General features: G+C 42.3%; 4 protein-coding genes, 3 long non-coding RNA genes and 2 pseudogenes across 11 annotated transcripts; 5 read left to right on the forward strand and 4 right to left on the reverse strand.

Moving 5' to 3' along the window:
- Positions 1-7109: 7109 nt before the first annotated feature.
- On the reverse strand, positions 7110-18039 carry LOC146673864 (uncharacterized). Of its 2 annotated transcripts, none has more exons than XR_014908920.1 (5): positions 17092-18039; positions 12566-12701; positions 7960-8861; positions 7509-7590; positions 7110-7248 (listed from the first exon to the last, which is right to left on the reverse strand). It is a non-coding gene; the product is annotated as an uncharacterized LOC146673864 (long non-coding RNA). The 2 variants fall into 2 exon arrangements; XR_014908919.1 differs by lacking the exon at positions 7110-7248 and adding an exon at positions 12794-12902 and having other exon boundaries at positions 7450-7590.
- On the forward strand, positions 8856-12694 carry LOC146673865 (uncharacterized; annotated as a pseudogene).
- Positions 18040-30677: 12638 nt separating the features above from the next.
- On the forward strand, positions 30678-35754 carry LOC146673866 (uncharacterized; annotated as a pseudogene).
- Positions 35755-38712: 2958 nt separating this feature from the next.
- LOC146673867 (uncharacterized) lies at positions 38713-44499 on the forward strand. Of its 2 annotated transcripts, XM_085392401.1 has the most exons (4): positions 38713-38789; positions 40543-43088; positions 43438-43555; positions 43650-44499. In XM_085392401.1, exons 2-4 carry the CDS (start codon positions 40619-40621, stop codon positions 43894-43896), a joined length of 2835 nt encoding a protein of 944 aa, XP_085248527.1. In that variant the 5' UTR covers positions 38713-38789; positions 40543-40618; the 3' UTR covers positions 43897-44499. The 2 variants fall into 2 exon arrangements, with proteins under 2 accessions (XP_085248527.1, XP_085248531.1); XM_085392405.1 differs by lacking the exon at positions 38713-38789 and having other exon boundaries at positions 39694-43088.
- A 5412-nt stretch (positions 44500-49911) lies between these two features.
- LOC146673868 (RING finger protein 150-like) lies at positions 49912-74447 on the reverse strand. The gene is made up of 6 exons (XM_085393325.1): positions 73991-74447; positions 59385-59635; positions 58934-59088; positions 56718-56814; positions 54470-54725; positions 49912-53532 (listed from the first exon to the last, which is right to left on the reverse strand). The coding sequence occupies exons 1-6, from the start codon at positions 74445-74447 to the stop codon at positions 53414-53416; spliced, it is 1335 nt and encodes a 444-aa protein (XP_085249451.1). The 3' UTR covers positions 49912-53413.
- A 312-nt stretch (positions 74448-74759) lies between these two features.
- Positions 74760-80920, reverse strand: LOC146673869 (tripartite motif-containing protein 16-like). Of its 2 annotated transcripts, XM_085393232.1 has the most exons (2): positions 79362-80919; positions 74760-74817 (listed from the first exon to the last, which is right to left on the reverse strand). In XM_085393232.1, the coding sequence occupies exons 1-2, from the start codon at positions 80828-80830 to the stop codon at positions 74760-74762; spliced, it is 1527 nt and encodes a 508-aa protein (XP_085249358.1). In that variant the 5' UTR covers positions 80831-80919. The 2 variants fall into 2 exon arrangements, with proteins under 2 accessions (XP_085249358.1, XP_085249349.1); XM_085393223.1 differs by lacking the exon at positions 74760-74817 and having other exon boundaries at positions 78252-80920.
- An 11363-nt stretch (positions 80921-92283) lies between these two features.
- Positions 92284-98223, forward strand: LOC146673870 (E3 ubiquitin/ISG15 ligase TRIM25-like). 2 transcript variants are annotated; one of them, XM_085393171.1, is made up of 2 exons: positions 92284-94083; positions 94437-94656. In XM_085393171.1, exons 1-2 carry the CDS (start codon positions 93528-93530, stop codon positions 94523-94525), a joined length of 645 nt encoding a protein of 214 aa, XP_085249297.1. In that variant the 5' UTR covers positions 92284-93527; the 3' UTR covers positions 94526-94656. The 2 variants fall into 2 exon arrangements, with proteins under 2 accessions (XP_085249297.1, XP_085249289.1); XM_085393163.1 differs by having other exon boundaries at positions 92284-98223.
- A 1845-nt stretch (positions 98224-100068) lies between these two features.
- On the forward strand, positions 100069-101848 carry LOC146673871 (uncharacterized). The gene is made up of 3 exons (XR_014909060.1): positions 100069-100214; positions 100902-100990; positions 101187-101848. It is a non-coding gene; the product is annotated as an uncharacterized LOC146673871 (long non-coding RNA).
- A 192-nt stretch (positions 101849-102040) lies between these two features.
- On the reverse strand, positions 102041-103832 carry LOC146673872 (uncharacterized). Its single transcript, XR_014909056.1, has 3 exons — positions 103772-103832; positions 102504-102598; positions 102041-102384 (listed from the first exon to the last, which is right to left on the reverse strand). It is a non-coding gene; the product is annotated as an uncharacterized LOC146673872 (long non-coding RNA).
- Between the last annotated feature and the right edge of the window lie 5941 nt (positions 103833-109773).

The raw sequence follows: 109773 nt of genomic DNA on the forward strand, positions 1-109773 counted from the left end.
AGTTTAGTGATGGGGACTTTTAATGAAAATTGTTTGGTTTATGGTTTTGGTTCTGTATATTAAAGTGAAACTAACTTGGGTATGTCCATCATTATTTAAGACTATGCCATCACATATGGATATCCATAAATGTAAATCTAACCCTATGCAATGACATGTACATATACTATAATGTAGCATTTATTAATTCAATTCAATTCAATTCAATTCAATTTTATTTATATAGCACCAAATCACAATAGTCGCCTCAAGGTGCTTTATATTGTACACTAGATCAGCGGTCCCCAACCCCTGGGCCTCGGACCGGTACCGGTCCGTGAGTCGTTTGGTACCAGGCCGCGAGAGTTGAGGCTCAGGTGTGAAATGTATGGTTTTCAGCGTTATTTTCTTATCGTTTTTATCGTTAACTCGGTTTTCCTGGGTCTTTTCACGTGTGTTATGAATAAATCTTTTTTTTCGGTACCGGTACTAGTTTTATTTTGTTGTATTTATCCGCGACACCTTAAAGGCCGGTCCATGAAAATATTGTCGGGCATAAACCGGTCCGTGGCGCAAAAAAGGCTGGAGACCGCTGCACTAGATCATACAATAATACAGGGGTAGGCAACCTTTCTGATGAGGAGTGCCATTTAAAATTTCCTCAGAAGTCAGTGTGCCATATGATTGCATTAGCAATAAATTTAATAACGCTCTATATTAATGGTTACACACTATATAGAACAACTTTATAGAATTATATTTGTTCGCAGATGTTGGCAGCTATCAGCGAATAGTTATCAGCTATGTTGAAACAAAAAAAGACACTTTTTATCCATAACAAGAACTCCATAACAGCAATTGAACTGTACAACAGAAAATGCAAATGCTATTTATGGTCTCCTCACAACAATGATAAGAAAAATAAACTGGGCCAATATGGCATGTTTGTTAATACACTCTGATCTCTGGTCTCCCACTCAGAGACACAAGTGTCCAGCATTCAGACGGCTACCTGAGGACACTCATGTGAGAGAAAACCTGCTCACACAGATATGTAGAGCCAAATACTGTCAATAAGGCCTCTGCAATGTTCTGAAGACAGTTAAACTTGTCAGGTAATGATGTCCAGCAGGTGAAAATGCAGCTCCATGAACACACACAGCTGTGGATTCCAGCTGCTTCTTTGTTATATGTATGATTTCTATACATTTTACGTCAGATAAAAACTTTGGTTGTAAGCTTCAGATAATTATTTAATAAAAGCGAGACATTTTAATAGAGAATAAGAAAGTATTTCTTTGTGCCCCCCTTTCCCTGTTAATGCCCTACCTGGCCCCCTGGCAAAACTTTGCTAGACCCTCCCCTGCACAGTTACCAGCTGTCAGCTACCTAAAAAAGGATCCTGGTGTTATTTGTCTCTCAGAAACAGTTCATAACTTCCCTTCAACTCATTCATGTCACCTAAAAGGTAAACCTGTCTCTCCATCACCTGTTCAGCTCTGATGATTCAGTAAGGACATCTCCTGGTTTCATCTTCATGTTTCCCTCTCACCAGATAACCAAACCGATATCATGACCAGTAGCTTTTACAGCTGTGGCTCCAGCAAACATCAGCTGAGAAATTAATATTAAATACATTCTAACAACAGCTGATCAAGCTTAAACGTGCTGCTGTTGTCTAGCGTGACATCCGCCGGTTTCCTCTTTCTGGCGCAAAGTGGGCGATAAACAAACAAGAGAGAAAAGCCGATCAGCTGATCATTGATCAGTTTCATGATTGAAGAAGAAACAGGAGAGGGGGGAGAATGAGAGAAGAAGAGGCAGCTGTGCAGCTTAAAGACAGAATAACTCCATCTTTGTGTCTTTTTCCATTCTAGCTGAAGTACGGGACAAACTTTCCCTTTTCACCTCAATGCGAAACGCGTAATATTTTCTCTCAATGCGGGGCAATTCCGTTGGCAACTCTACTTATGAATAGGGCTGCACGATTAATCATTAGAAAATCGCGATCTCGATTCATACTTATGTTCGATCTCATTTCCAAATGACAACGATTTAAAAAAGAAAGAAAAAAAAAGACGACGACGATTGTACCGCATTTTGATCCGGGACGTACTCTGCATGAAAACAAGCGCTCACTCTTCCTGCTCAACAAATGACAAGGGCGGAGCCTTATAAAATTAGCAGGGAAAAAACAACGGCGAGCACATCAGGGATGACGAGAAAGTGACAGGAGAAAATCCGTCCCGGTCAACCACCCAAACATCAATAACGGGAACCTCATACTGCGCTTCCCTATACCCGTCGAACTCCCGCAGGCACAAAGAAATTACGGAGGCTATTACTTATCACCTGACCAAAGATATGGCTCCCATCAACACTGTGCAAAACGAGGGATTTAGGAAAATGATCAACACCCTAGACAAACACTACACAGTGCCGTCCTGCAACTATTTTTCTATTGTTGCACTACCTGCTCTATACACGCAGTGTCGAGCAACGGTGGAGACGGAATCACAAGCAGTACAACATTTTGCGGCAACAACAAAACGTGAGACATTTGTTTTTTTATGTTTGTTTATTGTTTTTATGTTCAGTCTCAACTGTTACGAAGTTGATGTGCAGTTAATAAGTGCAATAAATATTTATACTGGAAAAGAAAATCGTGAGAGAATCGTGATCTCAATTCTAAGCCAAAAAATCGTGATTCTCATTTTATGCAAAATCGTGCAGCCCTACTACAAGGTCATTAAGATAAGATGGGGCCTGATTATGACCTTTACTGTGAGGAGCAGGATTTTGAATTCCATTCTGGATTTAACAGGAAGCCAGTGAAGGGAAGCCAATACAGGAGAAATCTGCTCTCTCTTTCTAGTCCCTGTCAGTATTCTTGCTGCAGCATTTTGGATTAACTGGAGGCTTTTCAGGCTTTTTAGGACATCCTGATAATAATGAATTACACTAGTCCAGCCTGGAAGTAATAAATGCATGAACTAGTTTTTCAGCATCACAGGACAGGATTTTTCAAATTTTAGAGATGTTGTGCAAATGGAAGAACGCAGTCTTACATATTTGTTTAATATGTGCATTGAAGGACATGTCTTGGTCAAAAATGACTCCATGGTTCCTCACAGCGTTACTGGAGGCCAAGGTAATGCCATCCAGAGTAAGAATCTGTTTAGATACCATATTTCTAAGATTTTCAGGGCCGAGTTGAATAACCAAATAGAATAACCTTAAGAAGCAGAAAGTTAGAGGCCATCCAGGTCTTTATGTCTTCAAGACATTCCTGCAGTTTAAATAATTGGTGTGTGTTATCTGGCTTCATGGAAAGATAGAGTTGGGTGTCATCTGCATAGCAGTGAAAATGTATACGATGTCTTCTAATGATACTGCCTAAGGGAAGCATGTATAATGTAGACAGAATTGGTCCTAGCACTGAACCCAGTGGAACTCCATAATTAACATCAGTGTGTGAAGAGGACTCTCCATTTAAATGCACAAATTGGAGTCTATTAGATACAGTGGGGCAAAAAATTATTTAGTCAGCCACCGATTGTGCAAGTTCCCCCACCTAAAATGATGACAGAGGTCAGTAATTTGCACCAGAGGTACACTTCAACTGTGAGAGACAGAATGTGAAAAAAAAAAATCCATGAATCCACATGGTAGGATTTGTAAAGAATTTATTCGTAAATCAGGGTGGAAAATAAGTATTTGGTCAATAACAAAAATACAGCTCAATACTTTGTAACATAACCTTTGTTGGCAATAACAGAGGTCAAACGTTTACTATAGGTCTTTACCAGGTTTGCACACACAGTAGCTGGTATTTTGGCCCATTCCTCCATGCAGATCTTCTCGAGAGCAGTGATGTTTTGGGGCTGTCGCCGAGCAACACGGACTTTCAACTCCCGCCACAGATTTTCTATGGGGTTGAGGTCTGGAGACTGGCTAGGCCACTCCAGGACTTTCAAATGCTTCTTACGGAGCCACTCCTTTGTTGCCCGGGCGGTGTGTTTTGGATCATTGTCATGTTGGAAGACCCAGCCTCGTTTCATCTTCAAAGTTCTCACTGATGGAAGGAGGTTTTGGCTCAAAATCTCACGATACATGGCCCCATTCATTCTGTCCTTAACACGGATCAGTCGTCCTGTCCCCTTGGCAGAAAAACAGCCCCATAGCATGATGTTTCCACCCCCATGCTTCACAGTAGGTATGGTGTTCTTGGGATGCAACTCAGTATTCGTCTTCCTCCAAACACGACGAGTTGAGTTTATACCAAAAAGTTCTACTTTGGTTTCATCTGACCACATGACATTCTCCCAATCCTCTGCTGTATCATCCATGTGCTCTCTGGCAAACTTCAGACGGGCCTGGACATGCACTGGCTTCAGCAGCGGAACACGTCTGGCACTGTGGGATTTGATTCCCTGCCGTTGTAGTGTGTTACTGATGGTGACCTTTGTTACTTTGGTCCCAGCTCTCTGCAGGTCATTCACCAGGTCCCCCCGTGTGGTTCTGGGATCTTTGCTCACCGTTCTCATGATCATTTTGACCCCACGGGATGACATCTTGCGTGGAGCTCCAGATCGAGGGAGATTATCAGTGGTCTTGTATGTCTTCCATTTTCTGATGATTGCTCCCACAGTTGATTTTTTCACACCAAGCTGCTTGCCTATTGTAGGTTCACTCTTCCCAGTCTGGTGCAGGTCTACAATACTTTTCCTGGTGTCCTCCGAAAGCTCTTTGGTCTTGGCCATGGCGGAGTTTGGAGTCTGACTGTTTGAGGCTGTGGACAGGTGTCTTTTATACAGATGATGAGTTCAAACAGGTGCCATTCATACAGGTAACGAGTGGGGGACAGAAAAGCTTCTTAAAGAAGACGTTACAGGTCTGTGAGAGCCAGAGATTTTCCTTGTTTGAGGTGACCAAATACTTATTTTCCACCCTGATTTACAAATAAATTCTTTACAAATCCTACCATGTGAATTCATGGATTTTTTTTCACATTCTGTCTCTCACAGTTGAAGTGTACCTCTGGTGCAAATTACTGACCTCTGTCATCATTTTAAGTGGGGGAACTTGCACAATCGGTGGCTGACTAAATACTTTTTTGCCCCACTGTAGATATGATGCAAACTACTGCAGTGCAGTACCTATAATAACTACGCTGCACGGTCTAGCAGGACAAGCACAGAGATGAGTCCACTGTCAGAGGCCATAAGAAGATCATTTGTAACCTTCACTAAAGCTGTTTCTGTGCTGTGATGAGCTCTGAAACCTGCCTGAAACTCTTCAAATAAGCCATTCCTCTGCAGATGATCTGTTAGCTGTTTGACAACTACTCTTTCAAGGATTTTTGATATGAAAGGAAGGTTGGAGATTGGCCTATAATTAGCTAAGACTGCTGGGTCTAGAGATGGCTTTTTAAGTAAAGCTTTAACTACTGCCAGTGTTACCGGCACCAGACCTAGGGGAATCTGGACCGGCAGCAAGCGGCACACAGGTTAGAGAGCACTGCGTAGCCAAATATGAGCAAACTGTGGATTAATAGAGAGGACACCAAAGTTACCGTCTTGCTCAGGCCGGAGCTCATTTATTTCTGCATATACACAATACAAATCACACTAGACCATGCATTCTTCCCATAAAATAACAGAGTTCATAAACATAAATAAAGTTACAAAAAGCATTCTCTCAAAAGCAAAATAAATACAAACTAATTCAAAATGACTTTACATACTCACAACTTAAACAAAACACTCGCTATTACTTTTGAACATGGCGTCCCCTGAACGCAACACAACATGGCGGCAGACGACTGCAAACGTTGTTTCACTAACAAAAAGCTTTCCCCTTAATAAATGTACTCAGTACTGCTTGGCTAACACAAAAACAAACACTACAACACATTTTCGGAAGTCGCAGGTTGCCACTGTCATAGCATATACTTATAGTGCTACGTAGCATTATAGCATTATGCCGATGATACACTAATACTCATTACAACAAAATACCACAAAACAACATCATCACTATCATCTCAAAATATAGCCGAACAGTTGTTACTCAACTTACATGACATTTAGAACCAGTTCGGTAACATAAAAGTTTGTTTGTCAGTACCTGTGGATTAATAGAGAGGACACCGAAGTTAGCGTCTTGCTCAGGCTGGAGCTCATTTATTTCTGAGCTGCGCATGTGTAGAGCCTATAGCTAGAGTCTCATTGGCTACCTGTTCATTGCCTGAGACACATGAAACACATTATGAATACGTATATTTCGAGGGAGGGTCAAATGCACAGTCACAGGATTGAGGACCTCTTGCACAGGAAAAGGACCGATGAATCTAGGAGCCAGCTTCTTAGACTCCGTCCTCAGTGGTATATGTTTAGAGGAGAGCCATACCTGTTGGCCAACTTGGTAAACAGGAGTCAGAACACGATGATGGCCCGGCAGTCTCTTGTTCTACTCTGCTGTCCTAAACAATGTTGTCCTAGTAGCCCGCCATGCTTGCCGGCAATGACGCGTGTGATGTTGCACTGATGGGACTGCAAACTCACCCTCTGTGATGGAAAGGAGTGGGGCTTGTTATCCCATCGATGCCTCAAAGGGAGACTCCCCTGTGGCCGTCGAGGTGCTAGCGTTGTGGGCATACTCCACCCAGGCCAAATGCTCACTCTAGGAGAACTGGTTGGAAGAGGCAACGCACCGCAACATGGCTTCCAGCTACTGGTTAGCCCTTTCAGGTTGGCCGTTAGACTGTGGGTGAAAACCACTATGATGGTGAGTATGGTGGTATTACCTGCTGACGGCGGCAGTCCAGTGACAATATCCACGGCAATGTGCAACCATGAGCCATGGGAGTGGTCGCAGGTGGCCCAACAGCTGGGAGCTTGGTGCCTTGTTTTGAGCACAAATTGGCCAAGGCCGTTGCATATTCCCGGACGTCCTTTGCAAGGGAAGGCCACCAAAATAGACGTTGGAGGAATCTAAGTGTGAGATTCCGATCCAGATGGCAGGAGAACTTTGCCGTATGTGCCTAGTGGATCACCTTGCCCCGAACAACCACAGGGACGTACTGCCTGCCCTGACCCAGGGTCTGGATCCTGCTGCAGGGCATTTATGACCAGCCTCTCGATCTCCCAGGTGACTGTCCCGATGATACAGGAAGCAGGAAGAATGGGTTTGTCCTTTTCCTCTGCATCCTCCACCAGTGAGAATTGACGTGAGAGGACGTCGGGTTCAGTGTTGCGTGAGCCTGGCCTGTAAGTAATCACAAGGCTGAAACAGGTAAAAAATAAGGCCCACCTGACTTGTCTGGCATTGAGGCGTTTAGCCGCTTGAAGATAGGCAAGGTTCTTGTAATCCATCCAAACAAGAACTGGGTGCTCGCTCCCCTCCAACCAGTGATGCCAGTCCTCTAAAATTAAGTTTGATGGCAAGCAGCTCTCGATCCCCCACATCACAGTTCCACTCGGCCTGAGACAGACAACGTGAGAAGAAGGCACGGGGATGCAATTTACCTTCAAATCGCTGCGAGAGGACCGCCCCCACACCAGAGTCCGAGGCATCCACCTCCACTGTGAATGCTTGATTAAGGTCTGCCTGAAATAGAACAGGTGCAGAGGAAAACAGGCGTTTCAGAAGGTCAAAGGCCTGCTGCACTGCTGATGACCACAGGAACTGCTGTTTGGGAGAGGTGAAATGAAGTCCTGAAGGACTTAATCCTCATGGCAGGATTCTTCTCAACAAAGAAGAATCCTGTCCTGAGGGGTGACGTGGACAGCCGAATAATGCTCGATGCAAGGGAATCTGTGATGTAACGCTCTATGGCCTTGCGCTCAGGCTTAGAAACACTGTACAAACGGCTGGTGGGCAGAGATGCGCCAGGGAGTAGATCAATACCGCAGTCATGGGACAGTGGGGTGGGAGTGACTGTGCTCTTACTAAACACTAATCCAATTGCCAACTCACGTGTTATCCTTTCATTGATGCCGTTCAGGAAAGCTCCTCTAAGCACCTTCTCTTTCCAGCCCGTCTCCTCTACCAGGGTCCAGAACTCCATGGAGAAATCAGCCATACTCCTTCTGCCCATCGTATGTTCTCTCTGAGAACATACGATGGGCAGCCATCTCCGGGCTGGAGCACTTGTCAAAAACACACCTAAACTTATAATCTGGGTAGGAAACATTAGGATTGGTGCTTAAAACAGCTTGAGCCCACTTCAAAGCCCTACCCGTCAATAACTGAACAATGAGAGCGATCTTGGCACAGTCGGTAGCTATTATTATTCAGCTGTTATTATAAATAATAGGGAAACAACTACCTATTGTGGCTAGATGTGGGTGAACTGTGGGACTTTGTGGGCAGGACAAACCTATACTTATCCCACTTGGGGGTGTCCACAAGTGCTCAACACCAAGTTTGACCTTTGGGGTTCCTATATGGGTTTTTCATAGAAAACAGTGATTTGCTGGGACAAGACAACTCAGTTGCCCATCTGTAGTTCAGCTGCCTGCCTTTCCTTTAAACTTCATTCTGTGTTATCTATCTTGTTAACCACAAGTAAGACTGTGCAGGACAAAATATATGGAGAATCTTAAGTGATATGCATGTCTCTTTGAAATATGTAAAGAGTGGGCTCTGGCCTGCAGGTCCCAATTTTGATATACATGCTGGATTGAGCCACTGACCCATGGATAGGTAGATAAACTCTCAGACTATCAACAGTTTTCACCACTGACTGCACCAGATGTCACATTATTTCATGCCAAGTTGTGGACACTGTGATGTGATCAAAACCTACCTTATATTTTCTTTCTTCTCTGGTCTGCTTCAGGTGTATTGATCAACAGTATGCTCCCACCTCCATCTCCCTAAAGAAAGTGAAAACCACCACTGAGATCAACATGCTAGCTACAGAAAGAGTCCTTCTGCTGCTTATCTCACTTCTGTCTTTTTTGTTTCATTGTGAACATTCACTTGCTTTTTCTCTAAAAGACTGCACAATCCTGTATTCTGAAAATTCAAAGAATGTATCAGTTACATGTGCAAAGCGTCACCTCACTGCTATTCCAGATGACATTCCTGGTAATGCAGTATCGCTCAATCTCAGCTCAAATGACATTTCAAATATTTCCAGGATGTATTTAAGAGGTTTATCTAAGCTTGAAGCTCTATATGTTAAAAATAATTGGATTTTACAAATTGATGATGGAACTTTTGCAGACGTGGTAGAGTTAAAAGTTCTCGACTTGGGTGAAAATTTACTCACAGCACTGACAAAAAACATGTTTCAGGGCCTTTCCAAATTAGAGACACTGTCTCTGGACAACAACATTATCTCATTTATTTCCCCTGTGGTCTTTCAGCCCCTGGTCATCTTACGTTTAGTAAATTTGAGCAATAATTACCTGCATCAAATTTCAGATATTGATTATATTGTTAAACTTCCAACTTTACAACATTTGATTATTACTCACAACAACTTTACTTCATTTCAGTCCGATGACCTCCATGTAAATACTTCAAACCTACTCACCCTAAGTTTGGATTCAGTGAAAAAGTTCAGCATTACAAGAGACATTTTTCCTCATCTGCAGTCTCTGGACTTGCGAGGCTGGTCCAAGGACATCGAGTGGGAAGTGTCAAACAAGACCTTTTTGAGGAGCCTAACGAGACTGCACATGAGTGAAACTTCTCTTAGCTTTGATGTGTACAGAGTGATTCTGCAGACTGCTTACTCTCTTCAAGAGTTTCAGATGGATAACATACAAAAGTGGATAGATGATGGTCTCATTGATGTTGCCTGCCAAATTCCTTCTCTAAGAACAGTTGATGTGAGAAATAGTGAAATTCACACCATAAAAGAGCACATGCTGCAGTCTTGCTCTAACCTTATTGAGCTCAACTTATCATTTAACAATATAAAAAGCATGGCTGATAATGCACTCCCGTCAATGACACAGCTCAGAAGCCTGATATTACAAAATAATGAACTGTCCGAACTGCCAGTGGCCGTCCAAGGACTCACCACATTGGAAGTCTATGACCTTAGTGACAATGTCATCAGTGAACTTTACTGTCCTTACTTCTGGAATTTAACAAGCCTAACAATACTCGATCTGAGCCACAATCAAATATCCTATATCTTTGACTGTGTTTTTCAAAATTTAAACAATTTGAAAATCTTAAATCTTGAAAACAACCAGATTGTGTCATTTATAGATACATTCAAAGATAAATTACAGACATTGGAGTTTTTAAATTTGAGAAATATTGATATCATGAATTTCATTCATGGAGATTTTCATAGTCTGTCTTCCCTTCAATACTTGTGTATAGACTTAGACAAGTGTGACAGTGTTGATGAAGGAGGGTTCGAAGGACTTGATAACCTCCAGATTCTTTATTTGTTAGGTGATAATTATTTTTACGACCATTTCAGTGGACTGTCAAACTTAAGCACTCTGATCTTAAATGTTGTTCAAAGCCAGTCACATAACAGCTCTGAACAAAGGGATAGGCCTTTCTCAAATTTACAAAGATTGAAGAAGCTTCATATCAAGGTTCATAGAGGATATTACGATATTTCAAAAGATGTTCTCAGTGGTTTGACTTCTTTAGAGTACTTAATAACAGAGGCATATTTCATGGGATCTTTGTACCCAGACACATTTAAATACACACCGCAACTGAAACATCTGAGGATATCTTACAGCGAGCTTTCAGTTTTAACATCTGACGTGTTCTTGCCAATTCCAAACCTGATAATACTCGACCTCTCCAACAATAAACTCAGGTCTTTGGATTTTCTAGCAGAGGCCAAACTGTCGGCACTCAGGTGGCTAAACGTCAGTGACAATGAATTGTTTGTAATCAGTGAAACAGTTATCCAATCCCTTCCAGGCTTGACATATCTGGATCTATCTGCTAACCTTTTAACATGTGAATGTTCTAATTACGGTCTTATCCAGTGGATTCAAGGCAGCAAACAGACACAGGTTGTTAATGCACATCAGTACACTTGTGCGTTTCCTGTCAGCCAACGGGGAAAAAAATTCCTTGACTTTGGTTTTGACTCCTGTCGGATAGATGCTGCATTGCTCTGCTTCCTCTTTAGCTCTAGTCTAGTTATGCTTACTCTCCTTGCATCCTTCATCTATCACTTCCTGAGGTCACACCTCACCTATGCCTATTACCTCTTCCTGGCCTTTCTCTATGATAATAAGAGGAGGAAGAAAGGTATTCCTCACAGCTACGATGCCTTTGTCTCCTACAATGTTCATGATGAAGCTTGGGTCTGTGGAGAGTTGCTTCCAGAGCTGGAGGGTCAACAGGGCTGGAAACTCTGTCTGCACCACAGAGACTTTGAACCAGGTATATATGATTATCATTAGCCTCTTTTTTTTTTTCTATTTTTCTATTTTTAGATCTATATTTAATGAAGCTACCACACAAACTGCCTCAGCTTTCCTTAAACTTGTACTGACAAAGATCGGGGTTTACACGACTGTTTTTTGTTTTGTTTTGTTCAAAATTTTAATACAATATCTTTACACAAATATAAATGGCTGATATGAAGTCAAACAAGAATACCAATCCCACGTGACCCACAAAACGAAGTTTGAGTGCTAGATCTAGATATTTTAAGACTGATTATCTGGACAAGAGCTACAAATTGATCTTTAAACCTCTAAAAGTAGACTTTAGATGTGCTGCTCAACTTTCAAAGCATCCTACATGTAGGAAAATGAAAGATTTACTCTGGAAAATATACAGTTAAGATTGGTCCAGTTTTTTCCTGAAATCATGAAATTGGGTTTCACATAAAAGAATATAGACGTACAAAAACATCTGAATTCCAGAAAATATTGAATTACAGAAAATATTAAAATTAAAGTCTGAGTCAGCACCAGTTATTACCCCAGAAGCTTATTGAATTGTGCTTTGCTTGTCCATTACACAAAAAGTCCCACCAAAGGCTGTGACTGAAATTTAGACACTACTGTAGATCCTGCTCTTCTCAAAAGTGAGAATACCTTTGAAATGTTTCAACTCATAGAAAAGGCTACATTTTATGTTGTCTAAGGAGCTTGGAAACAATAGACTACAATGACCTGGATGACTGAGAACCTTCACAGACATACATTTTATGTTATTCACCAGTGCTGTTTTAAGTAGTAAATGTTAAAACTAGAAAAATGCTGACATGTTTGATGTGTGAGATTTTTGTTTAACGTCTCAGATTTCTGTTTTTACAGGTAAGCCCATTGTAGAAAACATTACAGATGCCATCTATAGGAGCAGAAAGACTATCTGTGTGATCAGCCCAAATTACCTGCAGAGTGAGTGGTGCTCCAAAGAAATCCAGATGGCCAGGTATGGTTACCAACTCTTTGTCCTTACATGTAATGACATCGCCAGCTTCTACACTGATTAATCTGCGTGTGATCTCTTTAGCTACCGTCTGTTCGATGAGCACAAGGATGTGCTGATCATGGTGTTTCTGGAGGACATACCAGCCAACCAGCTGTCTCCGTACTACCAAATAAGGAGTCTGGTGAAGAGGAGCTCTTACTTGAGCTGGCCACAGGCTGGTCAACACACTGGAATCTTCTGGCAGAAAATACGACAAGCTCTCGAGAGAGAAGAAAACCCCGTTGAGCACACGTGACTCCGCACTGGACAGCCCATAGTCATCCAGTGAAGTTTACCTGAGGTGGAAAAATCATTGTTTGTTTGTATAAAGCAGATATAATTATTGCAAATGAGAATAAATCAGGGTATGCTTTACAGTGAGACTGACAAGTTGCTCTTCTTATCCTTTTGTATTCGAAGGAGCTTGGGAAAGAAAGCGTCTGGACTTCAAGTTGCTTGAAGATGTTTCACCTCTCATCTGAGAAGCTTCTTAAGTTCTAGGGTCAAATGGTGGAGAGTCACAGATTTAAGCCCTGTGGGAGTGTCCCTCCGAGAGGGACAATGGACCCTCTAATGATCCTCTACCTAATCACACAAGCCAAGGTGTGAAAATGGGTGTAGGTCACAATCAGCCAAGGTTTTGGGTGAGCTCATTGTGAAACCTAGCCCCACCCTATCATGTGATTTCCTGAGGTCAGATGGCCCAGGATATCCTTTGGTATCCATGTCAGATTCACCCCCTTACATTCAAAATACCAAAATGAAGATTGCAGACATGCTCAACTTGAGGCTGTGGTGGCTCCATCCATCTTTCATATACAGTTTATGTAAAGAACAAGCATAGTTGTGTTTAGAGGTGCAAATATAAATATAAAAATGTGGTTAGGGTTGTACATATTTTTTATATTGTTATATTTAACTACTAATCAATAAGTCCTAATAATGGAACATATCAATCGACTGTCATTTTTAAACCATACATGGAATATTATGGCCTTTGTGACAGTTGGAGTTTAAACCACCCTGATGATCAAGAATTCACTTACTTTTCCAAGTCCATCATTCATCATCGAGAATATATTTATTCCCCCAGCTAGTAATTCCCGTCATCCAAATACATCAGAAACACAATTCCACTCAAGGGCACTAAGCGATCATAAACCTGTCTCTTTGAAACTCAATAAAAAATGGCAACAAAAATCGACCACCTGATGGTGCTTGAACACATCTTTGCTAAAAAAGTAGGACTTAAATAATATTTTAAAGAGAATGGACATCCTTTTTGGATATAAATGATTCTCCCAACATTTATTAACTTTATTATAGGAAACTGGCATAGCTGTTTTAAGGGGCAGGATTATCTCATACTCATCCTATAAAAAGGAAAAAGACACAATTTGGAAGAAAAAATTAAAATGTTGAAAAGAAATTGCACAGCAACACTTTTGAAAAGCTAGTGTGTGATTTAAGAAAACACAGACTTGATTTAAATGTGTTGTTAAACACAAAATCACAGTTTCTTATACAGCGGTTGACACATGAGAAATCTGAATACAATAATAAATAAATCAGATAAATATCTAGTAAAGCTATTTAGTCAAAATAAAGACAAAAAACATGTAGTTATCAAAGACTCAGCAGGGAAACCTTTTCATTATCTTCCAGATATAAATAATGTTGTTAGGACGTTTTACATGCATCTATACACTTCTGACCATGACCCAAATATGGAAGACATTCACAAATTTCTGAGTGCTATAGATCTGTCTATTTTAACACAAGATCAAGGTACGATGTTGGATAAACTATAGCTCTAGAAGAACTATTCTTAATCAAATACTCTGTAACAAGGCATCTAGCCCAGATGGCGTCCCTGCTGAGTTCTACGAACATTTCTGGCCAACCCTGTCCTCGCTATTCATAAGAATGGTTGAAGAATTTATGATTATGTCTAGAAGTCCTCCAACCATGAATACTGCAATAATTAACCTTTTGTTAAAACCAGAGAAAAATCCCAATCAGCCAAATTAGGCCACTTTCTCTGGTAAATACAGACATTAAAATTATAAGCCATGTTCTTGCATCCCATTTAGAAAAAGTAATTCCAGCCCTTATCCATCCTTACCTGACAGGTTTTATTAAAGGCAGACATCCCACTATAAATATTTGTAAACTATTCAACTCCATGCAGCTTTCAGAGTATCAGAAAACTATAATCTTATCAGTCGATGCAGAAAAAGCATTTGACAAAGTCTGCTGGAAATTTCTGTTTGAGTGACTATGAGTTATAGTTATTTCCCATATTCTTGTTATAATTGTGTTATTGCTATCATTGTCATTATTATGATTACTGGTGATGAGTATTATTCTGATTATTGTAATAATTCTTTCCTCAATTGCATTAATCCTGGACTGAATAGAAATTAATGTACTCATACTCGTATTTTTCTGTAAGTTCCCTAATCTGTTCTCCTCTACTCTGTATGTTGTATATTTCGTGATAATAAGAAAATAGGGAAAAAAGAAACGTTTAAAATTTTAATTGTTAGGAATTAAAATTATACTTCTATTTCAAATGCTAAATGTATTGTTCTTTTTTCTCAGTTTACATTGTTTGTATTTACACGTATGATTTATTTAAGAAGTGTTAGAAAATAATAACTAGTATGTTTTCCTGTTACTAACATTCATACTAACAACTGTGACACAAATATGTCTTTGGTGTCCTAATGCTTACAGGACTCAGTGTCCTTAATTACATTTAATCTTTGGTTTAATCTTCACAACAGCCCACAGCAAGTTTCCCTAGTGCTTTACCTGCCTGTCACCACTAACTGAGGGCTTGAGTGAGAGACAGTACTTTCATCTTAGACACATCAGTCATTTCAATTCATTTGGTTCTTATTTTTCAAAACAGCAAAAGAATAGGAGTAACTAACAGTTTTATATGGTTGTTAATCTTAAATGGCACACTATAAGTGTTTGTACTATATAATTTTACTGTAAAAACTGTGTGAGAGTGGTCTATTGCTCAGTGAAAATGGCTTTTTTTTTTGCAGTTTCACAGTTTTGAAAAAGGTTCAAGTTGCTGTCATTTGCATGTTTCCTCCTGAAAACAAAACTCAATTCTAGAGAGAGAGATAGCGTGATAAGAGATAACTCTTTATTGTCATTGCACAGTCTTACCTAGTACAATAGTACGACAAAAGTGGAAACTGTCCCCAGGTCCGCACCAGAGATGGGCAGTAACGCGTAATCTGATTACTTTTTTCAGGTAACGAGTAAAGTAAGGAATTACTATTGCAAAAACGGTAATTAGATTACCGTTACTTCCTACGTTCCTACGGGAAAGTACCGTTACGTTACTTTCCCGTAGGAACGCTGCGTTACTGCGTTACTAAAACCGTGATTTTTTGCGAGAATGTCTCATGACAGTGACGTAAGTGCGACGTTCGTGACAACAGCTGTGTGCAGATCAACAATGGATCATATATCGAGTGCAGGAGAGAGTATGAGCGTGCAGCGTTTAAAGCGTGGAAGTACTGACCTTACTTTGAGTTTGATTCCATACAAAGTGACAAAAACATTAGCATCCGTTGTGCGTGGGAAGAAAACTTCTTTTTACAGCGAAAAAAATCCCGCTAAACTTCCAAGCAAGCACCAGGAGTGCGCTACCACGTAATGGGAAACTCACAGAGAAACTCGCAGAAAAAAATATATTTTATGTGCTGGAATGTGCAGAAAATAGGTTTAAATGTTAAACAAATTTCTTCCAGTCAGAGAATGTTGCATATAATTAAATTTTTGCTTGATGCATAAAGTCTGTGAAGGTTCTCTTCTTAAAGAAGTCCAGATGCTTTTCTTTGCAAGCTCCTTTGACCTTGATGCATAAAGTTAAAAGGTTAAAACTACTAAAACAAGTTAAAAAAAAAAAAAGAGACTTTTCCATTTGATTACATTTTGTATGATGGATTATGTAGAAAAAGTAGAATTGTCACAAACTGAAAGCAGGGACTCAAGCGCAGAGCAGGTTGATGTCTCAGAACACGATTTATTTACACACCAGTGCAATAATATATACAGTTACGGGGAAATTCAGGGTTCCAGGGGATTAGGGGAAGGCTCTCTCTCTCTCACGCTCGCTCACGTCCTCACATCCGACTCACACACGTTCGTACCGCGGGGAGGTCACAGGTCCGGGAAGATAAACTGGAACAGGAAAGGGAGAAATCACTCACAAATCACGAAGGTAGGGCGTAAAGGTATAAGACCACGGGACCTGGAAAGAAAGACTAACGTCAGTAGCGCAATCATCCAGCGATGAGAGGATCTGTGACCCAGCCTCAAATAGTAGATGGGTAATCAGCTGATCGCCAACAGCTGTGTGAGCCAAGGGCGGGAGCCAGCTGTGAGCTCCGCCCAGGCAGAGAGGTAGGGGAGAGAGAGAGAAAGCAAAAACACAAGTGTAGCCTTGTGAGGCCGGCTGGGCAGGCACGGGGACCATGACAAGAATTGGGCTGAAAGATCTATCGCTTTATCACCTTTTCAGGTTGTAAATCGTGTTTTTTAAAAAGTAACTAAGTAACTAAGTAATTAATTACTTTTGAAAATAAGTAATTTTGGGGGAAGTAATTGGTAATTAGTTACTGATTACTTTTTTCAAGTAACTTGACCAAAAATACTTACCAATGAGTTGATGTCTTTCTGTCCAACAGCAGGAGTGCTGGTCCCGAGCCTCAAAGACAGAAAGAAGCAAGGGAGAAAAAACAGAACATTTTTAGAAGCTGATTTGATCCTTAATGGCTGTGCAATCATAATAACTTACAACACAGAGGGTCAATGTAGACCCCATACAACCGAATTAGACTAACACATATAGTATTAAAAACACCATCTACTACTGTGTCTGAATGTGTAGTATTGGCACATTTTAGGCCTAAAGAGATATGTTTTGAAAAAAAGACCACCTAATTTAAATATAATCATTGCATGCTTGTTAAAAGTTAACTTATGACAGGGTTTATATGTAACATGTTTCTTATGATTCAACTGTGTAATTTAACTTAATTCTTTAGAAGGACGAGCTATATTACTTTATTCTCAGTTATAAAGCCAACCTAGATGTTAAGCATTTAACGGGCCATGTATCTGGATTATAGCTTTCACAACAAAACTTGTTTTTAATCACATGTTTTAACAAAACAAATACTATTGTTAATGTTATTATTTAAAATGTAATTCAACAGAAAAGTCGGTTAAATATAAAAGCAGTTTGCTTATGTTGTTAAATAAAGGCTAGATTTGACATTAGATATAGATGCCACAGATGTTCAAAAGCTGCCACAAAGCATTAAAAAAAATAGACGTCTCCGAAAACGTCGGAGCATTTTTGCAAATATGCAATGTCTTGATAAATCGAGCTTGAACTGATACTTGAACTTTACACAGCTACATTCTCGCCTGAAAATATCTTAAAAGTTTATTTCGTGACAAAGAAAATGTAATATTTAAAGGTTTTTTAGCCGTGCTCCTCCGCCATTGCCGCGCTTACAAGTACGCATAGGCTCCGACAACCGCAGCCAACAAATGCGATCCTCCTTTTCTCCAGATTACCCTTTCTGGGTCACCAAATAAACTTTTAAGATATTTTCAGGCGAGAATGTCGCTGTAAAATGCTCAAATATCTACTTAATTGAACCTTGCTTCGACATTTTCGGAGAGCTCTGTTATCCACCAGCGCGATAGCTGACCAGGAGGACAAGGCTCAATAGAGCGGGCGAGCACAGCTAACTCCTGGCATGTCGTTTTCAACCCCCCTGCAGTCTTTTGCTACTCAGGTTAAACATGATATATATAGTTAGTTAGTTAGTTAGTTAGTTAGTTAGTTATGGCTATGGATTGAAAATACCCCCCATACCCCACCCCTAACGGTTGCACCTCCTGAAAACTTTTGTCTGGGCTCTTATCTCACTTTTTTATTTCAAACACTCAACAGAAAATTTCACAGACATATTTTTATAAGGTTTTTAAGGCTGTGGTGTTAATTTTTAAGTAACATAAGCCCAGCCAGCACACTCAAAAAAGCGAAACTTGGTGGTTATTGCATTTACAAGACTCTAACATGTAATTTGAACACAATGAATTTATGTTTCTAAGGTGAACGTAATAAAATCATATAAGATCTATATGAAATTTACCAACTTAGCACCTCTTAAATTTATTCTTGTTGATATGACATGATAAAATCTAACAAATGTGGTTAGCTGCCTTAAAGACTCGCGATATCACAAGATCACGTGAGATTCTAAACAACAAGAGGCAGGAAAGCACATGGTTTGCTTCGAGGTCATCTTGGAAAGGTAAGAGTGAATCTATCTTCATCCATCTTGATGAAAATACTTTTTGCACAAAGGTATCATTAGTTTGTCGATTCTTTTCAGTTCTATTTATTCACATTTGTTTTTGTTTTTAAATATCTGTTTGTTTATGCCATTCTATCTAGCTAACACGTTAGTGCAAGAATATAGCACAATGTCATGCTAGCATGATAGCCTAATATGAAAGACTTAGCTACTCCAAATATAGATATTGTTTATAACTTAACCTCTGCACATAAGCTAGTTTGGCTCTACCGCAAAGACTGTTGTGATAAATTTACATTTTACGTGTGGGTTGTTGAAATTTGTAAGTTTGTAAGTTGCAACTGATGGACAGTGGTTTATTTAACAATTTATGTGTTTTTAGTACACTGAGGAGGAAAGACAAAACATGAACAGATGTGTTTTCCTGTTTTTTAATGTTTTTGAAATTAAATATTTCTCTACTTAATAAACTTGGAGACTTGCAGTTCCCTCCTGTAAAGATAATAAATGTTTAATCTTATCAGGTGGTGAAAGGTCTGGAGAGCTGGCAGGCCAGTTCATCAAATTCAAGGTGAGCTAATATTTTTCTTAAAAGTTATCACATTCCCATGTTAAAAATGTAATATATTCATTTGTAAGTGACATATAGTTTTGAGACCAAGAAAACATTGCATTCTGATTTTATGTACACATCATCTAAACTTTCTTGAATTGGGGGTATGGCGTTGAGATGGATTTCCGTATATATTTGTTTTTTTCCCTCTCTGTGTATAAAGACTGATGCTGTTGAAATCAGAAGAGAATACATCGCCAAAGGTCTTTGCTTGTACCTGAATGAAGATCCTGAGAAGCTGGTAAAGGATTATCTGGTATGTTAACTTGCCTGTATCCTTAACTAAGGAGATGATCAAAGATAAGCTTGAACTACATACAAAAAGTTTCAGGGGATGGGGTTTTCCTGTAAATTACCGGTGGCTGTAAAAAATACCTTTTAAAATAGGAAAAGTAAGAGCTTTATGTTTCTCACTGGATTCTACACGCACCATTCTTGAGTGTTTTATACTAACCTTATTATAATTAGAGATGGACCGATCCGATATTACGTATCGGTATCGGTCCGATACTGACCTAAATTACTGGATCGGATATCGGAGAAAAATAAAAAATGTAATCCGATCCATTAAATATCACGAAAGCACCTCACAAAACTTGCAACACGCCGTAACTCACCTCAGAACGTTAGCACGTCGGAGCAGTAGGCATCACGTGATAGAGCGGCTGTGGCATGCGGGACCTGTCGGTGGTCTGGATAGCATGTGGAGCTTCGCTAGCAACCCGGCATTTCATCTCCGACAAAGTTATCCCCGAGAGAAGTAAAGCAAGTGTGTAAGTCCATCTCTGAATGTTTGTAAAGCATTCCTGCGTTAAGCTTAACAAGCGATATATGGAGCGACTGCCTCTTCTTGCTGCTACTTCAATCGTGAAACTGCTTAACGATCAGCTGATCGGCTTTTCTGTCGCGAGTCCGTGTCTCTAGTTTGCTTTTGGCCCACTTTGCACCAGAAAGAGGAAACCAGCGGCTGAACAACAGCAGCACGTTTAAGCTTGATAAGCTGTTGTTAGAATGTATTTAATATTACTTTCTACTCCAGGATCTTTTTCTACGTAGCTGACGGCTGGTAACTGTGCAGGGGCGGATCTAGCAAAGTTTAGCCAGGGGGGCCGATAGGGCATTAACAGGGAAAAGGGGGCACAAAGACATACTTTTCTTTCTTATTCTCATTTAAAATGTCGAGCTTTTAATAAATAATTATCTGACACCCAAAGTTTTAATTTGATGTAAAAGGAATAGAAGTCAATTACTGTATATAGTGACTATTAAGTCTAATATATATACCCTAGTAAGCTATAGTACTTTTTCCTTTGGGAAGGTACCATCTGTGCAGTCTGCAATTTTGTTGAAGAAAGATGTTGAATCTATTTAATATTTCTTGAAAAATAATTGATTTCTGTGCATTTTTTTTCACACTGCATCAAATTAAGGTTGATTACGTCGATTAAGCATCATGAGGTGGAGCGTGAGGGGTGGTTCCCTATTTTTTATTTATTTATTTTTGTTGTTGCTGGGAGTTGGAACCCTATTAGTTAGGTTGCTTAATATTTATGCTAAGTACTCTTTAAAATACCAGAATAGGGAGGATGGTGTAGGTTTAAGTTTATTAGATTGATCAGTATTGCTGAACTATGAAATATTTTTTTTTGCATACAGGTATAACAGAATAGCTTTAGTGTAGTTGTTGTTTTAAACTTGAGTATGAACTTGCAGACTTGCAAAATGCAGCAAGATATTTTAAAAAACACTTTTGTTGATTAAAAAAACACTATCGGATTCATATCGGTATCGGCAGATATCCAAATTTATGATATCGGTATCGGTATCGGACATAAAAAAGTGGTATCGTGCCATCTCTAATTATAATATCATTATAATAACCTTATTCATACAAGATTTTTATGTAACATTTACACTTCAATGGATGTATCAGGAGCAACTTGGGGTTCAGTATGTTACCCATTGATAGTTTTAGTATCAGATTAGAGAAGCCAGGGATTAAACCAGTAGACAACTTGCTCTACCTCCTGTGCCACAGTCACCCCTATCACAACTCAAGATTTTGAAAGACAGGACATTGTTGAGGTATTGAATGAACTTCTCTTGAGTCAGGAAAAATATCGGGCAGTCATTTTTGATTAGATTTACATTATTATAAGGCTTGAATGAATAAAGCTTTTAGGTATTTTACATTAATGTAAAACAGATATATACTTTTAAAACTGTTTGCAATGGACATTAGTGAGAAATCATTATCTTTTTTTTTTTTGTGTTTGTTTTATTGTTACAGGAAGTTGATAAAAGCATCGCCACTGCATAGCAGAGACAGTCTTTGGAATCTGTGTCTTTCGATCAGAGGGTGCGGAGCCTGGCGATGACCCTCAGGATATTATGATTGTTCTAGAGGGGGTGGAAGTGATGGGTGAGTTGGGCAATGTAGTTTTTGCAGTGACAATGTTGCTTGGTCTGGTCTATTCACTGAACCTGAGCTACCCTCTGGAACTCAGGTACACCTTTGAGGTCCTGCAGAATATTCCTATAGAATTAGATGCGCACGAACAATTCAACAGCACACAAAGTACAGGTTCTCAAAACACTATTTTCTCGTTGAGAAATGTTCCCATTACAACAGCTACACCAAGTATCTGGACCATGAACCTAAAATAATTGCAGATAGATGATACCATGCATTTTTTATTGATTTTGAATAAACACAAAATTGGTGCTCTTTCTTTTTTGAAAGTGCATCTGTTGACCTTCAAAGTAGTTGTATTGGTCATCAGAAAATCACCTGATTCAGCCATTCATTGTTGTTAAAAGATTGTTTTAACAGGTTAACTTTCCACTTTGTCCACTACTTTTTTTCTGTTATGTAACTTGCACTTGCATTTCATGTATTCTTTATACGTTATGTGAAATTTGCTATAAATTCAATAAATTGGAGAAAACAAAAAGATGTGTATGACAAATTTTTATTTACCTTTTAGATGTAGTGAAATGTATGTTAATCAGACTCTAGACTTTGTTAAATGCTCCAAAAAATTACTCTTTAAATTAACTTAAAATAATCATGGAAAGAATTTCCACGTGATTAAATTGCTTTCTATTAACATTAAAGACTTGCGTTGGAATAACTTAATTTGTATGAGTTGGTTCAACTCAATTAACTTAAGCTGGGACCAAATGTAGTAAATTAGTTGGAGAAAACCTACTGAATTGAGTTGGAACAAAACTCTTTAAGTTGGATCAACACTATTAAAATATATTGGATCAAAATGCAGTAAATATGTTGATTCATCAATCTTTAATTAAGTTGGTCCAACTTGAGTGCATTAAGTTGGAGTAACAGAATTGCATAGTGCTAAAATAAAGCAATTTAATCACGTGGAAATTCTTTCCATGATTTTTTTAGAGTTATTTTTTTGAGTGCAGCAGCAACTCTAGGCTAACACTAACTAGCTAGCAAGATTATAAACCTGGTGCTAAACTAAGAGAAGCCACAAAATCAGTTTGAATAAGAGTAAACATTTACTCACCAAGTCAGTAAAGATCCACAGCAATGACAACAATCTCTTGAGCCGAAGCTTCTCCAGGTTTGCTCAACATATTCCAGAAAAAATGCTGGCGCCATGAACATGCGGACTGAGTCGTGCTAGGGAGGAGGATGGTAGTGACATGGTATTTTCGAACCACATCTTTCATCCTTCCACACTGAGAAGCAAAACTTCCAGCTTACTTAGCTTTTCTAAGTAAAGAAAACTCAAATAAATTGAGTTGATCAGCATTTTTGCATAAAAAGTACTGGTAACTTATTTAAATCGAGTTCTAATAACAAATTGATAAAAATTGAATTGTGCCTACTTAATATTTTTAATTAAACACAATATTACATTTTACAGTGTGAGCCGCAGCGGTCAGTTGAAGAATCTGTGAGTTTCTCTGTGAATTTCCCATTACATGGTAGCGCACTTGGTGCTTGCTTGGAAGTTTAGGGGTTTTTTTCGCTGTAAAGAGAAGTTTTCTTCCCACGCACAACGAACACTAATGTTTTTGTCACTTTTTATGGAATCAAACTCAAAATAAGGTCAGTACTTCCACACTTTAAACGCTGCATGCTCATACTCTCTCCTGCACTCGATATATGATCCATTGTTGATGCACACAGCTGTTGCCACGAACGCGCACTCGCTTACCATTCTCGCAAAAAAAATCACGGTTTTAGTAACGCAGTAACGCAGCGTTCCTACGGGAAAGTAACGGTAATCTAATTACCATTTTTGCAATAATAATCCCTTACTTTACTCGTTACTTGAAAAAAGTAATCGGATTACAGTAACGCGTTACAAGTTACAAGTTACTGCCCATCTCTGGTGTTGAGTTTGCGGCCCCCCTGTTTTGTCAGATTCATTAGGTTCAGCTGTGTTTTCCTCCTGTGTGCGGTTTCCCTCTGTGTGCATTTATAGCATGTCTCCTCTTACAGTGGGGCAAAACAGTATTTAGTCAGCCACCGATTGTGCAAGTTCCCCCACTTAAAATGATGACAGAGGTCAGTAATTTGCACCAGAGGTACACTTCGACTGTGAGAGACAGAATGTGAAAAGAAAAAAAAAAAATGCATGAATTCACATGGTAGGATTTGTAAAGAATTTATTCGTAAATTAGGGTGGAAAATAAGTATTTGGTCACCTCAAACAAGGAAAATCTCTGGCTCTCACAGACCTGTAACGTCTTCTGTAAGAAGCTTTTCTGTCCCCCACTCGTTACCTGTATGAATGGCACCTGTTTGAACTCATCATCTGTATAAAAGACACCTGTCCACAGCCTCAAACAGTCAGACTCCAAACTCCGCCATGGCCAAGACCAAAGAGCTTTCGAAGGACACCAGGAAAAGTATTGTAGACCTGCACCAGACTGGGAAGAGTGAATCTACAATAGGCAAGCAGCTTGGTATGAAAAAATCAACTGTGGGAGCAATCATCAGAAAATGGAAGACATACAAGACCACTGATAATCTCCCTCGATCTGGGGCTCCACGCAAGATGTCATCCCGTGGGGTCAAAATGATCATGAGAACGGTGAGCAAAGATCCCAGAACCACACGGGGGGACCTGGTGAATGACCTGCAGAGAGCTGGGACCAAAGTAACAAAGGTCACCATCAGTAACACACTACAACGGCAGGGAATCAAATCCCGCAGTGCCAGACGTGTTCCGCTGCTGAAGCCAGTGCATGTCCAGGCCCGTCTGAAGTTTGCCAGAGAGCACATGGATGATACAGCAGAGGATTGGGAGAATGTCATGTGGTCAGATGAAACCAAAGTAGAACTTTTTGGTATAAACTCAACTCGTCGTGTTTGGAGGAAGAAGAATACTGAGTTGCATCCCAAGAACACCATACCTACTGTGAAGCATGGGGGTGGAAACATCATGCTATGGGGCTGTTTTTCTGCCAAGGGGACAGGACGACTGATCCGTGTTAAGGACAGAATGAATGGGGCCATGTATCGTGAGATTTTGAGCCAAAACCTCCTTCCATCAGTGAGAACTTTGAAGATGAAACGAGGCTGGGTCTCCCAACATGACAATGATCCAAAACACACCGCCCGGGCAACAAAGGAGTGGCTCCGTAAGAAGCATTTGAAAGTCCTGGAGTGGCCTAGCCAGTCTGCAGACCTCAACCCCATAGAAAATCTGTGGCGGGAGTTGAAAGTCCGTGTTGCTCGGCGACAGCCCCAAAACATCACTGCTCTCGAGAAGATCTGCATGGAGGAATGGGCCAAAATACCAGCTACTGTGTGTGCAAACCTGGTAAAGACCTATAGTAAACGTTTGACCTCTGTTATTGCCAACAAAGGTTATGTTACAAAGTATTGAGTTGTATTTTTGTTATTGACCAAATACTTATTTTCCACCCTGATTTACAAATAAATTCTTTACAAATCCTACCATGTGGATTCATGGATTTTTTTTTTTCACATTCTGTCTCACAGTTGAAGTGTACCTCTGGTGCAAATTACTGACCTCTGTCATCATTTTAGGTGGGGGAACTTGCACAATCGGTGGCTGACTAAATACTTTTTTGCCCCACTGTATGTGCGTTACTGTCACGGTTCGGCATGGCAAACCATAGGTGTGGGGAAGGAGGACCCAGGCACGGTGCTCTGTGTATAAACAGTGCGTTTATTTACAGTGATGGAAACAATAACAGTAAATCCCCATGCTCTCCCCTGACTCCCGTGTCGTGTCTTCCCAAAAAGTCTGTGCTCCGTGTTCTCCGCTCCCGTGTCTCAGCACCCCTCATGCTGGCTGCTGTCTGGCGCTCCACACTTCTCCTGGGGACACAATAGACACAGCCGTCAGGACACATATAACCGCGGGCATACACACACTAACTCGGTTCAACTGGATGACTAACGTGGAGTCTCATGGAATGATCCCGCGTCGGTGGGAGCTCCAAGACTCTCCTAAGTAGCTCCCCCGACGAGCCCTGATCAGCGGCAGGTGTGTAGCTTCGGGTGTGGCCAGTCCCCTAGCCGGGCAACACCCACCAGGCCTGAAGGCACCTGTAAACCAGTGTACACACACACACACACACACACACTCACACTCACACACTCACATCTACAAGCATGGAGAAGAGCAGCAGCAACACCAAAAATACATATAATATCACCAGTCCATGACTGCCCAGGGATCCTGGGTCGCTCAGACCCAGGACCCTGACAGTACCCCCCCTCTAAGGGTCGGCTCCCGACGACCCAAAACAAAAAAACAAACAAAAAGTACAGCACAACCAACCCAGGGCGGGTGGCGGGGGGTCCAGGATGGAGGGCCCCAAAACCTCACCGTTAAACAGCCACCACACAACAACAAAAGAAAAACCCAGTACAAAAGGCAAACCCCCGGTCCAGTGGCAGCAAACACAGTTCTGGCGGCCGACCCGCAGGACGGCAAAACAAGCGGGACCTGCGGTGGGTTAGGCAGTGGCGGAAAAACAGTTCAGGTGGCCTACCTCCAACCCCTTGGTGGAAACACAGCAGCTCCGGCTCTGGTCGCTGACGTGGACGTGCTGGACGTGGATGGCGTGGAGGGCGCGCCAGACGTGGAGGTCCCTCTGACTTGCTGACCTCCAGTTCTGGCTGAGCGGGTCCCTCTGGACCTCCGAGCTCCTCCGGAGGCAGCGCAGGCTCCACAGGCTCGCTGAGCTCCTCCCGCTCGCCGATCCCCGGCTCACCGAGCTCCTCTGCTGGCAACGGTCGCTCCGGCTCATTGAGGTCCTCCAGCAGCGGCGCTGGCTCCTCAGCCGGTGGCTCGCTGAGCTGCTCCCGCTCCGGCTCGCTGTTTTTGCCTTTTCTGAGCCTACATTGAGTGTGAAAAACTGTAGTCACTCTGCTTCTTCCAAGCCTGGAGTTAAAATCACCAGGACTGTTAATTAAAAAACTGAGAATATTAAGGACTTCTGTTGATCTGCATCTGCTCACTCAGAGCAGAGAGCTAATTTGACAAAGACTGTTTTCAATGAGCCTGCTCCTCTGTCGATCTGTGTTTCTACTTGGCCTTTAGTGCAGCCTGCAGTTCTGTTACCTGGTCAGGTTGCAGCTCAACCTTCAGTTCAGTCATTAGCTCAGTCGCGTATTCGGCCACCATCATCAATTTCTTTGTGTTGGCCAGAGGACTCCACGCCTGCTGGTTCTTTTTCCTGTCAGCCAGAGGACTCTGTGCCTGCTGGTTTTTTGCTGCAAAACAAAAAACTGCCCTTTCGTGTTGGTGGAAAATGCATGTCGACCAATCAAAAATGATATGGTGACATGACATTTGGTTGTTTAGAAAGAGGGGGAAGCTTTAGGAGTGACGGCAAGATCCGGGCCATACCAATTTTGCTATGTGGGTAAATACAATGTGGTGTATAAACAAATTGTGATTGAAGAAGGTACACGCTTAGCCTAGGCCTGTTGTGTTGGTTAAGGGTTAAGAATGTATGCTATGTGTCTTCCCTCAATCAAGCGCCTAATGAGTTTTGTGGTTTCTGGTGTGGAAGGGTGTGCTGTGTTTTTAGATAATATAGTGGTATTTATCGCAACACCTGGCAAGATCATCTTAAGTCCATCTGTGCTTTCCTTGATTGCATAACTTTGGAAAATCTTACAGCGAACCTTGCCAAGTGTGAGTTTGCTAGGGCCACTTTGACTTACTTGGGTAAGGTGGCTGGACAGGGCCAGGTACATCCAGTAAGAGCTAAAGTGGAAGCTACTGATCACTTCAATTCTCCCACTACTGAGAAAGAACTTCCACACTTTCTTGGAATGGTGGGTTATTATTGTGGGTTTTGTGAGAATTTCTCTGCAGTGGTTGCTCCTCTAAGTGACTCCTTAAACCCCAAGGTTATGTTCCAGTGGTCAGATCATTATCAGACAATCTTTGAGGATGTCAAGGCTATCCTTGCCTCTGCTCCAGGGCTTGAGAGACCCCATCTCAGAGATTCTTTCAAGCTGAAGGTAGACGCTAGCAAAGTGGATGCTGGGGCAGTATTGTTGCATCAGGATGGAGCAGGTATTGAGCTACTTCTCCCACAAGTTTTATTCCTTGGTGAGGGATGTTGGTGAGTAGCAGAGTTGGTGTAAATAGGAACTGAGTTTTCACTGGTGCACTGATAAGCACATTTGAACTTCATGTGACTCATGGGTAGCGCTGTCAATTGTTCTCATTTCACCCCTGACTTGCTGACATTTCTGTTTCCACCTTTTGTAAATAAATTTTAATAAATAATCATATCTTTATATTGTTCATATCTTCGTTGTGTAAACTCCTTTTTGTTGCAAGCAAGAGTCAGGTGATGCAACAGAGATTGTGTTTTGGACAAAAACAGTGAAGATTACACAATGAAATAAGTCTTTATCTAAAAAATTTTAATTAAACAGCCTACACAAAACATCAGCATCATAATAGAAACAGGAAATGATACGATACAGCAGTGAGAGCTAAAACCTTTTGTGATTTAGCAGTCCAACTTCCCCATTAAGTGTCAGACGGGAAAAAAAACAATTTCCACTGTTGTCTTCCTCAGATTAATAGCACTTGAAGCGCATCCACTCTGAGTTCAGGCCATTTTCATGTCTCAAGGAAAAACTTATGAAAGAGGTAAGACTCTGTTTATAAACCCTAACAATATTATTTGCGTTTACTGGAGAGAAAAAATATGACACAAATGTGGTCACATTAAATCAAAAAATCTGTTATTTTGCTTTAAAGCTGTTGAGATGTAGCTGACATTAAAACACACACTTAAAAAAATCTCAGGATTAAAATCAATATCAGTTAAGCAGTATCAAGGTTTTTCTCAGAACTAGCTTTTGTAATGATAGAAACCTAGCACACTGAACTGTCTTATATTTATTTTTATTATCTATGTTGCATTTATATGTTGTTTGCTCTTTGGTTTTTTTGAGAGTAATATTGATGTCAATGGCCAAGAAAATGCTTTTTTTATAAGAAAGCTATAGATGATTGGTTTTGAAAATACAAATCAAAATTTGTACAATTCAAGGAAAAAAATTTTTTGTGCTACTTAGATGAAACCCTCGAGCTGGCTGAGCCAGTGTCCATTAGATAATCCAGCCCATACTGTCACCAAAGCAAGTAGCTCCATTTTGTAATGGTTAACTCATTTCCCTTTCAAGTCAAGTTATAATGCGGTTGACTCATAATGATGTTCTTAGGCCCAGATAGATGCTGTGTCAGGAAGAACATGTGATGCAAAATCTGTGCCAAATCAAACATACCGATTCTCCCACAGCGAATCATCTCAGAGATTTACCCTTTGAATTTGATTCGATTCAGTTTTATTTATATGCTGTCAAATTACAACAAAGACCAAGACAATAATACATAATACTACCCCAACTTTCAGACAAGCCCTGAACAGCAAGCACTTTGGTGACAGTGGGAAGGAAAAAAACTCCCTTTTAACAGGAAGAAATGTTGAATGCTTATAAATCTCAATTTTTACTAATTTTTGTTTTTTCTTTAAAGTTGTAAGAATATGCTGACCTAGTTTTATTATGTAAATTGTAATTAATTTTTGGAACAGTTTTTGGAAAGTGATTGGTTTATTAGCATATGGACCTTCGCATTAATCAAGGGATTAAGAGCACCCTGGAGGGGTGTGGTAAAGAGGTTTTTTGTTTGCCAAGTGTCAGATGGGACGACGGGGGGGGTTTAAAAAAAATTTGACCACTTTTTGAAGTTGTGAAAGCAAATTAAGTTAACTTTCATTAAATTTTAAGTTGTAAGAAGTTATTTGGTTGATTTTTGTTTAGAATTTTCCACAAAATAAACGCCATATAATTTTAAACAATGAAGTCAGAATTGCATTCTAAAACAAACCTTCCGTTGCCACCCATGGCCTTTTCTTGGACTTTTTTGGTGTTTGGAGCATAAAAGGCCATGACAACCTGTTCAGGGTCTACCCCGCGTTTTACCCTATGATAGCTAGGACAAGATCCAGCACCCCCTGTGATGATGATAAAGACAACCAGAGGAGACTGGGTGGAAGGATGGATGGATTGACCTTTCTGCAATTCTGAAATCTGTCTAACTTCCCTCTGTGCTGCCTTGATGTTGTCATCTAGTCTTGCTGTTCTTTGTGATTGTTATTAGTCAAGCATATCAGGGATCACTGTAGCTGTGGCATAGACCAGCTAGTTGGTTTCACTAACGGTAATGCTGCATTCACATCTGCTAGTAGACATTTACAGGGTAATTCACGTAATCTTGGTAATAAGCACAGAGGGTCCAGGTTTAGCCAACTTAGCCATGATCTTCTCTTTCAGGTCAACTGCTCTCACATTCAACATACCAGTTGTTTATGGGGCTTGCCAGCTGATCTTGAAGGGTGGAGATAATTATATCTCACTCCTGATTTTAAATCCTGGCTCCACCTTGCCATAGCATTTGTGTTCTACTTCTTCCTTCTCCAGCTGTGATAGCAGTTACTTGCGTATCACTGAGCTACTAGTTGTTTTGATGTTAGTCTAGGTGGGTTTCAATTTGTATCCTCTTCATGTAACCTTCTGGATTAGATGAAGCTTTCACTGAAGTTAAATGTATAGTAGGATTCCAGCAGTTCACTATTCTGATTTGTTGTTCCAGTGAAACCTCTGAGACATACCGATTAGAGGTGTGTCTCAGAGGTTTACTGGAACAACAAATCAAAATCACGAATTTTTCATCACTAGTTGCAGCAAATCTCACGTTGTTTTATTCTGTGCTAAAATGATGACATGGTAATGTAATCAGACTAACACCTTCAATTTTATTTTTTATCCTGCCCGACTCAGGTATATTGAACAACAGAATACCCCCATCTCTAAGTGGAAACAGTACTGCTTCCCAAGATCAACATGCTAGCTACAGGAGTTTGGCCTCTGCTGCTTTTCTCACTTCTTTTGTGTTTCTTTCATTGTGAACATTTACTTGCTTTTTCACTGAAAAACTGCACAATTATCTATACAGAAAAATCTAATGTGTTAGTCACTTGCACAGAGCGTTACCTCACTGCTATTCCAGATGACATTCCCAAAAATGCAGTATTGCTAAATCTCAAGTCAAACTACATTTCAAATATTACCAGGATGAATTTGGAAGGTTTATTCAAGCTTGAAGTTCTAAATTTGGAAAAAAATTGGATTTCACAAATTGATGGTGAAGCTTTTGCAGACTTGGTAGAGTTAAAGGTTCTCATCTTGAGTATAAATAGGCTCGCAACACTGACAGAAAACATGTTTCAGGGTCTTTCCAAGTTAGAGACACTGTCTCTGGACTGGAACCAGATCTCATTTATCTCCCCTGTGGCCTGTCAGCCCCTGGTCAGCGTACACTCAGTAGATTTGAGCTATAACCTTCTGCATCAAATTTCAGATATTGATCACATTATTAGACTCCCAACTTTACAACATTTGTTTGTATGTTACAACAACTTTACTTCTTTTCAGTCAAATGACCTCCATGTAAATACCTCAAACCTACTCACCCTGTGTTTGGATTCAGTGAAGAAGTTCAGCATTACAAGAGACATTTTTCCTCATCTGCAGTCTCTGGACTTGCGAGGCTGGAACGGGGACATCGAGTGGGAAGTGTCAAACAAGACTTTTTTAAAGAGCCTGACGAGACTGCAAATGAGTGAAACTTCTCTTAGCTTTGATGTGTACAGAGCGATTCTGCAGACTGCTTACTCTCTTCAAGAGCTTCAGATGGATAACATACAAAAGTGGATAGATGATGATTTCATAGACGTCGCCTGCAAAATTCCTTCTCTTAGAACTCTGAATGTAAGCAGTAGTGAGATTTACACCTTAAAGGAGCACATGCTACAGTCTTGTTCTCACCTAACTAACCTCAATTTATCATTTAACAATATAAAAAGCATGGCTGATAATGCACTCCAGTCAATGACACAGCTCAGGAGCCTGATATTACAAAATAATGAACTGTCCGAACTGCCAGTGGCCGTCCAAGGACTCACCACATTGGAAGTCTATGACCTTAGCATCAATGACATCAGTGAACTTTACTGTCCTTACTTCTGGAATTTAACAAGCCTAACAATACTCGATCTGAGCCACAATCATATATCCTATATTTCTGAGTGTGTTTTTGAAAATTTAAACAATTTGAAAATCCTAAATCTTGAAAACAATAAGATTTCATCATTCGATTATTCTTTTAAATTTAAATTACAGACACTGGAGTTTTTGTATTTGAAAAACAATGAGCTTATAAATCTCTTTCAAGGAGTCTTCAGTAATCTGTCTTCCCTTCGTTATTTGAATTTAGATGTACGCATGTGTAACAATGTTGAGGAAGGAGGGTTAAAGGGACTCTATAACCTCCAGTTCCTTCTTATGCAAGGTGATATTTATTTTTATGAGCATTTCAGTGGGCTGCCAAACTTAAGCACTCTGATCTTAAATGTTGTCTCTAGCCTGCCACATAACAGCTCCAAACAAAGCGATAACCCTTTCTCAAATTTACCGAAACTGAAGAAGCTTAATATCAAGGTTCATAGAGGATATTACGATATTTCAAAAGATGTTCTCAGTGGTCTGACTTCTTTAAAGTACTTAATAACAGAGGCATACTTCATGGGATCTTTGCATCCAGACACATTTAAACACACACCGCAACTGAAACATCTGAGGATATCTTACAGCGAGCTTTCCGTTTTTAACATCTGACGTGTTCTTGCCAATTCCAAACCTGATAATACTCAACCTCTCCAACAATAAACTCCTGTCTTTGGATTTTCTAGCAGGGGCCAAACTGCCAGTACTCAGATGGCTCGATGTCAGCAACAATGAATTGTTCGTAATCAGTGAAACAGTTATCCAATCCCTTTTAACCATGAAATATCTGGATCTGTCTGCTAACCTTTTAACATGTGAATGTTCTAATTACGGTCTTATCCAGTGGATTCAAGGCAGCAAACAGACACAAGTTGTTAATGCACATCAGTACACTTGCTCATTTCCTGTCAGCCAACGGGGAAACAAATTCCTTGACTTTGGTTTTGACTCCTGTTGGATAGATGCTGCATTGCTCTGCTTCCTTTTTAGCTCTAGTCTAGTTGTGCTTACTCTCCTCGCATCCTTCATCTATCACTTCCTGAGGTCACACCTCACCTATACCTACTACCTCTTCCTGGCCTTTCTCTATGATAATAAGAGGAGGAAGAAAGGTATTCCTCACAGCTACGATGCCTTTGTCTCCTACAATGTTCATGATGAAGCTTGGGTCTACGGAGAGTTGCTTCCAGAGCTGGAGGGTCAACAGGGCTGGAGACTCTGTCTGCACCACAGAGACTTTGAACCAGGTATAGATGCTTTTCATTAGCCTCTGTTCTACTTTTAGCTCAATATTTAATGAAGCTAGCACACAAACTCTGTGTCTTCTTTCCTATAAATACAATTGTTTCTTTTTGTTCCGCTTTTCAGTGGTACCGAAAAAGATCAAGTTTTAACACCACAGTATCTTTTTTTCTCTTTGACAGCACTGCAAAAATATAAACAGCGTCTACAGTGTCAAAACAAAAATAGCAATGACATGTGACTCACAAACTGCAGTTTGAATGCTAGATCTAAAAGACTGACCATTTAGAGAAACGCTACAAACTGATCTTTAAACCTCAAAAAGTAGTATATAGATGTGCTACTCAGCTGACAAAGCATCCTACATCTGGGAAAATGAAAGGTTTACTCTGGAAGAACTTTTTTTTTTTTTTGCTGAAACCATGAACAAGCCCCTAGAAGGCCATGTGTACCCAAAGCTTTAATTAAATTGAAAACATCTAAGTTTCTTCCATATTTAAAATCTATAAACATGAAATTACTTTCATTGATTTTGTTTACTGCATTGAAAAGAGAAAAGCACCAAAGATGTATTTTGCACTTACAGGCCTGTAAGAAAATCTTCACTAAATTAGATTTTGGCAAACGTAAAAGTTGAATATTGTAGAATCTTTTAGCAGCTGCCATTAGTAAATTGGGCACTTTTAGACAGACTTTAAAAATGTTTAGCCAGAGACAATCATCCATCTCCACTGTTCTCCATTGAGCTTGTCAACTGTTCCAATCCAACACAAATATATGTAGCTGCCCAATTAACAAAGTATAGACTTAAGAATTTCACAAAAGAAAATTATAAATTCTCATTAGCTGGAATTTGATTCAGCATCAGTGTACGTGTCAGGGTTTCTGGGTCGTTGACCCAGTATTTTCAGTTCATGTTCACTGTTTATCCTCTGTACGTTCCACTTCCTGTTTTGTGTTACGTTACTCTGTGTGCATTATGTTCTAGTTCTTATTCCATGCATCGTTAGTTCAATTGTGTTCAGCTGCTCACTCACCTGTCACCTGTCAGTCATTGTTCAGCCAGTGTATTTAAGTCCTCAGTTCTCTCCTGGTCAGCGTCGCGTCATTGATGTTGTCACTGCTGTCTATGCCCCATGTTTGCCTTCCAAGTTCAGATCAGTCAGCCGTTCAGTCAGTTATTCAGTCAGTCAGCCATCTCCTGTTTTCGTCATTCGTCCCTCACAATAAACACCCTGAATCTTCACCGTGAGTCCTGCGTTTGAGTCCTTTTCTCCACATCCACTCAGCAACCCCTGACAGTACGCCTCAGTGACTTAAAAAATAGTTTTTTGCTTACTCACCATTGCTAAAAAAAAAAAAAAAAAAAAAGTACAACCAAAGTTGGAGTGAATGGAATTTAAGCCCCACTATTCTCAGAAGTGAGAATACCTTTGAAATCTTTTAACTTGTACAAAGATAAATTTGATGTAACTTACCTGTGTCATTTTAGAACACAATGCTGACATGTTTGATGTGTCAGATTTTTGTTTTTACAGGTAAGCCCATCGTCGAAAACATTACAGAGGCTATCTATTGTAGCAGAAAGACTATCTGTGTGATCAGCCAGCATTACCTGCAAAGTGAGTGGTGCTCCAAAGAAATCCAGATGGCCAGGTATGGTTACCAACTCTTTGTTCTTACATGTAATGATGTCACCAGTTTCTACATTGATTAATCTGTGTGTGGTGTCTTTAGCTTCCGTCTCTTCAATGAGCACAAGGATGTGATGATCATGGTGTTTCTGGAGGACATACCAGCCAAGCAGCTGTCTCCATACTTCCAAATTAGGAGTCTGGTGAAGAAGCGTAGCTACCTGAGTTGGCCACAGGCTGTTCAGCACACTGGAGTCTTCTGGCAGAAAATACAACAAGCTCTCAAGAGAGAAGAAAACCCTGCTGAGCACAGGTGCCTCCTCACTGGCTACCAGAGAGTCATCCAGTGAGATTTAACCCAGGTGGAAAAATCACAGATTGTATATATATATTGTGTATATTTAAACAGAGCGGTCACGCTAATGCAGGAGTGGCTAAAATGCATTACTTCTAATGCCCAGCAGGGGGAAACTCCTCTGGCTTCAATAAGGTTGCTTGTCGAAGTGTATGGGTAAACATGGTAGCTTCTGGATCAGAGAGGTGAAGCTTCTGCAGAAGTGGATAAACTTGCAGTACTTCTAATGCCCAGCAGGGCTCCTGTGGTTTCAATAAGGTTGCTTGTAGGTGTCTAGTGGCAAACAGCCCTATGGTGCCTTGATCTGTGACCTCAGCAACACTTTGTTGTCTGGTGGACTTTCCTGGAGTGTATGGACTCAGTCAAAAGTGTCAAGTCTTATTTCATGTTGTCTGTTTTATAAATGTAGAACTCAATGTAACAAGAACTATATGTGCATTTTTATTAACACATGTACACAATTGTAACATATTAACGTGTTTGTTGTGCTCATCCTGTCAGGAGTAAATATACTAAATGACATTTCTTGCCATAAAAGTGTGAATAAACTTTTTTCATAGTTGATGTGCTTAGAAATGAAATGCTATTATAATCTGATATAACAAAATAATAATGAGACTGATGAAGAGGAGCACTTACTTGAACTGGCTACAGGCTGTTCAACACACTGGTGAACAGCCTTCTGCTAGAAGACTAAATGTATTTTCTAGTTTATCATCTCATATTATTTGTATTTACAGATATGATTAATTGTGTGTTACAAAAAATATAACATGTATGGTTTCTTGTTACTTGTACTAAACTGTCACACGGTCACACGGATGTATCCTTGCTGTCCTAATGCTTAGGCAGCACACTGCTGGTTTCCTTGATACGTCACCTGACTATCACACTACCTGAGGGCTGGAGTGACAGTCAGCAGCAGCAGTGTTTCGGTAGCTCATGCTTTGTTGTTTTTTATTGATGCTCTGATGATGTGGAATGGTATGAGTTTTTGTACTATATCATTTTACTGGCATGTGGAAAGTGTGTTTAAAATAAAGGTAATTCAGTGGTTTGTCTCTTTACAGAAGTTTCAGAGTTTTGAAATAGGTTCAAGGTTCCATTATCCTCATGAAAATTAAGATAAATAATAAACAATAAAATAAACTGCCTGTCACCAACATAAAACAACTATAGTGCAGCATATTGAAACATTTAAACTGGAGCAGCATTTTAGAATTATAGCAGCACAGTGACAGCATTTAAAAAAACACACAAAAAACAGATTAGTGTGCTTAAATACAAAGAATAGTAGCATAGTAGAAGCATAGTAAATAAAATAAAACCGAACAAAAACAGTGCAGCGCATCAGAACAACTGAGTTATCAGTGAGCAATGGAGTTGATCAGTCTTACGGCCTTAGAGCCTCCTGCCTGTGTGGTGGGAGGGTATCAGTTTATGATACTGACCGCAGTGCACTGTGTGAATGCAGAAGTCTTGGGTGCAAACTGTACAGCTTCCTCATGAAGTGCTTCATTAAACATTGATCTGAAGTGACTCAAATGAATTTGACAAAGTGAAACTTAATAATGGTAATAAGGTCACAGGCCTCACTTTTGCCATCGAACAGCTTGTCAGTCGATTCTTATCAACTGTGAACCCCTGAAAATGGAAAACTGTATATTAAAATGTCTCTAATTTCTAAACACTTAATGCAATACTTTAGTCAAACTTTGAATCAAAGGTGAAAGACTGCACTGTAATTACATCTTGATTGTTTGATTTTAATTCCCCTGTCGTCTGCAAATGCAGTTTCTCTAATAAAGGATAGAATAGAATAGAATAGAATAGAATAGAATAGCGCTTTTATTGTACATGTACAACTAAATTATGGAATTATGGGTGCTCCACGACAACTGTGTAGGAATAAAATATAAATAGACAGCAGGAATAAATAACAAACAGGAGAAATGTAGATATAATCAAGAGAAAGACACATTGGAGAACAAAGTGTTTGGAAGTAGTACAAGTTATTGAGTTATGGGGGTTAGTCAGACTGTGGCACAGATTGGTGAGGTGAGTGGGCAGGGGTAGCATTGGGGGGGGGGGGGGTGTAAGGGGTGTAAGGGGTCACCTGTGACAGCACTGTTTTTCCTGAGATAGGAGGATCTGCGGATTTTTTTGGGCAATGTTAATTACACTTTGTGTGGCCTTCCTGTTCTCCTCGTGGCCCCTGTGTACCAACCCAGGCAGTAGAAGAGCAAGCTGTTGGGTCTGTGCTTTCAGCAGGCCCGCTAGTTCAGAGCAGGGCTGGACTGGGACAAAAAATTGGCCTGGGCATTTTGACTGGTGACCGGCCCTTTGAGCGAGTACTTGGTGACTGTGGAAAGGAAAAACCCAATTTTAATAGAAATAAGCCTCCAGCAGAACCAGGCTGAAGAAGGAACAGTCATCTTCTGTGAACAGCTGGGGGTTTGAACACCCCATTATGAACATTGTATCATTTGTCTTATACTAAATTCAAGTAATGGAGGGAAGACAGAACCCTGAATGCCTGATTTCACAGACGTCATCTCCCAAATTCCTCCTCTAGTAGTTTTTGATGTAATATTTGCGAAAACTGGCGCTCTAAATGACATCCTGCTAAAGTCTTGGTCTAATCTCACTGAGCTCAGTTACTTGGTCCCAGTTGCTCTCTTTGACCTCAACTCTTAGACCTGAGCTTCAACAATCAATTACATTTTCAAAATCTGAACAATTTGACAGTTTTGAAAACAAAATCTAAGTTTATTTGTTGGTAAAACCTTAAATTTATAAAACCTGCAAAAAACAAAGCTTTTAAAAGGATTCAGGCTTTTTTTTTTTCACCTTTGTGACTCACATGCTGCCATTTTCTGTGGCTAGACAAGCTTAATAATGGCATCATCCTTGTCAAATGGGGATAGATACATACCATTGTCTTGGACACCCCTGGGTGAGGAAACTTTTGTGCAGTAATGTACATGACATTTCACACAGGATATACAGAAACATGAAGTATTATTAGTGAGTGTTCTTAAAGACCACAAAGTAGAAACAGGAAGCAAGCAACCCACTTGTGCACACAAGCCTTAAGATATTCACTTAAGATGTGAGGGCAGGGAGGATGGCTGCAGAGCACAACTTGTCTGGACTTCAAAAATGCTAAAATGATTAAATCAATTAAAAGATCTTTTTGAAAAATCCCTTTCAATAAATAAAATTGGACAACGGTCGAGGCTCATCTAAAATACTGGGGAAAAAACCATGAAAAAACAAAAGGAAAAACGAAGACAAGCATGCAAGCTGCAGAAAGTAATTTTTTTTTCATTGTGGTGTCTTACTTCATGGACCAGTCATACTTGGGTTTCAGTAGACAGACTGCAGAAGTAGCAGCATCTGTGGGAGTGAACCATCCAACTTCCTCTTCCTTGTACAAGTGATTCACTCTGAATTTACTCCATTATATTTTGTCGGTTTGACCTCAATGGTTACAGCTTGGTTTTTTCTTTTGTTCTGTTATCAAGCTGGTGACAGAAACAACTCTTTTTTGGAATAGGTAAGTTTCTTTTATCTTGTTTAATGAAAAACCACTGACCTTGCATGCATATATATATATATATATATATATATATATATATATATATATATATATATATATATATATATATATATATATATATATATATATATATATATATATATATATATATATATATATATATGGTCAGTTTTAATGCAAATAACATTTACTTTGCAAAAACAATTTAAACTGGACTTTTTTTTATTAGAGATGGAACAACTTAACTCTAAAAATGGTATATTAAAAACAAATTAGCCATAGTCTGATTTTATTTATATTTTATTACTGAATTACTGCAATTCTAATGAAAATATGTGAGAAAATTCAAAATTATCCTCAGGTGGAGTTAATTTAAGTGTAAACTGTTGGACTGTGTTGGTACATTTACACGTCATATGACACAAACAACAGTAAATAGCTATAGGTTAAGCAGTATGCAGGTTTGTATTGTGTTATCTATGGTTTGTGGGTATGGTAGTTGCAATTCTGTATTTTTCAGAGTTTGGGTATCTACTTCCATGTACTTTACACTACATGTTTTCTGAGAATCCATAGCATGAAATAACTTTAGGCTGATGAGTGACTAGAAAGTAGAGGTTAAGCAGTATTAAAGCAGGCAAGTTATTTCATTTTGAACTTAATCAGCAACTGCTCTAGGTTACCAAGCAAGCAAGCAAAAAGGAAACCTTTATGTAGCACCTCATCTCTGCTGCTTCATATTTGTTCCCTAAAATGGGGCCATCTGCTTGGCCTAGCTCTGCTAGTTCACTAATGTCAAGAAAAGAGTTTTTGGGGGTTCTTTTAATCAAAATGGGGTTTTTTTTGGGGGGGGGGTTAAAAAAAAGAAACTGACTGTATATTAAAGTGACACTAACGTAGGTATGTACATTTTTTATTAAGTCCATGCCATCACCTATGGATATCTGTAAATCTAACCCTTTGCCATGACTGTAAATACACTGGCTAAGCATCATTTTTAAATGTGAACAGTGAAGCTTCAAATGGATGACTGTGGACGTCTCATATACGGCCCCTGGGCCACACCCAGCTCCTGACACAATTATATCTGGCCTTTGAGATAAATTCATGTGTCATGTGTTGTTGGTATGTGAGATTTGAAACTTCAGCCTTGCTAAAAATCCATGCAGACAGGGGAGAGAATTTTTTTTTATGGGCACACCATGCAGCCAATCACATGCAAAGACAGACTGGGGTCATGCCAATATGTGGAAGAAGGAAGGGGGGTAGACATTCTGAAGACACCGAGTGTAGTGGTACAGGCCAGGTAGACAGAGAGAAGGGGAATGCATATGTGTTGGGAAAAAGTGAAGAAATGTAAAAACGTAAAGTGAGCATCATCTGGCTGCAATTCAGTGACATTGCAGACTTCAAAGCTGGGTGCAGAATTTATCAAATTAGGAGCTGGCTATTTTTATTTTCAGTCATTTTCCAATGTGAAGAACAAAAGGTTTCAAACTTGTCCAGGCCTTAAATCTCATTTGTTCCCCCTAGTAGTAGTAAATGTATACAAAGGCTTTTATGAAAACACTGAATAAAAAATTGCTTCCATGAAAAAGACTAAATGTACAGATCATTATTGAATATTACATAAAATAAACAATATAAAAACTATATACAAAGTGTCTTTGAATACCAGACGTCATGTTGTTGCTATCTGTGGTGTGAACGCTGAATGGTTAAGAGTAATTTCTTCTCCTGTCATTTTCAGATGTTATGAACAACTATTTTTTTTGCCCCTTCCAAGTTTGTCAGAAAACTGAAACTGAAGTAAACAACATTTCAACATGCTAGCTACAGGAAGTGTGTCTCTGCTACTCAGCTCATTTCTGTTCTGCTTCTGTTTCTATAACCCCTCACATGCTTTTTCACTGAAAAACTGCATAATTCCCTATCCTCAAGAGGAAAATAATACATCCATTTTATGCACAGACCATGACCTCACTGCTATTCCAGATGACATTCCCAGAAATGTAACATCACTGAATCTCTCCTCAAATAAGATTTCAAACATCACCTGCAAAGATTTAAGAGATTTAGCTAAGCTCAAAATTTTAAACGCTGAAAGTAATGTGATTGTACACATTGATGATGGAGCTTTTGCAGACTTGGCAGAGTTAACGGTTCTAGTCTTGGCTAGAAATAACCTCTCAAAGGTGACAGAAAATATGTTTCGGGGTCTTTCACAATTAAAAGAATTATCTCTGAATAAAAACCTGATCTCATCCATCTCGCAGGCGGCCTTTCAGTCCCTGGTCAACATAATCTCAGTAGATCTGAGCTACAATTCTCTGTCTGAAATTGCAATTATTGCTCCAGTATTAACACTTCCACACTTACAAAATTTGTGCATTGGGGGAAATGATTTTACTTCTTTCCAGTCCTCCGACCTGCCTTTAAATAGCTCAAACATTAGGGAACTGGATATAATTTGGTGTAAACTCAGAAAATTCAGTATTACAAAAGACATGTTTCCTCATCTGCAGTTACTGGACTTCAGGAGATGTAATAGTAAGATTGAATGGAATGTAACAAACAAAACATTCTTGAGGAGCCTAACTTCCCTCTACTTGGATGGGAATAATGTTACTTTTGAGGCATACAGCAAGATGCTAAAGACTGCTGCCTCACTTAAACATCTTAAACTGTACTTCATGAAAATTCCAATAAAACGTGGTCTTATAGATATTGCCTGCCAGATTCCTTCTCTACACATTCTCGATATAGGGAGTAGCAAAATTACCCACGCAAATGATAACCTGCTGCGGTCTTGCTCCCAACTTACTGAGCTTAGTTTACCTTTTAATAAGATGGAAACAATGTCTGATCATGCACTCCAATCAATGACACAGCTCAAGCACCTGGACCTGCAGAAGAACGTTTTATCCAAAGTGCCGCTTGCTCTCCGGGGACTCTCCAAATTGGAAGTTCTGGACCTGAGCTTCAATGTCATCAGCGAACTCAACAGCTCTGACTTTAATCATCTGAGGGCACTCAGACACCTCAATCTAAACCACAATCGCATTTCCCGAATCACACCGCATATTTTTCAAAATCTGCCTAATTTGAAAGTCCTGAAAATAGAAACGAATGGAATTTTTTCTTTTGAGCATAGCTTCAAAGGAAATTTAGAAAAACTAAAATATTTGTATTTGAACAACAACACTTTGGCAGATTTACAGGAAGGAGACTTCAAAAAACTCCATTCCCTCGATCACTTGGAATTACAATCAGACGACAGTTGCATTGATCATTCGGGAATATTTGAAGAACTTAAAAGTCTCCAAACTCTTAAAGTGTCATGTAGGGGTTACGTAAAAGAGTATTTTAGGGGACTAACAAACTTAAATACTCTGGTCTTCCATATTACCAAAAATCAGAAAATACAACATCATGCACATCCTTTCTCATATTTAACCAAATTGAAGAAACTTATTATCTTTGATAAAAGGGAAACTCACGAGGATATTCCGTCAGACGTACTTAATGGTCTGACATCTTTAGAGTACTTATGGATGGAGAAATTTTTTATGGGGTCATTGCACCCCGACACATTTAAATACACCCCCCAGCTGAAGTCTCTGAAGATATCTAATAGTGAGATTTCAAATTTAACATCTGAAGTGTTCTGGCCTGTCCCAAACCTGACAATGCTCGACTTCTCTAACAACAAACTCAGATCTTTGGATTTCCTGGCTGAGGCTAAACTGTCGGCACTCACCTGGCTGAAACTCAGCGACAATACATTGACACTAGTCAGTCAGAATGTGATCAGCTCCCTCCCTGCTTTGACCTATCTGGATCTAGCTTCCAACCGCCTAACATGTGAATGCTCTAGCATTGATTTTAATGAGTGGATTCAAAACAGCAGCCAGACACAGATCGTTAATGCTCACCAGTACACTTGTGCATTTCCTGTGAGCCAACAGGGGAAAAAATTCCTGGACTTTGAAATCGACTCCTGTCGGATGCATGCTAATTTTCTCTGCTTCATTTCTAGCTTTTTTCTAGTTGTGCTTACTCTTCTTATATCCTTCATTCACCACTTCCTGAGGTGGCACCTCACCTATACCTACTACCTCTTCCTGGCCTTCCTCTATGATAATAAGAGGAGGAAGAAAGGTATTCCTCACAGCTACGATGCCTTTGTCTCCTACAATGTTCATGATGAAGCTTGGGTCTGTGGAGAGTTGCTTCCAGAGCTGGAGGGTCAACAGGGCTGGAAACTCTGTCTGCACCACAGAGACTTTGAACCAGGTATAGATGCTTTTCTGATGACTATGAAATGCTGGAAATGAGAAGCCGAAATATTGATTCTGACTGTTTGAGTCAAAGTCCTGCTCGTTCTTCTGCATTGCTCACTTCCTCTTAATATCTTTGTCAGCAATTTAAACTTCTTTTTTTCAGACTTGGTTTGGACCCATTTCTGTTTTTCATTTCTATATTTGTTAAGTGTTACGTTTTTATACCAAATAATGTGAAATCAGCACGACAGCCAGTGCAGAATTTCCAAAACCAGCAGACACAAATTAATCAGGACCAAGAATTATTCTTTTAATTTCACAAAGAATTCACCTGCCATTTCTATTGTGCATTTTTAAAACAGGTAAGCCCATTGTAGAAAACATCACAGATGCCATCTATAACAGCAGGAAGACTATCTGTGTGATCAGCCAGCATTACCTGCAGAGTGAGTGGTGCTCCAGAGAAATCCAGATGGCCAGGTATTGTCAACATCTTTGTCCTTGCACCCGATGATGTCACTATGCTCCTATGCTTATTCAACTGTCTGTTCTGTTCTGTGTGTGGTGTCTTTAGCTACCGTCTGTTTGATGAACATAAGGATGTGTTGATCATGGTGTTTCTGGAGGACATACCAGCCAAGCAGCTGTCTCCATACTACCAAATTAGGAGTCTGGTGAAGAAGCGTAGCTACCTGAGTTGGCCACAGGCTGTTCAGCACACTGGAGTCTTCTGGCAGAAAATACAACAAGCTCTCAAGAGAGAAGAAAACCCTGCTGAGCACAGGTGCCTCCTCACTGGCTACCAGAGAGTCATCCAGTGAGATTTACCGAGGTGGAAAAATCATAGATTGTATATATCAATCAATCAATCAAGTCAAAATGCAGTGAAATTGGACCCCTTCCGACCATAGATACATAGCACAAACATCACATTGGAAGACAGGTTGGAGAGAGGTAGAATGGTAAGAACAACAATGAAAAATAACATCAGGGACAAAAGGAGGAAAAACAAACTCTACTCAAACTGAGCTACTAACTGGTAGAGCAGTTTGAGGACAGTAAAAAAACACCTCAGCGCAGAAAAGCACATGAATCTTCACATCTTATACCATGTAAGAAGGATGCGACATGCAATGGGGGGAAGCCATCGCCAGCTTATTGCAAACAAACTGCATTCCAGTTTCACTTCAATTTCAATGGTTCTAAAAGGGAAAACAGCCCTGTGCTGCCTTGACCTGTGACCTCAGTGAACACTTTCTGGTCTGGTGGACTTTCCTGGAGTGAATGTGCTATTTACTTTTTCTTTTTCTTTTTTTGCCATTAAAGTATAAATAAAACTTTTTTTCATCATTGATATGCTTGAAAGAAATGCTATGATAATATGTGTTATAACATAGCAACATGGTAAAGCTGTAATAAAGGCAAAACAATGTTTTTACATGACAGTAGTTACATGTTTTATTTATTACATCATTTTCAGTGTTTCCATTAACAGCACCAAAAATGTTTTTAAAAAAAAAATCATAACCATAAATTCATAATGGTGTTGTTCTTTTCCCCCCTATAATTTATTGTGATAGGTTTAAGCACAGTAGGAAATCCAAATGTTCTAGCCTAACTGCCCAGTAGCGACCATATTTTAGGTAAATTTTATTCTAATTCAAGTTACTTTCAAATCTGGGACTCTATGTCCCAGATTTGAAAGTAACTTGATAGACACCCACCTTTGACAATTAGTAGGTGTTGGGGATGATAGCCACGGTTTCAGGTCAAAGTATGTCACTTCTGTCACAGTTTACAGATAAATATTTTAAAAAGATAATAAAAAAGCTAACGTTTTATCAGACAGTAGCCAACGGTTTTGAAACAACTCTTGAGAAAATCTGTTCCCTCTTTAATTCTCCACAAAGAAGTCTTACCTGTGTTCTCAAACTTGATAGGCCAGTACAACTCAAACAAACAAAAAAGCTACCGAAAGGATTGTCTTTGCGTACAGATCCTGCGTATTCGTGTGTGTGTTAGTTTGTCACCTAAAAATTAAATACTAACAAAACAGGTTTTTGTGTGGGGCCTGCTGACAGCAGTCTCCAGCTACATCAGCGGTTCTCAGATGATGTGCTGAGGCCTTGGATTTTCTTTTTTTTATATTTAACACAACATTTATAATCAAGTATATATTCATACTTTCCAGACACTCCTTTGCCAACACTGAATTTAACAAAAGAAAATGAAAAAAAAGTCTGAGAGTTTTTGGTTTGTAAGTCTGAAAACAATCACAAAGGGTCTGATTGTGTGAATAAAAAAAAGTATGTTTATTATTTCAAACAGATACTTTTAAGTGCAACAGTGTAATTCATATACTCATATAAAAGGAAAGGAACGGCCAACTTTACTTCAGACTGAAGCCATAGTCGCACAGAAAAACAAGGCTGGGCTCGTGATGCATATTCTTTAATCGGTGATAAAATTGTGTTTTCAGTCACTAACTCTGCTCATATTCGTCCAAAAACACTGCACATACAATATTGGAACACATCGTAATTGTCTAAATGCCTCAGCTCAGAGAAGTCCGAATCCAGATTACTAATTTTCAGACTAACTCCTCCTGACTTGTCATTTCTGTTTCCATGAATTGACCGGTTGGATAGAGATTAGACCATTGTCCAGAAGAAGGGTGAATTGTTGGTCCAATACATCCATTAATAGACACTTTCAACTGTGGAATTAAAAGTAATGGACATGGTCGTTGTTTGTGCACTGCAACTTGGAAACAAAGCCAGAGATTTCTTGCTCCCCTCACCTGTGACTCTCTACTCATATTGGGCTTCAACGATTCTGGAAATCTGTTTTCTTAAGCTGTAGTTGTAAAGATGCAACCTTGGCTCTGACATGACTGGAGAAAAATGAGCTCACAGAAACAGGAAGGATTTGGAATTACGTTCATTCTATGATGAATGGGTGGATGACTGGATATGTAAAGCGCTTTGGGGTCCTTAGGGACTAGTAAAGCGCTATATAAATACAGACTATTTACCAGGCCATATTAGTCCAGCACTCCCAAACAATCCCAGTTTCTCATGGGAAAATTATTTTCCCACCTCTACTCTAATGGTGTATAAACTAGTGGTAAATTAATCGATTGTAAACGTAATTGTAAAAAAAAAAAACCAAATCTTCAAACTTCTAAAGTTCTGAAAGGTTCACTGAGCTTTAAGTCATTTACCAGGCAATATATGTATGTCATTTGTCGCCTTCTTTAATAGCAGGTAAAATGTCATCAGTACCTTTTTTTACTCGCACAATGTGATGCTTAATGGGGCACATGTGGGCACTTGTGTGTGTAGGTGGCGGAAACCATGGCCACATTCGTGCGGAGATGAATTTGCTGAAGCCAGAAGAGAAATGAGGAGGTAAAAACTGAAAGTACAACACCATCTACTGGCTAACATGAAGCAAATAATAAAAGGAGTGCTGGCTTTTTATCTATGTAAAGGCTTAATTTCAGGACAGTTGTGCTGCCTTGATGTCATACAATCATTGGTGCTTTTTTGCCATTTTAACTTATTTAAAATGAGAAAAAAAAGTTTTGTTTCCTTTGCATCCTTTCATACTGAGTAAGACACTTAACATCAAGTAGTGAATTAGTAAAGGTGAACACAAGTTATAGTAAAATGCTATCCAATGACATCCAAAATTCTTAATGTTTACTTTGAATAGATTTAAATTATTTTCTTCTTGCAGAGGTTTCCTTACAGAGCAGCAATAAGGAATGCCTGATTCTGTATTACCTGAAGACCAGTGGAAACCAACCAGCTGCCATGCTGAGTCTTGAGGAAAGCTGTGACTAGAGTTTCTTTGTAGTTCTGTACGGTTTCTGTTGGGTCTGTGTTTCCACAAACCCCACTAATTCTAGAGACTTATTCATCATGAAGAAAACAAGACAGTCGATTGATCGATTATTTGCGCAAGGAAGGCCTCGTCTGTGTCCACCACGAAAATGACCCCCAGATCTGACCTCCTCCTGCTGCCTTTTATTTAGAGACAGTTCACACAAAACACGTCAGAACAAAGCCACGCCCCCTTGGTTCTAAGACAAAGCATTTTATGTATATGTGTGAAGTTCTGTAAGAATGTGTGTGTGTGTGTGTGTGTGTGTCAGACCTCCTGCTGACCAAAGGGTCGTAAACCCAGGAAGCTTACGTCAAAAGAAACAGATCTTTCAGATAGGATGTATCTACAATAAAACCTCCCCCAGCACAGAGTGGTTGGAGAGGTGGTCAGGATCAAAGGAATGGCTTTGATCCTACTGCTTGAACTAAGACTGTACAAATTTAAGAAACACAATGGCAACATTCAACAATTAGACTTAACAGTTTCTGTTCTACTTCCAGTCTTAAAATTGAACTACCAAAAACAAGTCAAACCACCCCCTTGTAGTTTCATGTACAACAGAAACCAAATAAAGTCTGTGGTTCTTGTTCATTAACTTTGTTTGAAAAGCATAAAAATGAGCTTCCATTTATTTTCATCTGAAACAAAACAAAATTATAGCAAAAAAGTAATGCTTAATGTAAAAAAAAAAAAATCTAACGACAATAATTACAAATAATAATAAAAATAGTTAACTGGATTATGTGTTTTGTAAACAATACTATTCACTTGAAAAGCAGGAAACAAACCAAACCAGTAAAATGAAGGAAAATAAAAATTATATGGTACTAACTCTTTGTATTAGAGATACTAATGTTGGCTATTGTCCTTGTTCAGACTTGAAAACCACCAACGGGCCATCTAAATAATAACACCTTATTGCATGCATTAAACCAACTATAACATCTGGATGCACAGATCAACATTAGAAGGTGAGGGGTTTAGTCTGTTTGGCGAATGCATGGTTTGGTTTGGGTTTTGTTTAGTATATAACTGAAACAAAAACCTGGGGCAATTCTGTCCTGAAAAAATAAAAAGAAGGTTAGGGACTTGGAACAAAAAGTCACAAAATCTAAAAGAGCAGATAACAAAAAAGGCAAAAACAGAAGCAGGAAACATGGAAAGACACAAAACAGAAGTGAGGTAAAGTTGAAGAAGGAGAAGACTTTTGTAAAGAAGCCAAACAAATGCAACGCGAGAAGGGGGGGGGAAAACAAAAAAAAACAAAAACTGGGCAACCAATCAAACCACAGCGTACAAGAAAAATACCTAAACAAAAGAGCCAATCCGACGTCATTACTGGCAGTGACACAACAGTCCCCCCTTTGACTTTTTGAAAAACTCCTTGTCAGTCTTCTAAAGGATCTCAACTTCCCCGTGTTATACGTATAATTACTGCCAATCACAAGGTTTGTATCGTGGAATCACAGCCTCCTAATCTCATTTATGATTGGTAGTCTTCACCATTTCACATCAATGTGCAACATTCTCATAGTTAGATGATTACCTCTAAATTAAACCTTTGTGATCACAAAAAGCAAGTTTATTGAGATTACTTTGTTTCTTTTGTATTCTCAAATAATTACATGAAGCTGATTACAAAAATTTATTATTAATTAAAACATAGGTCCAAAATGAGAGTTGCAATTTTCTGTCCATGTCTTCAACAGCAGGAAATGTCAAAGCTCCAGAAGTTTTCGGGTTTTGTTCCCTGTCTGATGATGAATCAAGTCATCATTTTTAATTAGGAAATAATCTTTATTAAAGCATTCATATTAAATTTAATGTGAGCAAGAAAACTTAATTTTCCCAAATATTTCTTAATTTGAAATAATGTATTAATGGGAAATGAAAGGTGGGCATCATTTAAAATACTTTTTGACTCTAGTGATAATGCAAAATAAAAAAAATGTAAAGCACTGCATGCACAGTTTTTTATCTATTAATCTAAAAAAAAACATTTTCCTTCCTATGAAAAGGCCGCGCCGCTGTCGAGAGCATGCCAAAGTAACCTGTGGTGATATTACCCGAATTTTATAAAAAAAAGTTGGCCGATCTGACGTCGAAACAGGGGATCAGAAGTACATGATGATGCCAAAAGACAAAGTCTGTTTTTCTTCTCAACACCTAAAAGCAGAAATCCTGCTTTTATTTATTTATTTAATAAAAGTTCAGTTTTCTGTGACCTAAAATGCCATTTACATAAAATGAATAGATATTTCTCTAAACATTTGGGTACATGACGGGAGGGCCTTTAAGAGGCTATTAATATGGTGCTGCCAGAAATTCTGCTGCTGCTCTTCCACCCTTAAAAATCTAAATTTTGGATGTTTTAAAACAGATCATGGTGCTTTAAAGTTATTTCATTACAACTAACACCCATAAAAGATATTAAAAAAACAAAAACAAACCAACCTATACTGTATCTATTGAAAATGAAAAGCTCCAGTGGACCACGTTCATTCTGTACCATCTTGAGTCTTTCCCCACAGCCCCTTATGAAGCCTGAGGTCTATCCTCCATTATATGTTCTGTGGGCGAACATTACGCCACAGCAGCATCAGTCTCTACTAGAAAAAGAAAAGAAGCTGATTCAAAGTAGGCTCGAGTTCAGCTCACTTCCACTGTATGGCAGCAGTCACACAGGAAGAGGATGAAAGTGCAAATATCGATACGCAGTTCAAGCTTATAACACAAAGCAACTTTAATTAAAACATCACTCACTGAAAACAGGCCAGGAGGACAAGGCATACAAATCAATCGTCTTCATGTGTTATCAGCCCTCGACCGTTCTAGATTCAGTCAGCCAGTGTTAACAGGATACTTGGTGACTGGTGGATCTTAGTGTGGACTAATTCTCAGGTTTGAAGCTGAACCATGAAGACACAGGAAAGGTGAAGTCTTGGAAGCAAAGTCGGAGAATTTCACAACATAAATTCGGTTTCATTGAGAATCTGAGAGAAAAAGAAGCCACTGGGAGGACTGAAGACCGCAACACACAACCACTGTGTCTTTGATTGCTGCAAATTTGTACCAGCTTGAATGTCCAAATATCAGTCTGCTCATCAGAAAACTCCAAATTACATTTGCTTTTAATTAGTTTTAAAGTACAAGTAAACAGTAAACACACCACTTAAATTTAGCCTTGTTAGGAGAATATTTTATTTTTTCATTGCACAACATTTATATTTATTATGTCTTCTTATTTGAGCATTGGAAGTTCTCATAAGATCCAGTTTGCCTGGTGGACCAGTATAGCGCTGGTTTTCCAGTCTGCCCTTTGGTCTCATTTCTCTCATTTTTCATCAGGTTACAGCAAAGAGGAGAAAAAAACAAAACCCAAAAACCTTTTACAGAGAAGCATAATAACAACAGTTTAGGCTCATAGCATCAAGGTCCTTTGCAAACTGTGTGTATGTACAATTATACAAATAATCATTAATAATCGGTCAATGCTCAATCACATTGAGAATCATCCAGGCAACAGGTAGACTCGGGAGAGTGGGAAGGAAATCAGTCTTTTTTACAAAAATAAATGTCTCCTCTGGTATCAAAATAGACGACAATCTTTCATCTTTCTCATTTTCGGGAACCTTGTGGTGCCACCGACACCACAATGCGACCGCAGCCCTACACAGTCTGCGTACCAATTTGACAAACTGACAGTGATGCCACGTGGCAAAGTGGACTTGTGTTATATACTTTATTTACATGTTCGGCTTCGAGCTGACGAACACATCCTGATGAAACGCGTTTCCACAAATCTGTCTCTAAAGCTCTAAAAGGATTTCTCTATCCCAGGTACTTTAATTCACAGGAGGTGGTGATAATTTCTTGATCTGTGGAAGTAGTAATAGCATCTAACCTCTACTGTGTGGTGTGTTGACTGCAGATTTGAAAGCGCTTCTTAGGTTTCCTAAGGTTCAGAGAGAGGATCCCTGACTAGCAAGTAAAGGACCCAATCCTTGATTGTCAGGGTTAAAGGTAAATGTGTCTTTAAAAAAAAAAAAAAAAAGGCAGCATGAGGCCATGGTAACAGACACGTGTGGTCAGGCAGACGGACAGACGGCTGGACAGTCAAACAAAACAAGGCAACGCTATAGACAGGGTTCCTACGTGGCATTTGGATGTATGACTGCCACAGAGAGTTTGCTTAGCTAAGGTTAAGGTGACGGAAGAAGGACAAGGGAAGTGTTTCCACTGTGTACCTTAAAGGGTGGGCAGACTTTGATATCTTGTTCCTAATTAAAATCAGTTCTACATTAATTGCACAAATGATCAGTGCAAAAATTGCAACAAAACGTAGGAATCTCCAACATCCGAGTTCGTCAGAGGCCACAAACCACAACAGACCGGCCCCGTGCTGTGTTCCACCTGAAGCTGAAAATCTCAAGTTCACACCTCAGTTAGACCACCTCAGGGAAGTCGGAGATTGCAAATCCACTGTTTGTGGCCAAATAACTCTACCTTGCTAGGGAACAAAATAAGCCTGTCATTCAGACGACTACAGCGCGGTCAACTCTAAGCTTGGATCCCAACTCGAACATCTGATGTTTAAGTAACATAGCACAGCAACTGCAAGCGTTGGAGTTTTTAAACTTCCCTCTCGTGCACTTTGGTGATAGAAATTTTCCAAATGGCGTATGTGGAAAAAAACTGGCACTGACTATGGACTCGACAGCCATCTTTATTGCACTTTTATTTTGTGATTATGGGTTTGAAGAAGAACTCTCAAAACTGTCACATTTTCATCCCATTTTCTGAAATTGTTTTCAGCTTCTAAGGTCTGACTGGATCCCTCTTAATTAATTTATTGCAATTTTCTGCATAACTCGTATCAAGAAAATGGAATTTGACATGTGGACAAAAATACAGTCTGAACTAAACTGACTCCTCTTCATTCTTTCTGTCCACTTTATCAGAACAGACCAGAGCTGACATGTGCACACATTGATTGTTTTGCTGAGAATAAAAGTTGCATGTGTAGGCCATGCAGATGGTTCAAACGGTTATCTCGGGTTAACACAACAAAGGATCGACAGAAATGTTTCTGCTCAGCATTGGAAGCGTTTTAAATATTTCGAAAGATGATTGATACATTATGACGGGATGTCTATCGACCCGATTACCCAAGGTGCAGGATTTATTGCCTCCATATGCACTTCTTGTACAGAAAGGCCAGACCATATCAATCCTCTAATTTTCTGTGGAGCCCTGTAATCTACAAACAAATTAAAAAAAAATGGGAAAAAGTGGTTTAAATGTCATCGCTCTTGCAGACAAACATAGGAACCCTGTTTGGAAACCCAACTGTGGACAGAAAGCAACCAAACTAAATACTGTCAGAGTATTGTTAAGATAACAAAGCCTAGAATAACACAGACAGGGAAAAAGAGGGGGGGGGATTAAAAGGAAACAATACTGTGTGTAATTGCTGTTCAAACTGCAGTCAAACTGTGGTAGTAATTATTTCAGGACAAAGCTACCTCTTTACATAAACTACAGACTAAAGAAAACCACTGCTCAGAGTAGCTTGTGTCCTTTCAAAGTAAATGTCCACCTTTGCAAAATGTAAATCATCCACCACAGATACACTCACACACACATCAGGGAACAGGCTCTGCCTGGCCTTTTGGCAGGCAAATTAAAATAAGCTTATTTAACAGAGTTTTCCAATAATGCGAACCTGGAGAGGAAGCGAGCAGTCCATCATGATTGGTTTTTGCTGTTGTGCTTCCCTATTTGGGAAAACCAGGTAAAAGAGAATATTCCAGGAGATCCAGAGAAAAGTTACAGAACAAAAGCTTAATCTATATTCACGGACTGCATACAGAAATACAGCCTACTGCTTCTTGTCCTCAAAGTCAGGAGACAAAAAAAAAGTCTTGAAATGAAGGACTCGATCTATACTGCAGAAGCTTGTCAGGGTCAATGAAAGGTTTGTAAGGATAACAAGATGCGAGTCTGACTGAGGCAGAACTGGATTTAACCAAGACATCTGTAGACTGAGTTGCACTGGAGAAAAATCCTGGTTAACTCGAGAACCAAGGAAAGGACTGAGGTGAACACACTGGAAAAGGCCCACTTAGTTTCAATACGTCTGGTCCAGACAAGTTGGTTTGGCGAAATCTTGTATCACATATCCATGTAGAAGAGCCAAGAAGGACCCTGGTGCTGGATCTGGGTTTTAGCATCCACTTGGAACCAGAGAAAACCAGAACCAGATCCCAGGCCTAGCTCAGGTTTTGCTCAGTCGAATGCGGTCAGGTTTGGTTCAGATATTTTTTTCTTTTTCATCATTTTGTTTTTGTTTTTTTAAATATAACAGTCAGGTCTGTTATTTATCTAATCTGAACCTGATTAGAGCCTGGTTTGGGCCGATTCTGGTTAGGTTCTGCTGTGCTGCTCTCAGGACTTGTCCACCAACTGAGGTTGCTCCAAGGACACTTCCTCGTCTGACAGACCCGTTTCCACAGCGATGACAAATGATGCCACTGAGGCGCTGCTCGCCATTGGCTGAAGCTCACCTGAAAGAGAGAAAAAGAGGGCTATTCCTGAGTTTCTGGAGACGTAACTTTTGTTTTTAATTCAGATTACAGAGAGGGTTTGCTCTTTTCAGTTTCACGGTTGTCTGAAAGTCTTGTGTGAAACTCCTTCCAATAATAACGATAAATAAGTTCAATTCAAACTTGGCCAGGTGAAGCCAGCTGTTCTAGTCTACAATAACAATGCAAAGACATTTGAGAGCAATCTAATCTCGGTTTTGCTAAACAGAACCTAGAATTAAGACTGTGTTAATGTCTGTGGCTCAGGACTTCAGGCAGGTCATCTAATTGGCAGGTTGGTGGTTTGAGCCCTGCTCCAGTCTGGATGCTAAAGTATCCTTGGGCAAGACACTGAAAACCAAGTTGCCTCTGATGTGTTCATTGGAGTATGAATGTTAGAAAGCACTTAGAAGTAGAAAAAACTGCTTACATAACTGTATGTGTGAGTAGGTGAGTGTTGTGTATAGACTGCTTTGAGTGCTCAAGTAGAGCAGAATAGTGCTATATAAGAACCAGTCGAAAGAATGTTAGAAAGGATGACATTAAAGCATGACACAGACATGGCAGTAATACTTCCAGGACAAGACAAGAGAACGTTTTTCTACAGAGAAATGAAAACATCCCCAAACATCTGCCAAAAGTGTCACATTAGCTTTATGTTTCTATAATAGTTTGTAGCATGGTTGGTATGGGACCCTTTCATTCAATAAAATTAAGCTAAAATTGTATTTCTGCTTCCTCTTTTGCAGTCACTTAAACTTCCTCATTATGAAATAAAGAGGAAGTTTAATGTGATCAGGGTAAAGATGCATCACATAGTCAGTGTGACTGCAGTAGCCATGACTGAAGCGAGTTATGGGGCACAGACACCACTGGGTGTCAGTGTACGAGCACTTATCAGATGGAGTGTGAGAGTCACCTGTGTGGGTGTCCGTGGTGGTGGTCACAGGGCTGTCCCTCAGGGTGTCAGGGTCCTGGTAGTCCTGTGGGAGCCCGACCCGCCGCACGCCGGGGTCCAGCACCACAGAGGAGCCGCCCTCGCTCAGCGTGCCGTCGCTGGACGCCCCGGACACCACAGCTTCTAGGGCCAGAACCCCAACGCCGCCCACCCCACTTACACGGCCCAGGTCCAGGTCGTAGTCCAGAGGCAGGTCGTCGAGACAGTCTGCGTTCAGCTGTAGCAGAACGACATGAACACCACAGTGTGATTGTCCAGCTCCAGGAGCCGACTGACATCGTGTCATTCTACCTACGATACAGTGAGGGTCTAACTAATCAACATGTGTGACAGCCATTTTTAAAAGTTTCTTTGATCTATGTCAGACTTCACACCTTAGTTCTGAGACACAAGCTAACCTGTACTTCTAAGCTTAAAAACGTTTTAGCTCTGAACACTGAGGGTCACAGTCTGAATGACTGAGTTTTGTTACAAACAGAAAAAATACTTTTTTACTGGAAAATGATCAAAGCAATTTTTACTGAACAAATTCAACCTAAATGTTAAACGCAATACAAAACAGATGTCTAATGTAGTAAACAGTTCCAGTACCAATTACATAACTGTCAGTATTTAACATTTTCTACTAGGCTTCTACTCATTTTTGTTGCTTTAATGGCCGGTCCAACATCGGGCCATGGTGTGTTTTTAACAACAAACTGTCAGACAAACACTCTCCACTGATACAAGTTAACGTGATTTTCTTGGCAGATGTAAGTCAGTGGGGTGACCTTTGGTTGAGATGTCCGTTTGTACTTTTACTGTGTTTTTCTGTTGTTGCGGTGGTGGACTAAAGCTTCTTCATTTTGAGAAATACGCCTCAATAATAGTTAGAAAATACAAAAAAAACACTACACAAATAATAGTTAAAAACACCAGTCTGAAGGGAAATATGATAAATGGCATCAACAGGTTGGGTAATGGAATCGGCAATCAGTCATTAAAAGTGAGACGGGGACGTGTCCATGAAGGGTGCTGAGCTAAGTGGATCTTTGAGACCGAGGAGCTGCCCAGAGCCCAGTGTAAGATAAACGAGGATTATTTGGAGTGAATCATTCAAAGCTACTCCAGTATTTTTTTTTAAAGAAGGAGAAGAAAGAAAGAGCCTGTCATGAAGTATTTTCCTCTCTTTGATGATGACCTTGCTTTTACCCTTAAAGTCGACTTTTGACAACTGACAATATCTCAATAAAGACGTGGTCTAATGGTTTGATGACCATTAGAAAAGGCTCTGGGTTTCTCCAGGGGTAGCTCCATAGGCAGAGACCACCCTCACTAACCCTTGATGCAAACCTAGTCATTTTGTTTCTAAGCAGACCTGAAACATGGCAGAAACCCCTCGGTTCAGAGCAGAGCTTCAAAACATTTACACAACCTTAAAAGAAATAATTCTAGTAAAGCTAGTAAAGGATCATTTCAATCGCAGTCATCGAATACAGGATTGTATGTTTTCTCCCTTCAGTTTTTGAACAAAGGAACACTTTCTGTTTTGCAACGGTTTCTTGCAGCTTGAGGAATTTCCCAACTTCTGGTCTACAGTGGATATTATCTGACGAGTGTCTCAAAGAATTGCAAGTCGCTGTCTTTCTTTAGAAGTGAGAACGTTTAAACAGACTCAGAAAACATTCATTTAATGAATTATGCATTTCCAAAACTGATGATGAACACTTTCATGGAAAACACCTCACATTCTGGTGTGCGCAGACAGACAGTGGGTTACGTCTCTGTCGGTAAGACAGCTGTAAAAACTGAGAATGATTCAGACGTCTGGCTTAGATTAAATGAACATTTTGGAGTTTTGGGACGTGATCCCTTCTTAAGGACAAAACTCACTAAAAAGTTCATTTCCTTCTTTGCAATTTTCACACTCTGAAAAGTGGGCAGGACTGCGGCCTTCATTCTGCCCCCCGAGCCCAATGTTTGACACCCGTGTCTTATCTTCAGCTACCATTACGGATAAGAGGATGCATGACTTGGGGCTGCTATGACAGATCAGCGACAATATATGAAAAGATCCAGGAAGGATATTATCATCACCTGTTATTTAAGCAGCCGTAAACACGTCATAACGTTCTTGTACAGTCCTAAACTATAAAATCACTTCCTTTCAGGGCTGCATATCCTGCTCTGTGCTCACTCTAGGAAATATAAAACCCAGTTTCACACTCACAGCGATGCCCAGAGCTTTCAGGATGTTCATCTTGCACATGGGACATGTGCGGTGGTCCAGCAGCCACGGATCTACGCAGCTCTTATGAAACAAATGTCTGCAAAGAAGAAAAACAATAAAATATGGTGAAATCAGTCGTTCTACTGTGGATCTGAAAACATTAGAAAAATGCTGTGAGGAAAGACAAACATCACACCTGCTTTCACTTAGCGCCGGCACACAAGAATCTGCACAAACATGCTTTATGAAACTTGGTTGGTAATCTCATACAGTGCGCCGCACAGCCAGAGTGTTGTGAGGTCAAAACAAATAGTCATTGTAGTCACAACCAAAAATACATTTCCTCTGATCACAAGAAAACAATCTGCCCTGAGCTCAACTCAGCAGCTTCCATCGGCACAAAGTGGTTTTGTGATCACAGGAAAACAAGACTGGCAACAATTTAATAAAAAGGTCGACTCTGCCCGCAACGATCACGGCTTCCATTCAACAAGTTCGGTAGGGCTGAACAACAAACACTCGACGGGGCGTTTTCTCGCTGGTATTTGAACAGTTTACCAGTGATGGTCATCATTGTCTTTAAATATTTGGATGCTTGTCGTTCTTCTCTCAGTTTTCCCTCATTTTCACAAAGAAAGATAAAATTCTACATGCCAGGGTTCAGCACAGACAACAGCCTGATGGTCAAGTTAAAGCCGACGGGGTTTCCATCAGAGTCCACAACAGCTTTACTTGTGAAGCAACTAAAGGAGGCTGAACCCGCAATAATTAATTTTATTTATATTTTTAAAGTATTTTCACATTAGAATCAATCACATGAGGATGCTGTAGGTTAACAGACTGTTTAGTGACCCTCATAACATAAAACAGGTATTCTTCTTTGTACAAGGATTGTAAAATGCATTTAGCAGTACATGTCGCCGACTGTTGCAGATTGCTGATTTGGCTGCAAACATCCAGCAACTACTCATCGAGTGATAGTGAAAAAGTCAGAAGTGCAATACAAAAAGGGATAAGATGCCATTGGCCTTCAAAGTAAAAGCTGACCCTTTTAAAAGTGTTGGTTTTAACAGTAAGGCACAACTTTTACCTTGAAGTCCAAGTTTTTCCAGTTTCATTACAGCTTAAATAGTGAAATGCAGAGTGTTTGTAGACAAGGACACTACAGACGACTGTGGCAACCTGCTTGTGATTAAAGCATTCAAAAGCAGAGTTTTGGTGCAACTGAATTCATCTGAATATCACCAGAAATCCCTCTTTCCTCTTGTCACCGTAGGTTGTCAGCTGGTTGCTAACCAGCTTAAGGGCTAAAGTGTAGCCCCCGCAGGCTCAGCTGTTGTCAAGAAAAAAGGTTAATATCACAACAAAGACTGATGCGGTCACAGTTTCTGGTGGGACTGTGTAGTCTGACACACAAGCAGAAAAAACAGTCAGTGAGCCGCGGTGGAGCCAACATGTTTTTCCTGTAGTCGACAGCAGCAGCACGAACCAGTAAACATGAAGAAAGGCCTTGTTTCAGCTGCTGTCCAAGCCCACTATGTGTTGCAGAAACAGCCCAACTGAAGTGAGAAGAAGTTAAAACCACAGCTGTCTTATTTAGTTTCCATTACTATTAAACGTCTTCTAATCTTTGTCCTCCTCTTTCTAGCACTGACACCTGCAGCACTATATTTATTTCAAAGCACTAAGTAATTACTTTGTAATTATTTCACTGATATAGATTATTCACATCACTGCTAGTTAAAACATGGTATATTCTTATAGACAGCGCAACCCACCAGCAAATAAAGCATTAAAAATCAGCTGTTTTCAGTAACCCAAACACACTATCCCTGTCTAACAGTCGTGTCAGCTCTGAGTCATTTCCCTGCACAGACTAACACTGAGCTGATAACCTGCGACAGCTACAGCGTGAAGACGTCAGGAGACTCTCTGAGGTCTTTTTCAGTCTCGATGACTGTTTGTTCTGTGGCAGCTAAGCTCCTGCAGGTTACAGTGGCCTCACGAACACCAACTGACTCAAAACACCGTGAAAATACTAAATTAGCTAAAGAGCCCCCACCAAAAAGAAAAAAAGAATAATTGGCACTGTATAGAAGATACTATCCTGAAGGTCTTCATTCAAACTCAGCACTCAGTCCTCAAACATAATACGATCCCCATCCTTCAGTCCTTACTTCCACATTTGCGTGAGGTGTTTCTGAGGCTGTGGTTACCTGCAGGGCAGGATGCGGACCACGTCGTTGGCCTTATAGCCCTCGATGCAGACGGCGCAGTTGTCAAAGTCGGGCTCGGTCTCCTGGTCGCCCTTCCTGATGGTGCGAAGCTGCAGCTTACTGATGGCCTTCTTCGCTGCGTCACCAAGACGCCGCTGGAGAGACACAGTGAGTCTTTACTTCGAGCTTGTAAAATGTGATTCATGTTTTACAAGCTGAAAACAGAACACTTTCCAATAATGGGCTCGTTATTCAGCAGAGATGAACTACATTACTGACGACACATTTTCAAAGTTTCAAAGTGCTAAAAATGTAAGTATTTACTCTTATACTGTAAAAGATAAACCTCTTCTGAACCACCTCATTAACATAGGCTCTAGTTATATGATGCTGTTCCTTCTGTCTTCATAAACTAAGCAGAACAGCAGGAGACGCAGACCCGTGTTCGCACCTGGTTCCGGTCGCGCGCGTTGGCGTATCTGAACCTCTGGATGTAGTAGAAGACGAGCCAGGCAAGGGAGATGATCATCAGCACGATGAAGGAGATCGATACGAACACCACCGACGTCCTGCTCACGTACTTCTGCAGGTTCCTCGTCCCGATGGTGATCGTCATGGTGACCGTCACATTTCGTTCCAACAGCGATACGATCTCGCGGCCTTTTGGCTCCGGGATCATGATGGCGACGACCTCGCTCGCACCTGAAGATGAGGACAGGTGAGAAGCACTAAGTCAGTGACAAATATAAAAGCATTCAAGTATTTAAATTTTACTCCTTGGGTCGATGAACCTGCAATGAAACTTTAACGCCCTTTAGTAGAGCTGGGCCATATCATACCGCTCACGGTAATGCTGGTATAATGTTAGGCAACGATAAAAGGAAATAACGCGACAGAGTAAAACGCACATGCGCAGTGCCTTTGTTTTCATACGCACATGGCGGAAAAAGTATGACAGCAATGGAAAATGAGAAGGATGAAAGTGGATCGTTGAATGAAACGGATGAACCAGAACTGGTTTGTAAAAATGCTGCAACTTCAGTGGTGTGGAACTGGTTTAGCTTTCGTCCGTCAGATACACACCAAAGCACATTATTTGGTAGAGTATGCAGGCGGGTCGTTATTACTGTTATTACCAAACCAATTGTATGTGATACACGGCACTTAAAAATCGGTCAAAAATGTTTTACTAAGACTTTGCTAAGCTACGAAGCCGCACCGCTTGATGGATTGTTGGAGCATTACGGCTAGTCAGGAGCCTCGCGGAGTGATACGTACTGTGCTGCATTGTGTGTGTGTGTGTATAACCTGTGTATAAGTTTTGTGGATATTATACATGGTTATGGTCATAATATGTCAGCCCATTTCCACTGGAAATGCCTTTTGGTTAAACTGTCAGCAAGGAATTTGCATTTGCACTCTTAAATGTTATATAGCTTTAATGCACATAAAAAACAGCTGCTTGTTTAAGTGAAAATACATTGATGGTTTTTTTTGCAGTAATAAAGTTGTGGAGTTGTAAAGTATTTTGTCTCGTGTCAATTATATCGTAAGTTATATTGTTATCACAAATTTTCAAATGTATATCGTGAGAAATATTTTTGGCCATATTGCCCTGCCCTACATTTTAGTACATATAATAAATAAAGACGTGGTTTTGATGACCATTAGAATATATGTTTGATTTTTCCAAGGCAGAGATCACCCTCACTAACTTCTTATGCAGATCCTTCTCATGAACAAGTGCATTTTTAAGTCTTATAAAAGTCACAAACTCCAAGCTTTCTTCTCAAAAAACAAATAAAACATTGTTTGGAAACTTTGTCCCAACAGGGTTGCACAACCTAACACAAATGTGCTACACTTTTTCATTTGCTCTAAAACTTCTTTCTAACTCATCCCAAACCAAAAGGGTTTCACTCCTCACTAACATGGTTTGACCATTTTCTCCTAAACCTTCAGCTCGCTGTAGGATAAACCTGAGACCAGCAAGTCCTACTTTATCTGTTACTCACAGTTGCCATTTCCTCCAATTAGTTTTATCCTATTTATGCATCAGACAATGTCGTACTATCGTTTGTTTTAACTGTGCTTAGTATAAATGAAGGAAGGAAGAGTTGTCCTTAGCTTCAGGCCAACTTTACTTCCACTCACTGTGAGAAAAAAAATTAAGCGTTTCCTTTTCAGGGTCTAACAAACATTTAAACTGGGAATCTAAGTACCCGCTCAAATAATGAGCTCAGTTATCAGCACAAAGCTTTAGACTGCTCTAAACGCTCAGTTTGATAAAGTTTTTTTCCTACTCCTCGCATGACATGGGTATAAAAATAGAAGCTCCGCCCACCTGCTGTTCAAACTCTCAGTTTATGAGGGGCAGCTAATCAGAACAAAACTGGTTAAATTAATTTAATAGACATTAAATGTTGAACAGACTAAATAATGCAGTGGTCCCAACCCCTGGGCCGGTACCGGGGTGTGGAATTTATGGTTTTTAAATTGGCTTTTAGTGTTATTTTTTTGTTGTTTTTAAATCATTTTTATCCTCAACTCTGTTTCCCTGGGTCTTTTCCTGTGTGCTATGAATAAAACGTCTTTTTTGGTACTAGTTTTATTTTGTTGTATTTATCCACGACACCTTAAAGCCGGTCTGTGAAAATATTGTCAGACATAAACCGGTCCGTGGTGCAAAAAAGGTTGGGGGCCGTTGAAATAATGAACAGATGTGCCGACTTCAGCTCATTAGTGTTTCTCACATTGATTTCAAGTTTGGATTTTATGCGTCCTTAAAAATAAGTTTCTTAATTCCAGTCAAAGCTAAACCTGAGCTAAAAGCTAAAACTTTAGTTTTTGTCAGAAAAGTCCTTGAAAAGCAATCGTTTTACCAGAACAGCATCTAAAACTCAAATCTATTCTTTCCAGTCATTTACAACACATTTCAGGCTAAGCTGCAGACCATTCAGTTTTTCTGTGCAGAAATAATAACTTCCAATCAACTAATCGACTATCAGTGTTCAAATGACCTTACTTGCATGTTATGCAATGAGTTCAGCCAGACTTTAATATTTATTTAACACCATTTATGGACATGGAAATGTTGATCCGCTTTTTATTTATTTACCTTTTCAGTGTCCGGAAAACTGACTGTTCACTCGACCTCCTTGTTGTGGAGGTAACCTCGCAGAGTTTGTACTCGACACAAACACACCCGCACTAGTAGCCTGTTTATTGATCCAATAACAGCTTCTGCTCAACAAATCCCCCCATCACTATGGAGACCAGCTCCTCTCCCACACACAAGGGACTGCCTCTCTAAAAATACTCCGAATACACGATCTGTGATGCACGGCATATTCAGCATTGGGATGAACACAAGATTATATAAGTGACTCTGCGACTACTATAGGATTATTGCAGGATTTCTATAATCCTACGGCAGATCTGGAACCTCTTAATCACAGGCAGTTTCTCTTATCAGAGATTTTGTTTTCTTTCTTTCTTTGACAGAAATGTTCACAGTAACAGGAGTGTGCTTGGTCCCCAATAAAATGCAGTGAAAAGTAGGAAAGCTGGCTGGGCCTGTTATGTTTTTTTCAGCACCAGTTCATAACAACAGTCATCTGGAGGCTGTTTATACTGCAGGGTAAAGACCGTACAGAGAGAGAGCCCCAACAAACAGATGATTCCTGATAAGAACCCAGAAGCTATGGGTGGGACACGCTCCTTTTTAAGATGAAGAGCGCTCCATTTGTAACGGGCTCTGGGAGGGCATCAATCAGCAACGACCGGGGGAGTGAAGGTAAAGAGAACAGAAGCGCACCGGCCTCTGTGACCCTGTAAGGCTCTGTGAAAGGTGCAGGTTTAGAAAGCTCCTGTTTCCAGTGCACTCACATGTGTCCAGAGGACCAGATTACTGTGATACTGACATCAAACAGTACAGTCAGATTTATCTGATCAATATTTATTTTACATGATTATTCATCAACTTAATCATCGTGCATTTAATATAATTTGTTTAACTGTGTGGTTACAGAAGCTTTTCTTGAAATAGATTTTTTTTTAAAAATGAATAAATAAAAAGTGGAAATGGTTGGACACGCGGGGTTGTTGATAGGAAGTTAAGCCCAGGAGGTGGGGCGTTTCTCACCAAAAACACCATCTCATTAAAGGACAGTGGTGGAGATATCTGTGGGTGTAGGCAGCTGCAGACAGCCATAAGTGATCCTGTCAGAGGTTTGAGGGCAGTAACATTATTCCTAAAAGTAGTTCTAGATCAAACTTGTTGATCAAAGACTCTCGTTGGCTTGAGCTGAACTAAACTGACTTTTTCAGTAGGGAAACCTCTTTAAAAGGAAAAGGGAAGGTTTGGTTGATTAAGCAAAGGAATGGGATGGCTATAGCTCAGGACACAGAGCACGGTCATCTTCTAACCAGAAGGTTGGCAGTTTGATCCCTGACTGCATACTTTGTTCAAGACACTAAGCCCTGAGTTGCTCTCTGATCTGTTCATCATGTGTGGATGTTAGAAAGCGTTAACTGCATTTGAGTGCTCAAGAAGACAAACAAAAATCTGTCCATTTACCACTCACATTAGAAGGTGTTAATATCTAAATGTATGGTGCAGGATAACCAATCAGACTCTAGCTTTCATTGGTTCACGCCAAAGTTCTTCCAGAAGTCATGCCCTTAGCAGCTTCCTTTGAAATGCTTCCAACAATCTTTTGAAGCCTCCATCTTAACGAATGGGAAGAAAACAAATATCTGACATTTTACTTCCACGCCCAGCAGGCATACTTGCCACCACAAAGCTGAAATGTTGTGAAACTATTGTGCACATGCACTCTTTGTTAATTTTCTTCATTGGAGCACCATGTCTCCTCTTTACATAATTTCCATTTCCAATTTACCAAGCTGACTTCTCGAGAAGGCAGACCACACAGAGGGCAAAACAACAGAAACAAACATCAGGCCAAAACATTTTATAATGTTAGTGGATCACAAATATCCAGTGATCTGCACAACTGTCCAACTTTGTTAAACCTACAACCTGAAGTGTTGATCTAGGACACTTTTATGGGCTGGAAGGGCTTGGAGGAGACTTGGGGGGGGAAAAAAAAGCAACATTTTTGAGCTCTGAGGTCAGATCAGGATGTGCAGCTGGTAACGATTCGGTGTGTTGCTAAAGGATGCTCATGGCGCTGGATTGTGAGCTGCACCTCCGAGCCAAACCACAACACCAAGCTTCAACAGCTGCTTATTCTGAAGCTGAAAATACACAAATGCACAAAGACTCATGAATACAGCAAGTTCAGTTCTGCACAACTGAGGAGAAAATTTTATTTGTTTGCCTGTCATTTTGGCTGTTTTGATTTAGAGTTGAGGCCATCCTTGTGACTGAGGCCTGACTCAGTGCAAACGCACCCTCGTGTCACCCTGAACGCACAGAAAAATATCCCAGAGGAAGGTTTGTTACCAGACTAAGACTTATCTGCAGCTTTGAAGAAAAAGTTCCATTTAACAATAAAGATTCGACAAGTAAAAACAAGTTCATCTGCAACGTTGAAGTGTTTAACTACAAAAATGCACTCAAAGGAAAAACTCTTTCACAGGTGGTACAAGAATGTCTCGCTACAAGTTTATGGCCAGACATTGGCACATTTAGGCAAACGTTTCACAACAAGCTGGGGATTAACTGCAGGAGAAACCGGGAGCAAAGGCTGGTGTCAGAGTTTGTACAGTAACTTTATTCAAAAATAATGGAAACAAACCATCCTGAGCATGCAAATGGATATGCAAGTTATTCCTGTGTGGCCATCATAAAGGTAAATTCTTTTCTATTTTAGTTCGCTTAAGGAGTTCCTCAAGGCTTAGTTTCATTTACACACAGATCAAAACCATCAGAAACATAAGGCTGGTTTATACAGATATATTTATATTTGAATCTCGAACCTCAGAACTCCTAATGTGCAGAGACCAATCTGTTCTTATTGTAGAGAACAAAACATGTTTACTTGAACATTTTTGCTCTGTGCCATTACAGGACATACTGACTGCTAAAAGCTTGTTTGACTTTTGCAACACAAATCACATCAGCAACTCCAGTATGAGTTTGCATTAAAATTTGCACATCACAAACAGATAGCAACCCGTGCTACAAGAATCTAGTGATGATTGATGTAACAAAGAAATGTGAAAACAGTGAAGAAAAAGACCAGATCTGCCCCAGAATTTCAATAAATTAGCCAAGATTATCCACTCAAGACAATAGTTGGTGTGCTTTGACAATATTGTGCAAAATCACTTAGCTGCAGATTATTTCTTTATATTTTGCTTCCAAGAAGCCAGATTGTTTAAAGTGAGGTTGAGGATTAGTTTTCCAGACTTTCTGAAGTTCTTTACAAATTTTATGGGCAGTCCTCATATCAGATATGGGGAGAGGGGCACCTGAAAGTCATGGGGGGAGGAATCCAACAAAGATCAGACCCTTGAGCTGATCCAGCTGCTGTCAGTGAAAAAGTGGCTCTCAAGAAGCCAAATTACACAACGGGACTGAAAAATCAGCAGTAACAGGTCTGATGGAGGGATGAACACAAATTTATATTTCTGCTTTAAAAATCATTTTCAGTATGTAAAAACTGTCATGGGTTGGAGCTAATGCTGCAGACAGTGTTGTTGGAGATATTACAAGAATTGATTGTTAAGATAAGACAAGACTTTATTGATCCCACAACAGGGAAATTTTTGTGTCACCTCAGCTCAGGTACAGATATCAGAAGGAAATACAAAAATACAAATAAGTACAATCAATGAAAAAAAGTAAGATAATACACTATATACAATGGTAGCATACACATGTGTTCTGATCTGTTGATACATTGATAAAAAAAAAAAGGATGTTAAAAACTAAAGTAGCAGCATAATTACTACAGATGAAAGGAATCAATTACTTCAGACTGCTGCCATTTTGTAAATGCATTTCAAGCATTTTGCCTGCTGGTTCATTAAAACAGGAATATCTGATCAATTTAATTTTTGTTTATTTTATTGTGTAACTTGAAGGTTTTAGGGTTTTTATTATAGACTAAATAATGGAGAAACAGTTTACGTTAATGTGGAATCTTCCAACGCGAAAGCCCAATGTCCATCGACTTTGACCTGGATAAACACAGATGGCAGATACTTCAGATTATAATCTTAAGGAAGCTGAGGCTGAACTTTAATGTTTGCACAAAGATCAGTATATTTGCTCAGTAAGCACAGTCTAGCTGACCACAGTTTAGGAAAAAGTCCCCTGAGGCCTGCACTGAACTCACATGACCCCAACTAACACACGAACACAAAAATTGATTAGTCTTGCCCTAAAAATAATCCCCTGGGATCGTTATGTTATGTTATGATGAGATTTTTATTTTCCAGTTAAACCTACAAACTACATGATAAATAACTGCAATTTGGTCAGTCTCTTTAGTAAGGTTTCTTTTGTTTTAAAAACTCAAGTAAATCTCTACAATAGCAGAGATGTCCAATTGTCCAATAGCAGACAAGCTTCAGATCTGTGAAGGCTTTGAGCTCCTCTGCAAATGTTTCTGTATTTCAGGTGTTATGTCATTTTTCTAACTTTAGAACGCAGCGAGACCGATTCAGCTCGCAGTCATCAGCAGCTCCCAACTAATCTGCCGGATAAACGGGACGATAAAGCAGCTGATTCCACATAGACCTTTTTTCCAGGTGGATTAGCAGAGTGAATTCCTGACCAACCGAGGAATTCACCAACTTCATTTTCACTCTGACAGTACTGATTTCCATCGATATCAGAGATTTTTAAAGCCCCTCTACAACCAGAAATCCTGCATGTGGATGTTTTGGCATCACTTTCCTGCCACATCAACTTATTTTGCCATAAACTGACCAAAAAGCTAAATAAAGTCTCAGTTTTCCAGAGTGCCAGAGTCACTTTTATTTCAACTGCGATAAAGAGTAAAAATAACACAGCCTGCAATAAACAACAAATAATTGTTGTTTATTGCAGGCTGTGTTATTTTTACTCTTTATCATGCTGCTGCAACAACAATTTGCCTTATGGGACCAATAAAGTATCCATCCATCCAATCATGACTACTGGAATAGTTTCTGGGTTTTTCCAAGGGTGGCTGCGCAGACAAAGACCACCCACACCTCATTTTCTTCTATAAGCAGGTCAGAAATGTGACAGAAACCTCTCAGCAGGGTTCTCGTAGGCTTTCAAGAGATAAAAAGTTAAACTAATGTTATTTTGTCCACGTCAATCAATTCAATTTAATTTCTAAATACATTAAATTGTAAAGAGGTCGGCTGCCGGTTGTGGTGTGACAGAAAAGAAGAGATAGAAAACAGGAGAAAACATTAAGGCCTTGTGACTGGGATTTCCTCATGTGGAACTTCATTATTTAGGCGAGAAACAGAATGGCAGGGACACAGTGGCTCATGACACAGTTCACAGGTTATAGTAATGGGTGATGTACAGATAGGAAGTTTTGTTGTCACTTGTTGGCTGTGCTGAGAAGCCAAGAATGGCTACAAGCAACCACATCCAGGACAAATTAATCGAATCACCAAAAACAAAGTGTTTGTACTGAGGAGTATTATGACTGCAGGCTCAGTAATAAACATGCCTTTAAAAAAAGTTGCCTGGAAAAGGACAAATGTGAGCTCGGCTTTGGGCAAAATGTAGGAGAGGACCTGTTACGTGATCACTGTGCACACTTCTGGACAGAGGCATGAAGCCATCCGTCCTGCTGGTTGAACTATTTAAAAATTAAAACATTTACCGCAGAGTTTCAAAATCACATTTCAAAACTGGAGCAAATTCTTCCCTTTTTCTCTTGTCTCTGTCACATCAGCACCTCATTACTGAGTATTTTACAAATCAGCACACTCATTTCTCATCGACAGCCGTTTTATTCGAAATGCGCTGGCTCGACGCCTGACAGGCGCCCGCAAATCAGACCACACGTCCCGTTTTGGCTTCTTAACACTGGCTCCCGATACATTTTAGAAACGATCTGAAGACTTTGTTTGTTTTTAAGTCATTAAATTGTGTTTGCACCTTGTTACCTTTCTGATCTTCTAAAAGATCACTGAGGTCAGCTGACCAGATGCTTCTGGTTGTACTCAGATTACAGCCTTTACAGTCTGGCCCTTCAATTTACAACTTCACCAAAACCCGTCTGTGGCCTGATCAGTCCGTTTTCTGTATTATGCTTCTTTATGGCTCCTATTGTGCTACTCTTATTTGGTTAACACTTGTTATTTTTAAATGTGCTTATAAACAAACTTGACCACTGTAAGTCAGAGCCATCCACACATCATGAGCCAGTCAGTTAAACTTGTCTTCGGACCGCTGCTTCACTTTACTAATGTTTGCATTACCTCTCTGCAGAGCCTCAGGACTCATGTTTCTAACATTAACTTCACTGTTTGTCATTTCAGCATGCTGAACAGGATCCTCTTCAGCTTATTTACACTCATATTTTTAATTGGCTGCCCGTGTTTGCATACCTTCAACTTCACATTTTTGAGGCTTGTTTGCGTTTGCTAGACTTCCTGAAACAGCAGCAAAAGCCTGGAGAGGCAGAGAGAGCTGCTGGTGCTGTCCAGGCTGCACATCGATGCCGTGCTGCTCTAATAGTGTGCAGGAGTCAGTTAAAATATGTCAGCACTACACTGGAATTATTAACAGCAAGCAAATAATTTTCCTGCTTGTTTCAAACCATTTAATAACACACAAAACAGAACCAAAGTTTTTTGCTCAATTAAGAAATGCCCCTCAGAAAAGTTTAGTTGAAATCAGTTCAACTGCAATTCTCATGATTTTCCTTTGGAGAAAGTTAATTTTTCTTTATTGTGCAGCAAAAACCCTGCAAATAATTGTTGGTCGCAGCTGACTGGACAGTAAACAGCATCTTTTGGTTTAGGACCGACTGTTTGATAAAGGAACAAAGGTTCAAGACCACACTCTAAACAAAAACATTTTGCACAGTTGCCTGCCTTCTGCAGATGATTCATGATAAACCTAATCAGCAGATTAATCGTGATTCATCCTCACCTACTGCGAGTATTTAATCTGCAGCTTTTCTGCTGATCAGTGAAGTCAGTTTCCAGTCAAAAATGTTACTGTGTTGTTATATAATGTGGTGAAGAGGCAGGAGAGCAGGAGGAGAGAACGAGTGGAGGAAACCAAGCAGGGCCTCAGGTCAGAGTCAAACCCAGGCTGCTGCATTTAGCCTTTGTGGCACATGGTCGCCTGCTCAGCCTGCGAGATAAACCGGCACCCGGTGAAGTCTCAGCAGCAGTGCTCTAACTCAGGAGTCGGCAACCTGCGGCTCTTTAGTCCGTATAGTGCGGCTCTGCGTGGATTGGGGAAATAAATTAGACGTATTTAGCTGAAGTGTATTTTATTTATGTTAGTTCTTTTTAAACTTTTAGTTCTAAGTTGGAAGATTATTGTGATATTGAAATATAAAAATAATAATTTATTTTTAATAATGATCACTGTAGTTCAGCTGGGTGTCTTTCCTTTTGTTATATTTCTTTAAGAGTTCAAAATGTGTTCATTACATAAATAAAATGTAATTTTCTCTGTAGCACTTCATGGATTTCATAAGCAACACACCTTAGTTGTTCACACAAAGCATAAAAGTAAAAAACAATATATACAGTGATATCTGCATTTTAGACGTCAAAAAGTATTTGCGGCTCCCAGTGTTTTCGTTTGCGTGGAAACCGGGTCCAAATGGCTCTTTGGGTGTTAACGGTTGCTGACCCCTGCTCTAACTGAATCTGACTTTCTGGCAAAAACTAAAGAAAAAGCTATGTGATGGCCCTCACCAAGTACATGAGTCAGCTCTTAATAAGAAGCCAAATGATTACATGTCCAAACAACACAGCGTCGCTGAACTTGTGGATGACCGGCCAGCTGTTGAACTTCTGGAAAATTTATTTAACGGGCACTCAACTGTACAAAGACTGATTTGCAAAAAATAACCTGGACACAGAAAAACGTGAACTGTTTAAAGCAAACCAACCACCCAGGGCTTTTTTCCCCTTCCTGAATTCATGGCATCTAAATGTGGGTGTGTAGGCCTGCCAGGGATCCCTGAAGGAGTTTCCAGCTGTCAGAGAAACAGCTGTTACTTCACTCAGGAGCAGAGCGACTCAAAAGAACACCACTTACGGTGCTACAGAGCAGTCAGCCCTGTTATGCAACTCAGCGCTAAGTCGTGACCAACATCAAACGTCACATGGAGTTTCTCTGGACATAATCGAATGACAGGAGCCTGTTTTCCATAATCAGTCACTGTGGATGCAGCGGGGCTGGGAATCCCTGATCCACACGACTGTTTCTATCAGAGAGGCACTGTGTGGATGACCACTGACAGCATCGTTTAACAAATGGAGATTAATTGATAAAGAAGCATCACAGACCTTCAGTCAGCAGCTCTGAGAATATCTCTGATTTCTATCTCTTCCAACCCAGTGGATGCAAATAAAAGGTCAAAAAATTACTACTTTCTTGTTAAGAAGTCTCCAAAATATTCTTTTTTTCTATGAGCTAAATCCTGAAAACTTAAATCTCAAACAAAAGAGAAGACTTGACAAAACTTTACAAAATACAGCTTCGCAGAAAGAGCCCTTGGTGGTTGAGCCCATTCAACCTGTAACGAGTCTGCATTTGTGATCGTTACTACACAGAGGGGATCTTCGGACTCAAAATGGTCTGTTCGATAAGCGACTATGCCTGTAAGTACCACTGTGCCACAGCACTGTGCACAAGTCCTGCCCTCATTTCTTTACATTTTGAGTCAGACTTCCCTTTAATTTGTTTACACTGGTCTTGAGCAACAGCTCTGCAGGCTCTCTGAAGGTCTTTCAACATTTTTCTTATGACTTTGGCTGCCTTTGCAACTATTTTCAGATCAGTCCTTGCAACAGACCAGTTTCACATGAATGTTTTTTTGTTTGTTAACACTGACCTATAAATCATTTAAGCATAAAAAACCCACCTAACTCACAGGACCAATGTTGTGTCAATAAATAACACAACTTATCAAATATTTTAAATTCTGTATTTATGCACTTTGTTACTAGCAGCCTGTTACACAAGTACATAATTTGTTCCCAATTCTTTAGTTTGAAAAATACAGTCTGACAGACGTTAAATATTTTTGCACCAACAAAGCGATTCCTAAAGAGTTATTAGCTGAAAAATCAGCATCTCTCAGTCCTTACAGATGCTTTGGAAACGATACAAGTGGCGGACAAAAGATGAAGTAGCCGGCTTCAAAACAGAACAGAAATAAGCAGCAAAAACCCGACTCCGGATCTGCGAGATGCATCTGACCCTTCAGTTGATCTCAGGTTGGAGGCTTTGCCACAGTTTGGCGCTGCATTTCAACCAGTGGTGTTGGGCATCTTCTCAAAGCTGATGGAATTATGAGCACAGAGAAGTACTGTCAAATTATAACCCACCATGCAGTACGACCAGGAAAGCGTTTGATTGATGACAGCTTTATTTTTCAGCATGCCAGTTTTACCTAACACACAGCCAATACAGTAAAAGCATACACAGATAGGAAGGAAAAAAATGCACACACATAGTTGAAAACTATTGGTCATGGACTGGTCCCAGAGCCCAGACCTCAGCATTGTCGTTTGGATCATCGCAATAAAGAACAGAACTAAAAGGACCCAAAACATGAAGCCTGGAGAACCTTTCCTGAAGACTACTTAAAGAAATTACAAGATAATTCGTCAACACAACCTGAACTAAGGTCATCATATCAAAAACTGACTTTCAGTTTCACTTAATTTGTACCACCTGTTACATACTGTATTTCAATACATGGAATACAGTATGTAAGGCAGGTATTTCCCATTTTCCTAGCAAAATATAAAGACATGAGGGGGCGGAGTCTGTACAGCACTAACAGAATAAGCACCTCATATGTCAAAGGAGATGAAAGGCAGATGTATCCTGGTGTGTTTATGGTACAAATCTGAGCATCAAAGACCTGGAGACAAAGATGACTGCAACATTAATGATCCTTCTGCATACAGGTCATCTACAAATCCATTAATGTTTTCAGACATGATGGACTTCTTTATAACAAACCTGCATCCTTGTTCCAAACTCCAAAACTTTTCTGCTAGAAAATCTTGGATTTCCTGCCTGAATCTGCTGTGCAACTCACTTTTTAGATATTCAAATGCATGCCCGCCCGCATCAGTTCATGAGGAAAATGTTAATATTCATAGACATACAATATAAACATATAGAGAGTCACAACCATGAATATAAATGAACTCAAATAACTGTACACTCTGTCCTGAACTGGGGAGTTGTTACCTGTGTAGCCAACTCAAACTTTTACTGAGCAGACTTCTTGCAGCGGTGGACTCAGATTACAGCACCACGCTCATAATTCAGCGAGGTCTTTAAAAAGAGCCACTCTGTAAAGCAGACTGCATGGCCAGGTGCCTGATTTCATACGTCTGTGGCAATAAGACTGAACTCAAATATTAAGAGGAAAGGTCCCATACTTTGGTTTACATCGTGTGTATTTTCTGATTTATTTTTATTATTTTTTTCCAAATTTACGACCCAAAAAATCCTCGCGGGACTATTTTGAAAGGTCAAACGCCGATAATCATTTCGCTTGTGCTTCCTGCCAGTACGCTGATCAGACTGTGCAATTCGCCAACTCCACCGCCCTGAAGATGCTGGACCTTGTTCAGATGTGAAGACCTCAGTGAGCAAGAGACACACTCTAACCAGAACGTGCAGCAGGTGGAGGACTGGTTCATGTGTCAGTAGGGTGAGCTCACAAAGGCCGAGGAGCAGAACAAGAACGGCAAGCTTCAGCTCAATGCTGTGGAGTCTTGAGTCTGAGAAACTCAGAGTCTATGCTATTCCTTGTCACAAGGAAAGGATAGCATGACTCGAAGTATTCAAGAGACTGAGAGAGTACTTTCTTTTTAAGAACAGCTTTTATGGGTGAACTGACAATTTTCCTGCTTCAGGGTCGGCTATCCCTCCACAATAAAAGGAGCCAGCTGAGGTGGTTCAGCCATTTGATTAAGGTGCCTCCTGGGTGAGGTGTTTTCGGTATGCCCTCACAAGAGGAGGCCCTGGGTAGGCTCATGTCATGTCCTGACATGACAGAGAGATTATGTCTCTCAACTGGCCTGAGAAAGCTGAGAAAGCCAGAGGAGGTGGACAAGGAGAGGAAGGGCTCCTCTACTCAGGCTGCCACTGCCTAGAAAAGCAGCAGGAAATGGACGGACGGGTGGTTTGGTGGGTGCAACCGTGAGATTTCATGAGTGTGTTTACTTCAGACTTAACTTGTTAAGTATTCTAGCCATTCACCTCACCCTATAATCCAGGGATGGCCAACTCCAGGCCTCAAGAGCTGGTGTCCTGCAGGTTTTAGATGTGTCCTTGAATGGCTAAATTACCTCCTCAACATGTCTTGAAGTTCTGGTAATGAACTGATATCTTAAACATGCAGGACACCAGCCCTTGAGGCCTGGAGTTGGCCATCCCTGCTCTAATCTAAATGGGGCAATTTCTTGCCCCAACAGGTGAGACCAAAACACCAACCACAACATATAAAAGTGAGTCAAACCAATGGGTGGTGTCAGTGTGGCTATGTTCTACATTTATACTTGACACCAACTTAACCTGTACACACTTCTACATTTTACCCTCAACTATTTCTCAGAGTCCACAGTAAAGCAGTCCCCAGTGTGAGTGCACTCGTCCTTGGACTTGACATGAAACTAAATGACTCTGAAAGATGCAACACATCCGTATAACAGAAAGACCTCGTGAGTTGGACTCTTTCCATGACATCTTTATTAAGAAATTAAGAGAAACACTGAACACGTCACCTTTAATCCCCATAGTTCACCCCAGCAGCAAACTACCCAACTTAGAAAAGCTAAGCAAAGCCTCCTTCACAGAGGGAGGAAATCGAGTTAAATGCGCATTTATTTGGGTGAATAAAGCAGAGCATCATCTACCTGAGTGAGGCATGGTGATGGTGTCGTTCGTGTTGGTGGAGCCCACATTAAAGATGACCACCGCAGAGGCGTTGTGGGCTGCAGCGTGGCGGATCTTGTCCTTGTAGGTGCAGTTGCCCCGGGCTATGAGCGCCACCCAGGCCCCGGCCTGAGCGGGCACCGCGAAGCGGGTGTTGGGGTCGCAGGCCTGGCGGTCGAGCGGTGCTGCGGGCAGGACCAACACCCCCTTGGCGTCCCGCTTCGGAGAGTGCTCGCCATATCGCCCGCACTCCGTCTTCTCGGTGCGCAGCTCCGAGGTGGCCGGGTCCACGTAGGTGATGTTGACGAAGGCGGTGTACCACTCCTCCCGCTCGGCCACGGTGAAGTCCAGGCACAGCAGGTGGACGAAGCAGAAGGAGAGCAGCCACGTAGAGAGGGCCAGGCTGCGGCAGGCCGCCACCAGCGAGCCCGGGGCCATGACGAGCCTCCCCGGGGTGAGAGCGAGCTGTGTGTCGGTAGGTCGGAGGAGCCCGGTAGCTTCAACGCTGGAGCCTCCTACTCCACCATGCTACAAGGCAAAACAAACAGGAGCGTGTTTAACTCGCTGATACTCCCCTTTTTTTCACACCAAAGAAAAAAAAATCCCTGTTTTTAGCCGCTCCCCTCCACTACTCTCAGGCTACCTAGCAGCAGACGGCTGTTAGCAGTCTCCATTTCCAGCCTCCACCGTTAACTCGATGAGAAACACCCACGAAAAAAACTCCTAAATGCGCACAACTGAAAGGAGAAATCACCACAGGAGTGACGCAACGTGAGCCCACCGAAGTGAAGCACCAGGCGGTTGGCTGAGTGCGCGCACACGTTAATAAGTTGTTGGAGATTTAAAGCTAAGTGCAGCAGCAGGCCAGCGCGGCTGCATTGTTTTGACTGGGCCACGGTCCACTGGTAAAGTTACGGAAATGTGGACTGTTAGTTCCGGTTATTACTCTGCAAAGTAAAAGCATTTTACTTTTTTAATTATAAGTCTGTGATGCTCGATTAAAACTTTAATTCACCAATAATTCGCTTTAATTCAATAATAAATAATGTCCAGCAGGTGTTCTGACAGTCAACCTTTACCAAAGAAATTCTAAGGTATTTTATTTTGAAGGTCACCACACGTTGTTTACCTGAAGGATTTAAAGCGCTCTGTTGGATTTAAAGAAATCAATTCTAAACAGCGCCACAAAGCGACACGAGGCGAAATCTACACTCTGATTATAGTTACAAAACTGAGTCACAGTTATATTGCCTTTATTATTTTTTCGGAAGAGGGCTAATTAATAGCAAATTAACTGTACATTATATTTTTGTCTTTTTATCTTTTGCATTCTTCACCAAATAACCTTTCATGTTCATCTTTATATAATCTTCAATAAAGCCATATTTAAAATTATATTCACATTTGTTGACTGTATGGTATAAGGCAAGGCAGGGGAAGGCAAGTTTATTTATATAGCACAATTCAACAACAAGGTGATTCAAAGTGCTTTACAGAGACATTGAAAAACAAATTAAAAAGCATGATTTAAAATTGATTAAAAAAAACAGTAGATACAATCAGAACAGTAGATAAAATCAGTAGTTAAAATATAAGTTTTGAAATTTAAGCTTAAAAGTGTGGATTTGGTGTTTTAGTCAAATGCAGCTGAGAACAGGTGAGTCTTCAACATGGATTTAAATAAACGGAGTGTTTCAGCTGATCTGAGGCTTTCTGGGAGTTTGTTCCAGATATAAGGTAAATGGCCTGTATTTATATAGCGCTTTACTAGTCCCTAAGGACTCCAAAGCGCTTTACATATCCAGTCATCCACCCATTCACACACACATTCACACACTGGTGATGGCAAGCTACATTGTAGCCACAGCCACCCTGGGGCGCACTGACAGAGGCGAGGCTGCCGGACACTGGCGCCACCGGGCCCTCTGACCACCACCAGTAGGCAATGGGTGAAGTGTCTTGCCCAGGGACACAACAACCGAGACTGTCCAAGCCGGGGCTCGAACCAGCAACCGTCCGATTACAAGGCGAACTCCCAACTCTTGAGCCACGATTGCCCCATATGGAGCATAAAAGCTGAATGCAGCTTCTCCATGTCTGGTTCTGACTCTGGGAACTGATAAAAGACCGGATCCAGATGACCTGAGGGATCTGGAAGGTTCATACTGGGTCAGGAGGTCACTGAGGTATTTTGGTCCTAAACCATTCAGAGCTTTATAGACCAGCATCAGAACTCTAGTTTAGGTCTGCGTCCATCACTACACCCAAATTTCTCACCTGGTTTGTATAAAGGTACAGTTTAACTGTGTCCACTCCATCCAGGCCTTATGACTTTGTATGGAACTTTTATTTAAAGAAAACAAAGCAAATAAATAAATAAATTTTACAACATTATAAAATAGTCTGACAAAAATAATGATCTTTGTTGTTACTATAAAACAACACGTACTACCAAAATTGATATCATAAACACACTGAAAGCTCTCTGACACACAGAGAGAGAATTTATTCAGGACCTTCTCTCTTTGCCTGTTTATATATAGGTAGTCACTAATATTCTGCTTCCAAAGACTGAAAAGAAAATATGCAGACATGTAAGGCATGTACAGGCCAGCTAGGATTGGATGGTGACTTACAGAGTACACACTCCAGATTTCAGCAAGAGAAAATAAAGACACAATAAGCCAGGTTCTCGGCCATAACTTTCCTAATGAGGCAGAGGACATAGGTCAGAATAGCGATATGCATGATCCAGTTTCTGAGAAGGACAACGGTATAGAGCATCAATCAGAAGACAGACACATCTGATGAGCCTGAGGAGGAAGTCTCAGGTGCTCAAGCTGCTCCCACCCCTCGTGAAATGTGCAAATCCTTAAGCGATAAAGTGTCTTAGAGCTCAGTATATATATAGCTTCTATATTGGCTTCCCTTCATTGGCTTCCTGTTAAATCCAGAATCGAATCCAAACTCCTGCTCCTCACATACAAGGTCTTAAATAATCAGGCCCGGTGTTATCTTAATGACCTTGTAGTACCATATCACCCCATTTGTGCCCTTCGCTCTCGCTCTGCAGGCCTACTTGTTGTTCCCAGAGTGTTTAAAAGTAAAATGGGAGGGAGAGCCTTCAGTTTTCAGGCCCCTCTTCTGTGGAACCAGCTTCCAGCTTGGATTCAGGAGTTAGAGCCCCTCTCTAGCTTTAAGATCAGGCTTAAAACTTCCCACCCCTTGGTAAACCTGGTTCTGCTGGAGGTTTCTTTCTGTTAAAAGGGAGTTTTTCCTCGCCACTGTCACCAAAGTGCTTGCTCATAATGGGTCATGTGACTCTTAGGTTTTCTCTGTATTCTTTGCATTATTGTAGGGTCTTTACCTTATAAAGCTTCTCGAGTTAATTGTTGTTGCATTGTTGTATTAGGGCCACATTAAAAAAAAATATTATGGGTCACATTGAAAATAAAGTTGCAGTTTTGAGATTCAAATCGTAATTCAATTTAGAAAAAAAGTCAAAATCTGGAGATTACAGTTGTTTTGAGACAAACTGCAATGGTTGCTCTACCCTCTGAGTTAGTGAAGTTGTGCTTCAGAATCAGTTTTAGTAACAAGGCAGGAAACGGTTTCTCTTTTAGCACATAAACACAGTGTGGCAATCAGCATCAGGGCCTTGAGAAGAAGGAAGGAAGTAGCGTACAAATATTTCTTTACTGTACTTGAGTACTTATTTTTCTGACGTTTTACTTTCTACTCCTTACATTTTCAAAACAGACTCGTCAATTTAGGTTTAACACCTTTAAGGGTGAGTTATTATTTTGTCACTGCAGGCCTCAAATCAAACCGCTTTGAGGTTAAACAGTAAAAGCTTTATGCTGAGAAATGTGTGATATTATACCAAACTCCTCGCCTTCATCTGTTTGAAGTTTCTCACTCAGAACATCCTTAAAAGCAGCTACAACAGATGCTGCTGCCTTGGTTTGAAGACATCTGACCCATGAATACTTAGAAAATCCATCTATACATGGCAGTAATATCTTACATTATCATTATCTGCACAATATTCACCCATATCAGCCAAATCAGCCTCAAACTGTTTGTCGAGTCCACTAATCAAAACTCTGTTTCTGGGAAAATGTCTTCTTGCTGGTTTATGAATTGTGTAAGTATCTTCCCAACAAAGACCTCTCTAGCTTAACAGGCAACACTGAGTTGTATTTTATATTTTTTATTATTTCAACAACTTTACAGGACAAATTTACATGCAGGACAGAGACATTTCTGCCTCTGTCACTCAAAAAGTGTACAATATATTTGTTTTAACTTTTAATCATAATAACACAGAAATAAACTTTTTACAACGAATCATCCATCAGTAAAAATCTATTCCAATACAACATATTCAACATTCATATAAAAAAAAAATTCCAACTCTTTTTTCTGAAGCATGACAAATATTTCTAGCTGTTTTACTCCGCTATGCACATTAGTCTTTGTTCTTGTCATGTCTGTGTTTGTCCACCAGGTGTCTCCCTCAGCTCATTTTCTCCAAATCAGAAGCATCAGATTTGTGGAGACGCTCTGCCTGCCAGACACAGCTCAGGCCTGTATCATTTAGTTTTGATATTTACATGTATAAATGATCAAATGTGAATAGATTTTCATACGAAAAAGGACATTAAATGTCATCACTTTACATACAATAATGATAATCTAATATCAAAAACCTTGAGGATTCAATGTTTTGTTACATTTTAAAAGTTCAAACCTCAAAGACATTAAATTTACAGTCATATATGATCAAGGAAATCAACAATCTTCACATTTCAGAAACTGGAAGCAGCTTTAAATGTGACTAAAATAATGATAAAACAATCAATTCTCTAATCATTGACTAACTGATGAATCACTGCAGCTCCAATATATTGTTGCATTTGACAACCCACTACAGCAACTACAGAATAAAACCACTAACCAGACTGATGACAGATTTCAAACATGCTGAATATGAAGAGTAGTATCATTTAAACTCACATGATTATCAGCCATAAGAACAAATTCAGATTTATATTGATGTAAGGTATATAAATGTAAGTACAGTTTGAATCAGTGCAATATTATTTTCACACATCAATGGACCACTGAACTTCTCAGCTTCTAAAATGTAAAGACTACACCAGCTCTGCAGTGGCTCCAACTCCATAAAGGTAAAGTCCAGCATAGAGCGGCTGAGTGAATGTGGTCTGGACTCTGTGGAGGAGAGTCATGGTTTCAGAGACGCTGTAGAAAGACAGAATACCTGCTCTGTGATCCAGGTACACTCCTACTCTGGAGGACCGAGGACCTGAGAGGACAGTTTGGACAAAGTTGTGCCAAAATCTATAACCGTTTGTGTACCAATATAATGACCAAGACTTGTCATTGTATCCAAAACCACATTCTTTGTCCCTCCCTGCTCTGCTGATATTCTTGTATGCGACTGCAACACCAACTCCTCTCCCTCTCCACTCCACCTCCCAGTAACAACGTCCAGTCAGACTCTCTCTACTCAGGACCTCTTCCCATCCAGTGAATCTGTCTGGATGATCAGAATAAGACTGTTCTTGTTTCATCAATGTTACTTTTCTGTTCCCCTCAGATAATAACAGACGTCTGTGAGTTGTGTTTGGATCCAGTGTAATGTCACGTGAACATTTTAAGAATCCAGCTCTGGTCTTTGGCTCTGCTGGTGACAGTAAAACATCCTCTTCAGTGACTGTCAGTGAGATGTTTGTCCATTCCTCTCTCAGAATGTCCTGTAGTTTATCTCTGGTCTCTGACACAGCTGCTGTCACATCCTCAAAGTAGCTCAGAGGACGAATATTGATGCTGGATGAGTGTGTAGACTCACTGAGTGCTGACAGTGAGGGGTAGTTGTGTAGAAACTGGTTGTGATCCTCTGTGTGTGAGAGCTGCTCCAGCTCGCCGTCTTTCCTCTTCAGCTCAGCGATCTCCTGCTCCAGCTTCTCCTGAAGCTCTTTGACTCGACTCACTTCAGTTTCCTGCTGGGATCTGACCTGCTGCTTCACATCAGAGCTTCTTTTCTGGAGGAGACGGATCAGCTCAGTGAACATCTTCTCACTGTCCTCCACTGCTTTATCAGCAGAGCCATTGATGGCCTCCACCTCCTGTTGAAGCAGCTTCACATCTTTCTCTCGCTCCTGGATTCTCTGCTGGATGTTTAGTCGTCTCACCTCGACCTCCTTCTGCTTCTCAGTCCTTTCTGCTGCAGCTGGGACTGTTTCATGGCCTTTATGTTCATCCATTGTGCAGAGATAACAGATACTCTGCTGATCAGTACGACAGAAAATCTTCATCACCTCATCATGACGAGAGCAGATGTTGTCCTGGAGCTTCTTGGAGGGGGCCACCAGCTTGTGTTTCTTTAATGGAGCTGCATCATAGTGAGGTTGGAGGTGTTTCTCACAGTAAGAGGCTGGACAAGATAAACAGGACTTGATGGCTTTCAGTTTCAACCCAGTGCAGACATCACAGGCCACATCTTCAGGTCCAGCATAGCAGTGATCAGCTGGAGCAGCTTGGAGTCCAGTCTTCTTCAGCTGCTCCACTAAATCTGCTAACATGGTGTTTTTCTCCAGGACAGGCCTCGGTGTGAAAGTCTTCCTGCACTGAGGGCAGCTGTGGATTCCCTTCCTGTCCTCTCCATCAAAGTGGGATTTAATACAGTTCCTGCAGTAGCTGTGTCCACAGGTTGTAGTCACCGGATTTATCAGTAGATCCAAACAGATGGAACAAGAGAAGGTTTCTCGGTCCAGCTGAACTCCTTTCTGCGCCATTTCTCCTCTCAGTGTCAGTGACTGTGTGAGTTTATCTTCGTAATAACTGAAACTCGTCTGAGCTCTGATCTCAAAAACCTGTATTTCTGCAGTGAATGGAGCCTGTCAGCTCTTACATGTCACCACATGTTGGTTACACCCATCTTCAAAGTGCAGATCTGAAGGGGAGGGAACGAGGAAACATTTGGAGAGAGAGGAGTTCCTGTGTTTAAGCAGGAAAAAGAGGATTTTCAGGCTGTGCTTCATTCCAGGAAGAGGAGCAGTTTGAGAGTGATACTGTCTTTTTAACCCAGGGGTCGGCAACCTTTCTGATGATGAGTGCCATCTAAAATTCCCTCACAAGTCAACGTGCCATATGATTGCAAGAGCAATAAATTTAATAGACTTAGAGACTTGGACTTAGAGCTTTTTATTGTCGTTGTGCAGTTTCTTGCACAGCAAAATTGGGCAGCTGGACCCAATGCAAAAGTAAGAAGAAGAGAAACCAATATGCAACAAGGGGGGGGGGGGATAAATAAATAAAATAAAATAAAAAGCATATATGAGAGTGACACTTTATACATAGTGTATGTGCAAGAAACATTGAAACAGAAACAGAAACATAAATAAAATGTCCATTATATAATAAATAAAAAAGTATGGAGAGGCCATGGTCATTTTGCGTGGAGATGGTACTTCTACCAGAATATTTCACGGGACTGAAAAATATTGCACACACCAAGCATATTGCACATGGGCCAAACATATTCCACAGAACATGGAAATACTGAGATATTGCACATAGATGATCAACAGCAGTGTCAGGGTGGATGTGTTGGGGAAGTCTGTACACACTCTTAGTTTGCATTAAGAGTTCTGAGAGCCCACGGGAAGAAGCTGTTCTTTAGTCTGTTGGTTTTGCACCTGATTGATCTGAGCCCTTTTCCAGAGGGCAGGATGTTGAAGAGGTGGTGGTTAGGATGGAGGTGGTCCTTTATAATTGCCCTGGCTCTGGAGAGACATCTTGAGCTGGCAATTAAGTCCAGGGAGGGGAGTGGACAGCCGATCACCTTCTCTGCAGTTCTGATGACCCTCTGTAGTCTCTTCTTGTCAGCTGTTGTGCAACCAGCATACCACACAGGGATGGCGTGCACCAGCACACTCTTGATATTGGCACGGTAGAAGGACACTAGGAGTTCAGTCTGCAGCCTGTTCCATCTCAGAACCCTCAAGAAATGGAGGCGCTGCTGGGCTTTCTTTACTAGGGCTGATGTGTTTGTGGACCAAGATAGGTCCTCAGATATGTGGGTGCTGTAAGGGTGTGTTTTAACTGATGAAACGGTGCCATACTCAGGCTCGGACATCTGATTGCTGCCTTTTACAAGCTTTATTGCACAAGTATAAGCTAACACCACTACAGTAACTGTGCCTTTACAGAAGCGAGGTAATCAACTGAAAGACACTAAATAAAACAACCATACAAGAGTAATAAAGCAACCCTATTAATGACAGTACAGTTTGGTAATAGTCATGTTTATAACTTTAACACGTTTTTAATCAACACAGAAAGTCACCAGATTTGATCCCCACACCAAAGAGTCCACAGTATGTAAGTATTTCTCGGGTAGTCAGGGGGACGAACCACATCCCTCTAGCTACTTTACTGGCAGTAACACCACCAGCCTCCTTACGTCCCTGTGGAGAATGGTGGAATGACCTTCAATTATGTCTGCATGAACTGCTCTTGAAGCCATACAACTAAAAACTACACCCCAGACTTTTTTCTTCACTCGTCGCCTTACTGAGTCTCTGACAAAATACGGACCAAACAGGTCCAAAGTAGTGTATACTCGAAAGGGGCTGCTGGTGTAATGCATACAAGAGGAAGATCACTAATCACCTGAGTGCATAACTTGGCCCTATACTTTCTGCAACTTATGCACGAATCAATCACCTTCCATACAATCCTGGAACCTCGATTTATCCAGCCTCTTTGCCTCATTCGAAGAAGGGTGGCAGAAACACCTTCATGGTTGCTCAGCCATTGCCAGTGCCTGTTCTGGCCCCGAGGGTGAGGGCAGCCGTGACTCAGCTTTCTCCTGCACCCGTACCTACTCCTCAGGTGGGACTGGCTGGTCTGCCATATCACCAGTGCCGGTCCCTGAGGTGTGGGCAGCCAGTACACAGCCTACCTCTGCACCCGTACCTACTCCTCGGGTGGGAGCAGCTCATGTCTGGAGGAAGCCTGCACCCGTTCCCATGACCACTGTAAGCGTAAGCAAGTCTGTCCAGCCATCTTCTTCGTGTTCAGAAAGCTCAGAAGTGTTAGCTCAGCCTCTGTCACAATTGCCATCGCTACAATAGCCCCTACAATATGTATTACAGTCCCTTGCTCAGTCATTAGCCCAGTTCTTAGCTCAGGCATCAGCTTTCCCACCACTTCATACTCCAGTACAGCACCCGCTAGCTCCGTCTCCTGTGTCCCCGCTAGCACAGTCGTTAACTCCGCCACTAGTTCCATTTTCACCTCAACCATCACTTCAGTCTCCCTCAGCCCAGTCTGCCGCTAAGTCTCCCTCAGCCCAGTCATCAACTCAACCACCAACTCCACTCTCACCGCAACCACCACTACAGCCACTAGTTCAGTGTCCAGTGTCACCTGCAGTGCAGTCCCCAGCTCAACTGCCTTTTGTTCTCTCTCCTGCCCAGGTGCCACTAGCTCAGTCTCCTAAACCTCCATTGCAGTCTTCAGTTCAATCCACTGTGCCAGTTCAGTCTTCAGTTCAGTCCCCTAGTCTGTTGCACACTCTCCCACCTGGTCGGCTACACATTCAGCCAGGGGTCCCAATACCCTCTGGCCCTGCATCTGCTCCTGCTGGAAGCTCGGGTGAGCCCGGCCAGCACTTCCTCGTCTCCGCCGGGGGGTCTGGAGAGCCCGGCTAGCACTTTCTCGTCTCGCTGGGGGTTCTGTTGAGCCCGGCCAGCAACCTGTCTCCGCTGGTCTGGTCCAGCCTCCGAGTCTTCGTCCTTGCCAGCAGCATCGCCGTCTGCAGCATCCGCAGCCGTCACGCTGCCGTCAAGTTCAGCCCCTGTGTCGTCTTCCTCATCTTCGGCTTCTGCCTCGCCTGGTCCAGCCTGTGCCTCACCTGGTGCTGCGGAGGCCACGCAGCCTCAACATCGTCGGTCATCTGCCAGGCCGCTTGTTGGGCATCGTCGCCACTGTGGATGACCTCCTGAACGCTGCCACTGCCTTCCGTGTGGCCGGTTATCGGAACTGTTTGCCCGCCGCCTTAGTTGCTGTCCGCACGGTCGGCCCCCGGAACTGTTTTCCCACTGCTGCCATTGCCATCCGCAGGATCAGCCCCTGGAACTGTTTCCCTGTTGCCGCAGTTGCCATCCGCACGATCGGCCCCCTGAATTAGTTGTAAACTGTTCTCTGTGTGCCAGTGCTTTCTTTTTTTGTGCACGTTTTGTTTTTGCCCTCTTTGTGCTCCTGTTTTTTGTTCCATTCCAAGCCCTCCATCCTGGACCCCCCTGCCCGCCCTGGTTGTTTTGGGACTGTTTTTGTTTTTCCTGTTGGGCTGTCTGGAGCCAGCCCTTACGGAGGGGGTACTGTCACGGTCCTGGGTCGGACCCAGTGTTTTGAGTTTCTTGTGTCTCGGAGTTTTTGTATTATAATGTGAGTTCTTTGTTGCCCCAGTTTATTCTATAGTCTAGCGTCTTAGTTTGGCTTTCTTGTTTTCTGTTTAGTAGCTGCCCTCTGTGTCTCTTTGTTGTGTTTCTTAGTTGCTCTGTCTCCCCTAGTCGAGTCTGCGTCTGTGCTACTTCCTGTTTTACTTTGAAGGTCTGTGTCTCATGTGAGTGTATCCTATTTTTCTTCCTTGTCTCATCAGTTCTGATTTCCCCCAGTTGTGCTCTCCTTCTGTGTCTCATTGTTGTCATGGTTCTGGGTCAGTGTTGACCCAGCATTTTGAGTTTCTTATATTTTGGTTTTATTTTTGCATTATGGATTATTTTCTGATGTTCCGGTGCTTTGTTTATTATTATTATTATTATTATTATTATTATTATTATTATAATTATTATAGATCTGTTTCAGTTATTCTTGGTGAGGGATTAGCTCTTAGGTTGTGTCTCGTGCACACAGCCGAAACATGACAGGTTAGCCTGTGAGACTTTGAAGGCAGTTGATAGGTACAGACAGTACAAGTAGAATGTGGCTCAGGCAGTGGCTCACAGTTTGGAGAGCCATGGAAAAAGTCTTTCAGATTCGAAGAGATTCTGGCAAACCATCAGGCAACTAAGGATGAGAAAATGGTGCTCTACCTGCACTGTGTATAGTGTGGGTGAAGTGCTACTGACTTCGACTAAGAACATTGTCGTGCTGTGAAATGAAACTGGTAAGTCTCCCATAGAACAAGTAGAGTCTGGGAATGAGGGGGATAGCTCATCTAACTGCAGGGGTGAGGTCACCCTTAAACACCTCTGTGAAATGCACTACACACAGGGACACACACACACAGGTCTTTGTCTCCAGAAGCCACATTTATTTATAGCGTCCTGTGTTATGACCGGCCACAGTCTGACAGCTGTCGGTCTCAGTTGATTTCCCGCTCCTCCTCTCCTCTCCCGTCTCACTATAAAAGGGAAGGAAACCATCATCAGTCCAAAACGCCATCAGCTGTTCTGACCTGTGTCTGCAGCACCGCCCGGTTGAGCTCACCGCACCACTCCTCCCCTGCAGCCGCGCCCGGGACCACACCTCCGCCACACACCCCCACCGCCCGACTGAGGCTGGGGAGCTGTCCGGCCGAACCCCCCCCCCCCCGCGAGCGAGAGAAGAAATCGGCCACGGCCATCTGCGCCCCCGGCCTATGGACCACCTTGAACTTAAAGGGCTGTAAAGCCAGATACCACCGGGTGATCCGGGCGTTGCCGTCCTTCATGCGGTGGAGCCACTGCAGCGGGGCGAGGTCCGAGCAGAGAGTGTATGAGCGCCCCAGGAGGTAATAGCGGAGGGAGTCGACCGCCCACCGGATAGCCAAGCACTCCTTCTCCACAGTGCTGTACCATCTTTCACGCTCTGCCAGCTTCCGGCTGATGTAAAGAACGGGACGGTCGGCCCCCCTTACCTGCTGGGAAAAAACAGCCTCCAGCCCCCTGTTTGAGGCGTCAGTCTGCAGAACAAAAGGGAGGGAAAAGTTAGGAGTGTGAAGCAGCGGCTCCCCACAGAGAGATTTTTTTACCTGCACAAACGCCGCCTGGCACGGCCCCGTCCACTGAACAAGATCCGGAGCACCCTTTCGGGTAAGATCGGTCAAGGGGCTGGTCAGCTGTGCAAACCCCGGTACGAAACGGCGGTAGTAACCTGCGAGCCCCAGAAACCGTCTCACCTCCTTTTTAGTCTTGGGGCGCGGGCAGGATGCGATAGCTGCCGTCTTCTCCACCTGTGGATGCACCTGCCCGCCCCCCAAGTGGTACCCCAGATACTGCACCTCCCTCCGCCCAACCGCACACTTCTTCGGGTTGGCCGTGAGCCCCGCCCTCCTCAGGGACTCCAGGACCGCGGCCACCCGCTGCACATGCTCCGCCCAGGTGTCGCTGTGGATGATCACGTCATCCAGATAGGCGGCAGCATATGCAGCGTGTGGACGCAGCAGCCGGTCCATGAGGCGCTGAAAGGTGGCAGGGGCTCCGAACAAGCTGAACGGAAGCGTAACGAATTGGTACAAACCGTACGGAGTGGAGAAGGCCGTTTTTTCCTTGGACTCGGCAGACAAGGGAACCTGCCAGTAGCCCTTGGTTAAATCCAGTGTCGTGAAAAAACGGGCCATGCCCAACCAATCCAGGAGCTCGTCGACCCGGGGCATGGGATAAGCATCAAAGCGTGACACTTCATTCACCTTGCGATAGTCGACACAGAACCGTATAGACCCATCCTTCTTCACCACAAGAACTATGGGGCTACACCAGGCGCTGTGCGACTCTTCTATCACTCCCATTTTCAGCATTTCAGCCAATTCCATCTGAACAATTTGCTGTTTATGCTCAGGAACGTGAACGCGCCGTCACGCCAGGCGTTTCAAAATGGTGCTCAATGAGAGACGTTCGGCTGGGCAGGGGGGAGAACACATCAGCAAAACGCTGTTGTAACGCGACAACGTCCGCTCTCTGGGCCTGTGTGAGATGGTCATCACAAGGGAGGGAGGCGGGGATGATGGAATTTGGTACCTCCAGCCCCAACTCATCTCTCTCCTTAACCAGGCTTACCAGAGAAGCGGTTTCAACCTCTCTCCACCTTTTAAGGAGATTGAGGTGATAAATCTGCGTGGCCCCTCCCCTGTCCGACCAAGCAACCTCATAGTCAACGTCCCCGACTCGCCATGTGACCACAAAGGGCCCTTGCCACTTGGCGAGCAACTTTGAGCTAGAAGAAGGGAGTAATACAAGAACTTTGTCTCCCGGTGAAAATTGCCTGAGTCTAGCCCCTCTGTCGTACAGGCGTTGCTGACGCTGCTGAGCCTGGAGCAAATTCTCCCGTGACAACCTCCCCAAAGTGTGGAGTTTCGCTCTCAGGTCCAACACGTACTGAATCTCATTCTTGGCGGGGCTCGGACCATCCTCCCAGCTTTCTTTAATCAGGTCGAGCACCCCACGCGGCTTCCTGCCGAACAGCAGTTCAAAGGGAGAAAATCCCGTGGAGGCCTGGGGCACCTTCCGCACTGCAAATAACAGAGGGTCTAGCCAGCGATCCCAATTGCGTTCATCTTCTGTAATGAACTTACGAATCATGGACTTTAAAGTCTTATTCAGCCGCTCCACCAGCCCGTCCTTCTGAGGGTGGTAGACGCTGGTCCGAATAGATTTAATGCCCAGTAATTCGTACAGTTCCTGCAGTGTACGAGACATGAACGACGTGCCCTGGTCAGTCAGTATCTCTTTCAGGATTCCGACTCGGGAGATGACCTGAAACAGTGCCTGCGCCACACTCTTTGCAGAGATGTTGTGCAGCGGGACTGCTTCCGGGTACCACATTGCATAATCCACCAGGACTAATACAAAGCGGTAGCCGCGTGCACTCCGATGAAACGGCCCGATGAGGTCCATACCAATGCGCTCAAACGGGACCTCTACGAGTGGAGCGGGCGCAAAGGCGTTTTTGGTATGGCCGGCTGATTAACAAGTTGGCAGTCCGGGCAGGACGTGCACCAGCGGCGCACATCCGCTTGGATGCCCGGCCAATAAAATCAGGCCGTTATTCGCTCCAGAGTTTTTTCGTATCCCATATGCCCTGCCATGGGGTTATAATGAGCCGCTTGTAAAATCATTTCTCGGCGGCCCTGCGGCACCAACAGCTGGGTGTGTGTCTCCTCCGTGCGAGTGTCACGACTCACTCGATATAGCCTATCTTTTAATAAAATGAAGCGCGGGTAGGTCCGCACGGCTTCAGGGCGCACCACGTGACCATCAATCTCAATCACCTGGTCAAAGGCTGAGCGTAGGGTGTCATCACGAGACTGCTCCAGTGGGAAATCACTCGTGGGGGAAATTTCCGGAGCCGGCGGGGCCTCCCATGAAGGACCCGCCGTCTCCCCCTCCCCGGAGTCAGTGTCGGACGACCCCGCGTCACTGCTGAGCGCCGCGCAGACACTACACGCTACTAACAGTCGTGATCGCATCCCCGCATACTGCCCTAACAGGTGATGAAACCCCGGCCAATTCGTGCCCAGAATTAGGGGATGCGACAGGCGCGGGCTAACCGCAGCCGTTACTCTATGCGTTTTGCCCTTATACTTTAATAACAGCGGCACCATGGGATACCTGTGAACATCACCATGAACACACTTCACCTCCACCCATTCTGCCTCCAGCAATGCCCCGGGGCAAACCAAGCCTTGGTGCACGAGGGTCTGCGTACAGCCCGTGTCCACCAAAGCATGGCGTATACCCCCTCGAGTCCTTACCGGAATGCTGTACGTTCCTCCTGGACCGGGAGAGGGTGCTAGGGCACCGGTGACGCGGAACACCTGCCCCACTTCCATCAGAGGACAGTCCCTCCTCAGGTGTCCCGGTTGCCCGCAGTTCTAGCACTCCTGCCCCAGCGTCTGTGCTGCTCTCCGTGGCTCAGGGGCGGCACCGCTCATTTCGGATCCCTGGGAAGGCACAAACGAAGCAAACGGATTAGTGGGGCTCAGCGCCAGTGCCTGCTCTGCCTTCCCTGGCGCAGGTACCCGGCGCCTCGGTGCCGGCACTGGGGCTTGTTTGCTCGGTCTCCGGCCGCCGTCCCCGGGCTCCCCCGCTCTAGCGGCAAGGTGGTCCTCCGCCAACGTTACTGCGACCTCCAGACTCACAGGACTGTGGCACCGGACCCATCTTGCCGTCTCCGCAGGCAATCCCTCCACGAACTGCTCCAGCACCACCTTGTCCACCAGCAGCTTCTCTCCCTCTGACGATCCCGGCTGCAGCCAGCGCACCGCTGCATCGTGCAGCTTCCGGGCCCAAGCAAACGGCCGATCCTCCGCGGCCAGCCGACAGGCCCGGAACCGCCGGCGATGAGCCTCAGGGGTGAGTCCCATCCTGTCCACCACCGCCCGGCTCACGTCCTGGAAGCTGCCCCTCGAGGTCGGCGGCAGACTCAGGGCCGCCGTCTGAGCCTCCCCCGACAGCAGAGGAAGCAAACGCGGAGCCCACTCCACCTGCGGCCACTGGCAGGCCTCCGCCATGACAAGAAAAATCTCCAGGAAAACCTGGGGGTCATCCCCGTCACCCATCCGGGGCATCGCCACCGACAGCGGGGGGGGGGGGGGGCTTCGGCGGAGCAGCGGCCCCAACCAGCTGCTCCAGAACCTGGGTCTGCCGGTCCACCTGCTCCTGCAGCTTAGCCAGGTGAGCACGCTGGGCCGCCGCCTGGTCCTGGCTCATCTTCGCCACCCCCGCCAGCATCTGCGCCAGGAAGTGCAAAGGCTGGGCGGGCGGCGCAGCCTGTGGGTCAGACATCCCCACGCCAGCTGGGTTTGGGCACCACTTGTGAAATGCACTACACACAGGGACACACACGCACAGGTCTTTGTCTCCAGATGTCACATTTATTTATAGCGTCCTGTGTTATGACCGGCCACAGTCTGACAGCTGTCGGTCTCAGCTGATTTCCCGCTCCTCCTCTCCTCTCCCGTCTCACTATAAAAGGGAAGGAAACCATCATCAGTCCAAAACGCCATCAGCTGTTCTGACCTGCGTCTCCAGCACCGCCCCGTTGAGCTCACCGCACCACTCCTCCCCTGCAGCCGCGCCCGGGACCACACCTCCGCCACAACCTCCTTGGTGGCAGGGCCCCTGGGGAGGATAAAGTTTGCCCTGAGTCCCTGAAGGCTCTGGACATTATAGGGCTGTCTTGGTTGACACGCCTCTACATTGTTGCATGAAGATCAGGTGCAATACCTCTGGATTAGCAGACCTGAGTGGTGGTTCCCATCTTTAAGATGTGGCACTGGAGGTTATGTTCCAACTATAGGGGGATCACACTCCTCAATCTCCCTGGAAAAGTCTATGCCACGGTGCTGGAAATGAGAGTCCATCCATTAGTCGAACCTCAGATACAGGAGGAACAATGAGTTTTTCATCCTGGCCGTGGAACACGGGACCAGGTTCTTACCCTGACTTGGAGAAGGCATTTGATTGTGGCCCTCGAAGTGTCCTGTAGGAGGTGATTCAAGAGTGGTCTCTGGGCCATTGTTACGGGCCATTTGATCCTTATACAAGTTCCGGTGGGTGATAGATTCTCACAGGACTGCACTTTGTTACTGATTCTGTGTGTAATTTTAAAGGACAGGATTTATATGCATTTTCAAGTGGCTGAAGGTTTTAATTTGGGTAGTCTCAGAATCTCATTTCTGCTTTTCGCAATTGATGTGGTTCTGTTGTTCATCAGGTGATCTCCTAATGCTTGCACTAGAACAGTTCACAGCCAAGTGTGCAGTGGTGGGACTGAGAATCAGCACCTCCAAATCTCAGGCCATGGTATTCAGCCGGGGAAAAGAGTGGAGTGCTCACTTTGGGTCAGGGACGAGTCCCTGCTCTAAGTAGAGGAGTTTAAGTATCTCGGGGTCTTGTTCACGAGTGATGGGAGAAGATAGCTGGAGATCGACCGACAGATTGGTGCTGCGGCTGCAGTGATGCGGGTGCTGTACCAGTCTGTTGTGGTGAAGATGTAGCTAAGTGTAAAAGTGAAGCTCTCAATTTACTCACAATTATTTAATGTATTTCTATGACCATCGTGAGTTTTTCTTTCATTGACCGAAGGGTACCAACAATTTTGTCCACATTTAGGAGTACATATACACTAAGTTTATTGTTAATTAATAAGAAAACTCCAGATGATTCCATTCTGAGCTGAAGAAGCTTCTGATAGGTTAGTAGAGTTCATGTGAGTAAATTGGTGGCACACCTGTGGATGCATATAAGGCAAAACACAGAGCCTGTGTTTTGATATAAACCAAAACACCAGGAAAAGAATTGTGGAGCTCCATAAGTGTGGCTCAATTTTGAATACAATTTGGTGCCATTTACAATTAAGAAATACAGACAGTTTCTCTCTTTATTCTTAAAGTTAATAAATGTGTTTTTTATATTTATCAACCTAAAAAAATAAACAATTAGTCTGATTTGATGTTACAGTTAAAAAAGTGTTTGTGTTTTTATCTGAAGATTATGTAAATATCTGATTTCAACTGTATATTTGATGATGTCGGTGTTTGGCTTGATTATCAGCACAAAGAGGGAAAGAGAGGAACAGAGAGGGAGATGGAGAATGAGGACAGAACAGAGATGGAACAAGAGCAGGTGAGACACACATGTTAGTCAAACGGTTGTTTACCAAAAGTATCACCGTATCATAGGTACTCATGTATCTCGTACCTAGTGTTTCTTTTTAGGTTTGTTATTTTTCAAATTCTATATTTATTAAGTTTTGCAGGCTTGTTTGCACAACAAGGCTAAATAATTATATAAACTTTTCTCAATCTAAATAGTGGACTTTGGTAGAATTAAAAAAATAAGTGTAGTGCAGGTCTATGATGATTTTTAGTGCTACTATCATCTAGTTTTGATTCTGGTTCTGTCTTGGTTACTGTTGTAGTCCTGTTTTAATTCCGGATCAGTTCTGGGTCTGGTTGAATTGGGCTTTAGTCCTCGTGTCTTGATACAGCCCTGATTTTGTTCTGCATTGCTGCTTAATTAAAAAACTAGTTTAAGGTGTCCTGCATATGTGATATATATTTTTCCCTATATGAAGTCATTCTTTTTTTAACAAAACTCAAAACAGAGCCTATTAATCTTTTAGTCATTTCCAAACCCCCCCCCTCCCCCCAATCCCACATGCATACTACCCTTTAGGGCTAAGCCCCGGGTGTATCAAATGTCTGCCTGTCGGATTCAAATATTGGGGATGGATACAAGAGGAAAAACCACAATAACAACACTGGTCCGGCCGGGTTGAGTCAAACGATGATTTTAATGATCACACGCGTGGGAGATGGACACCGTACGCAGACAGCATCAGATCTCAAAATGGTGGAGCATTGCTCAAACTCTTATAACCTCTGGTTCTCCCACCTTATCATAAAAGCCTAAACATTCACATGCTTTCTCTCACACAGCGCCTAAGCTACGACCTTGGCTCCCTGTTTATCTGCTCCTGCTGAGATGGGGCAGAAAACTCCAGTATGTTCTGTTCTCTTCTAATCAGACAAATAAGGCGATGACTTTCTGTGAACAGTATTTCTTATAACTCAGCAGTATAATGCATCATAAAACAACATCATTCATTCACAATAAATCAGCAGTCTAATGTAATGCAAATCAGTTTAACAAATGTAATAGTTATCAGCTTCTTCTAATTCAGGAGAATAATGCAAACTAAAACTATATAATAATTCACAATTTTTAATTAGGGGTCTAACATGGCATAAAATAATATTATAATCCCACACTCTCCAGCCATTTTTGGTTTAAAGACCTTACATCTTCTTTGTCCTTACATCGTATGAGCCCCCACTGAAATATGAGGAACTCTGACACTCAAGAAAACAACAAACAATCCTCCTGACTAACAAAAGAAAAACAACTATTATTAAAGGCTTAGTGTAGTGTGGCAAAACCTTTATTAAGTTGTTTTCAACAATGTTATGTTTATGTAATAAGTCCCTCATGTTCCACAGGTGGTGGCCTGCCTTCTCCCCCCCTTTGTTGTGTGTGGAAATAATTATGCTTACGTCTGTTCAGAGTATTTTCTGTCGTGCTTTGCTGAAATTCTTTGTTCTTGTTTTTATCTGATATATTTAACTTTCTTTGGGTTATCATTAGTTACTAATGATAGTAACTAATGGTTATCGTTAGTAACTAATGGTTTTCATTAGTTAGTAATGATAACCATAATTTCTTTGTACACCATTTGTCTGCTTTAAACTGCTCTTCTTCATAGATTCAGTTAAAGCCTGAAAGCTCTTCCCTTTTCACCTTCTTTCTTTCACCTCTTCTCTCATTTGTCGTTCCCTCCCCTTCAGATCTGCACTTTGAAGATGGGTGTAATCAACATGTGGTGACGTGTAAGAGCTGACAGGCTCCATTCACTGCAGAAACACTTGTTGTTGAGATCAGAGCTCTGTGTGAGTTTCTCTTCCTTATAACTGAAACTACTCTGTCACTGACACTGAGAGGAGAAATGGCGCAGAAAGGAGTTCAGCTGAACAGAGAAACCTTCTCTTGTTCCATCTGTTTGGATCTACTGAAGGATCCAGTGACTACAGCCTGTGGACACAGCTACTGCAGGAACTGTATTAAACGTTTCTGGGATCAAGAGGACAGGAAGGGAATCCACAGCTGCCCTCAGTGCAGGAAAACTTTCACACCGAGGCCTGTCCTGGAGAAAAACATCGTGTTAGCAGCTTTAGTGGAGCAGCTGAAGAAGACTGGACTCCAAGCTGCTCCAGCTGATCACTGCTATGCTGGACCTGAAGATGTGGCCTGTGATGTCTGCACTGGGAGGAAGCTGAAAGCCATCAAGTCCTGTTTATCTTGTCCAGCCTCTTACTGTGAGAAACACCTCCAACCTCACTATGATGCAGCTCCATTAAAGAAACACAAGCTGGTGGCCCCCTCCAAGAAGCTCCAGGAGAACATCTGCTCTCGTCATGATGAGGTGATGAAGATTTTCTGTCGTACTGATCAGCAGAGTATCTGTTATCTCTGCACAGTGGATGAACATAAAGGCCATGAAACAGTCCCAGCTGCAGCAGTAAGGACTGAGAAGCAGAAGGAGCTCGAGGTGAGACGACTAAACATCCAGCAGAGAATCCAGGAGCGAGAGAAAGATGTGAAGCTGCTTCAACAGGAGGTGGAGGCCATCAATGGCTCTGCTGATAAAGCAGTGGAGGACAGTGAGAAGATGTTCACTGAGCTGATCCGTCTCCTCCAGAAAAGAAGCTCTGATGTGAAGCAGCAGGTCAGATCCCAGCAGGAAACTGAAGTGAGTCGAGTCAAAGAGCTTCAGGAGAAGCTGGAGCAGGAGATCGCTGAGCTGAAGAGGAAAGACGGCGAGCTGGAGCAGCTCTCACACACAGAGGATCACAACCAGTTTCTACACAACTACCCCTCACTGTCAGCACTCAGAGAGTCTACACACTCATCCAGCATCAATATTCGTCCTCTGAGCTACTTTGAGGATGTGACAGCAGCTGTGTCAGAGACCAGAGATAAACTACAGGACATTCTGAGAGAGGAATGGACAAACATCTCACTGACAGTCACTGAAGTGGATGTTTTACTGTCACCACCAGAGCCAAAGACCAGAGCTGGATTCTTAAAATATTCACAAGAAATCACACTGGATCCAAACACAGCAAACAGATATCTGTTATTATCTGAGGGGAACAGAAAAATAGAAGTAATGACACAGAAAGTGTCTTATTCTGATCATCCAGACAGATTCGTATATTATTGGCAGGTCCTGAGTAGAGAGAGTCTGACTGGACGTTGTTACTGGGAGGTGGAGTGGAGAGGAAAACTGGTTTATGTAGCAGTTGCATACAAGAATATCAGAAGAGCAGGGCGCTCAGATGAATGCAAATTTGGATACAATGACAAATCTTGGGCATTACGTTGTGAAAAGGACAGATGTAAATTTTTCCACAATAATGTCCAAACTGTCCTCTCAGGTCCTCGGTCCTCCAGAGTAGGAGTGTACCTGGATCACAGAGCAGGTATTCTGTCTTTCTACAGAGTCTCTGAAACCATGACTCTCCTCCACAGAGTCCAGACCACATTCACTCAGCCGCTCTATGCTGGACTTTGGCTTTATGGAGATGGAGACACTGCAAAGTTTATTAAACTGAAGTAGACAGAAGTCATTGCCAGAAAGTTGCTGAAAACATGCTTTAGTTTCCAGTTTCCCTTGTCTCTTGTTCACACAGAGATCACATGTCAGTCGCACTTTATCTTTGCTACTTTGACATCTTATTATTTATTATCTAGTTAATGACTGACTTTGTTTGAGGGGCCCTCCATCTTATGTGTGTTTAGCCTCCATGACTTTAGCTGTTGAGGTTGTCACTGTTCACGATGATTTTCATTCAGCTAAACTGTTGTTCGTGTTCATGAAAATTTAAATTTCTGTGCCAGAAATGTTTTGTGACTAGTCATTGGTTTCATGTTTGAAGAAAAAGCAGGTTCTGTTTTTATAACTATTGTTAACTGTATCATCATTATTCTTACTTTTAATATTAGAAAGGAAGGAAACAGATGCAAGGATGCAGTCATTGTTGATCTACTTTTAGCAAACATCTGCAGCGTTTTTATAAAAGAAGTTCAATCAGGATGTTTCCTTTAATGGGCGATCGTGGCTCAAGAGGTGGGAGTTCGCCTTGTAATCGGAAGGTTGCCGGTTCGAGCCCCGGCTTGGACAGTCTCGGTCGTTGTGTCCTTGGGCAAGACACTTCACCGGTTGCCTACTGGTGGTGGTCAGAGGGCCTGGTGGCGCCAGTGTCCGGCAGCCTCGCCTCTGTCAGTGTGCCCCAGGGTGGCTGCGGCTACAATGTAGCTTGCCATCACCAGTGTGTGAATGTGTGTGTGAATGGGTGGATGACTGGATATGTAAAGCGCTTTGGGGTCCTTAGGGACTAGTAAAGCGCTATATAAATACAGGCCATTTACCATTTAATAAATGCAGCTTGTAGATACAGTTTGTGGGATAAAAAGGGGATGTTTTTGTGTTTTTGGTCTCATTATTTTAATATGGCACTATTAGTCCATTAGAATCAGATAATCAGCTTTGCATTAAACATGTATTGAAGTTTTTGACCTTACAGTATCTTTTGCATTACAGTGATTGTTATAACTTTAGATTGATCTTTTCCTTACAGGTACCAGAATAATAATATGATCTTTCATTGCAGGTGTAACCATGATCATCTTATACATATTGCAGTTTGTTGCTCATTATAGAGTTGTGCTCAAGTTAATCAAGGGTTAAAAGCTACAGTCAGCGCGATGTCTGGCTGATCTATGGAGGGGAAAGGCTTTGAGCTTAGAAGGCCGCACGCGCTTACACAGCACTTATACGATGTTATTCTTGGTGATCTTGTGCTTAGTTATGTTTCCTGTTATGTTTTAAGTAGTGGTAGCTGATCAAGCAATATTCATTTAATATTATATACTTGGTTCAGAGCAGTATACACTGATCGTCTTAATCAATGTGGAAGTCCTTGTAGCTGCAATGTTGTGTCTTAACAGGGGACAGATGGTTCCAGGAGACGGGGGCAGTCAGCGTCTGCCCTCTGGAAGGAGATAATGTTATTTTCTGTGTTAAATAAAACTGTCAACATCGATTGTATCACACCTGTCACTACGCATGAAGGGGCGTTCTAATACCCTGATTTCATAAAACTATGGAGATGTGTTTTTTGAGATGAGATCTGAGGCTGTCTGCATACAGTGTCCATCTCCCACGTGTGTGACCATTAAAATCATCGTTTGACTCAACCCGGCCGGACCAGTGTTGTTATTGTGGTTTTTCCTCTTGTCTCCATCCCCAATTTTTGAACTCGTAACAAGTTTCACAGTTGGAATTGGTTTATTTTCGTCTCTAATCATGTCTTTAAATATTGATGATTATAATTATTCAGACTATAGATATATTTTGTTATATAAAATATATTAATAAACTTTATGTTGTTCTCACAAGTTGGGAATCTGGAATTGTTTTATTAACAAATATTTGAATCTAAAATTGTTATAATTTATTAGTTTATTTTATTTCATATGTATTTGATTTTGTAAAACCTCTGCATGTCTTTCAGAATGGAAACACTGATACAGACAGTTTGCAGCTTGATACTCATGTTTGTGCAAATGTGGAGTCACATGATCACTCTGCTGTAAACCCGTGTAGTCAGTAGATGGTGCTGTTGGACTGTGTTTGTCTTTGTGAAGTTAGGATGTACTTAGTTTAACACAGAAATATGTGTACGAGTTTTAGTTTAATTAATTATAACTGTTATATAAACCTACAGACGTGACATGAAACTAAATGTTATTTCTTGTTGTTTATTTCCTCTTCAGAGCAAAGCTCAATGCACACTCACAGATTACAAAGACTGTAAAACCTGTACTGTGCCCTTCATTACTGTGCTGTGTAAATATCTGAGCCAACTAAATAAATGACTGGACTGCATTTGATTGACTCCTGCTTGTTCTGATTGACACCCCCAGAAAGACACAACACAAAGAGCTGCAATACGTACCAGTTATCAATATTCTGATCGGCTGACCTCCATTCCTATTCTCTTTGCCTTCAACCACACAGACCCCCTAACCACCCCCTGTCCCCCTTCAGCTACAAGTGCGAGTTTTGCATCACATCTCTCTTAAGAAGTGCTGCAAAAGTCAAAGCACAGTGTGTGAATTTGTGATTTCAGAGGAGGCAGTCAAGCTGTCAGGGCCGAGAGGCCAGCGTGAAAGTGGACCCACAAGCAGACTCAAGGCACGGCTGTTTGAAACTCAGCCTGATTTCATTAAATACAGAGATAAAGAGCTGTAAAATGTGACAAGGAGGATGCTTCTGAGAAGCTGGATCCACTGTGACAGAGGAAAGCCTTATTATTTCCAGTGCAGGTGAGTTGTACTGCAAGGTTGCTTCCTTAGCAGGCTGGCTAATCTGGGTTTTGAAGGGAGGGAGATCTTTTCTGGAGCGATGGATGGTTGCAGTGAGTAGGAAAGCAGGCCGGTGGGTTCCCAGATTCTCCACAGGAAGGGACGGCTCCTGACAGGTAAGATTGGGATAGGCAGTCGGTCGGAGGGAAGGACCAGTGTCACAAGAAATCCAGATAAGAGCGGAGTTGAGTGGATAATGATCTGTAGGTGCAGGGAACTGGAGACAAAAAGAAGGCGAAATTAAACAGGGAAACACTTGGAGCAAGTAGAACATGGAGGCCGATTTAAAACTTCACCCACAGGCAGGGCCTGAGTTTTGAAAAGAGTAAGAAAATATTCCCCAAACAACACCAACACTCCGGATCATGACACGAGCACTTGTATTCACTCATCTGAGAGGTTGGAATAACAGAGTTGTGGTTCTAAGTAGTAAAAATAATAGATAAATATGAAATATTTAAAAATTGCAAGTTTGCAGCTCTAAATCTGCCCCAGGGCAGCTGTGGCTACAACTGTAGCTTGCCTCTGTAACGCAATCTGTACTTACGCCAAACCTTTAATGCGTGGAAATCAGGACTGTTGACCTTGGGCAGTTCACTAGGTGTTGGTGTCATCAATTTCACCCCGATGTTTAACCCAGAATCACAGTTTCTCTAAAAATAGGTTACAAGAAATCAAATGTATCCCAAATATCTATATCCTGTCAGAAGCTAGTTTCGTAAAGGAGATTGGTAGTAGCTGCTCCACCACAGGAACAATAAGGCTTCCAGCACACAATGGACACCACACTTACTTAACATAAACACATTTATTAGACACAATTTTAAATAATAAACCCTTCTTTTGTAGTGTCTTTCCACTCAGTGTCATAAGAAAAATAAAATAAATAAATAAATAAATAAAATCAAATATGTATCCTTTAAGGTCCTTTGGCCAAAAGAAAATCACCTGAGCTCAGGGAAAAATAAAGCGCATCGTTGGGGCCCTTTGAATTGTTCCTACCGCTCTGTTGGAACGGTGTAGCATCCAATAATAGCATCCAGCAAGCAGCAACGACCATCTATTTGCCAGGACGGTTCGGCAGAGTCATCAGATGAGGACTTCCACAAGGCAGTTCATCCAGTAGGATCCAGGGCACCAAAAGGGCAAACAAACCAGCCTACACACAAGTGTGCAGAAGAATTAACTAAAATGTTCATAAGTCTCAGTACCACTGACTCAGTGTCCATGTCACTAATGGCTTATTTAACAGACTTACCATTATAATAATACAGGTTTGTCAAAATAAAAATATAACAGAACATAAATGCTGTTAACAATGATTATTAATGCTGTTCTCTTAGGCATAACATAATAACACTGTAACTGACCTCGTGTCGGCCGCCATTTTAGGACATTAGCTAGGCTCACTTAACGGCTAGCTTGCTAACAGTCAGCCAATAACACACGTTATACAATATTTAGCCTCTTTCTTAACAACATGACAGCGGTAGATTTGATACCTCGCTGCAGTATAATAAGGCACAAAACATTTCATACGAACATGAGCTGCACGCTAACTCACCAGAGGAGTTCGTGTAATGGCGAATGCTGTCGGACTCAGCTCCGCTTCACGTTTGTAACTGCTACAAGACTTTTTCCCGAATTTCCAGCTCGTAGAGGGCACGAGAGCAGCATGCGTATGGAATCAGAACGATGCCACCTTGAAACGAAACCGAAAAATGGATTGAAACCGAAAAAAAATATTGTAACTGAAATAAATGTACTGAAAAATCTTGTATTGAAACCGAAAAAAAAAATGATAGTGAAAAACAATTAATTGAAACTGTAATTTTTTTGTTTTCGCTTACAATTTTTTTTTTTCGGTTTCAATCCATTTTTCGGTTTCAATCCACTTTTCGGTTTCAAACCATTTTTCAGTTTCACTCTGCTGGCACTGTTTTGGCGTACTGGGGCGCGCTGGGGGGCGGGGATTCCGACCCGCATGTATTTGCATATATTATAATGCTGACCAATGACTGGAGAAAACACTGACGACGCGGCTGCGGTCACGGACAAACTCGCACGTGTCTGTTCGGGAATGGAAGATGCAGAGAGGTCCAGCGTTTACATTACCGACTATTTCAAAGTGACAGCCTGAGGTGTTCTTCAGTAAATTGGACTACCGGACAGGAGGACCTGAGGCCCCACCGCATTATTTTTGGTAAGTTAAATGTGTTTGTAAACTAATCCGTAATTTAGGTCCTTAGCTAGCTACCTAAGGACCTAGCTAGCTAAAATGAGCACTCGGCTGTCGGGGAAACTTGTTTTGTAAAGTTCGTTTAGCTACCCCGTGCAGGTGAATGAATTTACCCTGACTAAAGAAATCAAGAGAAACGCACCGGGCTGCTCAGTGACTAACCACGGTTACTGTACTTTTATTATGAGTATTATACTGTAAGAGCAACAGGCTGGACTCTGCTTCTGCTCCTGTGCAGAGCTGATTATTAAATATGTGCAAACAGCAGCATGTTTTCTGTCGCTTTCCACATGTGGAAGGACATTAACGCCAACTTTTAAATTCCCCTCATTAGTCAATAGCTACGGATTAAATAGCAAAGCCCGATACTTATGTACTGAAACCAACTACTTCCGCTTGTCAGCTTAACTTAAAATGTTACATTTTTCCCCTGATTATTTTTTTAGCTTTTTTTTTTTTTTTTTTTTTTTTACTGAGTTTGTTACAAATATTCAGGTTAAAAAACTGTCCAAATTATTTTTAATGAATTATGTTCACAAAGTCACATGTTCAGTACTCTGTACAGCTTGCATCCTTTAGGACAAATAATTTGAAACGTTAATATTTCTTGTTCAATACTGAGCTGATAACACCTCTGTATGTTGTGACCAGGATGCAGCAGCAGACTGAACCTCGACTGAAACCTGCTCCATCATCTCATCTTTGCAGATGTCCATTTATAAAGCATCAACAACTCAAAGGTAAACATGATATTAGAAAATGTGTTAGTAAGGCCTTTAAAACAAATAAAAAAATAAACAGCTGTCGGCAGAACTGTAGGACTGAACAACTTCAGATCCCGAGTGTGTGAGGACGGAGAAGGATCAGCTCTATTTCAGATTTGAGAGAAACTTTATATTTCAGTTTGTGATGATTCTGTTCTGTTTGTGATTACAGGAGCTGTCCTCAGATTCAGACCTCAGCACCACCCGGTGACAGCAGACAGATCATCCTATATCTTCAATCTTTGTAGTAACTCCAAAATTAACTGAAGAAAACAGTACAAAGGTTAAAGTACCACATGTGCTGTCAGTGAAAGCTGCAGCTGTTTTATTGATAAATTTAAAGACAAAAAGTCAAAAGGATTAATCACCCCAGTAACTGTGTCACTATACATCAGCATTAACAGTACCTCAGTTTGGTGTTTCAGAAAACTGCTGATCTCAGACCTGCACAACTTCTGTTTTAAACACTGAATGTACTCAGCTACATGAAGAGCACATGTTGTTTTCTCTGACACAATTAAATAAAACCTGATTAAAAGTCAAAGGTTGTTACTTGTATTTGAACTAAAAACTTGTGATCTGGAATTCTTTCACTGTTTTTTGACAATAGTGTGTTATTTATCATAAAGTAATTCAGAGTCATTCATACCAGAGTAACCAGTGAGCACAACATATATTTAACTTTCTACAGGACTTAAAGCTATTACTATAGCTTATAGCTATTACTTAACTGCACTACTGTATAGTTCTGTGTAAATAATCATTCTGTACATATGATGATTTTTAATCCTACAACTGTTTATAATTTGCATAGTTCACATTTCTGTATAACTGTATATCTCAGATTTCTGTAGTTTTTCATATTTATATCCTGTTCATATCCTGTACATAGCTTGTACTCACTACAGCCTGTACATACTTATAGTTATAGAATATTCACAACATACTTCATACCATGTACATTGTAACATACCATAATAGACCCATTTCTGTAATATACTTACATATCTATACTATTGCTAATATATATTGTAATATATCTATATCATGGCTAAAGCACTTCTGGATGGATGCAAACTGCATTTCGTTGCCCTGTACCTGTGCATGTGCAATGACAACAAAGTTGAATTCTATTCTATTATATTATGTAAAAGTCCAGACCCTCTGAGGATTATCTGAGTACTTCTAACATTACACAAAGCAAAGGTCTCCATCAGTGTTCATGAAATGCTGGGTTTATCCTTCTTGTGAGGGAGCTGCTGGTGAAGATCACGAGCCCTGCTTGATCCCGGCGATGAGTTTCAGTCTTCCTGGTGTTTCTGAAATGATGCCTCTCACTGTGGGTCAACAGAACTTCTGGCACAGGACAGCTGTAATGAAAGAAATTGAAGTTTTGGAAATGCCCTATATGTGAGAAGCAGATTTTGTATTTACTTTTCTTTTGCCAATCAAGATAACAAAGTATAATTTTCACCATACAATTACTAACCTTGTCATCTCCTGCACTGTCTGTTTTGGGCTCTGGGCTCCTCCTTCCCAGCGCTCATGAGACTGCTTTGATGCACTGTGGTATGAGGTGCTAACCTGTTGACAGTGTTGGGAAGGTTAATTTTAAAATGTATTCCACCAAAGATTATAGAAGTAATGTATTCTGAATACTTTACAACTACATGAATGTGCTATTGCTGTGTGATTTATTACTATTACTGAAGGCTACTCGCCATACCAACACCAACTAGATGTTAAAATCTTAATATAAATGAGTAACAGTAGGTGGACATTAGGTAAGGCTGCAGCGATCTCGTGTAGAAAACTATTCAGCGCGTATATAAAACAGGTCAGCGACTCCGAACCGTAGTAAAGGGACCTCTGGCTAATACATCCGGTTCGTGTCGGGCTCATAGCTGAAAACTAGCTTTACTTTGTTGTCTGGGTCAAGTTTGCTAGCGAGAGACAGAGAGAGGGGTTGAAAGGCTGCTTATTGTTTCGGAGGAAAACACGAACATGGTGTACAGTCGAGTCTTAACAGCTTACTTACAGCTGGGCTCGTCAGGCACTCTTCTTGGCTTTAGTGGTTATTATTATATTTACATGCTTCCAGCTCCCGTTTCTGCTCCGTGACAGCTGTACTTTTACTTTTTCTCCCTCCTCGCTCACAGACACATAACGGGTATGGCAGTCCATTCTCCCTGCAGCACGGACTACACTGCCCATGAGGCTACATTGTTTAGGGCGATGCCTGTAACACTCTGCTATTGCCTTCATATTAAATAATTTTTGTATAATAATTTTTAGAGGCTCTTATTGCGTGTTTTGTTTGGGTTTCCACCGGCGTGGAATTACCAAAAAATAGAGAGACCATAGCCTAACATATGAAACAGGTAAATACCGCCATGTAATCCATTTATTTCAACAAACTAACTGTATTCTCAATATCACCTATTGAACAGTAATTGTAACGGATACATTTACTCATATTTTGTATTTTAAATACGTAACGCCGGTGCATGTATTATGTTACTGCCCAACACTGCCTGTTGAGATCCTGAGATCCGCTCCTAGAACACCGGCCTCCAACTCCTGAAGAGACACGGGTGTCCCTAAATTTAGCAAATATTAGCTTCAGGCTAGCTTGCTACGACGAATAGGCTAATACCAGCATTTTACCACAACTTCACCAGATGTAGCTAAAAAAAACGAAACTAATGTCCAGCCCAGTGGGACAGCAAGAAAAGATGACAAAAAATGATTACTTACTTGCGGTTTGGAGGTTCAAGCTGAAATCGAAGCAGCCATTGAAAAACGGGAAGAGAGAAACATGGCAGCTTGGTCAGCACTAGTGGCCTCTATAATGTATGCAAATACATGCGGGCCGGAAACCCCGCCCCCCCAGCGCGCCCCCGGACGCCAAAACAGTGCCAGCAGAGTGAAACTGAAAAATGGTTTGAAACTGAAAAATGGTTTGAAAACGGAAAAAAATGGATTGAAACCGAAAAAAAAATTTGTAAGCGAAAACAAAAAAATTACAGTTTCAATTAATTGTTTTTCAATATCAATTTTTTTTTCGGTTTCAATACAAGATTTTTCAGTACATTTATTTCAGTTACAATATTTTTTTTCGGTTTCAATCCATTTTTCGGTTTCGTTTCAAGGTGGCATCGTTCTGATTCCATACATGCGCCTCATCGGACGAACGGAAGGAAAAACTCTGTAGCTGGACTAGAGAGTGGCTATGCGCACGGCACAGTGGTGCGTTCAGTGACCACAAATAATCAGAAATCCCATACTCAAACAATGATCTGGGTTACACCTCCACCAGTGTGTGAATGTGTGTGTGATTGGGTGGATGACTGGGTGTGTAAAGCGCTTTGGGGTCCTTAGGGACTAGTAAAAGCGCTATACAAATACAGGCCATTTACCATTTAAGTATTGTAACGTTCACAAGAACCAGACGGTTGGGGTCTCAGTTTGTCCGTTTATTCGGCACATAAGCCAGCGGGTTGTTAACTCAGGGGGAAGCGCTCTCGAACTACACCTCTCTTCAGCCTGGCACACACACAGAACAACAAGGTCCCCCCACCCCTTCCTGTACACCACCCTCACTACTTCCTGCAGCCCAACCAAACATGAATCTTAAAGGAACAACAACAGTGTGCAGAGAAAACCAACATGTCACTGTCCAGTAACACTTAACCATCGTTACACTGCCCCCCAGCAATAAGTTCCTCGTCCCCGAGGGAACGACACAGTCTCTGAGGCGGGGCGGTAGCCTACGTTCCCCCCTTGACCTCCTGAGCCCCTGAGGAGGACGCGGAGCTTCGGGGCTTTGGGGTGAAGAGTCCGAGGGGGGGGAACGCAGCCCCGGTCGGGGGCCCCTCTGAGCAGGGTCATGGACGCTCTGTACACGTCCCTCTGGAAAGGAGGGGAGGGACTGTCCTCTGTAGGGGGCCATCCGGTCTCTGTGCAGCGCTACTATCCTCCCCCTAGGAGGCAACTGCACCCTGTAAACAACCTCCCCCACTCGCTCTAGGACGCTGCAAGGCCCCACCCAGCTGCTATCCAGTTTAGGACACCGTCCCTTCTTCCTCTTTGGGCTGTAGACCCACACCAGCTCCCCAGCACGGAAGTGCCTCCCTTTAGTGGTGATGTCGTAATTCCTCTTTTGGCGCAGGCCTGCCTTCGCCAGCTGCTCTCGGGCGTAGGAATGTGCAGAATCCAGCCGGTCCTGCAGCTTCCTTGCGTAGTCCCGGCCCGGTGGTGCCTCTGGCGCGTCCGGGGGTTTCCCAAAAGCCAACTCTGCAGGAGTTCTCAGCTCTCTCCCTAACATGAGCAGGGCAGGCGTACATTGGGTGGAGTCCTGCACTGCCGACCTGTAGGCCATGAGGGTAAGGGGAAGATGGTAATCCCAGTCCCGTTGGTGTTCTGAGGTAAGGATGGCTAGCTGCTGGGCCAGCGTCCTGTTAAACCTTTCCACCAGCCCATCGCTTTGGGGGTGAAGTGGGGTGGTGCGGGTTTTCTTAGTCCCAAGGCGTTCACACATGGCAGCAAATACCTTGGACTCAAAGTTACGCCCCTGGTCACTGTGGAGGGTCTCTGCTGTTCCAAAGCGGCTGAACATCCCCTCCACTAATACATCAGCGACCGTCTCAGCCTCCTGATCTGGGATGGCGTATGCTTCCGGCCACTTGGTAAAATAGTCCATGGCCACAAGAACATAGCGGTTTCCTCTGTCTGTGCGAGGAAATGGGCCCATGACGTCCACAGCTACTCGCTCCATTGGGGCTCCTGCTGGTTGCTGCTGAAGCTGAGCCCGGGACTGGTCTTGTGGCCCTTTGTGTGAGGAACATGCATCACAGCTGCGGCAAAAGTCCTCCACATCCCTCCGCTGTTGACCCCAGTAATAGCCCTGGCGGAGGCGGCGAAGAGTCTTGGAGACCCCAAAGTGGCCAGAGCCAGTGCTCCCATGGCAGGCTCCCAGCACAGCTGACCTCAGCGACCTTGGCACCACAACCTGCCACCTCTCCTCCCCCGTGGCAGGATCCTTCCAGGCACGCTCCAACACCCCCTCCTTCAGCCTGAGAGCTGCAAACTTGGCCCACAGCCCCCTGGTACAGATGGAAAACCCAGTGACCTCATCCCAAAGGGGTTGCTCCCCCTTCTCCAGCCACTGCAGGACCGGCAGCAGGTCTGTGTCTTGTTCCTGCCGTGCCCTCCACTCCGCTGCATCCACCACCAGAAGAACCCTGCAGGCGAGCTGTGCTGCTCCGTCTATTGTCGTGAGTTCCCGCTCTATTTCCTCTCGCTTCTCACAGTAACGGCAGCCAGCTGCAGCACATGGGCGGCGAGAGAGGGCGTCTGCGTTAGAATGGTGCGTCCCTGCTCTGTGCTCCACGGTGAAATTGAAGGCTTGGAGCTCCTCCAGCCAGCGAGCCACCTGTCCCTCTGGCTCCCTGAAAGACATCAGCCACTGAAGGGCAGCATGATCAGTTCTGACAACAAATGCTGTGCCGCACAGGTAGTATTTAAAGTGTCTCACCCCCGCCACCACAGCCAACAGCTCTCGTCGTGTGACACAGTAGCGCCGCTCGCTCCTGTTCAGGACCCGGCTGAAGTACGCCACCACCTTCTCCCCTTCCGGTCCAACCTGCGACAACACCGCTCCCAGCCCCACATTACTTGCGTCAGTGTCCAGGACAAAAGGCAGGGCGGGGTCAGGGGGGGCAAGGACTGGGGACTCTGTCAGCGATCTGCGGAGGGTGTCGAACGCCTGCTGACAGTCCTGGGTCCAGATGAAGTCACGGTCCTTCTGCAGCAGGTGGAAGAGTGGTGCGGCTATGGAGGAAAAGCCCTTCACAAACCTCCTGTAATAAGACGCCAGTCCTAGGAAGCTTTTGAGCTGTTTCTGGTCTGCTGGTGTGGGCCACTCGGTAATGGTGTGAATTTTTTCCTCCAAAGTGCTGATGCCCTCACGACCCAGCTTGTGGCCCAGAAACTCCACCTCCCTCCTCATGAAGTGGCACTTGTCGGGATGCAGCTTCAGGCCTGCAGCCGCCACCCTCTCCAACACTTGTCTCAGGGCATCCAGGGCAGCATCAAAGGAGCTCCCGTGCACTAGAAGATCATCCAGGTAAACCAGACACCGTTGCCGTGGGACGCCAGCCAGCACACTGTCCATGAGCCTCTCGAAGGTCGCAGGAGCGTTGCAAAGGCCAAAACTCAGGACTTTGAACTGCCATAGTCCCCTGTTAGTGCAGAAGGCTGTCTTCGGTCTGGATTCCGGGGACAGTGGCACCTGCCAGTAGCCACTCCGCAGGTCCAGGGTGGAAAACCAGGAGGACCCGGCTACTAAGTCGAGGGACTCATCAATCCTGGGAAGGGGGTAAGAGTCTTTCTTCGTCACTTTGTTGAGTGGTCTGTAGTCCACACAGAAACGCATCCTAGGACTTTTTTTCTTAGGCACCATCACCACCGCGGAGGCCCACGGGCTATCAGATGGTTCTATGATGCCCGCCTTCATCATTTCACACAGCTCCCTGTCTGCAGCCTCCTGATGAGCCAGGGGCAGGCGGCGGGGGCGCACTTTAATAGGCTGGGCATCCCCGGTCTCAATGACGTGCTCTACCAAGTGTGTCAAGCCAACATCACTTTCTTTCAGGGCAAAAATGTCACTAAACTCTTTTAGTACCTGCCATAGACTCTCTTGCTGCTGTGGAGTCAGCCCCTCACAGTTCTTTGACCAGATACTCCTCACTGCTGAGAGCCTCTCCTCCTCCTCCTCCTCCTCCTCCTCCTCCGCTCGCTGTTCTGCTGGCGGGTCTGCAGGGGTCTCTGCGGTGGAGGTGGACGCCGCGGCAGATGCTGTGCAGACCGGGGGAGGAATAAGCGGCACCTTCTTCCCATCAGGGAGTACGAGGAGGCCTTTGCCTAAGTCCAGTACACCACCAATGGCTCGTAAAAAATCCAGCCCAAGGATGCAGGCGTCCTGCACGTCAGCCACCCAGGCAGCATAAGACACACCGAGGTCCCCCACCTTGAACTGGAACACTCCCTTCCCTCTCATTGGGGCCAGATCACCGGTCACAGTCTTAAGTTGCACGTTAGTCGGTTGTACAGCAGCTCCGGTTGGGACAATATCGGGTCGGACCAGCGTTGCATTGGATCCCGTGTCCAGCAGGGCCGTACAGGACACCCCCGCAATCGTCACTGGAACATGGCAAAAGCCGCCAACCTGGGTCCAGCCCACAGTGATGGCCGCACCGGGTGGAGGTGGCGGTGGTGTGGGGATGTCGTTCTCCCAGGCCCGTGTACTCCCGCCTACACGGGCCCGTGGGTGTTTCCCTGAACCGCTGCAAGCTTGGGGCACTGCCTGATGAGGTGTCCGACTTGTCCACATCCCCAGCAGCTCTGAGGTCGGCGGTGTGGGCCAGCCCGAGGGGAAGGCGACTGCAGCGAAGCTGTCTGCACCAAACTGCACAGGCCCGCTGGCGTCTCCATCTGTTCCACAGGTGCTGACACAGCCCTCACCACGTGTGCGTCGTCAGCGCCCCCAGAGGATCCTGCAAGCATCTCCCTCTCCAACGCTAGCTCCAGGGCTGCACTGAGTGTGGCCGGCCGAGCAAGCTGAGTTTGCATGCGGAGCTCTTTAGGGCTCAGGGCCTGCAGGAACTGGTCCCGAGCTAACTCCGCCTGCACTGATGGTGGCATGCTGTCATACGCCCTCCGGCAAAGGCACTCGACTTCATGGGCCAAAATGCGGAGGGGCTCACCTGGCAATCTGCGTCTGTTGTGGAACTCCGACCTCAGCAGCACTGGTTGGTTATACTGCCCGAAGCGCCTCTGAAGTGCTCCGACCAGAGCATTATAATCTCCCCTCTGCTCCTCGGTCAGCAGCAGCAGGCATGCAGCTGCATCCTCACACAGGCACAAAGCCAATTGGAGAGCTTTATGTTCCTCAGACCAGCCAGCTGCAACAGCTAACAGCTCGAACTGTGCGATAAACACTTCCCATGGCGTCTTGCCGCTGAACTTAGGCGTTTTTATATTCGCTGCAGCTTGCTGGGCGCCGCCATGTTTGTTTACATCACGTGATGGCGCGCCAAGCGAGGTCGACTCCTTCCCGCCGGAATCGCGGCCGCTGTGCGAACAGTTCCCGAGCCTAGTCAAACCTGGAGAAAATCCAGCCTCGGCAGACAGCCGCAGCGCCGTTTCCCTCACTCCATGGGCGGGCGAGCGCGGACGAACCTCCCTCTCCTCCGTCTCCTTCTTAATCCTGCCCGGCAACATCCTCGTCTCGTAACGGCAAGCGTCGCCGGCAACAGGGTCTCGGGCGTTCTGGGGTTCTTTTTTCTTTCTTCACTTCTGACACCAATGTAACGTTCACAAGAACCAGACAGTTGGGGTCTCAGTTTGTCCGTTTATTCGGCACATAAGCCAGCGGGTTGTTAACTCAGGGGGAAGCGCTCTCGAACTACACCTCTCTTCAGCCTGGCACACACACAGAACAACCAGGTCCCCCCACCCCTTCCTGTACACCACCCTCACTACTTCCTGCAGCCCAACCAAACATGAATCTTAAAGGAACAACAACAGTGTGCAGAGAAAACCAACATGTCACTGTCCAGTAACACTTAACCATCGTTACAGTATATTTGTGAAAATATTAATCGTTTGTGAATATTTTTTTCTGTAACTGTTGATGAGGTGTATGATGAGGTGATGAAGATTTTCTGTCGTACTCATCAGCAGAGTATACCGATAAT

This window comes from Rhamphochromis longiceps, linkage group LG3 (assembly GCF_057381845.1).
Source record: "Rhamphochromis longiceps isolate RC_006_pf linkage group LG3, R_longiceps_female_GT1.1, whole genome shotgun sequence".
Lineage (NCBI taxonomy): Eukaryota > Metazoa > Chordata > Actinopteri > Cichliformes > Cichlidae > Rhamphochromis > Rhamphochromis longiceps.

Bases quoted from the DNA above. Each gene is read 5' to 3' on its own strand.
- LOC146673867 (XM_085392401.1), top strand. From the start codon at position 40,619: ATGCTAGCTACAGGAAGTGTGTCTCTGCTACTCAGCTCATTTCTGTTC. The intron at 43,089-43,437 runs GTATAGATGCTT...TTTTTAAAACAG, and splicing joins CCACAGAGACTTTGAACCAG to GTAAGCCCATTGTAGAAAAC. The intron at 43,556-43,649 runs GTATTGTCAACA...TGGTGTCTTTAG, and splicing joins AGAGAAATCCAGATGGCCAG to CTACCGTCTGTTTGATGAAC.
- LOC146673868 (XM_085393325.1), bottom strand. From the start codon at position 74,447: ATGGCCCCGGGCTCGCTGGTGGCGGCCTGCCGCAGCCTGGCCCTCTCT. The intron at 59,636-73,990 runs GTAGATGATGCT...CCTCATCTTCAG, and splicing joins CATCACCATGCCTCACTCAG to GTGCGAGCGAGGTCGTCGCC. The intron at 59,089-59,384 runs GTGCGAACACGG...GTGTCTCTCCAG, and splicing joins ACGCGCGCGACCGGAACCAG to CGGCGTCTTGGTGACGCAGC.
- LOC146673869 (XM_085393223.1), bottom strand. From the start codon at position 80,830: ATGGCGCAGAAAGGAGTTCAGCTGGACCGAGAAACCTTCTCTTGTTCC.
- LOC146673870 (XM_085393163.1), top strand. From the start codon at position 93,528: ATGGCGCAGAAAGGAGTTCAGCTGAACAGAGAAACCTTCTCTTGTTCC.